Source organism: Bufo gargarizans, chromosome 2, assembly GCF_014858855.1.
Source record: "Bufo gargarizans isolate SCDJY-AF-19 chromosome 2, ASM1485885v1, whole genome shotgun sequence".
In the NCBI taxonomy this organism is placed as follows: Eukaryota; Metazoa; Chordata; class Amphibia; order Anura; family Bufonidae; genus Bufo; species Bufo gargarizans.
The window spans coordinates 69312295-69434190 of NC_058081.1; the positions used below are offsets into that span (position 1 = coordinate 69312295).

The following is a 121896-nucleotide window of genomic DNA, read 5'->3' on the forward strand; positions in this document are numbered from 1 at the left end:
CAGCTCTTCAGTCACTCCTAAATCCCGGACTCAAATTCCAGCTACCACCAACTCAGTGATCTACCATCACTGGTCACTACTTACCTCCGGGATTTACATCACTGAGCGTAGCAGCCTCAGTGACACATACCTACCATCTATGATGTCACCCACTGCATGCTTACAAGAGGTTAAAGGGAACCTGTCACCAGTTTTATGGTGTCCTAACTAAGGGCAACATAAATAAGTGACTGATTCTCTTAGCAAAATGCTGGGTCACTTTCTTTAACTGACCCAGTCAATCTGCCAACATCTTGTATTGAAAAGCTCCAGCTGATAATGATGAGTCCTGAATATTTATGAGCTCCTGACTCTCCCCACCCACCTGCTGCTGAATGACAGTTTATTTTCCATATGAATCAGCAGCAGGTGGGCAGGGGAGTGGCTATAGCTCTGAATTAAATAGACGCTGGACTCAATGACATCACGCGGGACTCAAATCAGCTCATTAGCATGCGGCATCTTTGTGTGTATATTATGAGGTAACCATCCGTCACACCAGTAAGTGAATACATCTAAGGCACTTTTTAGTAGTTAATGATTGTATATAATTAGTTAGATTATAATCAAATATCCACATGATAGGTTCCCTTTAACAACAAAGGGAATGTGTGGCTTTTTTATTGATGGTGTAGTAATCTTATTCTCTAGTTTAACTCTTTCTTAATGCAATAGGGAATCAGGGTATCCTCTTGCTTTGAATTTATGTATCATGTCATTAATTCTTGTTTCTTTTACAGCGCTGTCAGAGACTATCCTATTAACACGTTGGAATTGTGAGTAAGATAGTGATTTCATCACCGAGGGCGGATGATTGCTTGTGAAATGTAAAAGGCTATTTCTGTCTGTCTTTTTGATGTGTATGTCAGTATGTACTTGGCCATTATCACCCTTCATGACCCATGTGTCAAGGAAATACATTTTGTGGTCATCCCAGTGCATAGTAAATTGAAGTTCATTCCATATGAAATTGAGGTAATCAGCAAATTCTTGTAGGGTTCAAATGTCGCACCGCCACACGCAGAAAATATCGTCAATGAAACGGCGCCATAGAATACAGTGTTGTATAAACAATGGGTTGTTGTAAATAAATTCATTTTCAAACCAGGCCATATAACAATTAGCGTATGGCGGTGCGGCATTCGAACCCATCGGGGGCCTGCAGCACTGTTGAAAAAATGTGTCCTGAAAATTAAAAAAACTTAATTTAAGACAATTTCAAGAAGTTGTAGAAAAAAATCTTTTTCTGAAATGCTATAGGGAGAGGATGTGAGCATCCATTTTACTGCAAGCAAACCTTTTTCATGTTCAATTGAAGTGTAAACACTGCATACATCGAAAGTCACTAATAAATCCTCACTGTGTAGCTACAGGTTTTTGATTTCTCTAAGAAAATGGTTAGTGTCAAGTAAGGCTACTTTCACACTAGCGTTCGGGCGGATCCGTTCTGAACGGATCCGCTCATAATAATGCAGACGGAGGCTCCGTTCAGAACGGATCCGTCTGCATTATTTTTAGCATAGAACAGCTAAGTGTGAAAATAGCCTCGTACGGATCCGTCCAGACTTTCAATGTAAAGTCAATGGGGGACGGATCCGCTTGAAGATTGAGCCACATTGTGGCATCTTCAAGCGGATCCGTCCCCATTGACTTACATTGAAAGTCTGGACGGATCCGCACGGATCCGCACGCCTCCGCACGGCCAGGCGGACACCCGAACGCTGCAAGCAGCGTTCAGCTGTCCGCCTGTCCGTGCGGAGGCGAGCGGAGCGGAGGCTGAACGCCGCCAGACTGATGCAGTCTGAGCGGATCCGCCTCCATTCAGACTGCATCAGGGCTGGACGGAAGCGTTCGGGTCCGCTCGTGAGCCCCTTCAAACGGAGCTCACGAGCGGACCAGCGAACGCTAGTGTGAAAGCAGCCTAAGAAAGATGGTGTACATTTGTTAATAGAGTGAGAACTTTTTCCAAAAGCATGGCTGATGGGGATAAAATGGAGTCAGTGGAAGCCACTATAAGGCGTCCTGGTGGATTAGTGATGGATTTGTGAATTTTAATGCTAGTGCTAATGGATAAGGACTATTATATATCTGAAATTTTGAATCAACTAGCACATAGGGATACTTATCAACCATTACAACATGACCTTGTTTTTGATATAAAGAACAAACTTGTTGAAATTGTGAATATATTTCTAGAGAAAAATTTCATTGATATTAAATTGGGCAATTATTTAATCAATCAACATCCCGTCATCCCAGTGCTATATACTTTATCTAAAATTCACAAATCCATAACTAAAGTGATCAACTACCTCCAGAATAACTGTCTTTCCTGAACAATTATGTAGATCAGTGATAAAATCCACTGAGTCCATGGTCTGGACAGGATGGGCAACGGAAGTAGAGATCCGGAAAGCCGAGCATGTGTCACCTTAGCGCGTGCACAGGTACCACAGGCCGACACATAGTCCTTAACACACTTTCGCAACCCCGGCCACCAGAATCTTCGAGAGATGAGGTCAGCAGTGGATCTACTCCCAGGGTGTCCCGTAAGAACCGCACAGTTATGTTCCTCGAACACCTTGTGCCGCAATTCTGCTGGCACAAACAATTTCCCAGAGGGTCTCCCTGAGCCTCTAATACCTTCACTTCTAGGCAGTGTCGGACTGGGGTGCCTTGGGCCCACCAGTGGAATTGATTCTGGGGGCCCACCGTACAGCTACCATAAATCCAGTGGCATAGCATGGGTTGCCAGCACCCAGGGTAAGCCAAGTATTGCGCCCCTTTTTACAGATAATGTAGTAGATATTACTTGCAGTCCTATGTAACACCATAGATAACACAGTGATAACTCTCTGAGTACAGATAATGTAGTAGATGGGTGTGAGCCCCCAGATTTCAGAACACGCACAGTGTGACCTGAAGTCTGGGGCCAGGGTGGACCAAATTCTATATCCACCCTCCCATCACTACAGAACATACAGGGTAATACAGCGCCACATACCTCTTACATCCAGTGACGTCTCCATTGATGTAGATGTTCTCTTCTCCTTTCAGACCAGAAAGCCATTTCTTGTCTCTGCAGTTAATAATAACACAGTGCCCTAAAATAACTGCGCCCAGCGAATAGTGCCCCTGACACTAATATTGTAAACATAACGTCCCCAAAAAATAATTGTGGTAAGCTGATACTGTGCCAAGGTGCCCCCACAGCAATAGTGCTCGCAAAAGTCCCACCAATAGGAATAATTCTCTGCTAGAGCACACATGGTAGTAATAGTGCTCCTACAGTGCCCCCAACATGTCTCCACTGTGCCCCAGAAGTAATAATGCTCCCATAGTGCCCATACTAGTAACCATGTTCCCCATAGACCCCTAGTAGTAATAAAGCCCACCATAATGCCCCCCCAGTAGTAATAATTCTCCTTATAATGTGACAGTACAAAAATGCCCCCTTATAATGTGTACCAGTGCAAAAAATACCCCCTTTTAATGGCCCCTAGTTGAGCTAATGTCCCCATAGTGCCCCCATAATGTGCCAGTATAAAATACCCCTAAATAGTGTCCCCAGTAAATGCCCCCATAGTGCTCCTCTACCCCCTTTCTCCTAGTGCCCCAGTAGATGCCCTCAGTGTCCCTCATAATTTACAAGTATAAAATACCCCTTCTTAGTGCGCCCCATAGATGACCCCATACTACTCCTCTCCCCCCTTCCCCATAGTACCCACCATAATGTGCCCCAGTATAAAATGCCTCTATACAGAGCCCCCATATAAAATACCCCTTCTTTGTGGCCTCAGTAGAAGCCCCCATAGTGTTCCTCTCCCCCTTCCCCCATAGTGCCCCCATATAAAATACCCCTTCTTTGTGGCCTCACTAGATGCCCCCATAGTGCTCCTCAATAATGTGCCAGTAAAAAGTGCCCTCATAGTGCCCCCCAATAATGTGCCAGTAAGAAATGCCCCCATAGATGCCCCCACAGTGCCCCTAATAATGTGCCAGTAAGAAGTGCCCCCATAGATTCCTCCATAGTGCCCCTAATAATGTGCCTGTAAAAAGTGCCCCCATAGTGCCCTCTAATAAGTGTCCAGTAAGAAATGCCCCCATAGATGCCCCCACAGTGCCCCCTAATAATGTGCCAGTAAGAAGTCACCCATAGATTCCCCCCAATAATGTGTCAGTAAGAAGTGCCCCCCATAGATGCCCCCAATCATGTGCCAGTAAGAAGTACCCCCTATTAATGTGCCAGTAAGAAGTCCCCCCATAGATGACCCCCAATAATTTGCCAGTAAGAAGTGCCCCCCAATCATGTGCCAGTAAGAAGTGCCCCCCAATCATGCGCCAGTAAGAAGTGCCCCCATAGATGCCTCCAATCATGTGCCAGTAAGAAGTGCCCCCCCAATCATGTGCCAGTAAGAAGTTCCCCCCCATAGATGCCCCCCCATTCATGTGCCAGTAAAAAGTGCCCCCCCCACAGCACTCCTCTCCTGTATTGTACCTCCATCATGCTGGCAACGATGCAGGCCTCTTCTGGCCTGTGTCCCGCATTGTACGGCTCAGGCGGCGCAATGATGTCATTGCGCCACCTGCACCGGCCTCTGATAGGCTGCAGGCCTAGTGCCTGCAGCCTATCAGAGGAACGGGGAAGGGAGACGCCTCTTCCCTGCCCCGCAGCATCCATCTGTATCGCTGTCCTGAGGAATAGAGTAGAAGCGCTCATCTCCCTGTGCCTTGGCGCTACACCACTGCTTGCAGGTTCGGGGGCCCACCGAGCATTTCCCCGACTCCCCGGTGGGCCTGTCCGAGCCCGCTTCTAGGTCAGGGTACAGAGCAGATATCACCACCCCTTCCGACAGTATAGGACTCGGATTTTCAAAATCACTACCTCCAGGAAAACTACATGACAAGGCATCCGCCTTGACGTTCTTAATCCCTGGACGATAAGTGACAGTGAAATTGAATCTAGTAAAAAGCAACGACCATCTAGCCTGCCTCGGGTTCAGTCGTTTAGACGATTCCAGGTAGGTCAGATTTTAGTGATCTGTGAACACCGTGATCGGATAATTCGCCCCTTCCAACCAATGACGCCATTCCTCAAAAGCCAACTTAATGGCCAGCAACTCTCTGTTACCCACATCGTAATTTCTCTCTGCTGCAGAGAGTTTTTTAGACAAAAAGGCACATGGATGCCACTTATCAGAGGACGGGCCCTGCGATAAGACTGCTCCTACCGCCACCTTGGACGCATCAACTTCCACAATACAAGGTTGTGATACATCCAGCTGCACCGATATAGGGGCACAAGCGAAGCACTCCTTAATCGCAGAAAAGGCTTGCAACGCTGAATCAGACCACACTGAAACATCTGTCCCTTTTTTAGTCATGTCTTAGTCTTGTTAGTTAGGGGTTTTACCTCTGTAGAATAGTTCTGAATACATTTTCGGTAATAGTTGGTGAACCCCAACCGCATAAGAGTCTTCAGATTTTCGGGATGATCCCAGTCCAATACCGCGCAGACTTTCTCTGGATCCATTCGAAAACCCGAAGATGACAGCAGGTAGCCCAAAAATTGCACCTCGTGTACAGCAAAAATACACCTCAAATTTTGCATACAATTTATTATTACTTAGGATCTGCAACACCTGTCTAAGGTGATCTTGATGTGTTTCCACGTCTGGAGAATAAATTATGTGAGACAGTGACTGGAAAAGTAGTAGAAAATCGTTATATTTCGCCTAGGTTTCTTTCATATACAATGTACTAGGGTACAGGAAGTGGATATCTCAACTAGGAAACCTGGGTGAGATATCAGAAATCCAGGAAAGATGGGTTGCCTTAGCAAAACATTGTTTGCTGAGGACTTTGGTAAATGGTGTTGTCGGGCCTGGATTTTTATGGAATGAGGAGCAGGTTGGTAGTGGGGCTCCTCCTTCCCTTCCTGTCCAGAACAGGTTTCCTAAAGAACTCTTAGCTAGGTGATGGAGCTCAGCTCATTTCTGGGCTGTAAAAGTTTGCACCAGGGAAGTTGCTAGTTTAAAACATTCGGGGCCTGGGCCCCTGTTGTTTTGTCCCAGGCCGCGAATGTCCTGCCTGCCTGCTAGATACAACTGTATTGCCATGATGGAGGTAAGTATAAGTGTTTATTTTTTGGGAGGAGGGGGCTGGGGGAGGCAGTGATGTTATTTACCTGGGACTGTATGTTAATGGCGGCTGTGGGAGGGAGTGATGTTATTTACATGGGACTGAATGTTACAGGGGTCTGAGGGAAGAAGTGATGTTATTTACATGGGACTGTATGTTCAGGGGCGATATTATTTACGTGGAACTGTATGTTGAAGCTGGGTGGTGGGGGGGATGATGTTATTTACATGGGACTGAATGTTGAGGGGGTGATATTTACATGGGAATGCATGTTGGAGGCTTCTGGGGAGGGGGTGATATTATTGACTTTGGACGGTATGTTGAAGGCGGCTGGGGAGGAGGTGATGTTATTTACATGGGACTGTATTTTGGAGGCGGCTGTAGATAGAGAGGGATGTTATTTACATCGGACAGTATATTGGAGGGGGCTGAAGAGATGGTGTGATGTTATTTACATGGGACTGTATGGTGTAGAGAGGGAAATAGTGTTATTTACATGGTACTGTATGTTGGAGGGGGTAAAGGGAGGGGAGTGATGTTATTTACATAGGACTGTATTTTGGGGGGCAGGAGAGATGGTGTGATGTTATTTACATGGGACTGTATGGTGGAGGCAAGAATATAACTACAGTACTTATTTGTACTGGGGGCTCTGTGAGGGTATTATTAATACTGGAGGGCTCTTCTAATGGGGGCACTCTTGGGAGCGTTATCATGATTGGTGGCACTGGAGAGGGCAGTATTACTATGGGGGCACAAATTTTTCTTCAGGATAGTATTTGGGGGTATTGGGGGGCACAGCGAGCAGCAGGATAACACTGTGGGGACTCTAGGTTGGGGGATGATGATAGAAATGTGATGAAGCTAAGGTGTCCTTGTGTCAGACTCTGCAGAGACGAGGCGGCTGAAAAAAGTTGTACTGACCAAATGGAGAAGATGATGACAGAGAAGATCTACATCGGAGGAGACGTCACCTGGGAGGCCCTGGATGTGAGAAGTATGTGCTGCTGTATAGCAAAATGCGGTGTGTGGGGGAAGAGGGGACGACTTAGAGAACTAGGACATATTCATTGGGGCTTGGGCCCCGGATCTTTTGAGACCCTAGCAACGCCCCTGGTCTGCACTATGACCATATGTGTGTGGGGGACTGGTTGAACAGACTGTTTTTCACCATTGCTGCTGAAGTCTGCTAAAACAACAAAAAGGACACTGTAAGTTTACTTTGAGTTGTGTTGTGTGGCCGGTAGTAGGTCGCCCGTATAGAAAGGGTGATCTTGTGTTTAGTTAGTGCTCAGACGAGCAGGAATTTATTTTGTGTTTGTGCCTGAACGTAAAGGCCTTATATTTTTTCTTGTGGATGAAAATAAAGAAAACAGGCAAATTCCTGTGTGAGCTGTGCCATTGTGTCACTGTCTCTGACTGCTGTGCCTACCTCTATTGAGCTGACCCCCACAATTAGTATGTCATCTAAATATACGACTACAAACCTCCCCACCAGGTGATGAAAAATGTAATTCACAAAATGCTGGAAAACCACAGGAGCATTGGTCAACCCAAAAGGCATGACCAGGTTCTCATAGTGACCCTCTGGAGTATTCAAGCGGTCCTTCTATTCATCCCCTTCCTTGACCCTAACCAGATTATATGCCCCCCTTAAGTCCAACTTGGAGAACACCTTGGCACCAACAATCTGGTTAAACAAATCAGGAGTCAAAGGAAGAGGGTAAGGATCATGGACAGTAATCCGATTGAGTTCACCGAAAACCAGACATGGCCTAAGACCTCCATCTTTTTTTTTTTTTTTTTAACAAAAAAGAACCCTGCTGCCACTGGAGACTTGGAAGGTCTTATGTGTCCCTTAGCCAAACTCTCAGCAATATATTCTCTCATGGCCAGTCATTTAGGTCCAGAAAGGTTATACAGCCTAGACTTGTGTAATTTAGCCCCGGGAATAAGGTTGATAGGACAATCATACTCCCAATGCGGAGGTAAATCCTGACATCCACTCCCACTGGTTTAGTTGCCCCTAGCAACCAGATTTCACTTTTCATCGTTCTGCCCAAAAACACTTTTCATCCATATGCAAATTAGGCTGTGAAGGTGTCCAGGGGCGGCGTTACAAAGGCCGGTGCCCAGGCCAGTGGGTCATTTTCATACGAATCCACTCCCCCTCCACCGCATCTGCCCGCACTTGGTCTCTGCTCTAACCTGCCTCCTCCCGTCCGTAATCCTGCGCATGCGCCGATGACCACGATATCGGCGCGTGCGCATTAAATGACCACGGTCTGGCCGGGGCATCACAGTTTACAGTGCGCATGTGCCGGCCCAACTTACGTTCTTGCCGTGATGCGCTGTGGATTCGTATGAAAATGACCCAGGGGCCTGGGCACCGGCCATTGTAACGCTGCCCCTGGCCACCTTCACAGCCTAATTTGCATATGGATGAAAAGTGTTTTTGGGCAGAACGATGATAGCAAGCTACATACGGTAAGCACAGTTTTAATAGGGGGGATGCCGTGGACATAAGTCTGTTGTTAGGTTAATACGGTGAATCAGCGTGAAAGACTCCCTTTAACTTCTGGCAGGCAAACACTTCTGCAACAATCTCAGCTCTGCTATGCTGGCTTAAATAGGAAACGTTTCCTCTTCTGATGGAACTTTACTTAGCTGTAGTCTCTTACTTTATCTTTAATCCTAGGAACTTCTTCTTGGCTTCAAGCTCACTTTAGCTTGGATGGAGGCAATGCAAGCCCAGAAGGGGATATGCAACCATGTAGACTTCACAGGCAGGACCTGCGGGCCCAGCAGAGCAGGCAGCGTTCTGCTGGCCGACACACAACCTTCCCCTTAGGAACGGTAAGCTAGACTGACTAAGGCTTCTCTTACACTTGCATTGTTAGGATCCGGCGTGCACTTCCGTTGCCGGAATTACACGCCGGATCCGTAACACCGCAAGTGAACTGAAAGCATTTGAAGACTGATCAGTCTTCAAAATGCTTTCAGTGTTACTATGGCAGCCAGGACGCTATTAAAGTCCTGGTTGCCATAGTAGTAGTGGGGAGCAGTATACTTACCGCCCGTGCGGCTCCCGGGGCACTCCAGAATGACGTCAGAGCGCCCCATGCGCATGGATGACGTGATCCATGCGATCACGTCATCCATGCGCGTGGGGCGCCCTGACGTCACTCTGAAGCGCCCCGGGAGCCGCACGGACGGTAAGTATACTGCTCCCCCGCTCCCCAGTATACATTACCATGGCAAACAGGACTTTAGCGTCCTGGCAGCCAAGGTAACCATTCAGAAAAAGCTAAACGTCGGATCCGGTAATGCGCCGAAACGACGTTTAGCTTAAGGCCGGATCCGGATCAATGCCTTTCAATGGGCATTAATTCCGGATCCGGCCTTGCGGCAAGTCTTCAGGATTTTTGGCCGGAGCAAAAAGCGCAGCATGCTGCTGTATTTTCTCCGGCCAAAAAACGTTCCGGTCCTGAACTGAAGACATCCTGATGCATCCTGAACGGATTTCTCTCCATTCAGAATGCATTGGGATAATCCTGATCAGGATTTTTCCGGCATAGAGCCCCGACGACGGAACTCTATGCCGGAAAAGAAATACGCAAGTGTGAAAGAGCCCTAACACTAACTAACTCCTCCCTCTCTAGAGAGGGGAATAGAATGGAAGAAGGGTTCCATTCTATTTAGCACAGCTCTGCACGGATTGCCGCCACCTGCTGATGAATCAGGCACATTACATGTTAACAGTAGTTTATAAGGAAATGCATTTACCAGTGGCGTAGCTAGAAATGACTGGGCCCCACAGCAAATTTTTGAATGGGGCCCTACTCCCCCAGTAATTTTTTTGCAACCCCTTCCTTTCATGCCGCCCCCATTCCTGTGGCTAGTAAAGATCGCTCTCTCAGACCAGGGCCGGCAGCTGATCCATCCGTTTTCTACACGGTTTATACTGTCACTGTATATCATTTCATTGTGTAATACTATTGCATGGGCCCTGACAAAATCTTTTAGTCCTCCTCCTCCTGGATGGGCAACTTTTGGGTCAGGGCCCCAGAGCAGCCGTGGCCCCTGACATTTACACATTGCAGTAAATGGCAATAAATATATTATAAGATGACACAGGATGCACCAATAAAGATAGTGTGAGGTGGTAATGCCACTCCAGGACGTTACATTGTCAACACGTTTCTGTGCTAGCATTGAAAACTAGGTATAACCATTCCCCTTGTAAAAGGGCTGTGACCCTACATACTGACAGTATCCCACTGTGTGGGGACAAATCCTCGACAGGAGGAATGGTCATTTCAGTACCAGGCTACATGGAGACTTTTAGTGGAGTATAAGAATTTCCTATGACAGACATGCCAGGAGAGGTGACAGATCCTCTATCAATCCAGTGACTCATCGGTGACATTTTCTTAATTTTTTTTTCCCTTTTCTTATGACTTCTTTTGACAGATGACTGCCAGGTTATGTCCACCAGGAATGGATAGGTTGCAGATTTTCCATCCGGATGTGATAGGCACATGATCTGTAGCAGCACACTGGGGTAAATTCTGCTGAAAACCCACAGCTAAAACGCAGTTGCCGATTTGTGCGTCACTGCCACACCTTTAGGCACCTTTCACACGGGCGAGTTTTCCGCATGGGTGCAATTCATTGCACCCGCACTAAATCCAGACCCATTCACTTTAATGGGGCTGTTCAGATGAGCGGTGATTTTCAAGCATCACTTGTGCGTTGCGTTAAAATCGCAGCATGCTCTATATTCTGTGTTTTTCACGCAACGCAGGCCCCATAGAAATGAATGGGTCTGCGTGAAAATCGGAAGCATCCGCAAGCAAGTGCGGATGCAATGCAATTTTCACGCATGGTTGCTAGTGGATGATGTTAGTAAATTGATAAAAGTCAATTTACTGTATTATTTTCCCTTATAACATGGTTATAAGGGAAAATAATAGCATTCTTAATACGGAATGCTTAGTAAAATGTGGCATGAGGGGTTAAAAAAAAAATATTTAAAAATTAACTCACCTCATCCACGCAGCCGGCATCATCTTCTTTTAGGACCTGCAAAAGGACCTTTGATGACGTAATCGTGCTCACCACGTGGTGAGCTGGTGACATCAGCGCAGGTCCTGCTGAATGAAGATAGAAGATGGAACGCGATTACAAAGGTCCTTTGGCAGGTGTTGAAAGAAGATGATGCCGACTGCGTGGATGAGGAGTTAATTAAAAAAAAAAAATTTAACCCCTCATGCCACATTTTAGTAAGCATTCCGTATTAAGAATGCTATTATTTTCCCTTATAACCATGTTATAAGGGAAAATAATAAAATCTACAGAACACCGATCCCAAACCTCAGTGAAGAAGTTTGGGTCTGGGTACCACAATCAGTTTTTTCTCACGCGCGTGCAAAGCGCATTGCACTCGCGTGGAAAAAACTGAGCAAAGCAACGCATTCAAAACTGACTGAAATTGCGTACACACTCGCACGATTTTCCCTGATCGCAGACGCAATGCATCCGGACACGCTTGTCTGCAAGGGGCCTTATTCTTTTCTCTTTCAGCCATTCTGATGTAGATTTACTGGTGCCCTTGGGATCATTGTCCTGTTGCTTGACCCAGTTTTGGCCAAGGTTTAGCTGTTGGATAGGTGACCTCACATTTGACTCTAGAATATTTTTGGTATACAGAAGAGTTCCTCAAGCCCAGATGATCAGACCTCCACCACTGTGCTTCACAGCTGATATGATGTGGAGGTGCTGATATACTATGTTGGGTTTGCTGGGCATTATGGCCAAACATCTCCACTTTGATCTTCTCTATCCAAAGAACATTGGGGGAGATTTATCATGCCATGTGTGCCAGAAAAGTGGCTTTAAGGGTGGGTTCGCATCACGTTTTATGCCTCCGTTTGACGTATATGTTAGAAAAAAAAAAAAAAAAAAAGATACAAAAACGCAGTATATGTTTTTTTGTTTTTTTTACAATGATGAACGGATGCCACTGTATGGCATCAGTCTGAGACATCCATTAAACATATATGTTTTTTGGGAAAAATGTTCTATGAACCCAGCCTAAAAAGTCACAGGTGAGACTTATTTTATTTTATTGTTGCATTTCCCATTTTCACCATCTTTGCAACTTTTCTAGCAGGGAACAGTTTTCTGGCGTAAATAAAGCCAGGAATCTATGGCAGCTCTGAGGTGTCATAGAATTCTGGTTAAGCGCACAAACTGCAGGAGGATGCGTCCAATTTATGACGAGGCCTGCTCCGGCAACGCAGGAGATATCAAGACCGGTGTAGAAAACGCCAGTCATGATAAATCTCCCCTATTGTTCTACAAGTCTTGTGGTTTCTTCAGATGCATGTTATAGATACAAGTTATAGAGCAGGAGGAGCTGAGCAGATTGATATATAGTTATATATATATCTTGTGTTTTATCCATTTATATTTCTGCTCATTCTGGGCTTTGAAGTCCAGGAGGCGGTCCTATCAGTGATTGACAGCCTGCCCTTTATGAGGAGGCAGTCCTATCAGTGATTGACAGGCTGCCCTTTATGAGGAGGCGGTCCTATTGGCGATTCACAGGCTTTCCTTTATGAGGAGGCGGTCCCATCAGTGATTGACAGCTCTCTGCATACACAGTCAAAGAGGAAAGGCTGTCAATCACTGATAGGACCGCCTCCTCATAGAGGGCAGCCTGTCAATCACTGATAGGACCGCCTCCTGGACTACAAAGCTCAGAATGAGCAGGAATATAAATTAATGAAATGCACATTTTACTGAGTTTTTCCCCACAAACTATACATCAATCTGCTCAGCTCCTTTTTGCTCTATAACATGCTTCCTGCAGATTACGTCACATTTTCAAGGGGACAGGTTCCCTTTAAGGCTATTTTCACATCTGCAGCTGTTCACTCCAGAAGGCTGTTCTCCAGATCCGGCATTGCCGGATACTACTGCCTGCCCGCCGGACCCATCGACTATAGTGGGGTCTGGCAGAGATCTTGACAGCCACAGATGTGAAAATAGCCTAAGCCTTTTCTAACTGTACTGTCATGAACGTCAACATTTCACACGCTACCTGCGGCCTGTAGAGTCTTAGGCTACTTTCACATCTGCGTTTTTCCTTTCCGGTATTGAGATCTCTCATAGGGTCTCAATACCGGAGGAAAACGCTTCCATTTTGTCCCCATTCATTGTCAATGGGGACCAAACTGAATTGAATAAAACGGAATCCACCAGAATGCATTCCGTTGCGTTCCTATACGCTGCAAGCAGCATTTTTCTGTGCGGTGTGGGACGCGGAGAAAGAAGGATCCGACATGACACACAATGTAAGTCAATGATGCCAGATTCTCAGACATATTTTTAGGATGATACAACTGGATCCGTTCATAACTGATTCTGCTGGTTGTATTATCTAAACGGAAGAGTTTTTTGCTGATCCATGCCGGATCCAGCAAAAACGAAGAAAGTATCCTTAGACATAGCTTTTTTTTTTTTGCAATTTCTCTGAGCATTGCAGGTCTGAACTTGGGGGGCACGTCCACTCCTGGGAAGATTGTCAACTGTCTTGAATTGCTTCTCCGATATCACTGCCGATATCTTTTCTCCTTGGCATTGTGTTAACACATGTCTGAATGCTCCAGACCAGCAAACTGCCAAAACTTCTGCTTTTGCAGAGGTTTTCGCACTTCCTGATGATCGGATAATCGGGGGTATTTGATTGGCACAACCTGGCTGCTACTTATCCTCTTAATTCTAAGAAGAAATAAATCAAAGTGACAATACTGTAAAAATTATTTATTGAAAAAGCACAAAAATATAAAGAACTCTGTAAACAGCAGGTGGCCACCAGCACGGGGAGCATGAGCTTCCATCCACATACCCACAATAACCTTCTGCCATCCCTGGTCACCAGCATAAAAACCCTCCATCTAAAAATTATTAATCCCTCCTACTGAAGAAGCCTTGGTATAGAAGTCAGTTATTTGGTAGTCTTCTACCCTAAACACATATATAAGAGATCTTCCACCCTCAAGAAAGCGTTAATTACAAGTTATGCCTTATGCCTGTAGGAGACATTGGTGAAAATAGTCTTACAACCACCCATTTCCATATGCCATATTAAAGGGGGTTGTCCGCTTTTTACTATTAATGACCTATCCTCAGGCTAGGTCATCAATATCAGATGGATGGGGGTCCGACTCCCGACACCCCCGCCAATCAGCTGTTTTAAGAAAACTCTGTGCTCATACGAGCGCCGCCTTCTCTGCTCTGTTTACCTGCTCGCTGCAGCAATTGCAGTGGTGAGCAGGTGTAATTACAAGTATGGCGTCCACATTAAATTCTATGGGAGGGCGCTGTCTGTTCAAGTGAATACTACAGAGCCGTCCCAAAAAAAACATACATGTATTTACTTCTACTCACCACTGCGATAGCTACAGCAAGCAAGTATACGGAGCAGAGAAAGCAGCGCTTGTATGAGCACTGCTTTCACTTCAAACAGCTGAACGCTAAGAGTCGGACTCCCGCTGATCTGATATTGATGACCTATCCTGAGGATAGGTCATCAATAGTGAAAAGTGGACAACCCCTTTAAGGAATATGTCCCTCATGGGCGGTGCTTTGGAGCCCCATCAATGACACTAAGCCACTTAAAGAAAAACAAATATAGGACTTACATGTAATACTACATAATTCCCTTGTAGCAGACACAGACTAGCTGTGGGGTTTGTCATGACAGCCCTTTTTCCAAACAGGGAGAGCAATCAGAATTTACCGATATGATGTAGAACATTTTATACAGACTAGGGGTCATGCACACGACCGTATGTATTTTGAAGTCCGTAAAATACGGATCCGCAAGAAATAGGGATGCCGTCCATGTGCATTCCGTATTTTGCCTAACGGAACAGCTGGAGTATAATAGAACAGTCCTATTCTTGTCCATAATGCAGACAATAATAGGACATGTTCTATTTTTTTGCGGAATGGAAATATAGACATAGGAAATAAAATACGTTTGTGTGCATGACCCCCAAAGTTCTCAGTAGGCTTTAATGTCTACATGTTGCAAAAACGAAAGCGTCGAACCAGCAATCACGAGTCATGTTTTACGAATGTCACATATCGATTGGCTGCAGTCCCTCAATCCCAAAAAATAAAAGTGGACCCTAGAAAATCATGGGGAAAAAAACCCCCATTATTCCACCACTTGTAGGTTGGTGACAACTGAAGACCTGTGTTCTGTACATAAATTTTCAGCAGAGGATGGGAACAGAGGCCGTACAAGGGAAGTAGGAAAACTCTTGTATGATTCATTCCAGACTTCATACTTTCCTCTGCTGGGAACCATTTCCTTTCATATTTGGCAAGGCACGAGAACGGGAGACAGGATGCAAAAATATGGCCATGTAAAAGCTGCCTGAAATGCGTTCAGGGACAAAAAAGAAAGAATCAGCGCCTCCGTTACCCACAGGCCATGTTTGGTATTGCAACTCAGACCCAATCAAGTGATGGGGCTTGTGCCTCAATATAAGATAGTTATTCTGGGCCAATGGGGTTTCTTTTGGTGGCGTTATCCGGGTCCATGGTTTTCAAAACGCAGCCTGCTCTAGGTATGGTATTTTCCATACTTTTCTCTGCAGCAGTTCAAACGCTGTTTGTTAAAAATTGAATAAAAAAAAAAAAAAAAAAAAAAAAAAAAAAAAAAAAAAAACACCCACACAAAAACGTGTAAAACCATATGAAAACAACTGCTGCTATAAAATGGTGTGTGAAAGAAGCCCAAGACAAAAGCGTTTGCAAGTTCCGTATGAAGCTTGACCTCTGGATAAATGAAAGTTTCTACAACTTTCTAATATATTGCACTTTTGTTTCAATTCCTCAAAAGTTTAAAGGGTACCTGAACATGAGTGCGGGTAAACATGCAGAAGAGCTGCATACATTTCCGTGTGGATTTCTGCAAGTTTTCGCACCAAAAGCCACTTCTGCTACTGTGATGCGGTTTTGCATTGGAAAGGGCGTAATCTGCAACAAAAATCGCAAGCATCATTGACATTCTGCAGAATCCTAAAGCCACACGGCAGGTGGATCCGTACGGAACGTAAAAGCAGAGTGCACATGAGATTTGTCTAATCTCAAACAGTTTAATGTCAGTAATACAGTACAGGTACTGTATGTTTCAGCAATAAGGGAGGCACTTTACAAGAGACGGTATCATTTTTACGGCACAGACCGTCCGTGGGCAAAGAAATACCTACATGTCTTACTAGTCTTCTCCATTTCTAATGAAACCCAAATAGGAGAAGCTGGCTATTTCCTCCATGACGGATGTCATTTCTGAAGCACACTTTGGGAAACCTATTGACTATGAATGCGGTGGAAGCCTCACTTGCCTAATGGACAAAGACATCTGGACCAAACATGGCCGACAGAAAGAAGCTGAAGGAGAAGAGCTCTGCAGCGTCTGTTCTCTGAAGAGCTACTGCATCTAAAGGGGTTGCCCCAGAATGACACAGGGGAGATGCTGTCTGATCAGTGGGGGGTCCAATCAATCAGGAAAACGGGGGTCCCATGTGACCTCTTTGAAAGGAGGAGGAGTAGAGTATGTGCACTGCTGCTCCAGACTCCATTGGATGACCCGAGATAGCCAAGCACTGTATTTTGCCCTCTTTGGTGATCCTATACACCAGGGATCAGCAACCTCCGGCACTCCAGATGTTGTGAAACTACAACTCCCATCATGCTCCATTCATTTCTGTGGGAGTTCTGAGAAGAGCAGAGCAATTATGCATGCTGGGAGTTGTAGTTTCACAACAGCTGGAGTGCCAGAGGTTGCCTACCCCTGCTATAGACCTTGAATGGTCTCCTTTTCTCATGAATGGTGGGGAGTCTTAGCAATGAGACACTTATCACCTGACCTGTGGTTATTTTGGGAGCCGTCTCCTTTGACCGGCATGCTTTAATAAAGGAAATGCGCAGAATTACAACATGGAAGCCATGTACTTCAATGCTGGATGTCCCAAAAATCCTGCCGATTCCATCTTCGGGTTAGTATTCTAGCCAGATAAAGGGGTTGTCCCATGAAGACAACCTCTCCTCATGAATAGGGGTTACCTGTCTGATCGGCAGGGGTCCAACCTGCTGGGGCCACCACCAACGCCTTCTGAATCGAGCGGCAGTCACGCATGTGTGCTGCCACTCCATTCAGCTCTATGTGGCTGCCAGAGATAGTCAAGCGCTTGTACTTTGCCATCTACAGGAATCCCATAGAGTTGAATGGAGTGGTGGACACTTGTGTCTGACGCTCCATTCAAACAGTGGAGTCTGGGCCCCAGTTCTTGAGATTGTGGGGGCCCCTTGCGGCCAGATCCCCACCAATCAGACACGTCCCGAATCCTGTGGATACCCTAATGCAGGACATAAAAATAAATATCAAAAAGTGGAGTCATCAGCTCTCACTTGCTGATGATGGTTAAAGAGGAAGGTCAACCACCTCCTCCATTAGTCCTAATTCTACCACTCTGCCAGTCTCGTTGGCATAGCATAAAAGAGGAAACACTAATGGAAGTTGAGGATCCTTTAATCACCAAGCAATTGCATTTGTTTTTTTATTTAAAAATTGTGTTTTCTGGATAAAGCTTTATAAGGTTACACACTCACATGCAGTAACCGAATGTGGCCTCCAGGTGTCACTGTTGCATACTGGTTAAATGTGTCATCTACATATGGTTCAGATATTAGACCCACCGCATTACTACAGGCGAAATTCGAAAAATTAGAATATTGTGCAAAAGTCCATTTATTTCAGTAATGCAAATTAAAAGGAATTGCATTTGTGAGCTTAAAATTAGAATTTTGTGAAAAGGTTCAATATTCTAGGCTCAAAGTGTCACACTCTAGTCAGCTAATTAATCCATAACCCCTGAGCAATTGAGACTTAAAATTGAGACTTTGGAGTTTCATAAGCTGTAAGCCGTAATCATTCAAATTATACCAAATAAAGGCTTAAAATATCTCGCTCTGCATGTAATGAGTCTCATATGTTAGTTTCACCTTTTAAGTTACATTACTGAAATAAATGAACTTTGCACGATATTCTCGAGTTTCACCTGCATACCCCAAGTAGTAGTGGAAAACCCTACAGCCAGCTTCTATTAAAGTAGCACTCCGACAAATATTTTTATTCTCAGACCTGTTAGAAAGGTACATGATGTAATATGTAGTTCTTACTAGTGACTGTATTTGTGAGTATTAGCCGCCATTCTGATCCTCAGCTGTGTCATGTGACCAGCATTCTGTTCTCCAACTGACACAGGACAGGAAGTCAATTTCTTCTCTATTCATGCCGATATGCCCGACATTGAGGCTCCATAGAAATACAGAGAAACTGGCCTCCTGTCCACACATAAGATGCTCTGTTATTTGGATAGTCAGAGTGCTGGTCACATGACACAGCTGAGGATCAGAAGGGAGGTTATAGCTCACAAATACAGTCTTTGGTAAGAAGATTACCTTCACTACAGTTTGCATCATGTATCTTACTAACAGGTCAGAGAATAAAAATGGTTGTTGAGAGAAAGGGGGAATTAACTAAGTTCACTACAACTCAAGCAGAATGGGATGATCCATGGTTTAGCAATGCTGTTCACTCATTGTCCGATCCCACCACCTGAAGCTTTGGGTATGCCCAGATGAAGCATTTCAGATCATACAATTGCATTATCTTACACATTATGTACCAACATGGTCATGAAGGGATACTACTATATCCACTATGTAAGGGAATGCAGCCAATCAAACCATTACAAACCAGTGATATATTACTAAGGCACAAGGAGTCCCGGCCACGAGGTACACTCAAAATTAGCATCATGGAAAATACATGCAGATTTACTTCGCATGCATCTTGGATACGTCGCAGCGTAACCCAAGCAGCTGGGTGAGGATACCAAAGGTCTTACTACGAGATGTGATCAAATCCATTAGCTCTTTGAATAAAACTAAAAGATCTCTTGAACAGCTCAGCTGTTGGTTTCTCGGCTTCTACGAGGCGATTTTATCTGTACATATATAAATAATTATTATTAATTAACCCAGAGCAGAGCTAATCCCATTTTGCTAAGCACCGGTTCCCTCAGAGACAGCACCCTTCCCAGCTGTGGCGTTCTACTTGGAAGAGGAGGGTAGTCATTACTAGGTTCCACACACCATGCTTTGGTCACCTAAAAAAGTCCACTTGCCCTGTCGTGCCTCATCATCAGGACTCAGACATTTCCCTACACGTTGAACGGGTGGTTCATCTTAAGTCGTGGATATCATGAAGGTCATAGCTCATCCCGGGCGGCACTGTCAAAAGGTGATCGGAGGGAAGGGGTGTTCAGAGCTTCACTGCGTAGCTTCTTCTGCTGCTGGGTCTTTTGGGATTTAGCCCGATCCCAGTCAGTTGTTTCCGTCACATTGTCCCACAGAACAGAGGTCTCGGTATCGCTTATGTAGCCCTCATCCCCGGTGTAATGTGTAGGGTAAATCAGCAATGGCTCCACGGAGAAGCCACGCAGGTTCCGTGGAGAGAACTGAGAGGAGTAGTCCGAGCTGAAAGAAGAAAACCAGGATGACAAAAAAACTTCTATAGAAGGCCATGGTGAGGTTTGCAGAGATCACACGTCCATCAGTCACACAGCCTTCCTATGCTCAGTCCCATTCTAGTGAATGGGATTGAGCTGCAAGACCGAGCACGGCCACTATACAATGTAAGAGCTGTGCTTGGTATACAATGTCCTAGTGCAGAGGGGTAGGCAACCTCCGGCCCTCCAGGTGTTGAGAAACCACATCTCCCATCATGCACATTTGCTTGGCTGTTCTCTGAACTCCCACAGAAGTGAAAAGAGCATGTTGGGAATTGTAGTTTCACAACAGCTGGAGTGCCAAAGGTTGCCGATCCCTGTGCTAGTGCCAAAGTCCCTTCAAATCGCTGATCAGTGGGTGGTCATGGGAGTCAGGCCCTCACAGATTTCATATTGATGACATTTCCTGTGGATCGGGCATCAATATGTATCTTCCAGGTAAACCACTTAAAAAAAAAAAAACGAAAGCTGCACTTACATGGGGTGCTTGTCATACATGACCGGCAGGAACTCGTCTACTGGAAGCATCTTGCTTAGCGGTTCGGCATTGAGAAGCTTTCTAGCCCCCTGCAGGGAGATGAGGTATGCCAGCGTCCAGTAGGAGTAGTCAGAGACAACCAGATTTCGGACCCCAGGAACAGGTTCTTCAGGCTCATCCACCTGCATCCGTTTTCTACCCAGGTAACTACAAGAGAAAATCCACATAAAACTTGACCATGGCTAAAAACTCTAAACAAAATACCTAAAACGTTATACATGCATGACGCTACATGCTACCACGACACCGAAACCTCTAGTATGCCTCCTCTAAGACCAGCTTCTGAAAATTACATTAAACTACGGTCATGAATTACATTTTCCACTGCATAAGTAACCCTTCCCCCGCCATGAAAATGGTGGCCAACCTCATAGATTTCTGAGGTCTGGATGAACGTTAAGAGCCACACAACATTAAAGCCTGCATGTAGGTATCAATGCCTAGTCTCTCTTCCTTCCTAGCAATAGGAATACCAACCCTGACCATTCCTGATAGTTTGCATTCCATCTGGAGCAGACAGAGCTGACAGGGCATGGTGGTGTGCCTCACGTGGTCTTCAGGAGATGCTCCTACGCTTGGTAAGAGGAATTCTTACATTATATTGATGTACAGTCCATTAGATTAGTAATGTGATGAAGCAAGACCTTCAAGAGGATGTCCACTTATTGTCGTGTCTGACCAGGGAAGACTTACCCTGGGTTTTTATGCGCGTTTTTTGCAATAGTAAACGCGCGTTTGTGTGATTGACTGCAGTGTTGTCCAATGAGTCTATGGGCCAAAACGCACGACAAACGCCCAAAAAATAAGCTCAAGAACTTGTTTATGCGTCGGGCGTTTTACAGCGCGTTCAAACGCGCTGTAAAACGCTCAAGTGTGAACCAGGGCCATAGGGAAGCATTGGTTTTCACGTGTTGAGCGTTTTACAGCGCGTTTGGGTGTGAGCTTAGGGTTAGGGTAGGCAAGTCTTGTAATTTAATATATGAAGCTTTAGGGCCCATTCACACGATCGTTTTTAGAACTACTGTTTTAAGAACCAATTACAGGGCTCTTTTTTTTTAAAGGCGGCAGTCCGAAAATAGGACACGTCCTACTTTTGGCCATTTTCATGGCCAGACTGACTCCACTGAAATTAATGGGCCCATTTTCTAACAGCCGTTTAGACAGCAGTGCACCTGTCTAACAACCATTAAAAATGGGTATACTCTGGTGAATAAAAAAAAAGCCTTTCAGGCAAATAACTCTTGATGCTCACTGGATAAAGGACCTCACGCTCCCAGCATCATGATGTCATATGATTGACATCACAACACTGGGGGTGTCAGGTCCTGGTGCCTCCAGTGTGTTCCCTCATGTGCAAGTGGATGAGTTTTTTTTCATTTTTTATACTGGTGCACTATGTGGGAGCTGGTTATATATACCAGGGCACTATGTGGTGATCATTACATATACTGCAGCACTCTGTGAAGGTCATTTTATATACAGGGGCATTCATCTATACATTGGCACTATAAGAGGGCACTATACATACTGGGAGCTATGGGACGGGGCACTGGATGCCCAGGGGTGAACTGTAGGGGTTGGGATAAAAAAAACAAATAAAAAAAAGCCAATGAATTACAACTATGTTATTCGCTGTTAAAATTAGAATTGCAATTTTTTCAAAAATGGATGCAAAATGGCCACTAAAAAAGTTGCAAGTTCAATCCACTGCACAAGTGGTGTGAAGTGCTAGCATCAGGACTTATGCAGAACACCCGATTGACAGAGATGCAGGGTGTCTGATCCATTCAGATCAGGTATTGAAGGCCTAACCCTTTTTAAGGAGTTCTCCATGAAGAAGAAAATGGAGTTCATGAGGAGACATGAAGTACAGGGAGGATGGACAGGACAGACTGTGGTATTGGAGACAGCATACAAGAGCTGCTACTAATTATCCACATCCTCCTCTCTGTACTTCGTGTCTCCTCATGAACTCCATTCCTACAGAGATTCAGCTGAAGATCTTATCAGCTGTATTCAGCATCATAATCCCTGACTAGTAGGAGAGGAGTGTTGTGAAGTAACTTGTGCAGTTTTGTGTATAGGACGGCGGCCATTTTGTTGCCCCTGATGATTGCTCCCAGACTAAACAAACCATTATAACTAATGAAAAGTATTTGGGAATATATTTATAATGAAGTAATATTTAAAGTATTTTCATTTTCTTAATTCCAGGAGAACCCCTTTAAGGCTTCTTATGTTAAATTATAAAAATAAAATAAAAAGTCATCTTCCCCAACGCCTCTCTGGTGAGACAGTGTTAAGTAAGCCTGTCTTGAGTGTCAAGACAGAGACAGAGGGTTCACAATAAAAAAAAAAAAAAATTGCTCATCAATATGTGAAAGACAATAACTGAATAGGGTCTCCCTTTAAACTTACATAAGATCCCAATCTAGTTCTGCCTTCTCCAAATCCTGCAACAGGTTCTCCAGTCTCCTCTTAAAGAAAATCTCAAACCTCAGATCATCTTCGAAGACAGCAGAAACAGCCAGCGAGCGCTCAGAGATCTGTGGAAAGGAGCAGGAACGTTACCAAGGAAGTGACAACTATTCCTTCATTTGGAATGTCTTTGCCAGAAATATCTTGGCCATCAGGGTCTGGCATGTCTAAAGATCGGGAGAAGATAAACCAGCAGATGTAATAGCTTTTCTGCTACATACCATATTCTGTAGTGAAAATCTGAGAAACCAGAATATCCAGACATTTCTATAGATTTGTTTTTCCATAAGAGGACATCATAGTACAGGAGCTAATGATAGAAACTCACTTCCTTCCAGATGTTGTAGTGGCTGAGGAAGCAGCCCATCTCTCCTCGGGTCAGCGGACGCCCATGATAAGGATCCTTATACCCTGGTAGCATCGTTATGCCAAGTTTAGCCACTTGAGAGTCATTCAGTGCCCTGTATGGAGAGACAAATCAATGTATACATTATATATCAATTTCATACCAAAAGGTTAGGGGGAAAAAAAATAAAAAATAATAAAATTATATAATGAAATAACAATTAAGATGTATTCGCGGAGCTCTGGGCATCACTGGGACCAAGGGTTCAAATCCATGCAGTTCTAAGACAAGTTTTCCACATACAGTATTTACAGGTGTTCATACAGAGCCTCCCATTTCCCCTTCATGGATTTATGCATGTGAATTCAGGGATCAGCAACCTCCAGCACTTTTGAAACTACAACTCCCAGATTGCTCCATTCACTTCTATGGGCGTTATAAGAGCAGTCAAGCAAGTGTGCATGCTAGGAGTTGTAGTGCTGAAAGTTGCTCAACCCTGATGTAGTGTCTACAGCCCAAGTCCTATAGCAATTTCTACAGTGCGGTGGAATGCAGTGTACGGACATGTAGGAGCCCCTTGTTGTGTTTACTACACAAGTCACATGGACGGCAAACCTATACAGAGAGTTCCTGATGAAGAACCAGGCCATGACCATCAATCCTTCCAGAGCTCGCAGCCTCCCACCTCCAGAAGACTGAATATTCTTAGTAACCACTTGCAACTTTTTTACTCCATAGAGAAGAAGAATCACATCCAAGACTTTTCATGCGACTTGAAGGTGTCTGTATTCGGCTACGCAACCCCAGCCGTTGTCCACATATGGTCAGCCTCATATACGTGATAACTGATATTTTCTATCCAAAAGGGTCATCAAAAAAAGGACATCCATAAAAAGACAATTATACAAATGCCCCTGCCCGAAAAGCCCCTAAGCGGGAGCCAAGCATTTACTGAAACCATGCTGAGATCTGCACCCTCAACCGTCATCGGGCCCCCTCAGCTTTTCCAACATGCAGCTCCCTTAGACTTTCTATGGATCCAAGCAGAGCAGATGAAAGCCAGAGGTGCAGAGCACCCCTAGAAGCATGCTCCCCCTCTGATACCCAGGCAGACTCAGACAGTCCATTCCTGTTGCACGGCTAACAGTTATTGCTATATGTAGGGCTACGTGAAAAGCTGCTGCTATCCTAACGTAATCCAGCGCAGGGGTTGTACGAGAATACAAAAACGGGGCTGCCCTTTTGCAGGAATGGCTCCACTATTGTCCATAGGCCGTTTGTGGCATTGCAGCTAAATCCATTAATTTGATAGGGGCTGAGCTATAACAGCAGAAGCAACCCATGGACCTGCAGTACTACAGGAGAACATCCAACTGGAGGACGCAGATGGGTGTGGATAACCTACCATTTATACATTACTTCTTATACTGGCTCAGTACGGCTTCAGTCTCCAGGGGCTTAGACTTGGGATGGATGGGGGGAGGGTTGGGAATTATGGAGTTATGATTTCCCAGGAGCTGAGGAAGGAATTGGCCTTTGTGCAGCTTGACAGCTGTGAAGGCATCTGCAGGGCTTATGACTTCATCTCTAAATAATGAGGTGGAACGAATTCTCACTTTTTTCCAGGCCAGAAAGTATTTTTTTTAGGCTGGAATCAGACATGTGGTCTCAGATGCAGTCTCTTGAGCCAAACGCAAACACAGGAGTAGATACTGAGATCAAGCATAAAGAAAAGAAGTATCACACACTCCTCTTGTTGTTTACTCTATGTCTTCAGGGAGCCAGGACTTTAACCATATGAGGACTTTTTTTGCAGGACAAGTTTAAATTTAAAGGGTTTCTGTCACCAGAATTAACCCCATTAAACTGGCTGACATTAGCGATGTGCTAATGTCAGCAGACCCCAACTCTCCTAACATTATGCTTATGGATGCCCCCGTTCCTGCCCAATTTTTACTTTGATGATATGCTAATTAGCCTCTAAGAGCAGGGGGGGGGGGGGGGGGGGGGCGTTCCTCCTGCTCCTAGAGGCTCTGTTCGCCCACCTCAAGTCACGCACTGCCGTCCTTGATTGACCGGACTAGGCAGCGTTTGCATCCTCCTGCCGGCCCTGTGTGCTGGGACTGCGCAGGCGTGAGATTTATCCAGCACATAGGGCCGGCAGGAGGAGACGAACGCTGCCTGGCCCTGTCAACAAATGCCCCCATCCCCCCGCCTTGTCCTTAGAGGCTAATTAGCATATCAAAGTTTAAATTGTGCAGTAAGGGGCGCATCCATAAGCATAATATTAGGAGAGTTGGGGTCTGCTGACATTAGCACATGTCAGCCAGTTTAATAGGGTTCATTCTGGTGACGGAAACCCTTTAAAAGAGGTTCTCCCATGACTAATGTAAAAAATGAAAATCAGACATCATGAAAATCTATTACTAACAAAGCTAGAACCAGCCCTGTACCTCACATGGATCCAGAGATCTCCTCATTCATTGCTCTGCTAGATTTATATCAAGCTGACAGCTCAAGGGGAGTGTCTTCTCTGCCGCAGCTCAGGAGGGCGTGTCCATGCTCTCCCCATCACAGCTCAGGGGGCGTGTCTCAGCTCTCCCTATCACAGCTCAGGGGGCGTGTCTCAGCTCTCCCCATCACAGCTCAGGGGGTAGTTGAAGGATCAAACTGAGCCTGTGCGGCCATCTCAGTGAGAGGGACAAAGAAATGTGAGGGGAAAAAAAACAGCAGATGGGGCCATACAGATACATTATATTGAATATCTCAGTGGCTGTACAATTTTTTGGTAGAATATTTTTCATGGGACAACCCCTTTAATATTGCGTATGATCTAGTGGGAAGCTGGAAAATTCCAATTCCAACACAGTGTTATGGGTTCCCTATGCATTAAAACTGACACTATATATATATATTTTAGTTTTTCTTCAGTTTTAGTACTTTAAGTAAATTTGCTTTGTTTACATTGTCACATTCTGACCCCCATAACTTTTTTTATATTTATGTCTACGGAACTGTGTGGCCACTCATTTTTGTACAGGGCAACCTGTAGTTTTCTTTTATTCTTGCTCACTTTTTATTCGATTTTCTTGGAGGTCAGGCAACAAATTTACATTGTTCACCATACAAGATAAATATTTTTATATTTTAATGGTACAGGTGTTTTGGGGTGTGGCCTCCCAAGATGTTTAGGTCCTTAGATTTTTTATATTTTTGAAAACTTTTTAACTTTTTCCCCCACTTATTTTAAGTCCCCCTAGCGGACCTTAACATGCGATCATCTGTTGTTCCCATGAACTGCAATGATTTAACATTGCAGTCTATAGGAGATTCACTTTGTTCATATGGAACCCCGCCATGGGCAGGGCTCCATAGGAACATTATTGTGGCAGGCCTATGAGACGTTCAGAAGGCGAGGGACTGCCATATAGCAGCTTGAACATCTCCCTCGATCTCAGAGCGGAAGACATTTAACCCATTTAATGCCAAGGGAAATAGCAACAGCAGCATCAATGTGGTTACAGAAGGAGCAAATGTCTGTGCACGGCAAGCTGGAACCTAGTGAAGGCCCCTGCCATGCCTGCCTTGTATCATAGCAGGCCTCTCTGGCACAGCCTGCTGGTGGATGTCAGTATAGCACTGACAGAATAATACAAATTGCATAAATTGTAGAGTATTATAGAAAAGATCAACAGATCCTTGAAGGACTAGTAAATAGTTTAAAAGTTTCATAAAAAAAAAAATCCAAGTTAAAAAAATACACCTTTGTTCCATAAAAAAAAAGCTTTAAAATGGAAAAAGGAGCGAAAGTAAAGTCTCCTCCACATATTTGGTATCTCTGCGTCCGTAATGACTCACACTATGCAATTATCATGTAATTTATACCGTATGGTGAATGCTGTAAAAATCTTCATTTTTGCTTATTCTCACCAAAACAAAAAGGAAATAAAAAGCGATCCACAAGTGTTATGCACCTCAAAAATTATCCTGATAAAAAGTACAAGTTGTCCCACAAAAAAAAGCCCTCATAAGACTATAAAAAGACATAATGAGACGATGAAAATGTAAAAAAAAAAAAAAAATATATAGAAAATAAATTAAAATTAAAAATAGCTTGGTCACTATAGCAGCCATAAAAACAAGTATCACAGAGTGCTAAATCTAACCCTCTTCTCAGTCAGTCCCAGAATTTTAATGGAGTGGCAGTACGCAGGCCTGGCTGCTGGTACTTGGGCGCCCGCTGTCATTAGGGATGAGCGAATCGACTTCGGATGAAAACATACGAAGTCGATTCGGATAAAACTTTGTTCTAATAATGTATGGAGCAGGAGATCCATACAAGTATTATAATGTATTGGCTCCGATGAGCCGAAGTTATTGCTTCGCGATTCGGTTCCAAGTGGTACCTTGGAACAACCAGAGTTCGGGAAATGTATATTTTTTTTTTATACAGAACAAATAAAATTTATGAAGTTATTAACTTCAGCTCATCGGAGCCAATACATTCTAATACTGTACAGGTACCCGGCCTGGTGGTGTCAACTCGTTTCCTGAGAAATATTTGTTCAGATAAACAAGCATTCAACCAAATTTCCAGTTTTACTTCCAGAAAACTATTATGCAATTCTCCATTTCCTGACTACAACCGCAATAATGCAGCAATCTTGTTTTAATAAGTTTTCTTAAAGTGTAACTGTCATGTTTTCATTTAAATAAATAAAATATTTAAAAAATCTATTTTAGCATCTGTTACTGCTGCTGCAGCATTATGCATAATGCAGTCTTTAGTTTCTTCACATACCACTGTTTTCCTTGACTTTTTCCTCTTCCTTACGGCTCTTTTAAACCTCTACAATATGAGGACATTCTTAAGATGGCTCCTCTGCCAGTTCTGAGGCCAAAACTGCTTTCCCTCACTTCCCATACACACTTGCTGTAGCCAGCAGCTCCCTGACAGCCAATCAGATTGGATTACTGACAGACACGCCTCCTCACTCTGAAGCCTAATGCAGGCATGCAGTGTGAAGGACCGCCCCTCTGTCTTCTGTTTACAGGCAATTACAGATCTTTTGACAAGCATTGACAGACTAACTCAGGTATACATGCCTAGCTCTAATAAACTAGCAAATAAAAAAATAAATATGACAGTTACACTATAAGGCGCACACTTCATTTCAGATGACTTTTCACAATAAGCTGCCAAGCGTGTATATGCAGTATAACATATCTACCCATTATGATGCTTCCAATACATGGCACACATAGAAGAGTGGCGATCTTGCTTCCCTTTCTCTCTAGCACACTCTCAGAAGTAACAGTAGCACAGAGAACATATTATAGCAGTACTGAGCAGTGTAGATGTGACTGCAGTACTGGGTTGAGATAGAGAAATTACTAAAGCCAGAAGCAGCATCTGTGTGTTTGTGCCTCTGTCTCCCTCCACCAGCTCACTCCTGCTATTGGCCCTCCCTTCTCTATAGACCTCTATGGACAGCAGCAGTAACCTGACCACTTCATGAGTTGATAGTCAATGAGTTAACAGTGAGCTAAGAGCAAATGATCGGTGAATGAGGGGAATGGTTAGTGGCTGATAAGTGAAGAAAGAAGCATTTTTCTCTAATAAGATATTTTACAAGGTTTTTTCACTTGCACTACTGATTCATGCAAAGTTTTGTTGCGAATACAGTGCCTATTTAATATATTTTTATTGTATCAAAAGGTCCTTTGCATCATGCCTAAGGATGTAGACAAGACCACTTGAGATTTAAAGAGCTTGTCCAGCCTTTAGTAAGTGATGGCCTATTCTGAAGATAGGCTATCACTAGCTGACCGGCAAGGGTCCGATGCCACGAACGCCATCCAAAAATCAATGGGAGCAGCGTTGTAGTAGTAAGCTCCCACCGCTACAATGGTGACTGTTGTGTAGCGTAGGTGCAGAATTATGGCGATGGAGCTACACTGAACAGCTGATCAGCGGGGGTCAGACACCCGTGATGGCCTATCCAGAGGACAGGCCATCATTTTCCAAAGGCTGGGCAACCCCTTTTTAAGCTACATCTGTCAGCACAGTACATAGATTTTTTTTTTTTTTTTTATGACCTAATAGAACAGAAATGGAAAATGTAGAAAATCTGCACTAGGTCTTAGTTCAACATTGGTTAGCATTTCAGTATGCAGCACCTATGCAGATTTATGTTACCACATGGTATCAGACAAGAAAACCCCCTGCGTACTGATGATGCAGTTATACTTCAATCTCTTCCCTACATACATAGGTAATCCAAAAAAAGGGAACAAAGATCTTATGATTGCAGAATCAGATTACACAATTTGTAAGACGTAGCTCTGCTAAGGAAGTAATAGTAACATGCAAAATTACTGCAATAAAAAAAAATAAAGTGGTTTTCAGGATGGACATAGCAGAGGTCAGCATTCGTCTCATGTACACATTAGGTGTTCTCTCGTAGGATGGGGATGGGGTGCAGGGATGAACTGTGGAACTTTAGGCACCATTTACCTGGTCAATGGTTTGGAAGTCAATAGGAGGGCACTGTATAACCATGTGGAAAAAAATAGGGCACAATAGGCCCTGTAAGTGTGGTACTCTTCAGTACTATTGTATGGAATGGCAGTTCAGTACCTGAGCCTATGGAGACCCCCAGTCCTCCTCAGACGTCAGATCAGACCCCCAGTCCTCCTCAGACATAAAATGAAAGAACTTGCCCCTCCTGCTCTGGACTGGGCCCCCCACTTGGGACATCCAGGGTGCTCTTCCTGCAGCAATACACTGTAACCTGACTGACACACACACACACACACACACACACGCGCGCGCTTACACGAAGTTCTGACACTGTACAAGACAGCGCAGTGCCAGCAAAGGACCAGGGAGCGGTGAGTAAAGCCAACACCAGGAGCGCTCATTAGTATTCGCTCCATAAGACACACTGCCATTTTTCCACCACTTTTGCAGTGTCGAGAGAAATCCCTGACCCCCCGACCACCCACCACCACGATCCCTACTTGTCACATCTCCAGTGCCAAGAACATTTACGGTAAATAGGAGCGACTAGTTCTGCTGCATAGTTAAGTGCTGGTCCTTTAAGCCAAGAAGCATTCTGCCAGCCGGACATCAGATACTACTTCTCTAGGTCAAACATGGCCATTAATACATAGGAAAACAGATGTTTTAGGCGGTTGTTCCAGGTCAGACAGGACTTCTAGTACATGAGACAGAACAGACCATTGCAGACAATGGAAAGACGACACAAATCTCTGTCCAGGTACAGCCAAGTCTATCTGTTACATTGACATATTATACACACAAAGTGGTTTTTACATATGTATGCAGACATTTCCAACACAGAACAGAGTACATCCAAGATGTGACAGGGTTCCCGAAAATCCACTTAAAGGGGTTTTTCTGGGGTCCACATGGGCCATCAATGTGTGAATGGTGGGAGTCTGACCCCCCAAGGACGACTCTGCTTGGTAGTGCAGCTCGCCTCCACTCACCGACCCTGTTAACTTGGGTCAGAAGCCTAATAAAAGTAAAAAATAAAAAAAACATACTGATCAATGTTTGAAAAACACTTTAACCCCCTTAAGGATGCAGCCTAGTGTGGTACTTAATGGGGATATCCTATGCTTAGTAAAAGCTGAAGGTGTATACCGGCTAATAGAGTAAAACAATTTGGTGATACCAGTATATCTATATGTCCTTAGATGTTTATAAGGAAGGAATACGGCTATTCCGAAACGCGTCAAAGGTATTGTGGACCAGAGAAGCTTCCATAGCTTCTAGTGTGACGTCACACGCTAGGTTTCCAGGACGACAGACAAGTAAGTATTGCTTGCAGGAGCGTGCGCTACCAGGTAAGCAGAAGATCGCAGAAGACGGCGTCAGTAGATACACTGGAGAAGCGATTTAGGAGAACAACTCTAGGAGAAGCATCGCGACAAGCAGAAAACGTATCCAGCGGCATGAACAAGATCCACCCTCAGGAGCGCTGAGCAGTAAGTGCCTGCTGGCTTTGCTTTATATACGCTCTGAGACTTTATTCATTGAACTTTGCTTATAAACATCTAAGGACATAGAGATATACTGGTATCACCAAATTGTTTTACTCTATTGGCCGGTATACACCTTCAGCTCTTACTAGGCACGCTAACATATATAGCAGTGTCCCATCTTGCCATTTAGTCAGCGCGGGTTCTTTTTTCTCCTCTTATCTCCATTAGGTTTTCCTATTGTTCTAGTTTTTTTTGGGGCAATTATCTCTGTATCAGAACCCAGCAGCGACACGCCCCACTGGAATCCTTTTTAACAGGCGATTTATATTTATTTTTTAATGGTACATCAGGTGATTTGAAAAAAACTTTTTAAAAAATGTTGGGGGACAAAAGGGAAGAAATTATATAAAAATTTTCAATAGCTCCAGCACTTTAATTGAACAATTATGACCCTTTGGAAAGACCAACACATGGAAAACAGGACAGCCATAGAGCACAAATATGAACCTAAACGCGTAGGTCTCCTGGGTTCCAGCATTAGATTATAGGACGTGGGGCGAGTGGTGACCACCTGCACTACTGAATATTGGAGCTATGTATGCAGGTTATAGGGCCTTACAACATCACTCTACGCTCCACAGTCACCTCCACAGCAAAGCTCGTCTGAAGAGTTTTCCAACTCACCGGCCGTCCACAGCATCAGACATCTTGAAGTCAATCTGCAGCTCGTAAAGGGTCCTCTTCATGCGGTCTCTCCTGTCCTGCCGACGCTTCAAATTAATGAGGAAAATCTGTAAAAGGAGGTAAAACACAAGTCATCCTTTGGACATCCGGGGGATAAAAGGCGATTGGTGACCTTAAAAGGGTTCTCTGGGAATGAAGAAAATGAAAAGACAAATATTACTTTATTGTAAATATATTCCTAAATACCTTTCATTAGTTATAATGGCTCGCTTTGTCTAGGGAGCAATCATTAGGGGAAATAAAATGGCCGCCGTCCTATTCGTACACTCAAAAGCTGTCCTCATCACACAGGAGGACAAGTTACTTTACAACACTGAGGTAAAGAGCTGCCTCATCCTCCTCTCTGCTTGTCAGGGATTATGATCCTGAATACAGATAAGATCTTCAGCTGAATCTATGTAGGAATGGAGTTCATGAGGAGACATGAAGTAGAGAGGGTGGATACGACAGACTTGTGGTGATGTGGGGCTGTGGTAATGGAGACTGCATACTGCTTATTACCCACAACCCACCTCCTCTCTGTACTTCATGTCTCCTCTCATGACCTCCATCCCTACAGAGATTCAGCTGAAGATCTTATCATCTGTATTCAGGATCATAACCCCTGACAAGACAAGTAAAGCAGAGAGGAAAATGAGGCAGCTCTCTACCTCAATATTGTGAAGTAACTTGTTCTAATGTGCGATTAGGACAGGTTTTCTGTGTACTAATAGGACGGCGGCCATTTTATTTCTCCTAATGATTGTTCCCCAGACAATACAAGCCATTATAACTAATGAAAAGGTATTTGAGAATATATTTATAATAAAGTAATATTTAAGTATTTTCATTTTCTTAATTCCCGGAGAACCCCTTTAATACAGCCATCATGTAGTGGTCCATTATCTTAGAGAGATCATTCTGCATTTGCTAATACTGCCTAAAAGTAAAACGGTGTGACCTTTGTGTTAGACGCTGGATGTTGTGCCTATAGACCAGTGATGGCAAACCTATGGCACGGGTGCCAGAGGCGGCACTCAAGTCTATGGTGTACCATGAACAGCACAGGCAGCGCACTGAATGTAGGCAGGATATTGTAGATAAATTATAAAGTACATGGAAGATATACTATATTGGACTGTAGTATTCAAGGTAAATTGCTGTGTTGGCACTTTGCGATAAATAAGTGGGTTTATGTTGCAGTTTGGGCACTCTGTCTGTAAAAGGTTGGCCATCACTGCTATAGACTGTCTAGTCTGACTTCACACCACCTGTCTTGGCTTTGTTTACTACCAAAAAATGCTCCAAACTCTTGGCGCATTTTTTGACACAGGGCGAGATATTTAAGGCCATGCCCCCTTCTCCAGCGAGTCTTAAAAAGGGGATTTAAAAAGAAAATAAAGTGCGTCTTAAACAGGTTAAGAAACTGCGCCAGGATACTGGCACATTTTATATTAGTAAAACTACCCCAGCATTAAATTACCAGATAAAGGGGTTCTCCGGCCCTCAGGATAGGCCATCAGTATCGGATTGGTGGGGACCTGAAAAACCTGCATCCCCACCGATCAGCTGTTTCAACAGTTGCGGCACTGGAATCTACACAGTGTATGGAACTGGAAGCTGACAGCGCCGGACATTGTGTAGTGGCCGTACTGGGGTACTGCAGCTCCGCTCCCTTTAAAGCCGCAGTACGCCAGATTCAGAGACTACAGTGTACAGGGCCTTCTGCTTAAAGCTACTTTCACACTAGCGTTTTGGCTTTCCTTTTGCGAAATCCGTTCAGGGCTCTCACTAGCGGTCCAAAACAGATCAGTTTTGCCCTAATGCATTCTGAATGTAAAAGGATCCGCTCAGAGCGCATCAGTTTGCCTCCGATCAGTCCCCATTCCGCTCTGGAGGCTGCCTGCAGCGTTTTGCTGTCCGCCTGACGAAGCGGAGCCAAAGGGATCCGTCCTGACACACAATGTAAGTCAATTGGGACGGATCTGTTTTCTCTGACACAATAGAAAACTGATCCGTCCCCCACTGACTTTCAATTGTGTTCGAGACGGATCAGTCATGGCTATAGCACACATAATACAACCGGATCCATTCCTGACGGATGCATGCGGTGGTATTATTGTAACGGAAGCGTTTTTTGCAGATCCGCAAAAAACACTAGTGTGAAAGTAGCCTAAGCTTCGTGATAAAATCAATATCTGCAGCCTGAACATCAATGAACCGGCTACAATATGTCCATCTCCACTTACCTCATCCATTGATATCTTGTCTGAGACTTTTGGTGGAACAGACAGGAATCCTGAAGGTTCAGAGGGAGGTCCCTTCACTGCAGACAGAACACAACCACCAGAATTAACTTTGTGTAGAAGGTAGAGAACCTCCATGTACAAGAAGAAAGCGGAGAGTTTTTTAAATGGATCCTCGCTGTTGAGTATCTGGGAGGTTCTGTCTGAGGAGTTTTACTAGTTGATGGCAAAGCAGGGTACGTGGGGATCGAAAATATCAGCGGCAGAAAGCAGAGCCTGTACCTCGGGGTACTGCTGCGCATCTGCCGCGGGTCCTCATGTGGTTTAGCCATATCCATCACGTGCACATAACCATAAGTAAAATAGAAGTTCAGCACATTCCTCAGAAAGTTTTCCAAAGCAAGGCTAGGCATGGAACCCACCAGGACACCAGCCCAGAACCCTAGCATACTTCAGAGGAGTTGTAGAGCACTAGATGGACCATGGCTGCATCTTGTGTGAGGTATGGCCTTCAATGGAGCTGAAATACAAGACTCTTCTCCATTTAAGTCAAAGGTTTAATTCAGAATTCCTTGACGTCTGAGAAGGAGGGGAAGATAAATGCCGTCTTGTTTCCAAGGACCACCCAAAAAAAATTCTTAAAGAATGACCCCCCCCCCATTACAGTAACACTCACCCATTAGCTCGAGCTTGGTATGCAGGAAGTTGTCAGCCTCATCCAGCAGAGAGCTATGTGCCCGCAGAGGAACCGGCAGATGTCCGTAAACTTCTTTATTGCAAAGGAACATCTGGACCTCTGCAGAGAAGGAGGAGGAATGGTTGGGCATGTGACGGGTACGTCCCTCACAGGAGAAACAGATCATGGGTAGGCTTGTGCTTTATAATCATGCCTTCCTTGTGATAGACATATTCACAACGCACACGAGAAGAAGTGACGCAGTGTAAAGCATGGAGAAGAACATGAGCCACTAATGAACCAGAAAGTGTTGCCCAAATTGACCTTCTGTAGAAGAGTGCAGCCACCAGCAACTTTCCCTGCAGTTACACTCCAGGGTTTTATCTGTTGGACTTTGTAATGAATAGGTAACCCCTTTAAAAAGGGGGTTGACCCCCCCAGGTCACTGTGCTCTGGTCCTGCTAGTCAACATCCGGTTTGATAGAGGTCATGTGTGGCACAGCACTTAATAATTGGCCCCAGCAGTGATGTGTCCTCCATGCATCACGGGACCTACTGACATGACGCATGAGGGACACGTCACCACTGCGACCAGTCATTGGCTGCAGCGGCACACGAGACCCCTGTCAAACTGGATGCTGACAAGTATGACCAGTCTGGAGGATGCTACCACTAGATACATCCAGTAAATCTAAGGCTGCATCCTGCAAATCCACACTCCAACCATCATGAACTCACCAGCTTGCCGACAGGAGAATGCAAAGACTATGATGTCATCGAATGCCCAGGTGTAGTCCGGGTGTGGTGGGTAGAAGTCTAGATGTTTGCTCGCCTCCTTCCGCAGGTCGATAAGAAATGTAGAGTGAACCATGGGCACAGCAAAGCAACCACGACGTTCCCTGCGCCGGATTGGCATGTAGGCTGGAGTACGTCGGTAATAACCCTTTGTATGCATGAGAGAGTACAAACATTGCAGTCAATGGTGGTAGACCAAAAGTGAACACCAGTCTCATCGCAGGCAGCAGATCCTCACCTGAGTGGTCATCCCGCACCAGAAGTTAGAGTACGCCGCCCTGGACTCCAGCATGGGGGCAACTACAGTCTTATTCTCTGCAATCATCAAGCCCAAGGTGTTTGGATTTGTCAGAAGGTTGTCAGCATCTATAAACTGTAGGAGAAGACAAACCTTATAGGTGATAGCCTCCAAAACGGTCTACTGTTATTTATATCAGGCTGCCAGCTCAGGAGGCGTGTCCCTTCTGCTGCAACTCTCCCCCCATCACAGCTCAAGAGGTGTGTCCCTTCTGCTGCAACTCTCCCCCCCCCCCCCCATCACAGCTCAGGAGGTGTGTCCCTTCTGCTGCAACTCTCCCCCCCCCATCACAGCTCAGGAGGTGTGTCCCTTCTGCTGCAACTCTCCCCCCCCCCATCACAGCTCAGGAGGTGTGTCCCTTCTGCTGCAACTCTCCCCCCCCCCATCACAGCTCAGGAGGTGTGTCCCTTCTGCTGCAACTCTCCCCCCCCCCCATCACAGCTCAGGAGGTGTGTCCCTTCTGCTGCAACTCCCCCCCCCAATCACAGCTCAGGAGGTGTGTCCCTTCTGCTGCAACTCTCCCCCCATCACAGCTCAGGAGGTGTGTCCCTTCTGCTGCAACTCTCCCCCATCACAGCTCAGGAGGTGTGTCCCTTCTGCTGCAACTCTCCCCCCATCACAGCTCAGGAGGTGTGTCCCTTCTGCTGCAACTCTCCCCCCATCACAGCTCAGGAGGTGTGTCCCTTCTGCTGCAACTCTCCCCCCATCACAGCTCAGGAGGTGTGTCCCTTCTGCTGCAACTCTCCCCCCATCACAGCTCAGGAGGTGTGTCCCTTCTGCTGCAACTCTCCCCCCATCACAGCTCAGGAGGTGTGTCCCTTCTGCTGCAACTCTCCCCCCATCACAGCTCAGGAGGTGTGTCCCTTCTGCTGCAGCTCTCCCCCTTGTAACTGCCACAGCTTCTAACAGAAGATATGCCTGGTGACAGATGAAGATTTAAACTGAGTGTGTGTGACCTCAGTGAGGTGGATGGAGAAAAAAAAAAAGGAAAAAATAACAGCAGGTGGCGCTATACAGATATTTCAGTGAATAACTCAGTCGCTATACTAAATGTTAAATTACATGCAATTACAAAAAGTATTCAGACCAAGGAGCTGGTTTGATGAATGTAGACTAATTTTCATAGGACAATCCACTTATCAGCTGAACGAGTGTTCGGCCACCTTGGAATCTAACAGCCATCAGACATTGAAATGCAGCATTAGGTGTGACTAGAGAATAGGACATATGGTAACTGAACACCACGGATACATGCGGTTAATAGGAAATTATTTAACGTGACAGCAGCAAGGAAACAGCAGATGGATCCACATGTCCTTGTGTCCGTTTTACATTTGTCCATAGTCTGCGTCTTCTGCATCATATGGTTTTAATTACAGGATCTTATAATATAATGGCAGCTCTGAAGACAATGAGCGCAGTGTTTCAGTGATTACAGGTGCGTCTACTGTGCACTACGCAATCTTATACCAAGGTGATACAACAGAGCCCTCCAGTGGACAAATAGAGTACTGCAGGGAGGGGTGAACTAGATCAGGCAGTTCAGAAAATCACTATTAAGTCATCAGCTGTTATCAAAATCTGGTTTGTTTTTTGTTTTTAGTTACTTTGCTTCTCTGAAAGCTGGGTGCCAACCAGTATAGCTGGCATTACAGCACCCTGCAGCTGTCACCCAGCTTCCGATACTGTCAAATGCCCCATCCCCAACTCTACAGTGCAGGAGCCTGGTAAAGCTGGTAATGATTTCAGAAAGGCTACCAAGGCGTTGGTAGCTGGGTCACAGACAGAAAGATTTCAAACTGGTATAAAAAAAAAATACAATTATAATAATAATATTATTATTATTATTATTATGAAAAACCTGTAACTCTACCCCCAAATTCTTGAAAAAAGGATAACCACTTGAGGAACTACACTGTAGATGTAACTTCTACCAATACTCTGGAAGTGGATCTCCAGACCATGGCTGTAGTGGGCATGCTATTCTCATGTGTGCAGAATCGACTGGTCATGTCTGGGTAAAGCATAGCTGTCCTGGATGTACCCCCATACAGAGGGCTCAGACCCTGTCTTAAAGTGAAAGCGAACTGTGTGAACCCAGGACCTCTTTCCTCTCCCCCTTTCTCAGACAACTTCAGACATTTTTCTTGACACCATTCTTCTGAGAGGTACCAGAGAGAAGACCAGCGCCTTTCAGGCATTTTTGACTTATACTATAGATGGATGTCAATGGTTGGATTACACCCTATAAATGAGTGCGCAATATGCTGTTCCACCACTAGAGGTCTCTGTTGTACCCTTTTGATGCATATATTGTCCCATATATTATAATGCCACGCCTTATATCACACTGATGAGATCATTCCACCTCCGCCATCACATACCATTATGAAGTCTGCCCACATTTCCCGTGCGGAGGTTAATGCAGCCTGGCGCAGCTTCATGATGTACTCATAACGGGAATGCGACCAGTGCTTCGGGCCCTCTTCATCCTGGAACCATCTGGAGAAGAAGAAATAGAACAAAGATTAGGAAGGATAATGAGAAACATCAGGAGAGGAGGAGATGCTGAACAGGGACAGGACGCATGGTCACAATGGCACCAGACACTGCCCTGTCACAGCTGCCCCTGGCTTGCCCTCATAGGGATTGTAATAGGCAGAACTGCTGCTGGTGCTGCTTTGCGCAAAGTTAGAGATGGGCACCTGTAGTACCATGGCTACGTTAGGATGAGATGCCAACTTCAAGTAGCCATGCACTTCTAACCCAGGACAAGTATCTGGAATGTAACTCTAGATCAGGGATGGCCAACCTGAGGCTCTCCAGATGTTGCAAAACTACAACTCCCAGCATGCCCAGACTGCCAACAGCTATCAGCCTATAGCAGGGCATGGTGGGAATTGTAGTTTTACAACAGCTGGAGAGCCACAGGTTGGCCATGCCTGCTCTAGATGTTTACTATGACATCAAAAGCTATTCAGGCCTCAAAGTTCTGCATCCGGCAGAGGTCGAACTACATTTTTTCCAGAAGAGTAAAAATACTCCTCCTAACAATTTTGAGTATTTTTAGCCGGAAACCATTGCTAGTCTCCAATGCAGAAATAAATGTACACAATCTTACATTTATCCAACATCATACACTACACAGCGCCCGCCTGACGCTGCCATACACAGCGCCCGCCTGACGCTGCCATACACAGCGCCCGCCTGACGCTGCCATACACAGCGCCCGCCTGACGCTGCCATACACAGCGCCCGCCTGACGCTGCCATACACAGCGCCCGCCTGACGCTGCCATACACAGCGCCCGCCTGACGCTGCCATACACAGCGCCCGCCTGACGCTGCCATACACAGCGCCCGCCTGACGCTGCCATACACAGCGCCCGCCTGACGCTGCCATACACAGCGCCCGCCTGACGCTGCCATACACAGCGCCCGCCTGACGCTGCCATACACAGCGCCCGCCTGACGCTGCCATACACAGCGCCCGCCTGACGCTGCCATACACAGCGCCCGCCTGACGCTGCCATACACAGCGCCCGCCTGACGCTGCCATACACAGCGCCCGCCTGACGCTGCCATACACAGCGCCCGCTTGACGCTGCTATACACAGCGCCCGCCTGACGCTACTATATACATATTACATACACAGCTCTACCACATGCCCATTACACAGATAGTTTACTATATACACATTGCACACACACAGCTCTGCTACATGTCCATTACACAGATAGAACTTCTGGGTGCACATTACACACAGAACACTGTACAATAGACTGGTTACACTGACATAGCTCTGCTTTATACACATCTTCCATACATAAAGTACCTCTGCATTCTCCACCAGCACAGTTCTACAGGGAGCCTGTGTTCCCCTAACTCCTCCCACACACACGGCTGATCACATGACTGTGACATCACCACAGGTCCTGTAACCACAATGTAGTGTTTAGTCCAGTCCCTGGAGCTGCTCCTGGTGAGAGGGAGATGTGTGAGGGACGGGGCTTCATGTGTGCCGAACCCGGCAGCTTCTGACTAGAAAAAGACCATGGGTAAAAATACAGATGAGTCGTTTTCCAGGGAGTAAAATGGCCTGAACAGGCGTCTATGACGCTTGTACAGGCGTTATTGCGACCTCTGGCATCCGATTCACATTTTGGGGGAGATTTATCAAACTGGTGTAAAGCTGCTTTCCGCCTCCATGTCCATGCCGCAGTCCTGTCTCCGTTTTGTAGACAAGGATAGGACACTTCTACAGAAAGAAAATTGTGGCCTGCACAAGGCCAGCATCTGCGGTCCTCAAAACACATACGGTTGTGTAAATGAGATCTTAATCTGCAATTTTTACTAATAAAGGCACCAGCAAGTAAAATGTTCAGGGCGGCCAGGACAGGGGGCATATAGGAGGTTCCAAAAGGCTATTGGCCATTTTCTCCGTTTTCTGCCAACTCCTCCCAAAACCCCTTGCAATCCCTCCTGCTCCACATCACCAGTAGTCAGTCTCCTTCCCCCTCTGATTGCTATAAATACCCAGTAGCTCCCTAGTCAAGCTTCTTCCCCCTCTGGCAGACAAAGGGGTTCGGCTCCAGAAAAACTAAACACTAGTTGCTTCCTCCTAAGCCACCCCTGAGAGGCAGTCTCCTCAGCCCGGATGTATATTGCGGCGTTACTGCAGAGGGTCGGGTCCTCCCCTGGCGAGCAGGGTACAAGAGATCTGTATCGGCGGATCACTATCCAGAGAACAAAAATGAGGATCCCGCTGTGTGAAAAGCGAGTAAAAGCGTCCATCATCACTCAGTGCAGCAGATGGATGTGCACGTTGCTATACACTCTGAACACCAGGTGGAGCCATACTAGGTAAAGATCATAGTCTTCACTGGATTTTTAATTTTTTTTCTTCTTGCTTGTAAACAACAATTTATAATTTTTTTTTTAATAAGAAGTCCTAGTACCGCTAATATTCTTTAAAGGTGCATGCGCAGAGTCTGAAGGCGCTACATCAGTGTAGTTAATGGACGTCTCTGGAGCTTCTGGTGATCTGGCAACACGTGCTGGATTATGGGAAGTTTCATGAATTCTATACTATAGTTATAAGGGCTCATGCACACGAGCGTGTGTTCCCCTGCGGTGTGCACACTGTTTGCGGATGTGGACCCGTTGACTTTAATAGGTCCGTGATCTGCAAGACATGGTCCGCACTGCAAAAAAAAAAAAAAAGACCAAAATCTCATGGAAGCACTCCGTAGCGCTTCTGTGGGCTTCCCATCCATACCACCGCGCCTCATCTTGAGGATTTCAAGTCAATGGGTCTGCATCCGCGATACGGAGTGCACGTGGCCGGTGCCCGTATATTGGAGACCCGCTGTTTTGCAATCAAGTGCGGATGCGGTGCGATTTTCACGCATAGTTGCTAGGTGACAGTCTATTCACTGTATTATTTTCCCTTATAACATGGTTATAAAGGAAAATAATAGCACTCTTTAATACAGAATGCATAGTAGGCAGTGGCATCGCCAGGGGAGGCCAGAGCCCCCCCCTACATCAAGCTGTGCCCCCCCCCCCCAAATAAAATGTCCCCCATTCATTTTGGTACTAGTTGGTCTGTGCTGCGCACTGCGTAGGCACTAGGCAACCCTACCAGACGACATCTTCACATCTGATTCTGACTGAGTCTTGGACTCGGTGCCGTTGCGGTCTCACTCTTTAGTCTCCACCCACCGCCGCCCCGGCCCCGCCCTCAGGACCTGACCAGTTGAGTCAGACTCAGTGCAGTGCATAAATCAGCGCGCCGCTAGTTGAGACTAGCCGATTCATTCAACTACTGGCAGCAGTGCGGGCAGCTCTCCTGCTCCTCCTCCTAACCTACCGATACCGAACAGACTGGACTGAGACTGACTGAGCCTGACCTAGTGGTGACGGTGTGTAGCAGGTTAACATAATAATAATAATAGTAATAGTAGTAATAATAATAATAATAATAATAATAATAATAATAAGGTACCACTTACAAGTAGTGACTGAGTGGACTGACAGTCTCTTTCTATTCTAACTAGAGCGATTAGATCTGACTGAGCCTGAGAGGAGAGCTGGCTGGCGCTGCCCCTGAATCTTCCCGATTTAAAAGTTAAAGGGGTTCTGTACTTTCAGAAGCTGATGATCTATCCAGAGTATAGATCATCAGCTTCTGATTGGTGGGGGTCCCGGGTCAGACACCCGGGACCCCCGCCGATCAGCTGCTTGAGAAGGCAGCGGCGCTCCAGTAGCACCGCGGCCTTCTCACTGTTTACCGCCGGCCCAGTGATGTCATGAGTTCCGACTAGTATCAACTAGCGTGAGCGCGGCTAAGCGCGGGTTTGCCGCAACGCACCCGGACACGCTTGTGTGAACTCAGCCTTACAGGGGTTTTCTTATTTAACCGCCTAATGCAGGATCGCGTTCCGGAGGCGGCTGTCTCAGGCAGAGTCATGCATCTACGCGTCATCTCGCGAGACGCGAGATTTCCTGTGAACGCGCGCACACAGGCGCGCGCGTTCACAGGAACTGCAGGTAAACGAGTGGATCTACAGCCTGCCAGCTGCGATCGTTCGCTGGCAAGCTGTAGATGCGATTTTTTTTAACCCCTAACAGGTATATTAGACGCTGTTTTGATAACAGCGTCTAATATACCTGCTACCTGGTCCTCTGGTGGTCCCTTTTGCTTGGATTGACCACCAGAGGACACAAGCAGCTCTGTAAAAAGTAGCCCCAAGCACCACACTACACCCCCCCCCCCTGTCACTTATTAACCCCTGATCACCCCATATAGACTCCCTGATCACCCCCCTGTCATTGATCACCCCCCTGTAAGGCTCCATTCAGACGTCCGTATGCGTTTGGCGGATCCGCAAAACACATACGGACGTCTGAATGGAGCCTTACAGGGGGGTGATCAATGACAGGGGGGTGATCACCCCATATAGACTCCCTGATCACCCCCCTGTAAGGCTCCATTTAGACATTTTTTGGGCACAAGTTAGCGGAAATTGATTTTTTTTTTTTTTTTTTTCTTACAAAGTCTCATATTCCACTAACTTGTGTCCAAAAAAATCTCACATGAACTCACCATACCCCTCACGGAATCCAAATGCGTAAATTTTTTTAGACATTTATAATCCAGACTTGTTCTCACGCTTTAGGGCCCCTAAAATGCCAGGGCAGTATAAATACCCCACATGTGACCACATTTCGGAAAGAAGACACCCCAAGGTATTCGCTGAGGGGTATATTGAGTCCATGAAAGATTAAACTTTTTGTCCCAAGTTAGCGGAAAGGGAGACAGAGAAAAAAAATAAAAAAAATATATCAATTTCTGCTAACTTGTGCCCAAAAAAATAATAATAATAAATAATAATAATAATAAAAAAAAAATAATAATTATGAACTCGGCATGCCCCTCATTGAATACCTTGGGGTGTCTTCTTTCCAAAATCGGGTCACATGTGGGGTATTTTATACTGCCCTGGCATTTTAGGGGCCCTAAAGTGCGAGAAGAAGTCTGGGATCCAAATGTCTAAAAATGCCCTCCTAAAAGGAATTTGGGCCCCTTTGCGCATCTAGGCTGCAAAAAAGTGTCACACATGTGGTATCGCTGTACTCAGGAGAAGTTGGGCAATGTGTTTTGGGGTGTCTTTTTACATATACCCATGCTGGGTGAGAGAAATATCTCTCTAAAAGACAACTTTTCCCATTTTTTTTATACAACGTTGTCATTTGACAGAGATATTCATCTCACCCAGCATGGGCATGTGTAAAAAGACACCCCAAAACACATTGCCCAACTTCTCCTGAGTACGGCGAAACCACATGTGTGACACTTTTTTGCAGCCTAGGTGGGCAAAGGGGCCCAAATTCTAAAGAGCACCTTTCGGATTTCACAGGGCATTTTTTACACATTTTGATTTCAAACTACTTCTCACACATTAGGGCCCCTAAAATGCCAGGGCAGTATAACTACACCACAAGTGACCCCATTTCGTGATGGGCATAGTGAGTTCATGGAAGTTTTTATTTTTTGTCACAAGTTAGTGGAATATGAGACTTTGTAAGGAAAAAAAAATAAAATAAATCATTTTCTGCTAACTTGTGACAAAAAATAAAAAGTTCTATAAACTCACTATGCCCATCAGCGAATACCTTAGGGTGTCTACCTTCCGAAATGGGGTCATTTGTGGGTTTTTTCTACTGTCTGGGCATTGTAGAACCTCAGGAAACATGACAGGTGCTCAGAAAGTCAGAGCTGCTTCAAAAAGCGGAAATTCACATTTTTGTACCATAGTTTGTAAACGCTATAACTTTTACCCAAACTTTTTTTTTTATCAAAGACATGTAGAACAATAAATTTAGAAAAAAAAATTATATAGAAATGTAGTTTTTTTTAAAAAAAATGTTACAACTGAAAGTGAAAAATGTCATTTTTTGCAAAAATTTCGGTTAATTTCTATTAATAAAAAAAGTAAAAATGTCAGCAGCAATGAAATACCACCAAATGAAAGCTCTATTAGTGAGAAGAAAAGGAGGTAAAATTCATTTGGGTGGTAAGTTGCATGACCGAGCAATAAACGGTGAAAGTAGTGTAGTGCAGAAGTGTAAAAAGTGGCCTGGTCATTAAGGGTGTTTAAAGGGATTCTGTCACCAGGTTTCACCCCTGTCAGCTAAACATATGCTGATGTTCAGGGCCTCATCAGGTTTCCCAATGTGGGCTTCTAAATGTGATCTGTAGCCTTATTTTGCTAAAAAAAATAATAAAAAAATAAATGGTTTTACTAACCTGTCACTCAAAGAAATAAGGTGCCCAAGGGGATGTCAAGGGATGCAAGGTGCCGGCCGCACCCACCGCCACCTTTCCAGACTTCTGCACTGCCTCCTAATCCTCTGTGCCGCCTCTCGCTCTCCCTCCCTCCCTCCCTCCTCCTCCTGCTGTAAGATCTTGCGCGTGCGCACAGGGCTCTGCCTTCTCGATTTGGCTTCTCAAAGCGAAGTGCGCATGCGCCGGCACTTCGCTCAACCTGCACTCTGTCGCCAGCCTCTCAGAGCCCTGTGCGCACGCGCAAGATCTTACAGCAGGAGGAGGGGGGAGGGAGAGCGAGAGGCAGCACAAAGGATTAGGAGGCAGTGCAGAAGTCTGGAAAGGCAGCGCTGGGCACGAACGGCAGCGGGTGCGGCCGGCACCTTGCATCCCTTGACATCCCCTTGAGCACCTTATTTCATTGAGTGACAGGTTAGTAAAAGCTGTTTTTTAGCAAAATAAGGCTACGGATCACATTTAGAAGCCCACATTAGGAATCCTGATTAGGCCCTGAACATCAGCATATGTTTAGCTGACAGGGGTGAAACCTGGTGACAGAAACCCTTTAAGCTAGGGGAGCTGAGGTGGTTAAAAGGGTCCTCAACTTTGGAAAGCCCCCACTTTGATCTCATGACAATAAGCAGATGACTGGCTTCCCCTGCTGATCAACTGTTCTCTGTGGAGAAGCCAGGCAATAAAGACCCCTTTACATGGGCCAACAGGGTAATTATCGGGAAGGGATGTCATTAGGAAACTTCGTTCCTGATAATTGCCTTGTGTAAAAAAATAAAAATAAAAAAAAAAGGGCTGCAGATCACCTGATGAACCAGCAAACGCTCCTTCATCAGGTGTAAGTATTGTTGATGTGAACACCTCTTATTCGCACTCCAACTACAACGCCCAGCATGCACACCTCCTAGGCTGTCCCCATAGAAGTGAATGGAGCATGTAGAGAGCTGTAGTTTCACAACAGCTGGAGGTTGCCGACCCCTGACCCAAATCTTCCTTTCCGGGCAGGTCGTCCTGATCCGCTTCCCGGGAGCAACGACTCCCTGGCAATTCTATTTACATGTTGGCCGCGTGTTTGTGACTCAAGAAAAAAACACAACCCACCAAAAAATACATGGAATTTATGGTGTTTTTCTACAAGCTAAAAAATAAATAAATACTCCCAAGAGAGTAATTGCGGCAGCCCCCTGGGTAACAAATTGTTCAAGGAAGGTGGGATATGTGATATAATAAGGAAAGTGTTACCCACCCTGCTCCCCGCTAGTGTTTGCTTTCATGGCTGCAGCAGTGAAGCTCTTGAATACCCGCATGACTGCTGCAGCAAGGACCAGAGCGGCAGCGGGGGATACACGGGTAAGTGCAGCTTCTCCTATTATACCTCATTCCCCCTCTGAAAATCATTTAAAAGGGGTATTTCGATTGTTAAAAGTTATTCCCAGTCCACATGAGAGGGGATGACCATTAGATCGGCGGGGGTCCTACCGCTGGAACACCCTCAGATTATGGGAATACCATGCCCCGCAGAGCCCCTTGAAGCAGTGGTGTGTCTAGGGAGTTTGGCACCCGGGCGAGTCCTTTCTCAGGCCCCGCCCCCAATACTTAAAAATAAAATAAAAAATGGTGCCCCCTCACAGTAGTATTGCCATCATTGTACAACCTTAACAGTAGTTTTGTCAAGGTATGTACCCCCTCATGGTATTTATGGCCACATTGTACCCCCTCAAAGTCGTTATTCCGTCTCTGTGCCCACATAACAGTAGAAATGCCCTGTTCTAAAAAAACAAAAAAAAAAACAAACAACACACACCACACACAGTAACTACTCGCCTTGTCCCGTTCCTGAAGCCCACATACCTCTCTTCACTGCAGGCACAGATCGCTCTGCAGCAGTGTGAGGGCGGAGCTTATGCAGATTCCCGGGCTGCAGGCTCCGCCCACACATGCCAGCAGAGCGATCTGTGCCTGCAGACTGAATGCAGCAGGGAGAAGTCTTCCTGCTTCATAATTCTGTGCGGGAGAGTGGGAGCGCGGGGATCTGACCGGTCAGTGACACTGGCACCCCTCTGACAGCGGGCACCCAGTGCAGACCCCCCCCCCCCTCCTACGGCACATCACTGCTGGGTATGCGTACTGAGGCTCCATTCAACTCCACTATTTACAGAGCTCCCATAGAAATAAATGGAGGGCGGTACACGCCCCACCTGTAGGGTCCCTGTTCTCGTGATCACTGGGGGTCCCAGCAGTAGGACCCCCTCCATTTTATTAGCTATGCCTGGTCCTGTGGATACGGGATAACATTTAACAAGTGGAATACCCCTTCAATGATTAAACACCCGTCGCCATGCCTTTTACCTGGGGTGCTCCTGCGGCCTCCACTCCACATGGTGGTACTGGTTCTGCACGTTAACGAGCCACTCACGGAGAATGCTGCTGGTATTGTCCACATTGTGATCCGTGGCAACCCTGTAGAGACAGAAAACAGTGGAGCCGTATTAGTGTATTGGGGGCGCCATGTGAAGACCCTCAGAGGCCGCCCGGGCCTGCCTGCTAGCCTCTTGTCTGTGGGCTGAGCTGCAATACCAGGTACAGCCTATAGACAAGAGCGGTGCTGTTTGTAGAAGGGAAAAAAAAAAGGGGGGGGGGCTTGCCCCTTTTTGGCACTCATTTCCTGTTGAACAAGCAAAGCTGCAGTATAAAGTATGGGAGGGATAACGAGAGAACAGCAGCCTGAGGTACAATCTGGACGACCTTAGACAATCCAGCTACAGTCGCCGCGACCTGATGCTAAAGGAATAAATGGCGGCTAAAGCATCACACAGAACCGGCGAGGCGCGGCTCCAAGACACACTCAGCTCAGTTATAGCTGTAGCAGAAGGGAGGCAGCACAGCAGAGCCTGACTGGGTGTGTACTGTGCACGGAGCAGATAGTGTGGCCCCGGGCACCGCGTGAGCTCATCAGGTAATCAGCGGCCGCGGACCTCACAGGACCATGGAGGAGGAGGGCTCTGCCATCGGGGGGTCACCAGGTTAGACTACGCAGCAGCACATGTGTCACAGCCCTGCAGCTCCAATTACAGAGAATTAGGTAAGATACCAGAAAAGATCATAAATGGCGCACGCTGATGTGGAGAGATAAGCGGCGCCTGACAGCCACTGGTTTTCAGAAGAAGCGACAGGGCGCTTTTCTTAAAGAGGACCCGTCACCTCCCCGGACAGGTCTGGAGGGGATAACCGCCTGCATTCCTCGTGTAATACATCTGGAGCATCTGTTCTTATGGCTCTATGTTGTGCCACTCTTCTATTATTCCTACTAGAAGTTATGAATGAATTGCTAGCAGGCTGTTACCATTTGGGGGATGTCCCCATGTGACCGGACAGAGCCAGAGGCCCCCACTACTGGTAACACCCAGCTGTACCTTTACTACAGACTGCTGGCAACTTGTTACCTTCTAGCTGGAATAATAGAGGAATGGCACAACATAGAGCGCTAAGAAGAGAGGCTCCGGAATGGTTATCACATGGGGCATGCAAGCAGTTACTACGACAGTCATGTCAGGAGAGGGGACGGGTGCTCTGTAAAGGGGTCACCCAACCTCTATAATGTCCACCCTAATGCCCGGGCACCTCATACTGGTCATACTTACCCCGCGTCGCTTCTGATGCATCTCCCCGAGCTGCAGTCACAATTCCAAAGGCTTCAGAGCTGAAATCTTCCTGCACTTTTTCGCTTGTACTGAAAATTTACACCTGAGAAAAGTCATCTTTACGGCAGGGCCCCACGGTGTGGCTGGCATCATACGGTCACGGGTGGGCATGGCTTGACCGCACGGTGGGGCCCTGCCCTTACAGTAAGCACTTCACAGTGATCCAAGAAAAACCTACCCCCCCCCCCCCCCCATCATAATATAGGAGGTGTTGGGGGGTGCCTGCTTATTACCTGTTTACAGAATTATGAGCGCAGCTCTGGAGTAGGATACAGAGCAGGATCAGTTCAAGAGAGGTAATGAGTGCACCGAATTATTTTAGGTAAGTGCACACTAGCAGGTACTTCTGGGTACCTAAGCTGAAGGATGCCCAGTCCAGGACTGGCACACAGTGCAATGGCATTTCAGGGGGCACAGGCTATAGGAAGTGCACGCAGGGGTCTCACCATAGAGAGATGCGGTCCTTGGGGTAGTTGAGGCGGTCGATGGCTCCGAGGACCTCGGGCAGGGACCGCTCGGCGTTCCTGGCCAGCAGGGCGACCAGCACGGTGGGCTGCCTGAGCGGAGACTCCGGGTTATAGCGCTCCTCCGGGAAGTAGCCGGAGCTCAGCCCCGCCACAGCCCACAGCAGCGCCAAAGCCCCGTACATAGCGGCGGCGGCTGCAACTACTTTCTGCCCTCCGACTACAACTCAGCGCCGCTTTAAAGGGGAAGGCGGTGCCAGCGCGACCGGAGAGCGGGGATTGGCTGCTAAAAGTTAAAAAAAAAAATCCCTTTTAGACAGGACGTTATTCGCCTCCGACTCCCAAAGCCCTGCTTGCTGTCACATTCGAGCGAGTTCTTAAAGGGGTGGGCGCACTGCCAACTCAAAGCCGTAATGCACCGTGTAGAGGCGCAGCAACGCCGGATGAATTGACTTGTGTGGCTGCTGGGAAAGAGGGAGGCCGTATTCTATCTAGTATGTGCGCCCTTCAGATGAGGTGTAAAAATCAGTGAAAGCCCTCATTCAGTAGTAGGACAGGGGCACTGGGGGGGGGAACTAAATCACATTTATGGTGTTATTCACGTACACCGAAGCAGTCCTTACGATATAGCGACCAAGCGCCAGCAACGTGATTTCTCAATTTTCATTGGAAAATCACCGGTGTGGAATGGCTTTTGTGTTTACCTCGTGAATGTGTGCATAGTGCTAAAGCAGAGGTCAGATTGGGGGTTAAAATGACTTGTGGGGTCAAATATAGCAAACAGGGCGTAGGGGGTCATAGCAGATAACAGATTGGGGAAACATGGCGACTTCGGCTAGAACGCAGGAATCCATCTCCGGCACTCCGTTTGTTCTGAAACTACAACTCCCAGAATTCACTTCTATGGGAGTTATAAGAATAGCCAAGTAATGTGAACGCTGGGAGTTGTAGTGTCACAAGAGCCGGAGTGCTGAAGGTTGCATGTAGCACACCCAAAGATCGCTGCCTACATCGCAAGTAATCACAGCTAATGTGAACAGGGCAGTACTGTCACCCACAGGGTGCCGCGACTTGTGCCTGTTGCGTGGCCCTATCCACTTTGCAGCACCTTGCAAAAGTATTTGCTTTAATGGCTGTGCTTCTTTGTACAATGGAACAGTTATATTTGGGCTTCCCTAATGTCTCTTTCAGCTGCACAGCTAGATGCATTTCACTCAGAAGCAGGGGCCATCTCCCTTCTGTCAGCACTGGACCGGTGCAACATTTTGTCCCGTACTTCCCACTATGTTTGCTCACAGAACAGATAAGGCTACTTTTATATCAGCCTTTCGGCTTCCCAGTTTTTAGATCCTATTCACTGTCAACAGGGATCAGTATGCATCCGTTACAGTTTGTGACCAGAAACAAAACCGCAGCAAGCCGACGGAACAAACCGGAGTCGGCATTAATATCAATGTAAGTCAATGGCACTGAAATAAACAGATCCTTCGCACAATGAATTACAATGATTTTAATGCCGGATCCGGTTTGTTCCATTTCAATTGAATACAACGGGAACGGATCCTCTGCCGGATCTCAAAACCTGAATTAAAAAAAAACGCAGATGTAAAAGCCACCTAAAGAGAGATAAGTCACAGAAGGGCAGGAGGCTCCGGTGACGTTCAGAAGCTGTGTAGAAGCAGGTCTTTTATCAGGCAGGAGCTCAGCCAGCTCTGACAGGACCCCACTTTCTTTCACCTGTCTTCTGAGTCTCTTACCAGGGGCAGATCTGGCCCAACAACAGGCAGTGGACTGCGACTTAGATGGAAGGGAGACCCCTAGTGGCCATGACTTTGCAGCTTTTTTTAAATGAAGTGATTTAGAAATTTTCTAGGAGGGAAGAAATGCAAATGAGCTCTTAACAAGCTCTGCCTCTGATGCCACCAGATGTAAGGCAGCTATCCTATAGGTCAGTGTTCAGCTCTTAAAATAAGCCTTGAGACATGACTTGGATATTAAATAAGCCAGCATCTCATCTGCAGATAGCTGTTTCAGGGTGCTTTCCCCTCATCAGTGCAGAGCAGAGAGTACTGGCTTAACTGGGTAGGAGTCCTGTGTCCGAGCAAGGGGGGAACTAACTCTCCTTAGGGAGAGAGCACCTTAATCAGTGTGAGGAGACTTATAGGCCATACATGCTCCTCTGGAATTCTGGGAGGGAAATGCAAATGAGCTCTTAACAAGCTCTGCCTCTGATGCCACCAGATGTAAGGTGCTTGCTTATTTAAAGGGTTTCTACAGTTTGTTCAAACTGATGATCTATCCTCTGGATAGATCATCAGCATCTGATCGGCGGGGGTCCGACACCTGGGACCCCCGGCGATCAGCTGTTTGAGAAGGCAGCGGCGCTCCGGCAGCGGCGCGGCTTCTCACTGTTTACCGCAGGCCCAGTGACGTCACAACTTGTATCACTGGCGTGGGCGGGGCTAAGCTCTGTTCAAGTGAACAGAGCTTAGCCGTGCCCAGGCTAGTTGATACCTAGTCGTGACGTCACTGGGCCTGCGGTAAACAGTGAGAAGGCCGTGGCGCTGCTGGAGTGCCGCTGCCTTCTCAAACAGCTGATCGGCGGGAGTCCCGGGTGTCGTTCCCCCGGCGGTCGTCCCGGGTGTCGGTCCCCCGGCGGTCAGATGCTGATGATCTGTCCAGAGGATAGATGATCAGTTAAAACAAACTGTAGAACCCCCTTAATATCCAAGTCATGTCTCAAGGCTTATTTTAAGAATGAACACTGACTTATAGGATAGCTGCCTTACATCTGGGGGCATCAGAGGCAGAGCTTGTTAAGAGCTCATTTGCATCCCTTCCCTCCCAGAATTCCAGAGGAGCATGTGTGGCCTGTAAGTCTCCTCACACTGATTAAGGTGCTGTCTCACTAAGGAGAGTTAGTTCCGCCCTGATCCGGACACAGGCCTCCTACCCAGTTAAGCCAGTACTCTCTGCTCTGCACTGATGAGGGGCAATCACCCGATAATAGCTGTCTGCAGATGAGATGCTGGCTTATTCAATATCTAAGTAATGTCTCAAGGCTTATTTTAAGAGCTGAACACTGACTTATAGGATACCTACCTTACATCTGGTGGCATCAGAGGCAGAGCTTGTTAAGAGCTAATTTGCATTTCTTCCCTCTCAGAATTCCAGAGGAGCATGTAAGTCTCCTCACACTGATTAAGGTGCTCTCTCCTTAAGGAGAGTTAGTTCCCCCCTGACCCAGAAATTTTTGTTACACTATTTTCTATTAAATGAAATTGTGTGAAAGTATGAGGACTCTTCAAAGTACTTAGCAGGGCAATGAATGGGGAGATCTCTGGAACCATGTGAGGTGCAGGGCTTGTTTTGGCTTGGTGTTTTTGCTCCCCTCCCCCTTTTTGCTCATCCTGAACCCCTAGCTAATCCTCTGCCCAAACTTCAATCCAATGAAGAATCTATGGCATAACCTGAGGACGGCTGGACACTGACACAACCCATGGCGCCAGAATGGGTGCAAATCCCAGTGTCTAATCCAATAGATACAAACCCCAAAAAACTGGCATCTGTCACTGCAGCAAAAGGTAGTGCCACATAGTATTGACTTTAAGGGCATGAATACTTATGCACATTTAAGTATGTTGCTCAAATCAGATGGTACAAGGAGGGACAATACTTTCCTAAGACATTGGGAGTAGTCGATATTACAGTCAATGTAGGCAGTACTATTGTTTCTTTGATTTTTGGCCGGGCAATGTGCATCACAGCTAAACTTGCCATGTAGCCCAAAGGCCCCTTCTGCTTCGGTCACCAACACCACACCTGAATCACACTTGGTGTTTTTTGCACCCAAAATCAGGAAACCAGACTGTGTGGCCAAACCCAAATACATAATTCAGTTGGGAATGTCGCTTTTCACTTCAGTACCCCATTACAAAGTGCTCATAGATACATCATTGGTAAGGTTAAAACAAAAAGACATAAGTCCATCAAGGTCAACCTATAATCTTACCATGTTGATCCAGAGGAATCCAAAAACTCTTATGCCAATTTGCGACTAAATCCATTAGCACCAAGGCAGAACCTGCTTTCATCACTGCTCGCTATTGTTTGCCATGATGGCAGTATTAAGAGTTCACAGGAGGCCTGGAGAGCTCCTACTGCCATCATGCACAGTGCGGAGACACACACGACCAACACCAGGAGTCATGGTGTGGGGCGCCATTAGTTACCATGGCCGTTCCTATCTGGTATTCATGGAGGGAACATTGACCATCCTTCCATATGTCCATGACATACAAGGAACCAGTACTACTGCCATCTGTGACTCAGGAAACTTGATGTTCCAGCAAGATAACGCTCGCCCACACACTGCCCGCGCTACACAACGTGCTCCTCAGGGTATCCAGCAGCTAGCCTGGCCAGCTCATCACCAGATCTGTCCTTCATCAAGATTGTCTAAAAATGGATGGGGCGAAGGATTGCCCATGTACAGCGGGCAACAACCACCTTGGATGAACTACAAGTCTAAGTTGAAGGCACTGTTAACTGATTTGGGGTATGAATCCATTCTTGCAGATCACATACACCCATACATGCTGATTGTTTTCCCTGGGGTGGATGGGATCTTCCAGCAAGACAATGCAATGTCACATGGCTAGAAATGTCCGACATTGGTTGAAAGAGCCTGACCCCAGACTTGAACCCATCTGTGGGACCTCCTCGATCATTGTGTTCACTCTATGGATCCTCCCCCATGCTCCTCCAGCAGATGTGGGATGCACTGCAGTCAGCATGGCTCCAGATACCTCTAATAACCTACCAGGACCTTACTGAGTCACTCCCAGCCCATCCAGCTGCTGGAAACTGCACACGGCAGTTTCTCTAGCTATTAGCTGGTGGTCATAATAATGTGACTCCACTGTGTATCTCTTCCTTCCTATATTGGTCATTATTATACAGTTCTAGTCTGTCTCCCTCCTGTGCCCCGTATGGTACCATCAGGCCAGAAATGACTAGAGGAGTTCTGTTCATCTATGACTCTATAGGTGAGACAGAAACCGTGTATTAGGTAGTGCCCAGACGGGCAGGTATTTATTTTATGTTCTGTTATGCTGGTGCTATAACTTCAGTTGTACAGATCCCTACAACTGTCATGTATGACAATACTGGGCCAGAGGTGATAAGATTCGGCCACTATCATACATGGCAATATTTGGCCAGATAGGACGAGATGAGCAAACAGTTTTTAACACATCAGTGTTTTCCATCATGGGATCTTTATTTGGGTGCTTTTTTAATATACTTACCCTACTTCACTCTATTCCCCAACAGTATTAGTGCTCTTTTCTTTTAATGAAAAATGTCAGGGGCCACCTGGGATTCCGACTGTAACTATGGAGGCTATGGGTTCCATCAGTTTAGTACTTTCCTAATTTGGTAGACGATAATCCTTCAGGGGGTTGTGCTAGGCAATAGACCCATACTTCTGATTGGCATGCCTCGTGGATGACCATAACCGGTTGGTGGGGCCTGCCCTATATATACCCAGAGTCTGCATAGCCATTACAGCGCTGTCAAGCTATGCTGCCCTTATCAGCTGTGGCTTGCTCCTATCAGGTACATAGTGGTTCTAATATGAATTTAGCTCCTGATGATGTGCTCAAAAGTTAGTAGAGCGCAGAAACGCATCGAGTGTATAGGATCTGTAGATTTGAGGCAGTGGAGCAGGTATCTCCAGCCGCAGAATCACCCAGTCCTACTGACGACTGCAAGCCTGTCACTCACTCACTGCTTTTTATGTTGATCAGTGTTTACGGACTGACTTACCTTTATCTTTTATTGGGTTAAACTGGGTCTAGCCAAAAATAGTTCAGAAAGAAGTCCTTAGTCCAGATTATAGATTCAGCGTTATAACTGCATGAGTCTCGGCTTATGACTGTTTCACTTTCTGAGACTTCAAAGAAAGTCCTTCCTCTCTGGGGAACCACTTGTGGTTCACCAAACCAGACATATCTCCCAATTCCCAGGACCTTGCTGCTTTGTAAAGGCTAATGTTCTCAATGTGCTCTTCAGAACCACGGAATACGTAATAACTATCGGCGGGTCATACACGAGGGAAGGTACAGGAGTTGCCCTCTTCCATATGCCCTGTCAGGGTACATCGAGGGAAAAGAGAGGGAGTTCCTCAAACAAGAACCTTCTCTATGAACCAGAGGAGACCCACCAAGTATGGTTCTTGCTCTAAATGACAAGGAATATTACGTGGGTGCACTATGATTTCGAGAGGCACCATGTAAATCTTCATTTTCTCTAGTATAGAAGCCGAAGATGTAGCATTTTTATGCTTTTTTGTACTATTCTTTTACAGTCCTGAGGAACGGTGGGTTGTGGTGGTGGGAGGGGGTTAGGGTAAGAAGGATAGGTAATTTAAAAGTCTCCACACATGCTCACTTGTCTGCAGCCCCACTGTTCCCACTCTGCTGCCCCGTTCATGGCCCTTCCGGTCTTCAACGGATCAGAAGTGGTGCAGCAGTCACAGGACCAAGCCACTTCTGGTCTGGCGGGGACTAGAAGCAGCCAAGAACGGGGCAGCAACTTGGGAACAGCAAATCTGCAGCCAGGTGTTTTTTTGGTTCCGTCTATTGGGGTTGTTGGCTCCTAGGAGGATAACCCCTTTAAATATGTACTCATAATTGTTTTCTTGTAATATTTATTAGGATTAAAGGGGTGCTCTCACTTCAGCAAATGGCATTTTTCATGTAGACAAAGGCACTTACTAATGTATTGTGATGGTCCATATTGCCTCCTTTGCTGGCTGGATTTATTTTCCATTCAGAGCAGATATGCAGTGGCTGGGTCATGAGTTGCTGCGCATAAGTGCCTATGTGCGCTCCCACAATCCCGACCACCAGAGAGACGGACACCTTTTCCTACAGTGTGCAAGCACGTCCACCACTGCGGGATTGCAGGGTGGTCGTAACCCCTGGAAACTAGCAGTGTATCATGGAATGTAAAATGTTATCCTGCCAGCAGGCAATATGGACTATCACAATGCATTAGTAAGTGCCTTGTATTAACTTTCGCTACATGATAAATGTCATTTGGTGAAGTGAGACAACCCCTATAAAAAAAAAAGTTCCTCAAGTTTCAAAACAAGGACAGTCCCGATCACACCCTGTATTTGCAATACTTAATCTAGGGAATTCAGAGGGGCATAAGAATAGACACAGCAGACCACATAAATACATTACAACAAAGAAGTACATTTTGAAAGCTCTCCTTAATCTGCTCACCTTATGAAATGACCAGACGCTGAGAATTAACAGGAGTCATTACGTTCTGTAGGCTTTAGTACACCGCCTTGCTTCTTTCCTCTACGACATGGTACCATCCTGTTGGACAGTCTTCCATCAACCATACCTTAGTCCTTTCTCATGGACTCGGCACCTGGAGTTTGAAAGCATTTACTGTTGGGATACATGCAGCTCTGATGCTTATGAGGGCTCATTAAGACCCTTTGTTGTGTTTGGTCTTCCCTGTTACGGAGCTAAGTAGTACTGCTATTACATTACATCTACAGGACTGTGATCCCCTAAGGAACATGGAGAAGACAACTCGAGAGGATACACATCAGGACTTTCATGAGATGGATACTCGCCCAACGCCAGTCTTCTTTTCCTTTAATAGGATTGAAATATCAAGTGACTTTTTTCAGGGTGGTTTCCCTGATAGGCGGGGTACAACAAGAAATTTTCCAGAGAGGTTGGGTACACTGGACCAAAGGCCCAAACAAAATAAGAGCAACATCAGGCTGCTCCTCTTTGGTATAAACCGTTGTCATGCTGATTATTGTGGGTGCAAATGTTAGTATTTGGTTCTGAAATTTCAAGCTATTACATAAATCTACCAAATGTACCAATACACCTTCAATAGCTGTTGGCTCATTGAGTCCTGACGCCCCCATATACATGCCCCTGAAAGTTGACACACCGCCATATACATGTAAGATACACACAGCAGATCTACAGCTTAGCATTTTATTACTGTGCACTCGCGTGGCACGCTCGGAATGTGCAAACGTTTTGGAAGATGTGGCTCGTCTGACACAGAGGAGCAAATCCTAGCAGGAGGCAGATGTGAGAGGGGGACAGATCGTCAAAGGGTACAGCGGGCAGAGTCAAGAATAAAGAGGGTACGGTTATGAAAGGCAGTTCTGCAAGGCTTCATGTTCTGGTTCCTGCCTGTGGATTGGTCTGAGGTTTTGGCTATGGTTCTATGGGTTCCTCTCTACTTCCATGGCCATCTCTCCTGGTCCTGATTCCAGTTCTGTCCGTGGCTGAAGTGATTAGCATCCTTGGCTTTTGTTCCAGTTCTGTCTTTGGTCCAGGAAGTCATGGCGCCCGTGTGCATCACAATCTTCAGAACCATCACTATGTATAAGCTGTTTTGGTTGTGTGACTCTTATCAGCCCGTGGCTGACTTAACCTTGGCTTGACTATGATCTGTAGCTCTGCTCTGTCCAGCTCTCTGCTTCTGCCCGTGGCCCTGGTAGACCCAGGGATAAAGTGTTGGGGAGCTCCGGACTCTGGTTCTGAACCGGCTCCGGATGCTGGCCTTCTTAAGAGTAACATTACAGGACTGAGTGTTTCTCCACAGGACAAGTTAAATCCCGAGCCGCAGGTTCATCGAGAAACCAGAGCAGTTTACCGTTCACCGGGTGGACCCGAGCAGCCGGCAATGGATCAGACTCCTCCTGCAGAATACGCTGGCAGACAAAAGTTTAATGTTAAGGTTTATTTTACTGGTCAAGAAAGTCGGGGATGAGCCTTCGAAAAGGACCCAAAGGAATTATGGGAATCACAGAGACCTATGGGTACATATATATAATTATTGTAAAAAATAAATAAATTAAAATAACGCACCCAAAATGTCATATTGCTGCAGAACTTGGCATGCAGTTATGTCTCAGGCAGATATGTAAATGATTACAGGTACAGTATGTTCTGATTAGACATTGGGGCTTGCCACAAGATGGCGTTAACGTGCATCCCTGCTGTCCTATAAAAAGGCTCTCAGAGGCTGCTTTTGGTTAGTGTACCTCTTACATAGTTACATAGTTAATACAGTTGAAAAAAAAAGACATACGTCCATCAAGTCTCTTGGTGAGAGATCGTTGACTGGAAGACATCTAGCCTCTATGATGCACTCAAAGACATTTTGCCCAGTTCACAGGCTTTGAGAGCATCATTGGACTGCGAGAAGCAGCTCCCACAGTTTTGTTGTCCACCATTCAGACATAGATGGCACCTTCATTACACACTCCTGTTTCTGCCCGGGCCATTGCCAGATACTTGGCAGAAGGAAATTTAGCACCCATTACGTGTCCTGCCATTAACAGCCAGCCACCGTTTGCAGGGGTGTTGTGAACAAGAAACCTGGACTGCTATGGGCTGGAGCTGTTTGGGATCCCACAGTGGTTGGGTTTCAGTATGGAGATCTCATAGTGAGCGCTTCACTCTTGCCTTTGCTGTGGAGCAACATACTGCCCCATCTGTCACAGTCCGTCACCCCTAGTAGTGATACGAGGGACACTAACAGCTCAGTGATATGTGCAGGACATCTGACAGCCACGTGTTCCTCTCATGGCAAGGCTTCAAACTGGTATTTATCAGCGGGATAATGCTCTCCCACACACACAAGGGTTTCTACAAACATCTCCACCAGATTAAAACACTACCTTGGCTGCCCGAGCATTTATGGCCCCAGCTGGGACGCCAGCTTCAGCAATCTAGTAGTGTGCAGGATCTACAGGCCCACCTGCAGATGTGCCACAGAATACCATACAGAACCAATATGCCTCCATGTCCAACCGTATCTCATCTTATATCCAGGCTAGAGGCCGTATCTCATCCTGTATCCAGGCTAGAGGTGACCCAACAGGGTACTAGAGCTTCCTTTCAACTGTACAGTTTCCCCCAATAAACTTCTCCTTTCGCTCTAATATTGTAATCACTTCCATGTATCACCACTGCAATCACATAGAAAGTGTCATTCCAACAACTCCTTCTTGGTGCTTTATTTTTATTTTTTGGTAATGAGTGTATATAGATAAATGTATTTGTGAAGAACTAGTCAGCAAGTAACTTACTTTCAGAACCGTGGCTTTGCCTTCTCCAGTGGCCACAAAAACGACTGTTTTAGCTGCATTGATCACAGGGAGTGTGAGAGTGACTCTCTCTGGAGGAGGTTTGGGGGAGTCACTAATAGGAGCCACAATCTTATCTGTCACCTGAGGAGGAAGAGTTAACATGGAAGTTATGGGACATTAACCAATATTTCGTCTGGGTCCTGTGAGCAAACATTTCTGGCGCCATTCCTTGCGGGAGAAAAACTGCAGCTGCACCCCCCTCCCCCAAGTCTTGTATTTAAAGGGAACCTGTCATGTGGATATTTGATTATAATCTAACTAATTATATACAATAAGAGGTAAAGATAGTAGGGCACACCACCACTTGATGTCACACGGATATTTATTATAACATATACTGTCTAGAACATATAAAACACAATCAAATACGGTAAAATTGTTAAAATATAAATACTAAAATATAGTCATCAATACAAATCAAATGTAAGTAAATGGATTCGGCTACGGCCGCAAATTTCCTTATATGATGGTAGCTTCAATACATGTCTTTGAAGATTACAATTCAATCCTATAGTTAATTCCAATGCTGTTTAAAAAGTCACTTGTATCTATGTGTTTTAACACTGAGTTGTGGCAATGCCGCAGAAAAAAGAAGACTTCTACCGGAGTGGTTTTACTCACTATTTTTGTGAGTAAAAATAGTGAGTAAAACCACTCCGGTAGAAGTCTTCTTTTTTCTGCGGCATTGCCACAACTCAGTGTTAAAACACATAGATACAAGTGACTTTTTAAACAGCATTGGAATTAACTATAGGATTGAATTGTAATCTTCAAAGACATGTATTGAAGCTACCATCATATAAGGAAATTTGCGGCCGTAGCCGAATCCATTTACTTACATTTGATTTGTATTGATGACTATATTTTAGTATTTATATTTTAACAATTTTACCGTATTTGATTGTGTTTTATATGTTCTAGACAGTATATGTTATAATAAATATCCGTGTGACATCAAGCGGTGGTGTGCCCTACTATCTTTACCTCTTTTTGAAATATTTTTTAAAGGATTGGGTGAATCCTTTTTGTAGGTGCACCCTTTCATTGCCTGAGCAGTAGGTGAGCCCTCTCTAAGTACTTGAATTAATTATATACAATCATTAACTACTAAAAAGTGCCTTAGATGTATTCACTTACTGGTGTGACAGATGGTTACCTCATAATATACACACAAAGATGCCACATGCTAATGAGCTGATTCGAGTCCAGCGTGATGTCATTGAGTCCAGCGTATATTTAATTCAGAGCTATAGCCACTCCCCTGCCCACCTGCTGCTGATTCCTATGGAAACAAACTGTCACTCAGCAGCAGGTGGGCGGGGAGAGTCAGGAGCTCATGAATATTCAGGAGTCATCATTATCAGCTGGAGCTTTTCAATACAAGATGTTGGCAGATTGACTGGGTCAATTAAAGAAAGTGACCCAGCATTTTGCTAAGAGAATCAGTCACTTATTTATGTTGCCCTTAGTTAGGACACCATAAAACTGGTGACAGGTTCCCTTTAAGGTTTCATACTCCATTGATTTCTAGGAATTGAACCTTATACTTCTTGCCAAAATAGCAGACAACACAATGGACCCAATTTTAAGTCAATGGGATCAGTCGGGAGCCGCTGGTGTCTCTAGCATGATGGATCCGTCACTTTATTTATAATGGAGACCCCTACCAAGATGTGTATAGAGCTTTAACCCCTTGGTGACCACCAATGTGCCTTTTTTACGGCTGCCTAGTCTAAGGGGAATTTATCATAGACCAGCATTTCACGCTGGTCTATAATATCCCCTGTGCTGCGAAGGATGCAATTAATTAGGTGCATTCTCCGAGCTGGTGGAGATTTTGGTATTTTTTTACACCAGAAACACCACCTGCCCCTAGATGTAGGCACAGTGGCATTTATAAAGTCTCAAACGTTAGGTTTGCACCTTTTTTTTTACAGCAGAAAACTGGAGTGGGGAGAATGATAAATTCCCCCAGGTGATCCATGTTGAGACAAGCAAATGCTGCTGTTTAATGTCCGGGATCAGAATAACCTCCGATCGATTCAGCTGTTTAACCTCTTAGATGCAGTAAGTAGCGACTGCGACATCCAAGTGGTTTTGGAGGGAGCGGCTTCCATATGTGACACCATGGCCCTTCCCCAGTGTTAAAATAGTGGGATGCCAGTGATTGCTATTTCAGCCATAAAGGGCCTAACAATGCCAGTGGTGGTGGGGTTTGTTCATCTGGTTCCCAAGAAACGGAACAAAAAAGGATCAAAAAGTTGTATAAACCCTAAAATGTAAGCAATGAAAAGGACAACTCAAGGATATACTTCTGCGCTGATGCTGCTGGGCAGAAATTTAGTTGGTCTATTAAGAGCATGAACCTTCATTCTTCATTGAGGGGGCAAGGGATGATCTCAGGTTATGAACCCCAAAAAGAGTCAAAGCTGGTAAAGTGAATGCGTCTAGTACAGTATGTATTAGTATAAAGATCTATCAAGAAAAGTAAAAGAAATCACAGAGATTGCCCATAGTAAGGTCACTGGTTGCATGGTGTGTGGCATCAGATGCTTATGTGGGAGCGTTTACCTCTAGAAGAGGATGTCCTGGAAAGAGTGAAGCCGTGTGTCCATCTGGCCCAATTCCTAAAATCAGCAGGTCAAAGTTCGGAAGGCCATTCCCAGGGAAGATCTAAGGTGGAAGAACAACATTCCAAATAAGCAATGGCAGCCTCAGGGAACATACCAGTAGGGTACAATTAACATGAAGTGATCAGATCGGGCCATGGATGTTCACCTAGGATTCTACACTTATAAAACGTGATCTCTTGGGGTCACTCAGTATAAGCCTGGCCCGTCTGCACCTCTCCTGAATGAAGGGGAGATAGGCCAACTGGCAGCTCCTTCGTTCTAGCGATCAGTATGATCACACTTTAAGGGCCACCACTGCTGACAACTTCTGACCTGTCTCCAGACAGATTTATATATTACCGATCTGACCTATTAGAAATGTGTTATTATAGGAGACTCCCTTTAAAGTGGTTCTCTGCTTTGGACAATCCCTTATTTATTTTTTTTTTAAGAAGGGCCCCTTGAGAAAAATGTGAGGGACCAAACTCCATATGCTTCTGCCCCCTAGCGAGCCAGCTTGGTTAATCAGCAGTACAGATAGGAGGTACCATGACTATTTTGAAGCCCAAACATAACTAAGAGACATGGAAACCTTGGCACGAGCGTTCTCAGAGCTGGTCAGGAGAGGTGACTTGCTGCCGTCAGATGTGACACGAATTATGTCATCAATGAGAAGAGGAACATCTCAACGTCTATGGCTAGTTCTAGACATAAGGCAAAACAGCAGAAACTCACCAAGACTTGACAAATTTTCTACGTGGCTCCCTTACCCCAAACATTGCTAGGGACCCATCATGGACACAATGAGATATTTAAAGAGGAACTCTCCTGACATGTTTTAGTAAATAAATTGAAGGGTTTTTCCAGGATTTTAATATTGATGACCTATCCTCAGATCGGCAGGGGTCCTACACCAGGCACCCCCGCTGATCAGCTGGTTGAAGGAAAAATTGTGCTCCGTGAGGGCGCAGCCTTCCCTTCATTATTTATTTGCCGGCCATCGACATGACAGCAGTGTAATTATAAGCCGTCTCATTCACTTCAATGGGACAGCTCTGTAGTATACACTTGAATAGGAAGGAGACATCCCATAAAAGTGAATGGGAGGCTTGAGATTACACTGCTCGCTGCTGCGAAGTCGGGCAGGTAAATAATGAAGGGAAGACTGCGCTTGCACATGGTGCGGCCTTCCCTACAACGATCTGATATTGATGACTTATCCCAAGGATAGGTCATCAATATTAAAATTCCATAAAGTCCATTTAACTTAGAACTTTGTGTTGTGTTTTTCCTCTGCTGTTCCTCCGGAAACTGGAGGAATAAACTCAGAAATGGGCATTACCATCCCCGCCTTACCATCTGTGTGGACAATCAATAATGTGTAGTGATTCGCCCAATGGATAGGAGAAGGATCATGCTCAGTGGTCAATTTATTCACATGATACCAGGAGGAATAACAGAGGAACAGCACAATGCTATTTCAGTGTTATTTAATGGGGATGCAATTATTTACAAAAACAAACCTGTCAGGAGAGGTGACGGGTCCTCTGACAACAGGAGTGTGTGACTGGTGGATGTACTTGAGGACAAGCTTCCCCCCATGGAATAGACATACCAGGGCATCCATTGACAGACTGTAGCACAGCCGCCGGGTTCTCACCTCTCGCAACTTCTTCTCATAATCAGCGGCGGCATCTTCCACGGGCAGTGATGGATCGATGACGATAAACTGCGATTCCGACAGGAGGCCGAGAGGAACGAGCTGACGCTGTGAGAAGGAGGGGATGAATGTGGGTGAGAACAGAGATGGAGCATCCTGCCAACCACCGTCTCCATATCATGGTAGATGTGCAGGCTCCATCCTCCTCCCCGCTGTGGTTGTAATACAAGACGTTCACCAGGACCAGTGTGACCATAAGAGCGGGTTGGAGGCCTGACTGTGGTCACATTCTAGGAATCTGCCTTTTGCAGCCCCCGTCTGACACTTGCAGCCTTTGAGGTGGCTCAGACAAGGCTACTTTCACACTGGCGTTTCTGGGTCAGCTTGTGATATCCGTTCAAGGCTCTCACAAGCGGTCCAAAACGGATCAGTTCAGCCCCAATGCATTCTGAATGGATAAGAATCCGTTCAGAATGCATCAGTTTGGCTGCGTTTGGTCTCCATTGCGTTTTTTTAGACCGTCACTAAAACGCAGCTTGCAGCGTTTTGGTGACCGTCTGACTATGCAGAGCTAAACGGATCCAGACTTACAATGTAAGTCAATGGGGACGGATCCGTTTTTCACTGACACAATATGGTGCAACTAAAAACGGATCCGTCCCCCAATGACTTTCAGTGTAAGTCAAGACGGATCCGTTTTGACTTCGACTTTATTTTGAATGAATAATGCAAACAAATCCGTTATAAACAGATACAAGCGTTTGCATTATTGGTGCGGATCCGTCTGTGCAGATACAAGACGGATCCGCACAAAACGCGAGTGTTAATGTAGCCTAAGGCTCCTTTCACATTACCGTTTCTCCTTGCCGTTCTCCGGCTCCGTTGAGGAGCAGGAGAACGGAAAGAACGGATTCTGCAGATAACTGAGCGTAACGGAGCCTAAAGACCCCATAGACTATAATGGGGTCCATTCGGTGTCCGCTCAGAACATGATTTTTGAGCAGAGACGAAAGTCCTGCACTGCAGATCCTTATCATTTCGGAGGGATGCGTATGGCCAACAAAAACAAAAAAAACTGCCTCTGGCTATATACATGCAATACACCAGGGATCAGCAACCTTCATCACTCCAGCTGTGGTGAAACTACAACTCCCAGCATGCTCCATTCACTTCAATGAGAGTTCTGAGAACAGCGAAGTGTGCATGCTGAGAGTTGTAGTTTCACCACCGCTGGAGTGCTGAAGGTTGCTGATCCCTGCTATGTACTCTATTACTGACCTCCAGGTGATTTGCCATATATCCCAATGCAAAACCTGTACCCAGCCCCCACTCCCATGTGCCATGATAATACTTGTGTCTTCTAATGGGGCCTCTTGGCACCAGGGTCCGGGGGCACATGAAACCTCTGCCATTTCCCATAGCTTCTCCACTACTCCACTGTCCCAGCTGCTGCAGAACTTCTTAATAACAAGATGGGTTTGTCTAAACCGTCAGTCAGTTCAAAGTGATTGATAGGAAGTTCCCCTTTCTCAGCCCCAGCTTGAGTATTCGTTGTATAATACACTGCACTATTCTAGCTGCTGCAGAACCTCTTCTGGACAGGAAGAACTATATGTCAAGTCAAGCTCCTTCCTTGTGCATTATAAGGTCAGCGGACTGTCTGCTGCATCATTTTACATTTCTTTTCATTTACCAAGATGAAGCTTACATCTGCCTCAGCTGCTACAGAACCTCTTTAAGAAGGGAAGGGAAAGGGGAAGTTAGTGAATAAAAAAAAGGTTTAGACAAGAAGGTCTCCTCATCTTCACAGCAGCAGAGGGGGGTCCAATTTACCTTATAATACTCTCCTCAGCTGCTGCAGAACTTCTTAGAGAAGAGGAAAGGGACCTCATAACCTATCACCAGAAAAAGAAATTCTAACACACGGACATGAAGTCCCACCCCCCCTCCCTCTTATTTGAGAAGTTCTGCAGCATTTGTAATGTGTTTTAGGAGTTGATGCACTGACCAAGTTGCTGCAGAACCTCTCTGGGAACAGTAAATATGGCCATACTCCGAGCACTTATCAGAGCTCAACAGCTACACCTTCAGACGTGCATGCTGGCTTCAGCGAGATGCATGTGTCTACAGTGCAGACAGAGGAATAAGCTGTCTATGTTGAGAAGAGAGGACTGGACATGTTGAAATCCAACAGCCTGATCCTTCTGTTCCTCCACTGCCTGCCTTGGTGGGGAAAAAAAAAAAAACAGGCACCCCAATACACATTAGATGTTCGGCCGATTCCTTTGTTTTTGGTTTGGCTTGAAGGTCATCTGTCACCACATACCACTATGTCAAACAGCCCGAACTGGTAGGCAACGTCCCATGATGTCTCTGGCATCTCCGTACGTTCCGTCAATCCTTTAAAAAAGAGACTTCTATAATAGACAAATTACCCTCTGGGTGCAATGAGGGTGGTGCTGTTACACCCCATTGCACCCAGAGGCTCACCTCCCCGTCTTCTATGCCGCTCCCCCACCGCTGTGATGGACAGGACAAGCAGTCTCTGAGGTCTCGCGGGATCGTGTTCTGTACATGCGCAGTAAAGGCATGGGGACCGCCGGGCAGACATTTACTGCGAATGTACAGAACACAATCCCGAGAGATTTCAGGGACTGCCTGGCTTGTCCATCACAGAGGTGGGGGAGCGGCATAGAAGAAGGGGGGGAGCCTCTGGGTGCAACAGCACCACCCACACTGCACTCTCAATGGGGGTAATTTGCATGTGATAAAAATCTTTTTTTGGGGGGAGGATTGACAGAACGACGGAGATTCCAGAAACATCAAGGACGGATCGACAGCTGCCGACCGTTTGACATAGTGGTAGGTTTTGACAGACGCCCTTTAACATCTACTGAAAACCTGCCATGATGTCCTCACCTCCGAGGTCCCGCAGCGATGATGACAAACACATTCTGGCTGCTGGAGAACTTCTTAGAGTGTAAGCATATAAAAACACCACGTCCAGGTTCTTAAAGGGGAATACTGTCATTTTTCAATCTTACACTGCAAAATGAATGTCAGGATGAGCGCAGAATAAAGTAGAGAGCTGAAGTGCACAGTCCAGCAGGAGATGACCTCCGAGCCCTCACCACAGTGGAGAGCAATGTCCAGCGAGCGTTTCACAACTTTCTCCTTCATTTCTACGATAGACAGCACTTTCACCGGATAAGACTGTTATGCAACAGGTGAGGGCTCAGCTTGTGACCATGTCCATGAGCCGTGCACACTGCTCGCCTCTTGTGTAACTTCCCAAATGACACCACAACTTACCCTCGTTTGTGAAAGGTTTCACCGGTGAGACCCGGGTATGGATGAGGACAGTATTACCAACAGTGGAAGTCTCAAATTTAAAGGGGAAGTTCAGATTATTAAATAGGAGTGTCTGTTGCATAGTTTAGGATATGTAAAATTTACTCTCACCCAGGAGGATGAATGCTGCCTCACTAGTGCCACCTACTGGAGGATAGCTATGCTATAAGTCAATGTCCGACCCTTTAAAGCACCTTGCAATATGACAAAGTATATGAGCCATATTGGAGTCTTCGCCTATCAATACCACGAAAAGTGGAACGAGCACAGACTGGGACCTAGCTTAAATGATGCAGCTGGACCTAGAGAAAAGATGGAGAGCGAGGCAGGTCATCAGGAAGTACCTAGATTTCAGAGACAAAGAGGACATTTACGAGCCTATTGGGCTCGCAAAGAACCACTGACTTTCCAAGGTCATAAAATCATGCTGTTCAACGACTACTCTGCAGTAGTGACAAAAAAAAAAAAAGAAAGAGACGAGCCTCCAGCGGGGTTTGTACTTCTTCATTTCAACGCAATATCAGATTTCAACTAGTGTACCCAGCAGCGCTGCGCCTCAGCTGTGCAGATGGATCGATCAACACTTTTGAATCCTTTGAAGCCTTCTTCGCTCAGGGTCCATATTTATCAGATCGTGAGGGAGTAGACAAAAGTGGACCAAGAACCACGCTGTGCAACTCACCTGGTTCATCACCGGGTCAAACAAAGCGGGGGATGGAGCGCATAACACCGCCAGCCAAGGAGAAAAGGTGACATGGGCGTTGAAGGACTTCTTACTAGGATCCACAGATACGCCCTAATGTGGCATCGAGTTATGAAGGTACTGTCACATCAGGTATTTTTCTTCCCCAAGATGTCCAGGGAATGGAGTGTTGTGAGATACCAGACAAAAAAAAATTAAAGGAAGTCTACGACTTTTCTTCTCTTTACAGTGGGACTACCGCTTGGTTCATAATGTTACTTTTTTCTCTCTGTTGGAGTTATTATTGTTTAGCTCTTGCTGTTTACTTCTATGCCTACATGAGTCTGCACAGCGAGGTGATAATGTCTTATATGACATAATGGTTAAAATAATCACCTGGCATGTCAAAGATCTGCGCTCCCCGCAGAAGCGCATGTTGGTGCTGCGTCATCTCAAGGGCCTAGGAGCGGACACCGGCCTTCTGCAGGAAACCCACCTCATAGGATCTGACTTACAAGGAATGGCTAAGCTTTGGGTGGGGGAGGTTTATGGATCTCCAGCAGTTCAAGGTAAAGCAGGGGTGCTTACACTAATACACAAAAACCTAGTCCATAAAGTGCAGGCTCAGGCCACAGATGAAGGAAGAGTGCTAGTTTTAAAGATAACCGACCCAAGTGGAGAACTCAGTCTCTATAATGTATACGCCCCAAATGTGGCTCAGAAGCGTTTTATTGAATCCTTGAGAGACAGGCTTCTGCAAGATCCCTTACGGGACAAGATAGTGGGGGGGTGATCTTAATGCAGTAGCAATCCCAAATTAAGATCGCAAACAGGCAGGTGACCCTAAGGCCACTATGAAAGCAGGTGGCTGGGTTCTGGCCGCCTTCCTAGAGGACACATCCTTGCAGGACATGTGGAGGATCTCGCATCCTGACGACTCATGGTCTACAATCGATTACTGGTTCACAGTTTTCCAGCTGATATCTAAGATGCAGGAGGTACTTATTGGAGATCTGGTGATCTCAGATCATTCACCAGTTATCCTGACTCTGGCGGACACGGTCCCGAGGGGAGCAGAGTTTATATGGCAGTTCCCATCTTTCCTAGCGAAAGACGAATCCTTTGTCGTTTTGGTGCAGGGTTGGTGGCTAGAGTATAGTACTTAAAATTAAGAACATGTCTCCAATCCCGCACTGTTTTGGGAGGCGGGTGAGGTAGTGATAAGGGGCCGCCTGATTACAAATGTAAGCAGGACTTAAAAAGGCAACCAAGACCCAATATATTAAAGATAGCAGGGCGGTTCAAAAGGCATATAGAGAGTTTATACAAACCCAAACGCCCCAGCATAAACAAGCCTGGATTGAGGCAAGACGAGATTTCGAAACATGGACAGATATGAGGGAAGGTTTCTACAAATCCCAATGGGAATTAGAACTCCATAAATATGGGAACAAGGCAGGGAGATTGATGGCCAACTTAGCTAGGGGACGTCCCCCACCATGTCCCTTGTTTTAGCTGCACAGGCCTGGAGGTGCCCTGGAGTCAAACCCCTTGGAAATCCTGAAGATCTTTGGGGACTATTATTCAAACATGTATTGCAAGCCTGAGAGCAGTGTAGGGGGAGAAATACATTTTCTGGAGGAATTAGATCTTCCCGTTTTGACCCCTGAACAACTAGGCTATCTCAATGAGCCCATCATGGCAGAAGAGATACAAACTACAATTACCCAGCAACCAGGCGATAAGGCCGCGGGACCCGATGGATACTCAGGAGATCTTTTACAAAATATTGAAAGTGCAGGTCTCATCTACCCAGTCATGCAGAGGCGTAATAATCGCAGCACAGAGTGTGCGACCGGGCCCGGCGGGGGGAGGGGGACCGCCGCACTCACATGTAAAGGGAGCGCTCTGACGGGGCCCGGCATGAAGTACAGCGACAATGCCAGGCCCCGTCAGAGTGCGCTTTAAACATGTATAATATGCGGGCTAGGCGCAGAGGCAAGGGGGGCGCGCGCACTCACCTGACAGTTTTTGACTGTTGTCTCCAGAGTGAAGCAGGGAGCCCTCTCCACTCCCTGCTTCACTTTTCTGGCTGTGGGAGGAACGCTGAAAGCTCGGGAATCAGCCTCCAGCACAGCAAGCAGCGCGATGTGAGTGTGGGAGCGCGTCATCAGGGAAGAAGGTAAGTATATGGGGTTTTTTGATTGTTTTTTTCCCCCATAAAGCTGCAGAATGGAGGCAAAAGGGGGGCCACAACAACCCCTGTGAGGGGGCACATAATCTGGCCACAACAACCCCTGTAAGGGGGCACATAATCTGGCCACAACAACCCCTGTGAGGGGGCACATAATCTGGCCACAACAACCCCTGTGAGGGGGCACATAATCTGGCCACAACAACCCCTGTGAGGGGGCACATAATCTGGCCACAACAACCCCTGTGAGGGGGCACATAATCTGGCCACAACAACCCCTGTGAGGGGGCACATAATCTGGCCACAACAACCCCTGTGAGGGGGCACATAATCTGGCCACAACAACCCCTGTGAGGGGGCACATAATCTGGCCCCAACAACCCCTGTGAGGGGGCACATAATCTGGCCCCAACAACCCCTGTGAGGGGGCACATAATCTGGCCCCAACCACCCCTGTGAGGGGGCACATAATCTGGCCCCAACCACCCCTGTGAGGGGGCACATAATCTGGCCCCAACCCCTGTGAGGGGGCACATAATCTGGCCCTAACCACTGTGAGGGGGCACATATCTGGCCCTAACCACTGTGAGGGGGCACATATCTGGCCCTAACCACTATGAGGGGGGCACATATCTGGCCCTAACCACTGTGAGGGGGGCACATATCTGGCCCTAACCACTGTGAGGGGGGCACATATCTGGCCCTAACCACTGTGAGGGGGGCACATATCTGGCCCTAACCACTGTGAGGGGGGCACATATCTGGCCCTAACCACTGTGAGGGGGGCACATATCTGGCCCTAACCACTGTGAGGAGGCACATATCTGGCCATAACTACTGTGAGGGGGCACATATCTGGCCCTAACTACTGTGAGGGGGCACATATCTGGCCCTAACTACTGTGAGGGGGCACATAACTGGGCATAACTACTGTGAGGGGGCACATAACTGGGCATAACTACTGTGAGGGGGCACATAACTGGGCATAACTACTGTGAGGGGGCACATAACTGGGCATAACTACTGTGAGGGGGCACATAACTGGGCATAACTACTGTGAGGGGGCACATAACTGGGCATAACTACTGTGAGGGGGCACATAACTGGGCATAACTACTGTGAGGGGGCACATAACTGGGCATAACTACTGTGAGAGGGCACATAACTGGGCATAACTACTGTGAGGGGGCACATAACTGGGCATAACTACTGTGAGGGGGCACATAACTGAGCATAACTACTGTGAGAGGGCACATAACTGGGCATAACTACTGTGAGGGGGCACATAACTGGGCATAACTACTGTGAGGGGGCACATAACTGGGCATATCTACTGTGAGGGGGCACATAACTGGGCATATCTAGTATAACTAATGTGAGGGGACACAAAAGTGGGCATAACTACTGTGACAGGAACAAAGGTGGGTATAACTGCTGTGAGGGGCCACAAGGAGGACATCACTTTTGTGAAAGGGCCACAAGGTGGGCTAAATTAAATGTGAGGGGCCACAATGTGGGCATTAGTACTGTGTGGTTGCACTTAGTGGAAATGTCCTAGATTACCCTGCTATACATTGGCATGGCTCAGTCTAACAGGACCAGCACAGCGCCCCCTGCTGGTGATTTTTTCTCTGGATCCAGCGGACATCACGCCAGCGACACTCTGGATGAGGTAGGACCAGGTTTTATTAGTTAGGACTGGGTGAGTTTAGCCATGCAGTGAGCTTAGTGTAAAAAAATAAATAAAAAATTGCCGCCTCCTTGTATGAATTGGAAGGGGGGGGGGGGGCAATCCAAAGTTTGCACTGGGGCCCATAACACTCTAGTTATGCCACTACTGTCATGGGTGGGTAATGCGATTCTGCAGGGGGAGGTGTTATCACCGCAGATGAATGTGGCCCACATTAGACTGCTCCCAAAAGAGGGCAAACCTTCCGATCTCCCTTATCAACCAAGACCTGAACATTTTCTCTAAACTTATGGCTAATAGGCTAGCTCAAATCCTCCCGAGCTTTATCAGCCCAGTACAGGTCGGCTTTGTGAAGGGGAGATCGGCGGTCACAAACATCCGCAGAGTCCTGGCGGCTGTTGATGCAGTAGGTCGGAGAGGAGGGGGGGGGGGGTCTCTGCTCCCGGCCCTGGTCACACTGGATGCTGAAAAACCATTTGACAACATACATTGGGAGAGGCTAGGGCGGGTGCTGGACAAACTGGGGATGATGGGTTCCTTTAGGATGTATCTGAAACAGCTCTATTCCAACCCACAAGCTGGAATAGGCACCCAGGGCTTCTTGTCTGACCCTTCTGTTTTGCATAGAGGCACCAGGCAGGGTTGCCCCGTCTCCTCTTTTCTTCAACTTGGCAGTGGAACCCTTGGTACGCTATCCGAATACCCGGGGAGAATTTGAGGGTATTAAGGTAGGGAATGTTGAGCTGAAAGTAGTCTTTTTTTCGCAGATGACGTTCTGCTGTTCATGGAACGACCCCGGGAGGAGCTGCTAGGTGTGCTAAACAGCATCAATGATTTTGGAAACTTCTCAGGCTTCAGACTTAACAGAGCCAAGTGCGCACTCCTACAGTTACAGCGAGGGAACGTCTCATGGCCAACCAGGAGTCTCTATGTGCAATACCAATAGCGAAAGACAGTATAACCTATCTGGGGATTAAAGTGGGAAGCATGGCGGATTCTCTGTACAAGCTTAATTATACTGCCCTAATCCATAAGATAGTTCAAGAACTACGTAAACAGCACAACCTACCTTTATCACTCTTGGGAAGGATACATTTAATTAAAATGATGAGCTTCTCAAGACTTGTATATCCCCTTAAAGGGAACCTGTCACCAGTTTTATGGTGTCCTAACTAAGGGCAACATAAATAAGTGACTGATTCTCTTAGCAAAATGCTGGGTCACTTTCTTTAATTGACCCAGTCAATCTGCCATCATCTTATATTGAAAAGCTCCAGCTGATAATGATGAGTCATGAATATTTATGAGCTACTGACTCACCCCGCCTACAGGCTGCAGATTGACAGGTTTTTTTTCCATATGAATCAGCAGCAGGTGGGCAGGGGAGTGGCTATAGCTGTTAATTAAATAAACGCTGGACTCAAATCAGCTCATTAGCATGCGGTATGCATCATCTTTGTGTGTATATTATGAGGTAACCATCTGTCACACCAGTAAGGCCCATTGCAGACGAGCGTGTCCGGATTAGGTCCAGATGCGTCCCGATGCATTGCGGCAAACCAGCACGAGTAGGTACGCAATTGCAGTCAGTTTTGACTGCGATTGCGTTCCGTTGTTCAGTTTTTATCGCGCGGGTGCAATGTGTTTTGCACGCGCGTGATAAAAAACTGACTGTGGTACCCAGACCTGAACTTCTTCACAGAAGTTTAGGTTTGGGTTAGGTGTTGTGTAGATTGTATTATTTTCCTTTATAACATGGTTATAAGGGAAAATAATATCATTCTGAATACAGAATGCATAGTACAATAGCGCTGGAGGGGTTAAAAAATAAAATAAAAATTATTTAACTCACCTTAATCCACTTGTTCGCGCAGCCGGCATCTCTTCTGTCTTCATCTGTAAGGAAAAGGACCTTTGATGACGTCACTACGCTCATCACATGGTCAGTCACATGATCCATCACCATGGTGGTGGATCATGTGACGGACCATGTGATGAACGTAGTGACGTCATCAAAGGTCCTTTTCCTCACAGAACAAGACAGAAGAGATGCCGGCTGCGCGAACAAGTGGATTAAGGCGAGTTAAATTATTATTTATTTATTTTCTAACCCCTCCAGCGCTATTGTACTATGCATTCTGTATTCAGAATGCTATTATTTTCCCTTATAACCATGTTATAAGGGAAAATAATAATGATCGGGTCCCTATCCCGATCATCACCTAGTAACCGTGCGTGAAAATCGCACCGCATCCGCACTTGCTTGCGATTTTCACGCAACCCCATTCATTTCTATGGGGCCTGCGTTACGTGAAAAACGCACAAAGAGGAGCATGCTGCGATTTTCACGCAATGCACAAGTGATGCCTGAAAATCACCGCTCATGTGCACAGCCCCATAGAAATGAATGGGTCCGGATTCAGTGCGGGTGCAATGCGTTCACCTCACGCATTGCACCCGCGCGGAAATCTCGCCCGTGTGAAAGGGGCCTAAGTGAATACATCTAAGGTACTTTTTAGTAGTTAAAGGGGTTCTGCACTTTCAATTAACTGATGATCTATCCTCTGGATAGATCATCAGCTTCTGATCGGCGGGGGTCCGACACCCAGGACCCCCGCCGATCAGCTGTTTGAGAAGGCAGCGCCGCAGCCTTCTCACTGTTTACCGCCGGGCCGCCCGCCCACTGACGTCACGACTTGTATCAACTAGAGTGGGCGCGGCTAAGCTCCATTCAAGTGAACAGAGCTTAGCCGCGCCCACTCTAGTTTATACAAGTCGTGACGTCAGTGGGCCAGCGAGCCGGCGGTAAACAGTGAGAAGGCCGCGGCGCTGCTGGAACGCTGCTGCCTTCTCAAACAGCTGATCGGCGTTTGAGAAGGCATTATAATCTGACTAATTATATACAATCATTAAAGGGGTTCTGCACTTTCAATTAACTGATGATCTATCCTCTGGATAGATCATCAGCTTCTGATCGGCGGGGGTCCGACACCCAGGACAGGATAGATCATCAGTTAATTGAAAGTGCAGAACCCCTTTAATTAATGATTGTATATAAATTAGTCAGATTATAATCAAATATCCACATGACAGGTTCCCTTTTAGACTTTGCCCTTATTGATTAAACATAAAGGATATAGCCAAGTTGCACAGTGAAATGACACATTTTCTGTGGCGAGGTAGACGCCCTTGAATAGGTATAAAAAAAAAAAAATTCATGGCCCTAAAAATAAAAGGGGGAATGAATATGCGGAATATATGATTGTATCTCAGGAATTCAGCCCTTTTCAGACACACCTGGGCAGCATGGAGGGCTCTTAGAAAAGATTTCCGTTTATGTCAAAAGTTATTTAAATACCTACCGTTATGGGGCCACCCAGAATTTGAGCAGGGTAGGATTAGTGGTCTCTTTAAAGAATGGAGAGCACAGCCTAACATATGATGCATGATTTTGAGCATAGGTGGTGGACACATAAGGGGGTCAGCGACAGGGCCGGTGCAAGGATTTTTGCACACACAAAGCCGCCCCCCCACACACACACACACACACACACACACACACACAACTCGGTGGGGGTGATGTAAAAAGGAGGGCGTGATGTAACATGGAGGGGGATGAGAAATGGGACATGGAGGGGGATGAGAAATGGGACATGGAGGGGGATGAGAAATGGGACATGGAGGGGGATGAGAAATGGGACATGGAGGGGGATGAGAAATGGGACATTTCTCCCCCTCCATGTCACATCACCCCCTGCTTTTTACATCATCCCCTTTGTGTCACATTTCTCCCCCCCCCCCCCCCCCCCATGTCACATTTCCCCCCTCTAATAACGTTGTGTATAAATTCATGTGTAAGACCAGTGATTGGCTCAGCGGGAAATCACTGCCATGACACGTGACACAGCTTCAGTGTGGGAAAGGTCCTCAAACAACTTGTCAGGACTCGGGAGCCCAGATAGAAGATATTAGGACCACCACACAGAGGAGAACAGCTGCAGGAGGCCGGCGGCATGCAAGTGATTAATAAAAAACAAATAAAATAAAAAAAGTTTTTATGCCCCCCCCCCCCCCCCCCCCCCCGCTTCTCAGCGCCCTAAGGCGGCCGCTTGGTCTGCCTTATTATAGCACCGGGCCTGGTCAGCGACAAATACAAACTTTACCCCTTCCAGGGCATCCAGTTTGCCCAGGTCAGGAAATTTCTCACTAATAGATTGGTTTCTCTCGAGAGATCGGACAATCGAAACGGCTTTGACAAGATCTTACTGAGAGGGACAGGGCCCCAATCCATAACCTTTCTCTACTCCCAGGTCAGAGAAGCCTTAGGGGATGGGCTGCCCCCACTGCCATTTTGACCATGGGCCCAGGTTTTGGAAGATAAAGAGGTGGGGGGGGGGGGGAGGAGGGACAAGATTCTGAAAGACTGGTGGGCACTGAGAAAATCAATACCAAATGAAACCTGGAGAGACGCACATTTTAGGATAATGCATAATGCCATCTATGCTTTCAATTTCCCACCAGCCCCTAGCAGACCAAATAGACAAACAAGTTGCCAAAAATGCATCACAGTCTTTGGGCCTGCCCTTAGACCTATTCTCTATGGGGTCAAGTAGCACAAAAAGTCAAAGATATCTGGAACCTCAATATTCCTCTAAGACCTATGATCTATCTCTTCCATTACTGGGAGGAGACGGGCAGTGAGGGCCCAACCGAACAAAGGCTACCGGTCCCATTTCATGCCATTTGCTTGGTGACTAAGAGATGTCTCTTGCAAAATTGGCTGCGGCCCTCCATCCCCTCAAGAGGGGTAATCTTGCAAAACCTGAAAGGTTTATTGTCACTGGAATGTAGAGAAGCAGAGAGGCGTAAGGAGGGAAGTGAAGGAAAGTTGGAAATGGAGCAGCTCCATAGTGCAAATCCTCCCTAGCTCAGAAATTGAAACAATAATGAGACGCTTTAGGGTCCATTCACGCGTCCGTAGTGCATTGCGGATCCGCAATACACCCGGCCGGCACCTCCATAGAAATTGCGGACAAGAATAGGATATGCTCTATTTTCTTGCGGAGCTGCGGACCAGAAGATCGGGGACGCGCTCCGGAAATGCGGATGCAGAGAGCACATGGTGTGCTCTCCGCATCCCTTCTAGCCCCATAGAGAATGAATGGGTCCGCAACCATTCCGGATAATTGCGGACCCGATCTACGGACGTGTGAATGGACCCTTACTCTTACCCAATGGTATTTGACTGTGCAATTGAAAGGCACGTTAGGTAGGCTGAACCAACGACACTAACATAACACCATTATTAGGCTGAAAGGTACATAACCCGGATTAAGATATATGTGTAACATTCAGACAAAATGCTTTGGTCATGGAAGGTTTCTATTGTTCTTCTATGTGCAGGACATGTTTCTATATGTTTTAATGATGTTTGTACGTTTTTATGTACGATGTATGTATTGCGTCTCAAATAAAAATATTAAAAAAATATAAAGACTCCCAACGCTAACTGGTGGTCTCTCTGAACATCTTTTCTCATAAGCCTGCATTTTGTTATTCCTCTTGGTAAGGAATGAATAAATTAACAAGTGAATGGAGCGTGTCCCTGCACAGTCTAAGGGTCCATTCAGGCATCAGTAGGTGTTTTGTGGTCCGCAAATTGCAGATCCGCAAAACACAGACATCGGCATTGTGCGTTCCGCATCTCGCGGACCGCACATCGCCAGCACTATAATAGAAAATGACTTTTCATGGACAAGAATAGGACATGTTCTATTTTTTTCAAGAACGGAAATGCGGATGCGGACAGCACATAGTGTGCTGTCCGCATCCGTTCCGGCCCCATTGAAAATGAATGGGTCCGCACCCGTTCCGCAAAATTGCAGAACGGATCCAGACCCAAGTCGCGGAAGTGTGAATGGACCCTGACACTATCCAATAATTGCTCAGACTGTTTAGGGATATTTCTAAGAGGACATTTCTAAGAGGAATAACTGAGGAACGGCACAATAAAGAGCTGTAATAAAAGATGCTCTAGAATGCAGAATGCTAGTATTTACTAAAACAGGCATGCCTGGGGAGCCCTTAAAGGGTACGTTCACATTCCACTGCCAAAACCTGCATGCTTGGTCACGGATTTGCCACAAATGACACCCTATGCACTGCAAAAGGTGAAATCCGAAGTGAAGATCTGCAGAAAGAACTGACACGATGCTTTATTTAAAAATCCATGGCACAAGTCATTTTCTAGTGTGTGGAGGAGATTTATTAAAACTTCATCCACAATCGCTGCAAATGTAAAATGCCGTGCGTTGTCCGCCCACAAATCTGATACATGTGGATGAAGGGGGCTGTACAGATAATAAAGAGAGCAAAGTATGTACTAGTACGTGACGCACTGCTGAGGGTGATGGCGACAGGTCCATGAAGGATACATATAGTCCTCCCCATGGATGCACCGCTTATGGCCCAGTTTTAATCCTTGTAGAAGGGCATGCTCACATCTATGTATGCCACTGGTGCTCAGGACACAAGGCAAGTGCGAGGCCTCACCAGTGGCATCTAGCATACATCAAGACACCTTCCGTATTACCAAGCTAAGGCTACTTTCACACTAGCATTTTTGCTGGATCCGGCAGGGTTCAGCAAAAAAAAAAAAAAAAAAAAAAAAAAACACGTTACTGATAATACAACCATCTGCATCCGTTATGAATGGATCCGGTTGTATTATCTTTACCATAGAAAAAACGGATCCGTCATGAACTCCATTGAAAGTCAATAAGGGACGGATCCGTTTTCTATTGTGTCAGATAGTGCCAGAGTTAAACGGATCCGTCCCCATTGACTTGCATTGTGGGACATGCCGAATCCGTCTTGCTCCGCCTTCCAGGACGGAAAGGAAAACGCAGTTTGCTGCGGTTTGCTCTCCGGTACGAGAACGCAACCAAACGGAACGAAATGCATTTTGGAGTGTTCTGTTCAGTTACATTTTGTCCCCATTGGGGACAAAACTGAAGCATTTTTTTTCCGGTATTGAGACCCCATGACGGATCTCAATACCGGAAAAGATTAACGCTAGTGTGAAAGTAGCCTAAGCCCCATACACTTTCAATAACACCTGGATACCACAAAATTCTCAGACACACATATGTATCCTCCGTGGCACCAGACATGCCTAGAAGCCATCACCGATCCTAGCTCCACGAGTTGACATGATAATGGCGGATTTAGGGGTCTAAGGTAACAGCTTCTTGTGAAATCATGCAAGAAAAAAAAAAAACACTTACCGGTATCGCGTATCGCATGTGCGGTAGCTAGTAATGGATAAGGCCCCATTCACACAACCATATTTTTGGCCGCAAAAGCATCCGATCCACATTTTTTGCAGATTGGATGCATACCTATTCATTTCAATGGGTCTGCAAAAAATGCGGACAGCACCCCATGTGCTTTCCGCATCCGTATGTCCGTTCCACAGTCCCGCAAAAAAGATAGAACAATGTCCTATTCTTGTCTGTTTTGCAGACAAGAATCGGTATTGTTACAATGGATCCGCAAAATCAGGGATTTTAAGACACTGGATCCATTTTCATTTTTGCCTTCTCATGAAAGCACTACGCACCTTGTACTCGCCGTACGTGCTCTCGGGATCGGAGAACGGGACCAGCCTCTCGTCACACATGGCCACTTTCCATCCTTCTGTATTGAGACCCGCGGTCTTCGGCAATTCGCGGCTCAGGAGCTGCACCAGGCTGCCCCCGGACAAGCCAATCCTGAAGCAATCGACTCCCCTGGACTCATGGACCAGCAGCTGCGACAGAGAGAGGGCAAGCTCTGCTGGCGAGGGGAACACACGGATCTGACGATGGGAGGACATCGCAAACCTGGAAGGACACATCATAGACAGAAGGTTACACGGCAGATTTAATTAGAGGGCAGTTCCAGTTACAACTGGGAATGTCAAAGGAGCAGTGACATTTTTCAGCTAAACGGATGAATACGGGACTTCTTTAATACTCTTCATTTCACAAAAACGTTTATGCGCCTCGTGTTCATTAACATTAGCAATCTGGACCATATACGGATTGCGACTATGCTCATGTGAAAGCAGCCCATGGCTCCGATTATGTAAAACTGAGTAAAGATCCTGCTATGTTTACCAGGAACATACAGAGCATATATGAATTTCACACAAAAAAAAATGTAAAAAAATTGCTGTTAAAAACAGATATACTGTCAGTTCTTCATGGCCATCTTGCACCAGTGTGTGCATCCATTTTCTGCCCATCTATCCATTTGTAACAGCCCTTTTGCTTCCATTTTGCATTTGTTTTTAACGGATGTAGTTTACTGGCTTTTTACTTTTAACCCAAGCCGTGAAGTGCCCTCAGTATATCCAACGGCCCTCTACATAGTACCCCAGTATTTATAATGGCCCCCACCCCCAGATCCTTTAAAGGGGTTGTAGGGGTTCAGAGCTGAACCCGGACATACCCATAATTTCACCCAGGCAGCAGCACCCCCCACCCCAGCTCGACGTTTATGCTCAGATGCTCTCCCTTGCCCTGAGCTAGATCGCGCAGGGCAAGGGCTCTTTTATTTACAATAACACACTGCAGGGTGGAGGCTTCCGCCCAGCAGTGTGTTCGGTGACGAGACCGGCTCTGATGGGCGGGCTTTAGCGCTGGGCTAGGCTAGCGCTAAAGCCCGCCCATCAGTGCTGGTGATGTCACCGGGCTCACTGCTGGGCGGAAGCCTCCGCCTGGCAGCCCCATGGAGAGCCCGGTACGTCACTGGAACTCCAGAAAATTCCTTTGCCCTGCGCGATTCAGCGCAGAGCAAAAGAGAGCAGCGGAGCATGAACTGCCCCGATGCTCACGTCAGGGGGGCTGCCTGGGTGAAAATGGGGATATGTCCGGGTTCAGCTCTGAACCCGGACAACCCCTTAAAATAAAAAATAAATCAAAATAAAAACATCCACTTGCACAAGAGAGATTATCTGCTCCACAATGGAGGCAGCAGGACCTGACACTCCCAATGTCACTAAGTCACCCCTGAAATGTCCTTTAATTTCCATTTTTAACACCAGTTAAACAGGTGCACTTCTGTCTAAACAACCATTAAAAAGTGGGCCATTGATTTCAACGGGGTCCACCTGGCCGTAAAAACTGCCAAAATAGGACCCGTCATGTTTTTTGATGGCTGCTAATAATAATAATAATAATAATAATAATAAAGATTATTATTTCTATAGAGCCACCATATTCCGCAGCGCTTTACAATTTAGAGGGTTCACGTAGAAAACAAAAAAGACATCACAAAGTTACCGGCTAATATACAACTGATACACTGGGAGTGAGGACCCTGCTCAAAAGAGCTTACAATCTATGAGGAAGCGGGGGTGACACAGAAGGTAGATGATTGCTATATGAAGTGGTGCAGCCATCTCTGTACTGAAAGGAGTGGTGTAGGCCGAGCTGCGTGTGCCAGTGCTTTAGGTGTGGGGATTACCATCAGAAGATCGAGTCCAGGTCTGAGGTTTAAAGGTAGGCAGTTGGGAATTGACCTTATATTGTGTGGCGAGAGAAGTCTTGAAGATGGGAGTGAGAGGGACGGATTATGGTGGATTTTAACCATAGGTCACTAACCGAATGGAGAGCACGAGTAGGATGGTAGATGGAGATAAGGGAGGAGATGTATGGAGGTGCAGCACTGTGGAGAGCACTAGTAGGGTGGGAGACGGAAATGAGGAAAGTGATGTATGGAGGAGCAGCACTGTGGAGAGCACGAGTAGGGTGGTAGATGGAAATGAGGGAGGAGATGTATGGAGGTGCAGCACTGTGGAGAGCACGAGTAGGACGGTAGATGGAAATGACGGAGGAGATGTATGGAGGAGCAGCACTGTGGAGAGCACAAGTAGGACGGTAGATGGAAATGACGGAGGAGATGTATGGAGGAGCAGCACGAGTAGGACGGTAGATGGAAATGACGGAGGAGATGTATGGAGGAGCAGCACTGTGGAGAGCACGAGTAGGACGGTAGATGGAAATGAGGGAGAAGATGTATGGAGGTGCAGCACTGTGGAGAGCACAAGTAGGGTGGTAGATGGAGATAAGGGAGGAGATGTATGGAGGAGCAGCACTGTGGAGAGCACGAGTAGGGTGGTAGACGGAGAGGAGGGAGGAGATGTATGGAGGTGCACTCTATTCTGTGGTGGACGGGCAACCAGTGAAGTGACTGGCACAGACTAGAGGCATCAGTATAGTGGGTTGATTGATAGATGATCCTATTCACAGGCTATTAAAAAAAACTAATTGGTTCTGAAAGTGTGACGGCCCTTAGTGCTACAGACATGAGGATCATCAATACCAGTGACATCAACATCTAATCATCTTCAGGTCTACAGCCATCCGAAGAGAATGTTCATATTCGACTGGAATTCTTCTTTTAAAGGGGTTGTCTGGTTTAGAAAATCCATTTCCAAATATGGTAATTCTGAGCTAATATTTTGTCGCACTGGTGTTTTATGCCACATTCGACAGTTGGAAGTGATGGGGATGAGCTGCGGGCTGGAATATTGGCCCTGCCAAATTTACGCCTGAAAACAGGAGTAAATCTTGGCAAAAAACAACTCCCCCAAATGATTTTGGAATTATACCAGCAAATTTTAAAAGAAAATGGCAAAACATCTGTCTGTGAGCTGAATCTCCAGAGAAGGTGGGACATACAGAAAGACAACGACCCTAAGCACACAAGTCGTTCTACCAAACAATGGTTAAGGAAGAATAAAGGTAAAGTTTTAGAATAGCCAAGTCACAGTCCTGACCTTAAGGTCTCATTCAGACGGCCGTGTACTATCCGCAAAAATGCGGATCCGTTTTTTTACGGATTAGATGCTGCACCATTCACTTCTATGGGGCCCTTTTCTATTCCACGGTTCCGCAAAACAAATAAAACATGTCCTATACTTGTCCATGAAAATCAGGACCTGGCCCCATTGAAGTCTATGGGTCCGCAAAAATACTGAATGCTATCTGTTTTTTTGCGGATCCGCAAAAAAACGGATAGCATTCAGTATTTTTGCGGACAGCATACGGCCGTCTGAATGAGCCCTAATCCAGGAGAAACGTGGTGGAAGGACCTGAGGTCCGCAAATCACGGGAGGAAACCCTCCAACATAGCAGAGCTGAAGCTGTTTTATATGGAGGAATGGGCTAAAATTACTCCAGGCCTATGTGCAGGACTAATCAACAATTAAGGACTCATGCACACAACCGTATGTATTTTGCGGTCCGCAAAAAATACGGATGACATCAGTGTGCATTCTGTATTTTGCGGAACAGAGCGGCTGGCCCCTAATAGAACAGTCCTATCCTTGTCTGTAATGTGGACAATAATAGGACATGTTCTATTTTTTGCGAAACAGAGTACCTTCCGTTTTTTTTCTGACCCATTGAAATGAATGGTTCCATATACGGTTCGCAAAAAAAAATAAAAAAAATGGAACGGACATGGAAAGAAAATACGTTTATGTGCATGAGGCCTAAGCCTCATTTACACGTCAGTGTTTTGGTCAGTGACTGTAAACCAAAACCAATACTGGATCACCTGTTCTGTGTTTAGAGCCGTGCCTGGTTTTGGCTCAAAATTCACTGATGGAAATCACTGACCGAACACTGACGTGTGAATGAGGCCTAACTGTAGATGTTTAGTTGCAGTTTTTGCTGCACAAGGAGGTCACAATCAGATACTGACAGCGAAGGTTCACATACTTTTACCACTCACAGACATGATATTGGTGTGTGATATTTTTGACTCATTTGTTCGATTTGGTTCTTTATATACTTTTAGGCCCCTTTCACACAAGCGAGTTTTCCGCGCGGGCACGATGCGTGACGTGACCGCATAGCACTCGCACTGAATCCTGACCCATTCATTTCAATGAGTCTGTGTACATGAGCGTTTATTTTCATGCATTAGTTCTGCGTTCTGTGAAAAAAGCAGCATGTTCTATATTCTGCGTTTTTCACGCAGCCCTGGCCCCTATAGAAGTGAATGGGGCTTCAGTGAAAAACGCATCATATCTGCAAGCAAGTGCGGGTGCGATGCGTTTTTCACTGAAGGTTGCTAGGAGATGTTGTTTGTAAATCTTCAGTTTTTTTATCACGTGTGTGAAAAACGCATCAAAACGCATTGCCCCCGTGCAGAAAAAACTGAACACAATCGCAGACAAAACTGACTGAACTTGCTTGCAAAATGGTGCGAGTTTCCCTGAACGCACCCCGAGCCAATCAGTATCATTCGTGTGAAAGAGGCCTTAGCACTTGTGTGAAAATCTGACGTATTTTTAGGTCAAATTTAGGCAGAAATCTAGAGAATTCTGAAGGGTTAACAGACTTTCACCGCTGTAGATGTATATACCAGGGCAGCCATTACAGCGCCTCGGTGCATTCCTTTCCATAATGTGCACACAAGTTTCCCTAATCTGCCCAGATCTCTAAATCCCAAAGACAACTATGACACAGCAGAGACGTGTTCGCTGTTAACCCGCGAGAATCCTGCCGTACTGCAGCGTGTCTACTCTAGCTTTATTACTAATGGAAGACAATCGGCAGCCACATAGTAACATCGCTGAGAACCCCAGGTCCATTAACGGATTTAGGCTTCATTCACACGTCAGTGTTCTCCACGGACGCCACACGTACCCATTCATTTTATTGTGTATATTCACACATCCGTGTTTTACCACGGTCTGTGTTTTTAGCACTGATGCATGCTCTATTTGTCCGCCATCACACCCATTGTAGTCTATGGGTCCGTGAAAACCACCGAGGCCACCCGTGTTTCACGGATTATTAGGATGAGATGCTTCGAAAATGATTTTTGCTAGCAGTCAGCAATAAGGATTCAGCGAGGTGTGTGTCCGACTCTATCCAATCAATGCTGCCATTGTCAGACTGTGGAGGGACACCATCCCCAACTAGTAACACCCATCTGGACCTTCATTGCAAACTTCTGGCAATTCATTCATAACTTTTAGAAGGAATAATAAAGGAATGGCACAACAGAGCCATAAGTATACATGCTCCAGAAAGGTTATTACACGGGGAATGCAAGTAGTGACATGTCAGGAGAGGTGGACGGGTCCTTATTAGGGTCCACATCGTTGCCGCAATTTTGCGGAACAAATGCGGACCCATTCATTTTCAATGGGGCCGGAATGTGCTGTCTGCATCCGCATTTGCGGATCCGCAAAAAAAAAAAAAAATAGAACATGTCCTGACATGACAGCACCCGGATGCACAGAGTTCTATACGTATATTCAGACGTCTTTTTATTTTTTTCCCCCACAGATGGTACGGGGGCGTGCTGTACTTTGGTCCGTTTTGGGGACAGAACACGTCCATTCTATTCAATGGGTCTATGAAAACTGCGGATGTCATCCACGCGTGGCCCACTTTTCCCTGATCCATTGCAGATACAAACTGTACAAGGACAACAGAATACAAGGTTTTAAAGGGGTTCTCCAGCCGTAGGGGTCATTGGCTGCTGCGATCCGAGCCTAAAATTAACAGGCCGTGGACCGAAGGAGCCATAACCAAGCAGCCGGGAGCAAGCAAGTATCCAGGGGGTAGAGGTCTGAAGAAGCTGGAGGACCCGTTAAAGAGTTTTTTCTCTAGTTTTTTTATTTTATTTGCCCTGATACACTGTAGCGCTGAAACATAAAGGGGGAGATTTATTAAAACTGGTGTGAAGGGAAACTGGCCTAGTTTCCCATAGCAACCAATCAGATTTGGAAATGAAAGAACCAAGGTGCTCTAAAAAATGAAAGGTGAAATCTGATTGGTTGCTAGGGGCAACTAAGCCAGTTTCCCTTTACACCAGTTTTAATAATTCTTCCCCAAAGTATACTGCAGAGGTTACACCAGGACATGGGTAACAATACGCACAAGGAATGCATTCACTGGCTCCACTCCCCCAATCCGTCACACAAATATATAGTAGCTGCTCCTGTGGTGATGAGGAATCTACAGCGGGATTTTTCCAGTCAGCACATACTGGGGGGGGGAAGGGGAGGATAAATCCACAACACTTTCCAAATCGTTCACATACACTGGGCTGTACGTACAAGAAAGTGAGGAAAAGCGACCAATCAGAGATCCCGTATCATTTCTCCAGCATGGTTTAGAAGACGAAAGCTGAAGCCTGATTGGTTGCTATGGGTGACAAGGACTTTCCAGCACAGACAACCTGGATTATGTCCTATAAGAGATATTTCCGGGCTGTTCTCCTCAGACACATTTATCAAGACCGATGCTTTCCGTGCCAGCCTCGATATCCCCTGCGCCGCCAGAGGATGCGCCCAGTTTATGCCAAGGTGCACGCCTTCTCATAAATAACGTGCATCCTCCAGCAGTCTGTGCGCCTAAACAGAAATCTAGATTTCTAGCTTCACTTGCCTCAGAAAATTGACGTAAATGAAGATAAATTTATCGGGGCGGCTGACCATGCCTCCTTCCTGCCCCTGCAAAGCTCCCTTTAGGGAAAGTAGCGAGTAAGGCGTAAAATCCGAGTAACACAACTTTTTTTCTTGTTAAAGTAGCAGTTAAAAAGGTCACAAAAAAAAAAAACACTTTTCAGGAAAAATGAAGATGATAAATATCCTCCCTTGTCCTTAGAGACCTATAGGTCTATATAAGAGCAAGTCACATCAGTTCACTTAAAGGGGCTGTCTCACCAAAGTCAACCACTTTCATTCAGTTTTACAGACAGTCCACAGAAAGGGGCGGGGCTTGTGTGAATTTTGGGATGGTGATGGATGCGGGCATTCTGGGGCAAAGCTTAAATGCCCTGGATATGTTGGTAACTATGCTCCATAAAAAAGCTACCCCCAAACACCAAAATGTAATATTACACGGCCGCCATTTCGATACCGGAGTCGGCTTAAAATGGTATTTGTCATTTCCACAAGAATAAAAAGGTTTCTACAACTGTACCCAGTCTGAGAAATCCACTGAGAACTGAACCGCCTGGACTCATTGTAGGGAAGGTCAAAATGTGCTGCTGCCATATGTTAACCCTTCCGGACTTCCACTGTACATGTGTGGTGAAAGTCCAGACTGTAAAGATGGCCTCCTCTCAGAAGCTGCGTGGGCACAGAAGCCCCTGGGTGCCTGCTGTTTTACACAGCAGACACATGGGGGCAGAGTCCATGATCGGCGATAAGGTCAATCACAGACATTTAGCCCCTCAGATGCTGTGGTCAATTGTGACCATGGGATCCGAGAGGACTTTCCTCAGGAGTGCTATGGTCCCGGGAATAAAACAGCTCCCCAACGCCAAGATCAGTGTAGCGGTTCGGTTGTTTTCGGAGCCTGAGGTCTTTCGAAGGATCTGTGCCCTGCCATAGCAAAGTTCCTATCAGGAAGTGTAAAAAATAAAAAATAATAAAAAAAATATATATATATTGAATAAAAAGTGATCAAAAAGTCATAGAAAAAAAAAAAGTTTTAACATCAGCCGTCAGGAGAGAGTCAGGAGGCCACCATACACATTAGATTTATATCGGTGGGTTTGGCAAGTAGACATCCAAATGTGACAACCGATATGGCTGTACTTTAAAAAATGGCCGCTGCATCAAAAACATCAATATTTCTATGGGTGCATAAAACATTAGCTAACAGACGGGCACTTTGTACATTATACAGTAGGTTCAGGTAGGTCCCTACAATCAGAGCCGCAGCTGTTCGGCAGGCAGTCATGTAAGCAGCAGAAGCTGGCTCCCGGGTAACCGCAATACTCCTGTGGGGCCCCCGCTCAGAGACGCTCACAGGTATCCACATTACACTTGTTGTGACTGACGAGCCTCCTCGCTGGGGAATCTATTCCTCGGGGGCAAGCTGTTTTTAAGAAATGATGGGAACAATAAGACACGGCAGTAAAAAATACTAGAGATACAATGGGTCACGTTATCCGCCCAGCGACCCCTTGGCTGCCATAGGTCCGGTTCTAGGGTTCCCTAGTGGAACATGTATAGTAAGCCGTGGCTTCCCCTGCTCTAGTGATCCACAGGGGGCGCTCTACGACCTGACAACTGTGACCTATGATGATGTGAGGTGATGGAGTTCATTGGTGGGAACACATATTACCCAGTTCTCACAGAGCACCTTCCATTTAGTACACAAGCAGTTCCCGCATGTACGGTGCGGAGGAGCCGGCTGAGAACAGAGAACAACATGTCCTGCACCTTACAACTTCTAATAGGATAAGTAGTCTCCAACATGTGGTCCTCCGGCTCCCAGCATGCACTGACAGCCGAGCCTATGGCTAACCTACTGTAGAGAAACTACACCTCCCAGCATGTCCTGACAGCCAAGTCTATGGCTAACCTATTGTAGATAAACTACAACTCTCAGCATGCCCCGACAGCCCAGTCTATCGCTAACCTACTGTAGAGAAACTACAACTCTCAGCATGCCCTGACAACTCCCAGTGGGAGGGTCACAGCGCCATGTCCAACATGTGGCTCTCCTGCTGTTGTGAAACTACAACCCCAAACAGTTGGGAGGGCATGCTGGGAGTTGTAGTTTCCAATAGTTGGAAAACTACACATTGAGGGTATATAATGTGATTTCTGTGCCGAAAGCTCCTGCCAGCTACAGGTGCCAGCCCGAACTGTTTGCCCAAGGCACATGTAGGCGTGGAGCCCTGCCCGCTCTTGTCCTGGTTACCTAAACATTGCCCTTCCCCAGGCATGAAATGAAGCCAACCTTCAATCAATAAGCGGAACTGCGGCGTCTCCACACTGAGGCCGTATACACGAGCCATGGGGGCAGCTGGACGCCACGTACGTCCATCACCATAAACACAAGCGTAGCAGTAGAGTAATATACAGTCACAAGTGCACTACAGAGATAGACAGATAAATACATGGCGGGGCAGGCACCGAGCGCAGCGGATACTACATGGCAGGGCAGGCACCGAACGCAGCGGATACTACATGGCGGGGCAGGCACCGAGCGCAGCGGATACTACATGGCGGGGCAGGCACCGAGCGCAGCGGATTCTACATGGCGGGGCAGGCACCGAGCGCAGCGGATTCTACATGGCGGGGCAGGCACCGAGCGCAGCGGATACTACATGGCGGGGCAGGCACCGAGCGCAGCGGATACTACATGGCTGGGCAGGCACCGAGCGCAGCGGATACTACATGGCGGGGCAGGCACCGAGCGCAGCGGATACTACATGGCGGGGCAGGCACCGAGCGCAGCGGATACTACATGGCGGGGCAGGCACCGAGCGCAGCGGATACTACATGGCGGGGCAGGCACCGAGCGCAGCGGATACTACATGGCGGGGCAGGCACCGAGCGCAGCGGATACTACATGGCGGGGCAGGCACCGAGCGCAGCGGATACTACATGGCGGGGCAGGCACCGAGCGCAGCGGATACTACATGGCAGGGCAGGCACCGAGCGCAGCGGATACTACATGGCGGGGCAGGCACCGAGCGCAGCGGATACTACATGCGGGGCAGGCACCGAGCGCAGCGGATACTACATGACGGGGCAGGCACCGAGCGCAGCGGATACTACATGACGGGGCAGGCACCGAGCGCAGCGGATACTACATGACGGGGCAGGCACCGAGCGCAGCGGATACTACATGGCGGGGCAGGCACCGAGCGCAGCGGATACTACATGGCGGGGCAGGCACCGAGCGCAGCGGATACTACATGGCGGGGCAGGCACCGAGCGCAGCGGATACTACATGGCGGGGCAGGCACCGAGCGCAGCGGATACTACATGACGGGGCAGGCACCGAGCGCAGCGGATACTACATGACGGGGCAGGCACCGAGCGCAGCGGATACTACATGACGGGGCAGGCACCGAGCGCAGCGGATACTACATGACGGGGCAGGCACCGAGCGCAGCGGATACTACATGACGGGGCAGGCACCGAGCGCAGCGGATACTACATGACGGGGCAGGCACCGAGCGCAGCGGATACTACATGACGGGGCAGGCACCGAGCGCAGCGGATACTACATGACGGGGCAGGCACCGAGCGCAGCGGATACTACATGGCGGGGCAGGCACCGAGCGCAGCGGATACTACATGGCGGGGCAGGCACCGAGCGCAGCGGATACTACATGACGGGGCAGGCACCGAGCGCAGCGGATACTACATGACGGGGCAGGCACCGAGCGCAGCGGATTATCTAAAGCACAAATTCAAACAAATGGAGCATAAAAATTACACTTTTTTCAATGTTTCTGTTCTGCTGACGGATTAGAACAGAAAGCTCAGCAAAAAAAACATCAACAAATAATAAAAAAATACAAATAAAAATAAATGACATGCAACAGGTTAGGGTCAAAAAGAGGAGGGAAATGGGGCACACGTCAGGGTGGCAGCTCCTAACCTAGTAACAATGACAGATCCCGCCACTAACCCTATAGTGCATGAGATTCAATACCTGCACAAAGGTGCACTAGCTACTGAGGAACTACAAGTCCAAGCAGGGCATGCTGCCACCTGTAGTTCCACAGCAGATTGCAGCTGGAGGGTCCTGCTTTACACCTGTTCTATACATGCAACCTCAGGAGCACAGGTTAGAACAATGCACCGCGGCGGCAGCATGACCCACACCCACGCTGTCATATATGCACCGAGGCTTAGCAGGCACTCTGTCAGAGCAATACATAATGTCGCAGCCTTGTCACACAGCAGCACGCACCTGGACCGTCACAGTGAGAGCAGAGGAGTGATGGATACTGCACCGAGCGCACACTGGGCGGCACAATGACAAGAGTAAGAGAAAAAAGAGAACAGGGGAACAGGCAGGTAAGAGGGCGGAAGTGACGTCATCTAGCCCTACCTGTGAGGCTTCAGTAAGGGCGGACGTGACCAATGGCAGAGCAACTCAGTCTGCAGGTACCGCTTCGGCGTTGCTGAGCGCCACAGGAAGCGACGTCAAGTAAGGGCGGAAGTACTTGTATGTAAGTTCTATCAAGTGCTGGCAAGTGAAGACTCTTGTGTGGAAAAGAGCTAGTGGTTACACCCAGAGGCCGGAAGTATTGCAAGATTTGTTTTCTGTCTACACAGTTTGGTTCCCTTTTATGCAGAGAATCATGATGTACTGAGTAATAAGTGCAAAGTTTCCTAATATCTGCCTTTCTGAACAACAGCCGCCCTGTATGACCTGAGGCCGCCAGCTTTTCCATGGGAATAAGTTGTTTGCTACGTGGAAACTTTCCTAACCATGTGAACAGGGTTACAGAAACCCTATTCATATGCATGGGATGGCTGTTGTCATCAGATTTCTACCTGGAACCTGCACCAAAATCTGACACGTGTGACCGGACGCTTGATTTGAGTGATTGGGGGTAGTACATGAATTTTTATGCCAGTTTTCTGGAATTTTGCATAAAAAAAGCTGTGCAGAGGTCAAGCTGTGATATGAAGTACTATAAATGGTATTATATATATACAGAGGTGATACTTGTCATTGTAATCCTGTGATGATAATGAGATGACTGCTGAAAATTAATCTGTACAGATCTAGAAGTGGCGCCTATTATAGGACTTAGTGGCCAGTTTGAAAACTGCCGTATTTTAGGATTTTCTTTTAGCCCTTAGGCTCCCAGCGCCATACATGTATGGCCCTGGTTGGTTCTTTAAACGCGGTGCTCGCTCGCACGTGCAGCGGGCGCCATGGCCGGCGGGTCTCTGCTGTTTCAAATAATGCCGATCGCAATCATTTAAGCCTTTAGATGCCTTGGTCAAGTGCGACCACGGCATCCAAATAGCCCAAAAACTGGAAGTGCGCATTTCCTGGTTAAGACTGGCTCCCCCAGGTGGCGATCAGAGAAGCCAGTCATTCATTCTAATATGCTGAGTCTCTCTGAAGAGAGCCAGCGTATTAGAGGAGCAGTTCCTATGTTGGCCAACAGGTGGCTAACATAGACCCCTTTCACACAAGCGAGTTTTCCACTCGGGCGTAATGTGTGATGCGAACGCATTGTGCCCGCACTGAATCCGGACCCATTAATTTTAATGGCTCTGTGTACATGAGCATTGTTTTTCACGCATCACTTGTGCGTTATGTGAGAATCGCAGCCTGTTCTATATTCTGCGTTTTTTACGCAACACTGGCCCCATAGAAGTGAATCGGGCTGCGTGAAAAACGCATTGCATCCGCAAGCAAGTGCGGGTGCGATGCGTTTTCACTGATGGTTGCTAAGAGATGTTCGTAAACCTTCAGTTTTTTATCAAGTGCTTGAAAAACGCATCAATGCGCATTTCACCCGCGCGATAAAAACTGAACGCAATCGCAGGCAAAACTGACTCAACTTGCTTGTGAAATGGTGCGAGTTTTCCTGAACGCACCCCGACCTAATCCGTATCGTTTGTGAGAAAGGAGCCATAGGATATCAGCAAATTCAGCTTGTACTGTTATTGTATGGGAATACAGTATAAACTGTAATAAATCTGAGTACTGCACATTGTAGCCTCTTAGAGGGGCAATATAAACTTTAAAAAAGTTAAAAAATAAATAAAAAATCACCCCCTTTCCCTAGAATGAAAAAATACATAAGCAATACAAAATATAAACATCATGGGCATTATCATGTCCAAAAATGCACGTACTATTAAAATATAAAAATATTGATGTAACGGAAAAAAGTATCAAATTGGCCAATTCACAATTTTTTATTGCTTCTCTTACCCCAAAAACGGAATAAGCTGGTATCAAAAAGTCACAGACACTCCAAAATGGTACAGATCTTCCTGCAAAAAATTTGCCCCCAAACAGCATGGTAGACACAACTATAAAAAAGTTATGGGGGTCAGAATATGGCGATGTAAAAAAAATTAAAAATTTCTACATAGAGAAAAAAAACAATAAAACTGTGGCGGAATTGCGCCTTTTTCCCCAATTCCACCCTATTTTTCTGCTTCCCACTACATTGTATGCTATATTAAATGGTGGCATTAACAATTAAAACAAACCCTCATACGGCTATGTGAATGGAAAAATAAAAAAGTTATGGCTCCAGGAAAAACAAAAATGAAAAAAAAAACACTCCGGTATCTAAGGGTTTAATACTATCACGAGGGTGTCAAGAGCCACGTCTGACTCCGTTATACCCGGGGTTAGGAAGTCGCAGCGGGTGGCTGCGCGCTCTATGTCTAAAGATCACGTTGTTTCTTAGTGATTGTTTTCTGTGTTTGCCTTGCTATCCTTTTTGTCTCACTCAGGGATCCGTAGCTTCTCCTCCTCAGCTGTTTCTTGTCTGCCACTCCCAAACTCCTTATATTCTCCTCTCACACTTCTCTTGTTGCCAGTTATAGAGCTTCCTGCCTGGACATCTATGCTGACCCACTGGAGCTGTGAATCCTGGTTGTTGTTCCAGAGTGCTACCCTCCGGATCCCTGTTGGGCTTTTGTTGTCTCCTGTTGTTGCCCACCTGGGATTATATGTTTAGTTTGTATTGTCTGTCCTCCCCTTGGTGTTTTCCTTTAGAGCTAGTGGTGCGGACTAGTGTTCCCACCGCCCTGTTCACTATCTAGGGCTCATCCTAGGGAAAGCCAGGGCTTTAGGCACGTGATCGGCGTACGGGTGAGGAACCCGTCTAGGGACGACAGGGCAGCCAGGCGCCAGCCGCAAGGTGAGTCAGGGGTCACCACCTTCCCTCTCACTAGGGCAGGGCCTCCCTCTTTTCCTCCCTCCGTGTCACGTATGTGACAGTTACGCCGATCGTGATAAATACAGATAGTAACATAGAAAATTTAATTTCTTTAAAAAATGTTAAACATAAAAATTGATTTAACCATTGGGTCATTTTCTAACATCCTCTTTATATAAACATAGAATGTGTCGGCAGATCAGAACCATTTGGCCCATCTAGTCTGCCCAATATACTGAATGCTATGAATAGTCCCCTGGCCCTATGTTATATGAAGGATGGCCTTATGCCTATCCCATGCATGCCTAAACTCCTCCACTGTATTTGCAGCTACCACTTCTGCAGGAAGGCTATTCCATGCATCCACTACTAAAACGCCACCGATTTTACCATATTATATATCTTTAGCCCTTCACATAAGCTGATTATGCTCCCAGAATCCTCTGCGTCAGATCTGCTCTATTTATAGGGATGCATCCTAAATCCCTTGCAGTGTTGATTGAGCTAATAAGCAGAGTCCTAGTAGCGCAGGTTGTATGTTCTCTAATGGACCAGTGGTGTCTCCTACTCTTCCTGCGAAGGTAGGTAACATCTCAACTAATCCTTACAATTTATCTAACCTAGGCATGCTCAACCTGCAGCCCTCCAGCTGTTGCAAAACTACAACTCCCAGCATTCCCGGACAGCGTTCAGCTATCAGCCTACAACAGGGCATGGTGAGAGTTGTAATTTTACAACAGCTGGAGAGCCGCAGGTTGAGCATGCCTGATCGAACAGAAAAACATAGATTGTGGATCCGCAATACACAGATGGGGTCCGCGTGCGTTCCACAATTTTCGGAACCGAACGGGCTGTCCATAATAGAAATGCCTATTTTTGTCCGCAAAACGGACAAGAATAGGACATGTTCTATTTTTTTTGTGGGGCCAAGGAATGTAGCAACGGATGTGGACGGCTGTCCGCATCTTTGTGGCCCCATTGAAGTGAATGAGTCCACATGCGAGCCGCAAAAAGATGCGGCTCGGATTTGGACCCAAACAACTGTCGTGTGAATCAGGCCTGACTCAACATATATAACATGGGGCTCACAATACTCATAGCAGATGTGGGACTAAGACACCTGGACTGGTCAAGGATTTCATTAGGGATTCAATTCACTATCTTTTAATAGATTATCCAATGAAGAACTGTAAGGGGTACAGCATTACAAAAATTGTACATTGTATTTATTATTTATATATACATTTTTAATGAGTTTTAATTTACATATTATTTTCATGACTATTACTTGAAATTGGTCAAATTATTCAAATCTAGCTATTTATTGAAAATGTATGATATGTTTTTATGTATATATGGTAATTTTTTTTTAGAATCGCATTCCTTATTAAAACCTTAAAGAATTTTATGTTGGATTTAATTAATTTAGAATAATTTTATATGACAGGTATTTACCTAAAATGCATTAAAACCTAACCAAACGAAGATACCTATTTATTTATTTAAATATTTGATTTAATAACATTCCGTATGTGATCATGATTAAATGACTGTTAGGTATGATTTTTTTTTTTGATTCAATACAAATAAATAATAAAATATACTAATGCTAAATCCCAATGCTGAACATTAAAAGAAAGAGTTCTTGTAATACCATTCCTTATACATAGATATATCATGAAATATTAGTGACATGCTGTTAGCATGGATGTATTTAAAGGCTATATGGTGTTTTTTTTTTTATTGAAATTGACATATTTAAAAAAATAATTTTTTTTATTGATCTTTATTAAAAAATTTCAGCCATTTTTGTTCTACAAGTTATAGGGATTTTACGAGAATTTTCCCAAAAATGCCCCTCTCCTAAATGCCTGGGCCCCTCACACAAATTGTACTTACTGTACTTACACGCGTCACTCCTGATGCCCGCACGGCCACCTCTGCATCTCTCCATCGCCAGAGCAAAACATCCTCGAAGGGGGGGCAGCCAATAGTAGGTCGCGACGGGAACAAGCCTCCCTAGCACCACCCGCGAAACTAGGGAGGCTCGTTCCCTGCTATTGTCTGCCCCCGATGGATGTTTTCATCTACGCGATGGGGAGATGCAGCGGCAGCTGTGTGAGCATCAGAAGCGATGCGGGGAGCGGGCTAAGTACTATCCATGTGAGGGGCCCTGGCATTTTGGGGTGGCATTTTTGGGGTTGGATATACCTTTTAAATACCAATCAGATACATCATCAGTGGGGTCCGAAAGCTGGCTCCCCCATTGATGAGATGTTTGAGAAGACACTGGCGTGGCCTTCCTACAGATTTTCCTGGGCCAGTAACGACACGTTCATCGGTCACATGGCCTAGGCACAGCTCAGCGCTATAGGAGTGAATGGGGCTGATGAGCGCGATACCAAGCACATCTGCTATATACAATGTACAGCGCTGTGTTTAGTGAGCACGAGAAGGCTGCTTCTCCTCCTGTGAGCGCCGGTGCCTTTCCAGACAGCTGATCGGTGGGGGTCCCAAGTAGCCGACCCCTGCCGATCAGATACTGTTGATCTATCCAGAGGATAGGCCATCAGTTTTAAAATCTTGGAAAAAAAACTTTTAAAAGTTTCAGCATATCTGCAGAGTATCTTGCTTTCAGTTTCACATTTAACCCATCATGCTGCTGCTCTGACTACCAAATCTGTAGCCCTTATCTCTATACTCCTGTCCCCTCATAAACACTCATTTAATTCTGCATTTAGACTGCCTAAATGTCAGGCAGTGTAAATCTCATCTCACCGGGCCCCATCAATCATAGTGAAGAGGGCGTGGCAGTTGCAGAGAGAGCAGAGCCTCTAGGTGTAATGGTAACGCCCCCGTTGCTCCTAGAGGCTAATTTGCATATATTAAAACATCATTTTTCTCGGCAATGTGGGCACATATGAACATGAGACCAACACAGATGTCTTCAGCTGCCAAGTGCACATATAACAGGTCAGCCAGTTTCATAGGTACAAAACTGCTGACAGATGCCCTTTAAGCCATATTCTTATCAGTCTGATTAGATTTTAGTTATAATGAGTGTTTATGAGCTGTCAGGAGTATTTCAAAAATGTAAAAAAAAAAAAAAACTATTAAAATTTTTAACAATATCCTGACGCTTTATTAAATGCAGAGATGAACTCATTTTTCTCTCCTGAATTGTGAAATGGTTTGTAGTTCAGTCACTAAAATTGATTGTTTTCAAATGTCAAATTCACTTTTGCCAATTTTTTTAAGTAAATACAGTTGTCCACGATTTCTTTAAAAATAAAAATCCACCCTCATGTGCATCATTGGAGCCAATGTGTCCCCAAGTGGCATGTCACTGCTGAGTCACATGCCGTCAAAAGACACATCACTGCTGAGGCCAGTCATTAGCTGCAATGGCGCATGTGACCTCATCCATGCAAATAGTTAACATGCGGCACTGAAGATGGCCCTGGACTCATGGAGCCAAAATCGGACAGTGGGGTGCAGGTTGATATATGGAAAAAAAAAAAAAAAAAAGTAGATCTTGGAGAACCTGTCACGGTAGGTAAGATAAGAGAAGGAAACGGAACACGACAATGCAAACAAAACAACTGACTAGGCCCCAAATGCTAGGGAACAAAGTGGTCACCTCCTAGCATTCCCTTAAACACTTTCTTTAAGCTGCTATGTCCGTGTGCATATCTCGATGGTAGATATGCACATGCCCACGTACCTAAGACTATAACACACTGAACCAAACCCTCAGCTGTAGGGAAGAGGGAAAGAGACACCCAGCTCCTTCAACAACCGAAGGAGCTAGCGTCACCCTAGAGGCCTAGTAAAGATAGACACAGAAGGGAAAAGGACTTATCTAGAGATGTGTTGGAGAAGCTGATCCACCAAACTTCCAGAGCTCACACAAGGCAGAACTATAACCTGCAAAGGCTATAGGGAGAGGGAGGAATAAATAGCCTCACCAACTACCTAAAGAACAACACCTAGGAGAAGGTGGGATTCAGTTCAAACCCACAACAAAACAAACTGTCAGATCGAGTCACGTGCAGCAACTCTTACAGATCTCCTCAGAACACCCACAGGGCAGGGCATGACAGAACCCCCCCCCCCCCCCATCCTTTCTACATGTGACCTCCGGACCCCCAGGTCCAACTTTATCCGGTTGTGCCCTGTGAAAGGCATTGACAAGGTGGCTAGCATTAACATCGGTAGCCGGAACCAACATTCTTTCCTCGGGACTGTATCCCCTCCAATGCACCAGGTACTGAAGGGAGCCCCGAAGAACACGTGAGTTGAGAATTCTAGAGATCTGAAACTCCAGATTACCATCAACCAAAAAAGGAGGAGAAGGCAAAGGAGATGGTTCCGCAGGTTCCACATATTTCTTCAACAAGGACCTGTAAAACACAATATGGATCTTCCAGGCCTGCGGAAGTTCCAGACGAAACGCCACTGGATTGACAATAGCCAAGATTTTGTAAGGGCCAATAAATTTTGGACCCAATTTCCAAGAGGGTACCTTCAGCTTAATGTTTTTAGTGGACAACCAAACCAAATCACCCACACACAGGTCTGGACCAGTCATCCGTTTATATCTTTCAACCATTTTTTTCAAATTAACTTGAATCTTCTGCCAGATAGATGACAAAGAGGAAGAGAATCTCTCCTCTTCCGGTATCCCAGAAGATTTGGTCCCAGAAAAAGTACCAAACTGAGGGTGAAAGCCATATGTGCCAAAAAATGGTGACTTATCAGTTGACTCCTGCCTACGGTTATTCAAGGCAAACTCAGCTAAAGACAAGAACAAGGACCACTCATCCTGATTCTCAGCGACAAAACACCTCAAATAGGTCTCCAGGTTTTGGTTGGTGCGCTCAGTTTTACCATTCGACTGAGGATGAAAAGCCGAAGAGAAAGACAACTGAATACCCAGATGAGAACAAAACGCCCTCCAAAACCTGGAAACAAATTGTGTCCCCCTATCAGACACCACATCAGAGGGAATGCAGAGTTTTCGCATTGGGCAAACCTGATAATGGTACAAAGTGACCATTTTGCTGAAGCGGTCCACTACCACCAAAATCACAGTCTTCCCAGAGGAACTCGGCAAATCAGTAATGAAGTCCATGGACAAATGCGTCAAAGGAGGAAGAGATCCTGATGGCCGAGTGTGAGGCACTTTCGCGCGTGCACAGGTCTCACAAGCTGCTACATAACCCTCAACACTTTTACGCAACCCTGGCCACCAGAATCTCCTGGAAATAAGATCTACAGTGTATCTACTTCCAGGATGTCCCGCAAGGACAGTATCATGATGTTCATTGAACACCTTGTATTACAGTTCAAAAGGAACAAACAACTTGCCTGGAGGACAAGAATCGGGTGCCTCCTCTTGAGCCCCAACACTTCAACACTTCCGTCTCCAGCTCGGGGTAAAGAAACCACCACCCCATTAGCCAAAATCGAAGCGGGATCCTCCGAAAAGCTACGTGTCAACGCCTTACCTTTTGACGTTTTTAATCCCAGGGCGATAGTGACCACAAAATTGAACCTGATAAAAAACAATGACCATCAAGCCTAACTAGGATTTAAACTCTTTGCAGATTGCAGGTAAGCCAGATTCTTATGGTCAGAAAATACCGTAATCGGATGGGTAGCCCCTTCTAGCCAATAACGCCACTCTTCAAAGGCCAATTTGATGGCTAACAACTGTCTATTCCCAACATCATAATTTCTTTCGGCGGCTGAGAGTTTCTTGGAGAAAAGGTGCCATTTGCTAGGAGAAGGACCCTGCGACAAGACTGCTCTGACTCACACTTCTGACGTGTCAACCTCCACAATGAAGGGTTGAGACACATCAGGTTGCATCAGAATGGGAGCAGAAGCAAAACATTTATTAATAGCAGAAAAAGCCTGTAATGCCTCATCCGACCAGACAGAGAAGTCAGCGCCCTTCCTAGTCATATCTGTCAAAGGTTTGACAATGGTGGAATAATTCAGGATGAATTTTCTGTAGTAAGTAGTAAATCCTAAAAACCACATCAGCGCTTTCTGATTCTCCGGCCGATCCCATTCCAGTACCGCACGGACCTTTTCGGGATCCATACAAAAAACGGAGGCAGAAAGCAAGTACCCCAAAAATGTCAGCTCCTGAACCGCAAACACACATTTTTCCAACTTAGCATACAATTTATTCTCCCGAAGGATCCATAACACTTGTCTCAAATGATCCTGATGAGTCTTCATATCAGGTGAGTAAATTAGTATATCATCGAGGTAAATAACAACGAACCTCCCCACCAAATGATGAAAAATATCATTAATAAAGCGCTTAAAGAATGCTGAAGCATTAGTTAAACCAAAGGGCATGACTAGGTTCTCGAAGTGACCCTCTGAGGTATTGAAGGCCGTTTTCCATTCATCTCCTTCCCTGATTCTGATCAGAATATTAGCTCCTCTTAAATTTTACTTAGAAATCACCTTGGAAGTTGGCACCAACAATCTGATCAAATAGATCCGGAATCAAGGGAAAGGGGATAAGGATCACGGACAGGAATGAGATTCAGTTTCCGGAAATCTAGGCACTGTCTAAGGGATTCGTCCTTCTTCTTTACGAAAAAGAAGCCAGCGGCCATAGGAGACTTAGATGGTCTAATATGCCCCTTTACCAATCTCTCGGCAATATACTCCCGCATAGCTACTCTTTCGGGTTGAGAAAGATTATATAACCAATATTTTTAAAATTTTGCTCCGGGGATAAGATTGACCGGACAATAATACTCTCGGTGAGGAGGCAACTCCTGAGCTCCACCCTCCAAGAATACGTCTGAAAAATCGGAAAGAAACTGAGGCAACACCTTAGTGGACACCACCGAAATAGAGGCACTAAGACAGTTGTTCATACAAAATTCCGCGAGAGGGGGGTGGAATCTATAGCAAACACTGGTATTTCTTTGCTTAAAGCGCTAGTTTTAAAACCATGACTCTGAAGAAATTGAAAATCAATAAGATTAACCCCTGCGCCACTGTCAACAAATACCTGTAACTCAAAATTTCCAGAGTCTAGCGCCACCATGGCAGGCAGGAGGAATCGGGTACTGCAGGTAGGATACGAATATGCCTGCTCTGACTCCCCATTCACACTACCAAGAGTAAGGGAGTTTTTTTTTCCTTTGAAGGAATTCTTTATTTGTTTTTCATTACCACTTCAAGGTTTAATAAAAGGGCACGGATTAACGAAATGACCTTCTTTACCACAGAAGTAACAGTCTATTCAGCTACCTAAAATTCTTATTAGCATAGCAAGAAGTAACCTGACCCAATAGCATAGGCTCCTCTCCAGCCCCTAATTCAAGTTTTATAGTACCCCGAGGAACAGGAGTGACTGATTTTCCACCAGACAGCATCCCCTGCACCTCTCCCTAAGATGTCTATCAATCTGTACTGCCAGAGACATGGCCGCCTCCAAAGAATCAGGTTTTTCATGAAATGCAAGGGCATCTTTTAATCTCTCAGATAACCCCTGACAGAACTGACTACGGAGTGCAGGATCATTCCACTCCGAGTCAGTCACCCATCTTCTAAATTCGACACAATATGACTCAGCAGTACGTTCTCCCTGGGACAAGCTGCGCAACTTAGATTCAGCCATAGAGACCCGGTCTGGGTCCTCATAAATCAGGCCTAGAGCTCAGAAAAATTCATCCACCAGCCGGAGGGACTGTGAACCGGTCGGCAGAGAAAAAGCCCAAGACTAAGCGTTACCTTTAAGCAGAGAAATAATAATCCCTACTCTTTGGTTTTCATCTCCAGATGAAATCGGATGCAGACGAAAATGCAATTTACAGGACTCCCTGAACCTATCAGGAAGAGGTTCCAGGTCAACCTGGTTTCCCCCGGCGGCGCCAGACGCCAAAGTACTCTGACACCATGTAACCGAATTAGCTACCTCCAAAGACAATCCCTGCATGCAATCAACCAAAGCATCAATAGTTTCCATTTTGCAAACAGCAAGGGAAAAAATGACGGTAGGGCGGGTTATAATGTCACGGTAGGTAAGATAAGGGAAGGAAACAGAAAACGACAAGGCAAACAAAACAACTGACTAGGCCCGAAACGCTAGGGTCACCTCCTAGCAATCACTAAAACACCTTACCTAAGCTGCTATGCCCATGTGCATATCTCGATGGTAGATAAGCACATGCCCACGTACCTAAGACTATAACACACTGAACCAAACCCTTAGCTGTAGGGAAGAGGCAAAGAGACACCCAGCTCCTTCAACAACCGAAGGAGCTAGCGTCACCCTAGAGGCCTAGTAAAAACAGACACAAAAGGGAAAAGGACTTATCTAGAGATGAGCTGGAGCAGACGATCCACCAAACTTCCAGAGCTCACACAAGGCAAAACTATAACCCGCAAAAGCTATTGGGAGAGGGAGGAATAAATAGCCTCACCAATTACCTAAAGAACAATCCCTGGGAGGAGGTGGGATTCAGTTCAAACCCACAACAAAACAAACTGTCAGATCGAGTCACGTGCAGCAACTCTTACAGTTCTCCTCAGAACACCCACAGGGCAGGGCATGACAGAACCCCTTTAACACAAAAGATTCTTCTATTGTATTCTATGGACCTGTGTATCTGCAAATCAGAGAAATCAGTGAGACGGGAAACCAGGCAAAGCGATTCTCACATATGTAAATGTAATATTAAAGAGGTTCCCCGGGAATTTAAAACACTACATATGGGTTCAAAATGTAAAGATTACTTTGCAATTTACATACCGTACTGATGCAGCTCCAGTCCCGTACCTCAGGTCTTACGTGTCCCCCAGTGGTACTTATTGTTTCGGCGTGTGAGGTCACTATGGTGACATCACCACTCCAGCCAATAATTGGCGGTCTGTTCGGTGCATGTGAACATGAAATGGACTGGTCTGGTTAACATATTCCACAGTTAATTACTTCCATTTTGAGTAAAGATATTTTGGGGTATTTGCAGACTATAAAATTGCCCAGGACCATACATCCTAGGGGCCTACAGGAGCATCTTAAGTCCACCACTGATAACTTTACTGACCAACCTTGTCAAAAACATGGGGTTTTGCAAAAAAGTCAAAAGGCAACAAAACTTCCCATGTGAATACAACCTAGAGGGGTTATTCTAGCCATAACCATGTATCACCTACTAAATGGATAGTGATAAACATTAAATTGGTGATGTTTAGACTGCTGAGCCCCCACCAGCTGATAGAATGGGGGGCACCAGTCCTCCTTTTGTTTGAACCACATAACTAGTTGGTGCAAGAATTGGACCTGGGTTCCCGCGTTTTTGCTATCCATGGATGTCCCATTCTCCGGACCACCACCAATCTATCACCTAAGCTCCATGGATAAGTGATAGATGTTTCTGTCTGGAATCCCCCTTTAAATAAAATAAATAAAATTACATACATTTGTACATATAATTACTGTAATGTTTTCAAACCAAGGAGTGTTTTTTATTATTTTTTTAATTATTTTTTTAATGTACAGTATAGTTCTTAGCCTTGTAATACCAGGTGAAAGTTATGACTAAGACTTGATGTCGAAACGCGTCAACCTGTTATGGCTCGCGTTCCTGTACTTTTAATGTATACCGAATAAAACTTGGATTTTAACAGAGGATGACAGTGATTTTTTTCCTATACCAGGTGAAAGTGTTAGTAATTGTTCTGTGCAGAATATTTTTTTTACCTCATTGTGTGTGTAATTAGAGAGCTATTTAGATAATTGTCACCACCAAAAGCCGATTGAAGACTTTTCTAGATTAACAAACTAATGAAGTCATTACAGGAATTAGGCCTTCTCAGCTTTACAATACAATACAGAGTTAGTGGAGTATAAAGGAATAAACATCTAATCTCATTCATTAACCCTGTAAAGGAATACAGATTAATCTCATTTTTTTTTCAATAGTTTATCGTTTTTCATTTTGTTTGGTTTTGAAAAGTCGCTTTCAGATACACTGTCAAGGAATATATGTTAATAGATGGGGCATCTCCAAGAAAAACCATCATCTCCTAGCCAGAGTGGAGGGTGGCAAAAAATAGTAAAGGCTGTATTACACTGCCCAATGTTTGAGCAGTGCGAGCGCCAATGGATGATAACCTCTCCATCGGCGCTCGTTTGCACTGGCCTGATCACAGGGGCCGATGCAAAGTGAATGTGGGCGGAAGGATTGCTACCACAGTCGTTCCTCCCTCATTCAGTTCTGTTGTGTTACAGTTTTTTTTTTTTTAAACAGCGGTGGGCATTTTTTCTTATTATTGCATTGTACTCATTTTGAGCTAAAAAACATTTTTCAATTGATCTTTATAAAAAAAATATGGAGCCCTTTTTTCTGTACATAGCTGAGATTCTCTCTTTTCCTTCAGTTGGAGAGCAGGTGACTCCTTATCTCTGCTCTCTGACGTTATAAACACTCATTATAGCTCAGTTCTTATCTTACTGATATGAATGTGGCTTAAATAAAGATGGATTTACACGGGACGACTGAGTGGCCGATTGTCGGGAACAAATCGTTTCTTCCTGACAGTTGGCTGCTCGTTCAGTGAAGGAGACCGCGCATTTACATTCAGCGATCACCTACACAGTATGAGGACTCAGCATCACAATACTTCATGGTTTCTGAGCAGCAAATCCCTGTTTACACCACATGATCTGCTGCTCAGAAGCCATGATCTTGTTTTTGGTACTATTTTATTATGTTTATTATTTTTTGGGGCAAGTTGGTGGAATGGAAGAAAAAAAAGAAATTCAGCATTTTTTGCTTCTACAGTGTTCTCTGTGCTGTAGAAATTATGTATAACCTCTATTCTACAGGTCGGTACAATTACTGTGATAGCAAAGATATAACATTTTTATGTTTTACTAATTTTGTACGATAAAAAAACAAAACAAAAATACATTTTTGTGTCACCATATTCTGAGAGCCACAGCCTCCCCCCCCCCCCCCCCATCATCAAAGCCATGTGAGGCGTGCAACAGAATCTGTGCCAGATATACGCCATAAAAGTGCCCCATATTTGGTCATAAATGTGTCTGTGTATTTCGGTCCGCAAACCGCAAATCCGCAAAATACAGTTACCTTCTGTCTACAGACTGAGTTTCTATTGATGGGATTCTCAAATCAATAGAAAAGACTATCCTCATCTCTGATGTGAATTAGAACCAGAATAGGACATGTTCTGTAATTTGCGGAACGGCCACATAGAGCTTCAAAAAATATGGATGTCCGCATGCCCCATAGAAATAAATGTCGCAGTGAGCTATCTGCAAAAAATGCGGATAGCACATGGATAAAAAAAATACGGTCATGTGCATGAGGCCTTACTGGTATTTTTTGGAGTTTAGTGGGACAAGTAATTTGATTAAATGATGTTTGGGTTTTGTAGGAACTACCAGCAACATTAAAATGTTTTCTTCGTTACAGGGGTTGACCTTGGTCAGAATAATATGGCTGAATTATTTCTAGGCAAAGTTTTGATAAAAAATAACAGTGATCAGGACGAGTTGGACACTGAGCGAGAGGTTTGGAAGATACTGGAAAATCGTATTCTGCTTTTGTACTTTGCCGAGTCAGGATGTCCACGCTGCCAGGAGTTTGCACCTCTCTTAAAGGAATTCTTTACCAAACTGACTGATGAGTTCTACGTGAACCGAGCTTCCCAGCTGGCACTGGTTTATGTGACCCTAGACCGCACTGAGGAGGAGCATGACAACTTCATAAAGGACATGCCAAAGCGGTGGTTATTGGTACCTTTTGAAGATGAAGAGTTTAGAAGGTAAATTTTGGAGTCTACTTGTAGTTATAATGTTCAAATTTTCACAGAAAAATTGGCTTTTATGGGGATGGTCTTAAAGAAAAAGTATATATACATGTACAATCATCAAAAGCCCAAATGATGACGAAAGAGCCCAAATTGAGTGTTTGTTACAGTGGCAGTCCCAGGCTGTCGCTGCTTCGCTACTTTTACGAGGAATATTGCTTATTGAACAACCACTACTCCCATTTTTGCCTTCACTATCACTCCCCTCCTTCCCTTGCATTATGTGCTGATGCATGGCTGCTTCTAATTGTAATCAGCTTTTGCTATAACACAGTGCTGCTGACTTTATTTCCTTTCCAGAGCAATCAAGGTTCCTAGCATGCTATCTGCTTGCTAAGGTGTTGTCACAGTGTAGGAGGGGGGGGGGAGGTACATAGAATGACAACTGAAGGAAAATGACCAGAAACTAGGCCTCACGGCTGGGAAAGGGAGAAGGTCACCACCTAGGAAACCCTAAACCTAGCCCTGACTCCTGTCAGTATGAATAGACCCGGAAGGTGGGAATATTCATACACCGGAAACCTAGGCACTAGTAATCTTGAATATCCCTAGGAGTAGTGACAGGGTCTGAGACTACTGGTTCCTTCCCAGATGAACGAACCAGCGTCTCCCTGAGGCCTAGTGAACAACGAGCAAATGGGAACAACAAAATACAAAGGGAAGTACACTTATCTTTAATAGAAAATGGATGAGCAGGAACTCAGATGAGGACCACACACCAGCTCTTCCAACTCCAGGCAGATAATATCAACCGCATGGTATGAAGTGTGAGTCCAGACTAAATAGAGGAGCATTAATGACCACAAGCTACACCTGAGACAAGAGGTGTGGTCATTACCAACAACAACACTGCAACAAGTGAGAACAGGCTGTCGGATAACCTAATGTGCAGCCAGTCTCTCAGATCTTCTAACCTCTGTCACAGGAGTGTCCTTGACAGTTGTTTTCTGTTTTCTGCCCATGTACTGACCTTGTCTGTTCATCGTTGCGACCCTCTGATGCCAGCCCAGACCTCGGACCTGTTTCACGGGTTTACACAAATTCTGTTTTTCTATTCCTTCTGTGCCTCGCTCCAATGTTTCTGACCCCTGTGGGTCAGCTGTCATCCACACCGGTGGTTCCCTGAAGCAAAGTCCAGATCACTGTATGGGAGTTGAAGGATAAATACCAGGGAGCCACCAGGATAACGCCCTTAGATTTAGCCCAAAGTCAATGGTTGGTTAACAAACCCTGCCATAACACTGCAATGTTCCTTCTCCCCAGGCCCCCAAGTATACCCACATCCTGAAATTGACAGTACATGTAAGTCCATTGTGTGGTCTCTTTGAAGGAGTTCCCACTGGAAAATATGCTAAACAAAAAATGGGTTATAAAAAAGGCAGCTTCTATATTGTATCATGGGGGGAAGAATCTGTCACAAAAAGAATCTGGAAGGCAAAAGGGTTGGTCTTCTTACGTTGTGATGTTCTGTGGTGTGTATAATGGTTTTCAAATGTTTTGAGAGGTATCATGAAAAAACACTGATCTAGAAGAAGAAGATGGTAGTTTTGCCAAGTGTTTATGTGTTCAATGCTTTCTCATTGTAAGCTGAGGTGCAGTTTAATTCATCGTTACTACAGATTACTCTGAAACACCCCAAAAAAAACTAAAATCATACTTGCCAAATTTTCAGAGGTGAGAGGTAGCCAGTTGCCAATTTTTTTTAATATTGACATGCGCCTTTTGGGGCTGAGTCTGATGATGTAGCATCCTGACGCCACCTACACTTAAAGTTCACAGAGCGCTGCTTTCTGAAAGTAGTTTTCCATGTGGAGCCCAGGAGACGTGCCAGCTCTTGGGAGTCCAGGAGGTCTCCCTTTTTTTCAGGAGTGTATTGGACATATTGGGAGAGTTGGCAATTATGCATAAAATACTCCACAAAGCAGTAAATTACTTAGTTCCACCTAAATTCATTTTTAGCAATATCGGATTACTATGGCAACCTCCAAGAAGACATGGCTGATATCCAACTCTCCAGGAATATTTGGAAGGCTCCTTAAAAAAGGGAGACCTCCTGGACTACCACAGGAGTTGGCAAATATCCCACACAGCACATGCAAGGAGGGGCGTAGCTATAGGGGGTGCAGAGGTAGCAGTCCCTACCGGGCCACGGAGCCTGAGGGGGCCCAAAGACCCTTGGGCCGCATAAGAAGACACCAGTATTATACAAAGTACATACTGGTCAAGGTACACCTCTGGCTGGAGGGAAGGGGTTAGATCAAGAATTTGGCATTATGCTGTTTCAATTTTTGCCTCAGGCAGCACGAAGGCAATGTGTTCCCTCTGCTCCTGGCCACAAAGCACTGAGGGAAGGGGACCCAAGCTGAACTCTTGCACCAGGGCCCATGAGCCTTTAGCTACGCCCTCCATGAGCTCTGACTATATGTGGCACCAGGATTTTGACTTAGCCCTGCCGCCCATGCATGTTCCGAGGGGGCGTGATACATGGCTGAAAGGGCTGAGACACATCAATAAAAGGTGTGACTTATGCTGAAGAGTTATAGATTTAGAAAAATCACATGTTCAGATCCGAACAATTTAAAGGCATCATAAGGTATAGGTTCTCAACCCTCTCCCACCTTCATAGTGCCTAATACCAAACACACGAATCTAGAAATTAAAACCCAGACATTCAGTTTTAGGAAGAAATAAAGGTAATAAACTGAAAAAGTAAGCCACGGGGCCCCCCTCCCCCTTAAGTTAAACATATGATGACATTAGACATTTTTATGCTGTCAGTCATCTCGAGTGCTCAAGGGTTTTATAGAATCATCCAGGCATACTACGCATATAAAACCTGGATAATCTGCACAAACAGACTATGGGTGTCACATAGTATAGTAATGCACAGGAGGAATACCTATAGCTAGAAATTATCTTCAGTCTGACATGCTGTAAATGATTATGGATATTATTTCCTTCCGAGTAATTATCCTCTCATCGTGCATCATTACCCCAATTCATAGTAATAGATTAGCGCTGTACAGATATGGTAATCGCGGCATTTTAAGGGAATGTGACATCAGAAAATGATCTGCCGTTTAAATCACTTTTTTATGATTAACATATTTTTTCTAATTTTTTATGTTATTTTTAATTTTCCATGTCACTTTTTATATTTAAACTAAAACCAAAAATCCTGCACTTTTTGCGCTGGCCACTATGCCTAATAATTGCCGCCACTTCTTGGTCTGTACAGATCACTTTACAGCAGTTATCTCATTGTAATCCTGCCTGTAATGATATCACCTCTGTGTATAGATAAGACAGGATCCACCATTCACAATAGGTGATATCACATCTTATCTATTCTTCCCTTGTACAATGACCTCTGCGCAGGTCACAGAGCATGCCTAGAGAACTCTCATGATAGTTTACTTTATGTCATATCCATGATAGTTTACTGTATGTTATATCCATAATAGTTTACTTTTGCCGTCTCTCTGGCAAACTCTCCTACTCCAGCTTAACACACTGCTTACTCTCTAACTACACAGCAGCTTCTGGAAAGACTAGGGTGGATCCAGCCCACACCTAGCAACCATCTAGAAACTGATTCCTTCACCCCCATGTACACAGCCTTTGGGACAAAAAAATTAATAAAATACAGTATATTATCCCTTGCAGCGGAGCACAGCAGAGCAGTGGGATACTGCAATAGGAATCCCGAAAACCCCTTTAATTGTAGGGTACCATATTTAATGTTTTAAATGCAATTCCTCATACATGGCTGCTAGAGATGAGCGAAGCGACTTCATATGGTACATCCGAAGTCGCTTCGCTAAAAAAAAAAAAAGTTATAATGGTGTACGGAGACCGTTCTCCGTTCAGCATTAGAATGTACTGCCTCCGATGAGGCGAATAATTGATTATTACAGTGAAAAACATTGGAATCAAACTCGGCTTTGGTTCCAAAGTACTACTCGGAGGAGTTTGGTTCCAAGTTTTGAAGTGGTTTTTCACTGTAATAATTACCAAAGTTATTTAACGAAGTCTCGCGCAACTTCGTGAATAAAGGACTTTGCCTCATTGGAGGCAGTACATTCTAATGCTGTACGGAGAAGGATCTCCATACAGCATTATAGCACATTTCTTAGCCAAGCGGCTTCAGATGCTACATCCGAAGTGCTAGATCACTTCTTCCCCAGCTGTGCTAGTTGCCAGATCACTTCTTCCCCTGCTGTGCTATTCACTTCTTCCCCTGCTGTGCTATATGCTAGATCACTTCTTCCCCAGCTGTGCTAGTTGCCAGATCACTTCTTCCCCAGCTGTGCTATTCACTTCTTCCCCTGCTGTGCTATATGCTAGATCACTTCTTCCCCAGCTGTGCTAGTTGCCAGATCACTTCTTCCCCAGCTGTGCTATGTGCTAGATCACTTCTTCCCCAGCTGTGCTATGTGCTAGATCACTTCTTTCCCATCTGTGCTACGTGCTAGATCACTTCTTCCCCAGTTGTGCTATGTGCTAGATCACTTCTTCCCCAGCTATTCTATGTGCTAGATCACTTCTTCCCCAGCTGTGCTAGTTGCCAGATCACTTCTTCCCCAGCTGTGCTATGTGCTAGATCACTTCTTCCCCAGCTGTGCTAGTTGCCAGATCACTTCTTCCCCAGCTGTGCTATGTGCTAGATCACTTCTTCCCCAGCTGTGCTAGTTGCCAGATCACTTCTTCCCCAGCTGTGCTATGTGCCAGATCACTCCTTCCCCAGCTGTGCTATGTGCCAGATCACTCCTTCCCCAGCTGTGCTATGTGCTAGATCACTTCTTCCCCAGCTGTGCTACATGTCAGATAACTCCTTCCCCAGCTGTGCTATGTACTAGATCACTCTTTCTCCAGCTGTGTTATGTGGCAGTTCACCCCCCAGCTGTGCTACATGCCATATCACTTCTTCCCTAGCTGTGCTACGTGCCTGATTACTTCTTCCTCAGCTGTGCTGTGCACCAGATCACTCCTTCCCCAGCTGTGCTATTTGCCAGATCACTCCTTCTCCAGCTGTGCTATATACCAGATCACTCCTTCCCCAGGTGTGCCATGTGCCAGATCACTCCTTCCCCAGGTCTGCCATGTGCCAGATCACTCCTTTCCCAGGTGTGCCATGTGCCAGATCACTCCTTCCCCAGTTGTGCTCCATGCCAAATCACACCTTCTCCAGCTGTGCTCCAGGCCAGGTCACTTCTTCTCCAGTTGTGGTATGAACAAGATCACTCCTTCCCCAGCTGTGCTATGTGCCAGATCACTTCTTCCCCAGCTGTGCTACGTGCCAGATCACTCCTTCCCCAGCTGTGCTACATGCCAGATCAATTTTTCCCCAGTTGTGCTACGTGCCAGATCACTCCTTCCCCAGCTGTGCTATGTGCCAGATCACTCCTTCCCCAGCTGTGCTATGTGCCAGATCACTCCTTCCCCAGCTGTGCTACGTGCCAGATCACTTCTTCCCCAGCTGTGCTACGTGCCAGATCACTTCTTCCCCAACTGTGCTACGTGCCAGATCACTTCTTCCCCAGCTGTGCTACGTGACAAATCACTTCTTCCACAGCTGTGCTACGTGCCAGATCACTTCTTCCCCAGCTGTGCTACGTGCCAGATCACTTTTTCTCCAGTTGTGCTACGTGCCAGATCACTCCTTACCCAGCTGTGCTATGTGCCAGATCACTCCTTCCCCAGCTTTGCTATGTGCCAGATCACTCCTTCCCCAGCTGTACTACGTGCCAGATCACTCCTTCCCCAGCTGTGCTATGTGCCAGATCACTCCTTCCCCAGCTGTACTACGTTCCAGATCACTTCTTCCCCAGTTGTGCTACGTGCCAGATCACTCCTTCCTCAGCTGTGCTATGTGCCAGATCACTCCTTCCCCAGCTGTGCTATGTGCTAGATCACTTCTTCTCCAGCTATGCTATGTGCTAGATCACTTCTTCCCCAGCTGTGCTATGTACCAGATCACTCCTTCCCCAGTTGTGCTATGTGCTAGATCACTTTTTCTCCAGCTATGCTATGTGCTAGATCACTTCTTCCCCAGCTGTGCTATGTACCAGATCACTTCTTCCCCAGCTGTGCTATGTGCCAGATCACTCCTTTCCCAGCTGTACTACGTTCCAGATCACTTCTTCCCCAGTTGTGCTACGTGCCAGATCACTCCTTCCTCAGCTGTGCTATGTGCCAGATCACTCCTTCTCCAGCTGTGCTATGTGCTAGATCACTTCTTCTCCAGCTATGCTATGTGCTAGATCACTTCTTCCCTAGCTGTGCTATGTACCAGATCACTCCTTCCCCAGTTGTGCTATGTGCTAGATCACTTCTTCCCCAGCTGTGCTATGTTCCAGATCACTTCTTCCCCAGCTGTGCTATGTGCCAGATCACCTCTTCCCCAGTTGTGCTATGTGCCAGATCACTCCTTCCCCAACTGTGCTATGTGCCAGATCACTCCTTCCCCAGCTGTGCTATGTACCAGACCACTCCTTCCCCAGCTGTGCTATGTGCTAGATCACTTCTTACCCAGCTGTGCTATGTACCAGATCACTCCTTTCCCAGCTGTGATATGTGCCAGATCACTTCTTCCCCAGCTGTGCTATGTGCCAGATCACTCCTTCCCCAGCTGTGCTATGTGCCAGATCACTCCTTCCCCAGCTGTGCTATGTACCAGATCACTCCTTCCCCAGCTGTGCTATGTGCTAGATCACTTCTTACCCAGCTGTGCTATGTACCAGATCACTCCTTTCCCAGCTGTGATATGTGCTAGATCACTTCTTCCCCAGCTGTGCTATGTGCCAGATCACTTCTTCCCCAGCTGTGCTATGTGCCAGATCACTCCTTCCCCAGTTGTGCTATGTGCCAGATCACTCCTTCCCCAGTTGTGCTATGTGCCAGATCACTCCTTTCCCAGCTGTACTACGTTCCAGATCACTTCTTCCCCAGTTGTGCTACGTGCCAGATCACTCCTTCCTCAGCTGTGCTATGTGCCAGATCACTCCTTCTCCAGTTGTGCTATGTGCTAGATCACTTCTTCTCCAGCTATGCTATGTGCTAGATCACTTCTTCCCTAGCTGTGCTATGTACCAGATCACTCCTTCCCCAGTTGTGCTATGTGCTAGATCACTTCTTCTCCAGCTATGCTATGCGCTAGATCACTTCTTCCCCAGCTGTGCTATGTGCCAGATCACTTCTTCCCCAGCTGTGCTATGTGCCAGATCACCTCTTCCCCAGTTGTGCTATGTGCCAGATCACTCCTTCCCCAGCTGTGCTATGTGCCAGATCACTCCTTCCCCAGCTGTGCTATGTACCAGACCACTCCTTCCCCAGCTGTGCTATGTGCTAGATCACTTCTTACCCAGCTGTGCTATGTACCAGATCACTCCTTTCCCAGCTGTGATATGTGCCAGATCACTTCTTCCCCAGCTGTGCTATGTGCCAGATCACTCCTTCCCCAGCTGTGCTATGTGCCAGGTCACTCCTTCCCCAGCTGTGCTATGTACCAGACCACTCCTTCCCCAGCTGTGCTATGTGCTAGATCACTTCTTACCCAGCTGTGCTATGTACCAGATCACTCCTTTCCCAGCTGTGATATGTGCCAGATCACTTCTTCCCCAGCTGTGCTATGTGCCAGATCACTCCTTCCCCAGCTGTGCTATGTGCCAGATCACTCCTTCCCCAGCTGTGCTATGTACCAGATCACTCCTTCCCCAGCTGTGCTATGTGCTAGATCACTTCTTACCCAGCTGTGCTATGTACCAGATCACTCCTTTCCCAGCTGTGATATGTGCTAGATCACTTCTTCCCCAGCTGTGCTATGTGCCAGATCACTTCTTCCCCAGCTGTGCTATGTGCCAGATCACTCCTTCCCCAGTTGTGCTATGTGCCAGATCACTCCTTCCCCAGTTGTGCTATGTGCCAGATCACTCCTTCCCCAGCTGTGCTATGTACCAGATCACTCCTTCCCCAGCTGTGCTATGTGCTAGATCACTTCTTACCCAGCTGTGCTATGTACCAGATCACTCCTTCCCCAGCTGTGCTATGTGCCAGATCACTCCTTCCCCAGCTGTGCTATGTGCCAGATCACTCCTTCCCCAGCTGTGCTACGTGCCAGATCACTCCTTCCCCAGTTGTGCTATGTGCCAGATCACTCCTTCCCCAGTTGTGCTATGTGCCAGATCACTCCTTCCACGGCATGACTGTGTGTTCAGACCACTGCTTCCCCAGCTGTGCTATGGGACAGACCAGTCTTTTCCACGCATTGCTATGTGCCAAACCTAATGGTATCTTCTTTGTTCCACACCATTCCTTCCTGCTTTGATTTAGACCACACCGTAAAAGGCCACACCATAGCTAACACTGCTATTTGCCCAAACACTACTTTCCCAGATCTGCTTTGTTCTGCACTACTCATTTTCAGACTACAACTTCCCCAGCTCTGCTACATTCCAGATCAGTCCCTAAGATAAAAATACTTAAACGCTTATTGTTGAAAGACCTGAGATTGCGTGGTTTGAATTCATTATATCTTATTTAACCCTGTTTTAGGGAACTGGAAGTTCAGTTCTCAGTTTCTGAAGTACCAGTCCTTGTAGTCCTGAAGCCGTCTGGACAGATCATCTCTCCAAATGCAGTGGATGAAGTGGTTCGCCTAGGACCTCCATGCTTCAAGAATTGGCAGGAAGTGTCTGAAATAATTGACAGAAGTTTCCTTCTTCCAGAGTTCAGTGACTCAACACCTTCAAGGAGTGTCAGCGAACCTATCCGTAGAATAAAATACAAAGTAGAGAGCAACAAGAAGGAGAAGGTGCGGTCTGGAAGGGACGATGATGATGATGGAGGTGGTGGAGGAGGAACGGGTTTCTTCTGAGCAGAACTCAACGTTCAATGTACTGTAAATATTATAACTGGTTCATAAGTATAGATGAATGGATATAAGGGTACTTTCACACTAGCGTTATTCTTTTCCAGTATTGAGTTCTGTCCAAGGGGCTCAATACCGGAAAATAACTGATCAGTTTTATCCTAATGCATTCGGAATGGAGAGCAATCCGTTCAGGATGCATCAAGATGTCTTCAGTTCAGTCACTCTTAGGGTCCATTCACACGTCCGTTGTTTCTTTCCTGATCTGTTGCGTTTTTTGCTGAACAGATCTGGACCAGTTCTGTACCCATTCATTTTCAATGGGTCCTGAAAAAAAATCAGACATTGTGCTGTCCGATTTTTTTCAGGACCCATTGAAAATGAATGGGTCCAGATCTGGTCCAGATCTGTTCAGCAAAAAACGGAACAGATCAGGAAAGAAACAACGGACGTGTGAATGGACCCTTACGGTATTTTCTCCCTCCAAAATTCTGGAACACTTGCCGGAATGCCAGATTTTCCAAATGCATTAATGACGCATCTGGCACCAAGTGTTCTGGCAAAATGGATCTGGTTTTCCGGTCTGCGCATGCGCAGACCTTTAGAAATGCAAAAGAATTAAATAAAAAATACTGGATCCGTTTTTCCAGATGACACAGGAGAGACGGATCCGGTGTTTCAATGCATTTGTTAGACGGATCCGCATCCGGATCCGTCTACAAATGCTATTCATTTGCATGTGGATTTCTGGATCCGTCAGGCAGTTCCGGCGACGGAACTGCCTGCCGGATCTTCACAACGCAAGTGTGAAAGTACTCTAAAACTTGGCACTTTCTAGAAACTAACCAAGGAAATCTTTTCTTCTGTTCTACCCAATATTATATATAAATAACAGTTTTGTATAAAATGTGTTTTGTTGTTTTTATAGATTTTTCTCTATAAACCCAAAAGATGCTGGTTCTGTACTTGGTCTCCATTTGATACTGGCCCTGGGGGGGTGTTTGGTGGTAGCTGAGCAGAAGATAGGATGTGTGCCTCATCATAAATTTAACAAATCCTCCAGTGCCACAGGGGATAACACCATTCTATCAAGTTTCCAACCTTGGTCAAACCTGGCCAGTGTGTTTTTATTTTCTGATTTTTTTATTTTATTTTTTGTACATTATTATGGGGGCAGCCATGTAAATGTTGTTAACAGCAGCCACATGGGCCGTGGCCGTAATGGACAGGAGATGACACCTTTGCTTGTGAAAGTTTTCTAGGTATGCTCTGTGACCTATGCAGAGGTCATTGTGCAGGGAGGGGGAATCTATAAGCTCTGTCCATCACCAATTGTGGATGGTGGAACCTGTGTTATATTTACAGAGGTGATACCTGTCATTGTAATTCTACCTGCGATGTTAATAAGATGACTGCTGAAAAGTGATCTATACAGACCAGAAGGTGCCACCTATTATTGGGCTTAGTGGTCAGTGTGAAAAATGCAAGAAAGATTTTAGGATTTAAAAAAAATAAAGATAGTGATATGGAAAATTAAAAATAACATAAACTTGATTTAAACAGTAGGTCATTTTCTAAGAACGCTTTCCCTTTAACTACCCATTTCCTGATTGTCATCTCAAAAATCTGGGTGTAGAATGAAGGAAAGCAGTCTATAATTTTTGTAATATATTTTGGGCCAGATTTCTTGATTTCTTGTATGTATATAATGATATTTTGCCATAGGCCTTTTTCACACCTGCATTGCCTGCATAATGGGGACTGGTGGAGATCCAGCCGCAGCCCGGCAAATATGCAGATGATAGGCCTCCCCCTCTCTAAAGTCACAGTGCCGTTCCTCTTGGTTTAAAGTGTACTGTATCCCTAACCACACTTTACGGTCATGTTCGTATATATTGTGAAAATGATGTAATTTCTGCTCCTGTACACTGGTGAATAATTGACCAGGTCCCGTCGACTCCCAGGATTCCAAAGTGCCTCTGAAGAGACTCACATAGAAAAAGCTGTCTAGGATCTAAATAATAAATATAAGTCAAAATGTTCCTGGGTACTGGGAGAAGAGTGGGAGGAAGAATGAGTGAGAAACAAGCAGCCAGAAGACATGATTCAGCAGCTAATAGTAAATGGATTATAGGGCACCTAAAGTGCTTTATTCACATCAATACTGCTCAGTACTTGTCTACTTCAATTTCCAAGACTTGTCTCGAAATGCACCAGATCTCTTGAATGCGCTACCCAAGACAATCAGTCTGACTCCCAACAACCATAGTTTTAGGCACTTCCTAAAATTCACATCTCTTTAGGGTGGCCTATCACTTTTTATAACTATATTTTCAACATTCATTCCCATAATGTTGAAGGGTCAACTTTATTCCTTAGAGCCTCCATCACGCCGAGTGCACTCGAATGCACTACAGGTATCGGCTGGTGACTTGATCATGCAGCTTTATATACTCCCCTATTTAGTTAAAGGGGTTCTATACCATTTTATTACTGATGATCTCCCCTCTGCATAGGTCATCAGCATCTGATTGGCTGGGGGCTGACACCCGGAACCACCGCCGATCAGCTGTTTGAGAAGGCAGCGGTGCCCAACCCGTAGTCAATGGAGAAGTGAGAAGGCCGCGGTGCTTCTGATGATCAGATGCTGATGACCTATCCAAAGGATAGATCATCAGTAAGAAAAAAGTATAGAACCCCTTTAACATGTTTAGACCATTGTACAAAACAAGCACTTTTGTGTCTTCCTCTATTCCCTTATAGACTGCGAAGTCTCTTGAGCAGGACCCTCACTCCTATTGTTTTAATTGTTGATTAGTATGTCTTTAACGTCTGAATTTATATACTATAAATATGAAATGGTGAAAAGGTATTTGCTTTTAAGAATGCTGCACATACATTGTAATCAAATTCTTATTTCTTAGGATGTAATAGAAAACATTGCACTATATTGCACGCAATTGTACACAGCTTTACATAGCGGACGTGTAAAAGTATGCAGTACCTAATTTTAGCCAGCAGAGGTCACTGCAGCGGGTTTTTATACAATAATAATAGCTGACCACTTAAAGGGGTATTCCCATCTTAATGATCACTGTTAAATCTGTTAATGATTTAACAGTGATCATTTTCTAAATATATTTAATTAACTAATTCCCACCCCTTAGAAGAAAATAAACATATACATACCTGACTGTTGTCTTCCGTCTCCCCTGGTTACGGCCACCGCTCTTCTCCGGAATCGCGGAGGCCGCGCTTGGGCAGACGACCTCTTCTTTTCTTCCGACCGGCCGCGTGCTGGACTGAACGCGCACGCCGAGGCCGCGCATGCGCTATGGTGATTTCTTCCTGGCCAGAATAGTATACTTGCCAGGAAGAAGTCACCAGGGCGCATGCGCGGCCTCGGGTGCGCGTTCAGTCCAGCGCGCGGCCCGGCCGGGAGAAGACTTCAATCAAGATGGGGCCCGCCCCCTGCCGAGTGCCGAAACCAGGAACTGGACAGCGCGCCGGGAGCAGGTAAGTATGAAACGGTGTGTTGAGAATACCCCTTTAAGCCTCATTCACACGTCAGTGTTTCACGGACATGTGAATGAGGCTTTAAGCATGTGTCCTATATTGGCCTTCAGGATTTATTTTATATTATTATTATTATTATTTACATATAACTTACTGAGTAACGTTTCTTATTTTCTGGTGGGAAAAAGAAAAACAGCATTTCTGCCGTTTGTTGCATCATTGATCTTGCAGTGACATCAATACTAGATGATATTATGTTATCAATTTTACTACTTTTGCACAATGAATGAGTTTTTTTTTTTCTTTTAGGCCTCATGCACACTGCTGAATATTTCTTCAATATTCTGCACTCTGACCATGTGTGGATCTGTTTTATTACAGACTGCTATGGGCATGAGACCTTAAACAATTTCCAAAGTCTTCCCCAATGCTTTTTGCAATTTTTTTATGTTGTTCACTACAAAAAACAATCAATGCTGAGATACAAAACACCTTTGTTTTATGTGTATTAGTTTTGCACAATAAGTTTATTTTTAATAGAGAAAACGTTTTATTTAATATTGAACACTTTTTAAAAGGAACCCGTCATCAACGTTATGGTGCCCATTCTAACAGCAGAATAAAGTAGAGACAGGTGAGATGATTCCAGCGGTCTGTCATTTCTAAGCTTAAAAGTAAGTGGTTGCTGAGAACCAACATTGCAGACTGGGCCTGGAAAAGAGTCCCGGCCACCTGAGAAGAGTCCTGGTTACCCATGAATTCCTGCTCTCCTGCTGATGACTGACAGTCTTCTACCTAGTTTTCTCTTTCTCTCTAGGAGAGACCTGCCAATCATCAGCAGATGGGCGGGAGAGCAGGAGATTATGGATAACCAGGACTCTTCTCGGGTAGATTTGACTCTTCTCAAGGCCTAGGCTGCAATGATTATGATGCTGGTTCTCAGCAACCACTTACTTTTAGCTCATGAGTGACACACCGCTGACATCAGCATTTCTGTCACCATTTTATGCTGCCCTCAGTGAGATCACCTGTTGATGACAGGTTCCCTTTAATGTTGGCAGAACCCTTTAAAAGGGATTCTGTCAGCACGATTCTTCATATTGAGCAGTCAACAGGTTCACTGAGATCTCCTTGAGATGTTAGAAATATACTATATAGAAGTATATAGGAGTATATTTATGCTAATTACCTGTGAAAAGAGCCCAAAGGGCTGTCCTAGTGCTTAGTGGGGCCCAGCCGCTCCCATTCTGGTATCCATGGTTACAGACCCCCCTGCAATCCATTAGTGGTGGTCATGCTTGCACACTATAGGACAAAGCACCAGACTATGTGCAGTGTCATGGTCCCGGCCACCAGAGAGGGCGACGCTTTTTCTTATAGTGTGCAAACACGTAACCATGGAAACCAGCAGTGTATAATGTGATGGAAAAATGAATCAAACCAGCAAAGGAAGCAATATGGATAATCACAGTACATTAGTAAGTGCCTTGTATTCACTTTCTCTACATGATAAATGCCACTTGCTGAAGTGACACAACCAGTTTAAATGAAGCTGAAGCCAGCAGAAGGATCGCAGACCGCGCAAGCGGTCAAGTGACATCTTCTTGTGCCCGTACAGTGCAGGATCTGCTTGACATCAGAGGAGCTGGGAGGAGACTGCAGGATGAGGGGGCTCCGGGGCTCAGCCAGAATGGGAGCGGCTGGGCTCCACTAACCGCTAGGACCGACCCTTGGGCTCTTTTCGCAGGTAATTAGCATAAATATAAAATAGTTTGTTAGGGCAAACCACAGCATTCATATGTCAGACAGGGGTACATTTCTAACATACTCAAGGAGACCTCAGGGAACCTGTTGGCAGCTGTATATGAAAAATGGTGCTGACAGAATCCCTTTAAATGTTACTTATAGTAATTCAAAATAAAATAATTAAATCTGTAATTTAATTTTGTTACAAAAAGTCTCCAGTTTCGAGATATTTTTTTTTATACTTCATTATAATGACACCCCCTAGTGATTAATCTGTCTAGTAATGTGCACTGCCTCCTAATGAGGTGGTCGCAGATACTCAGTTCCATCCTTCAACTGCCACCAGCTGTATGTACTGCTAGAAGGTTACAGGGAGAGAGCTGCAGTAGAAAGGACATACCCCTGAGAAAATACACACACACACAGCAGAAAGGACACCCCCCTGTACTGCAGCAGAAAGGACACCCCCCTGTACTGCAGCAGAAAGGACACCCCCCTGTACTGCAGCAGAAAGGACCCCCCCTGAACTGCAGCAGAAAGGACACACACACCCTGAACTGCAGGAGAAATGACACCCCCCTGAACTGCAGCAGAAAAGACACACACACCCTGAACTGCAGAAGAAAGGACACCCCCCCACGAACTGCAGCAGAAAAGACACCCCCCCTGAACTGCAGCAGAAAGGACACCCCCCTGAACTGCAGCAGAAATGACCCCCCCGAACTGCAGCAGAAAGGACAGCCCCCCTGAACTTCAGCAGAAAGGACAGCCCCCCTGAACTTCAGCAGAAAGGACAGCCCCCCTGAACTGCAGCAGAAAGGACAGTCCCCCTGAACTGCAGCAGAAAGGACAGCCCCCCTGAACTGCAGAAGAAAGGACAGCCCCCCTGAACTGCAGCAGAAAGGACACCCCCCTGAACTGCAGCAGAAAGGACAGCCCCCCTGAACTGCAGAAGAAAGGACAGCCCCCCTGAACTGCAGCAGAAAGGACACCCCCCTGAACTGCAGCAGAAAGGACACCCCCCCTGAACTGCAGCAGAAAGGACCCCCCCCTGAACTGCAGCAGAAAGGACAGGCCCCCTGAACTGCAGCAGAAAGGACTCCCTCCGAACTGCAGCAGAAAGGACACCCCCCTGAACTGCAGCAGAAAGGACAGCCCCCCTGAACTGCAGCAGAAAGGACACCTCCCTGAACGCCAGCAGAAAGGACATGCCCCCTGAGATGTCAACCTAAACAGAACCTAGCAAAGCAACACCTCTACATAGCTTAAGCGCATCAAGCAGCAGCAGACATGGACTAAAGTAGTGCCTCGAGGCTCAGTGTGCTGCCAGCTGGTAGGCTTAAAAAGTAGCCAAAAACAAAAAACTATTTCTGTTAAAGGAGGTTCTGTGTACTGAGCGCAGTTGCCCGGAGTTGACAGCTCAGTGTTTCCTGTGTGCTGGTTGTGTCACAGCCGGTGAGGAAACACTTCCTACCACATAGCCGGGCTCTCATGATACTTGTAAACAGCCTGAGCAGGATCAGATAGTGATGGCCTACCCTGAGGACAGGTCATCACTTGTGAGGTCCTGGACAACCCCCTTAAAGGGATTGCCCTAATTGCACCACTCGTTCTGAACAGGATGGCAGTGCTTTTGATATGTGTATGCACTTATGACACCATCACTGGGCAGGGGATACACATTTGGCGACCTCCAAAAATCTTGATCTGGCCCCGAAGATCAGACATTGTGCCCTTTACATTGGCTACATGTAGCACCAGTTCTTTTTTGAGACACTGAACCTAAGGGCCTCCAGAATGTAGGTAGACAGTAGCTAACCTTAGAAGTTATCTAGATGTATCTTGAAGTGAATATCTCATAACAATGGCCGCTGTCAAGGGGTGGGATATTTTAAGCAGCACCTGAACAGTCTGTACTGATATGGGGCGCCATTTGTTCACAGTGCATTTTGTATAGATTGTAGAATTATGTGTCACAAAATGACATTTTGTGCAACAACAAAAAATTCTGTGCGACAAAATACCATTGTATGTGACAAAATGAATGTTGTGACACACACAAAATAAATTCTGTGTCACAAAATACAATTGTGTTAATTTTGGGACACAGAATGTCATTTTGTCACTTACAAAATGAAGTTTGTCTATATGGAATGCATTTTGTGCCACAAAATGCACTGTGAACAAATGGCGCCCCCTAGTACCTGAAACTGGCCTGTTGTGAGCAGGAAAAATGGGCAAGCGTAAGGATCTGAGCAGTGGCGTACATAGAGAAGTAAGGGCCCCATAGCAAGGATCAAGTCAGGCCCCCCACGCAGGACAGAAGGGTTTCTGCCTAAACCCCTTTCAATGACCCTTGGCCCATTATTTCCAATAGCAGTTGCATGGTCTGCCGCTATGGTAGTGACGCCCCTGGTCTGAGCATTTGTGGTACAAGACAAATGGTAGCAAAAGTGAGAGTCAGAGAATCTCCAAAATGGCCGGCGTGGGGTGCTCATGGTGACTAGTACCTACCTAAAGTGGTTTAATGAAGAACGATTGGTGAACTGGTGATAGGGTCATGGATGTACAAGGTTTGTCGATGGGCAGTAAAAGCTAGCCCATATGGCTTGATCCTGCTAGCCCAAATTGCTGACCCCTGTTCACTGCTGAAAGTGTATACAATGGACATGTGGACATCAGACCTGAAACATGGAGCAGTGGTTGAAGTAGTGGCCTGGTATGATGAATCAAGTTTTCTTTTGCAGCATATCGAGGCCAGGTGATTGTCCGGCAGTTACCTGCAGAATGGATGACTCCTATGGGAAGAAGAAAATCTGGCGAGGTCAGAGTAATGTT

General features: G+C 45.9%; 3 protein-coding genes across 4 annotated transcripts; 1 reads left to right on the top strand and 2 right to left on the bottom strand.

Annotated features, from left to right (window-relative positions):
• Positions 1-18190: 18190 nt before the first annotated feature.
• COLGALT1 (collagen beta(1-O)galactosyltransferase 1) lies at positions 18191-49322 on the bottom strand. Its single transcript, XM_044283029.1, has 12 exons — positions 48941-49322; positions 47143-47253; positions 38336-38453; positions 35892-36026; positions 35597-35801; positions 34859-34978; positions 34186-34262; positions 31898-32004; positions 23183-23315; positions 22795-22922; positions 20317-20523; positions 18191-19806 (listed from the first exon to the last, which is right to left on the bottom strand). Exons 1-12 carry the CDS (start codon positions 49141-49143, stop codon positions 19539-19541), a joined length of 1812 nt encoding a protein of 603 aa, XP_044138964.1. The 5' UTR covers positions 49144-49322; the 3' UTR covers positions 18191-19538.
• Positions 49323-56983: 7661 nt separating this feature from the next.
• Positions 56984-90333, bottom strand: PGLS (6-phosphogluconolactonase). Of its 2 annotated transcripts, none has more exons than XM_044279147.1 (6): positions 90239-90333; positions 78979-79240; positions 63441-63548; positions 61740-61841; positions 59109-59249; positions 56984-57725 (listed from the first exon to the last, which is right to left on the bottom strand). In XM_044279147.1, exons 2-6 carry the CDS (start codon positions 79231-79233, stop codon positions 57591-57593), a joined length of 741 nt encoding a protein of 246 aa, XP_044135082.1. In that variant the 5' UTR covers positions 79234-79240; positions 90239-90333; the 3' UTR covers positions 56984-57590. The 2 variants fall into 2 exon arrangements, with proteins under 2 accessions (XP_044135082.1, XP_044135081.1); XM_044279146.1 differs by lacking the exon at positions 90239-90333 and adding an exon at positions 90098-90233.
• Positions 90071-113865, top strand: NXNL1 (nucleoredoxin like 1). The gene is made up of 3 exons (XM_044279148.1): positions 90071-90204; positions 104531-104882; positions 113481-113865. Exons 2-3 carry the CDS (start codon positions 104554-104556, stop codon positions 113800-113802), a joined length of 651 nt encoding a protein of 216 aa, XP_044135083.1. The 5' UTR covers positions 90071-90204; positions 104531-104553; the 3' UTR covers positions 113803-113865.
• The last annotated feature ends 8031 nt before the right edge of the window (positions 113866-121896 follow it).

Bases quoted from the DNA above. Each gene is read 5' to 3' on its own strand.
- COLGALT1 (XM_044283029.1), bottom strand. From the start codon at position 49,143: ATGTACGGGGCTTTGGCGCTGCTGTGGGCTGTGGCGGGGCTGAGCTCC. The intron at 35,802-35,891 runs GTGAGGATCTGC...ATGCATACAAAG, and splicing joins GGTGCGGGATGACCACTCAG to GGTTATTACCGACGTACTCC. The intron at 19,807-20,316 runs GTAAGTGCAGCT...TTCTTCTTTCAG, and splicing joins ATGTATGACAAGCACCCCAT to CTCGGACTACTCCTCTCAGT.
- PGLS (XM_044279147.1), bottom strand. From the start codon at position 79,233: ATGTCCTCCCATCGTCAGATCCGTGTGTTCCCCTCGCCAGCAGAGCTT. The intron at 61,842-63,440 runs GTGAGAACCCGG...CTTCCACCTTAG, and splicing joins ATGAGAAGAAGTTGCGAGAG to ATCTTCCCTGGGAATGGCCT. The intron at 57,726-59,108 runs GTAAGTTACTTG...TTTGTCTGCCAG, and splicing joins GCAAAGCCACGGTTCTGAAA to CGTATTCTGCAGGAGGAGTC.
- NXNL1 (XM_044279148.1), top strand. From the start codon at position 104,554: ATGGCTGAATTATTTCTAGGCAAAGTTTTGATAAAAAATAACAGTGAT. The intron at 104,883-113,480 runs GTAAATTTTGGA...ACCCTGTTTTAG, and splicing joins GAAGATGAAGAGTTTAGAAG to GGAACTGGAAGTTCAGTTCT.